General features: G+C 37.9%; 2 protein-coding genes, 1 long non-coding RNA gene and 1 pseudogene across 5 annotated transcripts; 2 read left to right on the plus strand and 2 right to left on the minus strand.

Moving 5' to 3' along the window:
* The first annotated feature begins 15,308 nt into the window (after positions 1-15,308).
* On the plus strand, positions 15,309-16,195 carry LOC100070152 (large ribosomal subunit protein uL18 pseudogene; annotated as a pseudogene).
* Positions 16,196-60,046: 43,851 nt separating this feature from the next.
* Positions 60,047-77,668, plus strand: POU1F1 (POU class 1 homeobox 1). Of its 2 annotated transcripts, none has more exons than XM_001501258.4 (6): positions 60,047-60,314; positions 63,171-63,242; positions 71,189-71,413; positions 73,513-73,677; positions 74,431-74,491; positions 75,352-77,668. In XM_001501258.4, the coding sequence occupies exons 1-6, from the start codon at positions 60,173-60,175 to the stop codon at positions 75,560-75,562; spliced, it is 876 nt and encodes a 291-aa protein (XP_001501308.1). In that variant the 5' UTR covers positions 60,047-60,172; the 3' UTR covers positions 75,563-77,668. The 2 variants fall into 2 exon arrangements, with proteins under 2 accessions (XP_001501308.1, XP_070108559.1); XM_070252458.1 differs by having other exon boundaries at positions 60,082-60,314; positions 63,093-63,242.
* Positions 77,669-79,769: 2,101 nt separating this feature from the next.
* CHMP2B (charged multivesicular body protein 2B) lies at positions 79,770-106,730 on the minus strand. 2 transcript variants are annotated; one of them, XM_070252459.1, is made up of 7 exons: positions 105,789-106,730; positions 97,557-97,783; positions 92,795-92,886; positions 87,880-88,074; positions 84,310-84,412; positions 81,664-81,770; positions 79,770-81,472 (listed from the first exon to the last, which is right to left on the minus strand). In XM_070252459.1, exons 4-7 carry the CDS (start codon positions 88,054-88,056, stop codon positions 81,362-81,364), a joined length of 498 nt encoding a protein of 165 aa, XP_070108560.1. In that variant the 5' UTR covers positions 88,057-88,074; positions 92,795-92,886; positions 97,557-97,783; positions 105,789-106,730; the 3' UTR covers positions 79,770-81,361. The 2 variants fall into 2 exon arrangements, with proteins under 2 accessions (XP_070108560.1, XP_023486150.1); XM_023630382.2 differs by lacking the exon at positions 97,557-97,783 and having other exon boundaries at positions 105,789-106,375.
* On the minus strand, positions 97,627-99,859 carry LOC138920935 (uncharacterized). Its single transcript, XR_011432995.1, has 3 exons — positions 99,731-99,859; positions 98,682-98,749; positions 97,627-97,729 (listed from the first exon to the last, which is right to left on the minus strand). It is a non-coding gene; the product is annotated as an uncharacterized lncRNA (long non-coding RNA).
* Positions 106,731-144,179: the final 37,449 nt, after the last annotated feature.

The raw sequence follows: 144,179 nt of genomic DNA on the forward strand, positions 1-144,179 counted from the left end.
AAGGAAACTGCTCACTCCACCATGTTGCTGATGTCTCAACCTTCCTTTTTAATTTTCATCCACCAAAGAGGAAATGTAATGTTATTCCTCTCCTCTAGAACTGAGATAGAATTTATTTTTTGAGGAAGTTAGCCCTGAGCTAACTGCTGCCAATCCTCCTCTTTTCGCTGAGGAAGAGTGGCCCTGAGCTAACATCCATGCCCATCTTCCTCTACTTCATATGTGGGACGCCTGCCACAGCATGGCTTGCCAAGCAGTGCCATGTCCACACCGGACATCTGAACTGGCGAACCCTGTGCCGCCGAACCAGAATGTGTGAACTTAACTGCTGTACCACCAGGCCAGCCCTGAGATAAAATTTTATAATCATTTTAATTGGAAAAACTAAAGATAAGTTGACTAAAAGCATAATGAAGAAGTCAGTAAAATATTTTATAAAGAATCTCTTTTGGCATTGAAGAAATAAAGCATAGTTATCCAAAGCCATGAGTTAACTGAAAGAAGGAAGCAAAGGAAATTAATGGCAGATAGGCTGGAGTGGCAGTGACATAATTTTAGATGAATGGGTCTTCTCACTTCCTTGGGTATACAGTTTTTATAAAGTGAGATACAGCCTTCATGGATGATCCTTCTCAAATGTTCTATAACAACTTAAAGAAGGTTTAAAATATTTTCCCTTTAGATACCAAGATTTTCTTCTTTTTCCTTCACAAATGAGCTTCTTCTATGAAAATGCCGATTAATAAAACAGAGATGTAATTTTATTGGTCTTTTGAGTTGTCCTGGTTGCTTTTCATCTTGGTGAAAAGTGGGATATGATTCATTCCCTGATTAGCTTTGTTCACATCCGTTGAAGTTCAGCATCATGTAGTTGCCTTGGCTCTTGGGTCACGGCATGCTGATGCTGTTTACCTCTTCTGCTTTTGCCTCAGGCAGTTTCTGTGTGGCTATAGCTTGCAACTTGTCTTTTTATATTCTTTGCCAAGTAGAAATCACACAGCTTGCATCTACCCATCTCATTTTCTTTGGATTGGTACTCTTTCATCCTATATTATGTTGATTTTACAGCGTCTTTTATCTCTGTTTTCTTTATACCTCTTATTCTTGTCTTTATACATGCAAACATATATCTGGGCTCACTTTTCCTCAATTTTGTGACAGTCAATTTAATAATTGAACAAATCATCTGAAGACTTCTTGAATATGGCTTTTATAATTCAACAAATCTTCTCGTATCTTGTGATTGTGGCTTTATTGCCATTTCCTTTTAGGTCCTATGAATTTGGCTTCCATTCCTTTTGTCATTTTTTAATATTTTTAAGAAACAGCTATCTTTTTACCAGTATTAGAGCTGTATGCATTCAATAATCTTGCCTGATTTCTTGACTTTTTCTGCCACATTCTTATTAAATTGTAAAACACAGAAATTATGTATTCATGTAAAAATCATTGTCTTCTTTCTCCAGTGGAGGATATCTTAGATACATTTGTCTCAAAATATCATTAAAAAATCTCTAAAACCATACAATCTATCATTGGAAACCAGAAGGCTAATATACAGATGGATGCATAACCCAAAATCAATTTTTTAGATTAGAAAAACATAGAAATTCACAAAAAATAAATATTTACCCATACTATTAACTCTTAAAAATTATCTAAGGAAATGAAAACCCTTCTGTTTGCCCCTGCCAGTGCCACTTTCCAAGACTATAACTAAGACATCCTTCCCCACTTTCTCCTCTATTTATACAGATATAGCAATATGCACACTTATTTCCACAAATCTCTCTCTATATATATACATATGTATATATATATGTGCATGTTCTTATTACATATCTGTGTGCAATCTGTTTATTGCTTAAAATTAGTTTATTGCTTATGATACACTTCCTTTTAAAACATGCATAACATTGATGATACTTTAGCCTGTTTCAAGTTTTTGTTAATACAAACAATCCTGCAATGAAATCCAAATATATATGTACATGTCTCTGTGTGTGTGTATAAATACCTACCCATATACATACATGTATACATATATATGTACATATACATGTATTCATATTCTATTATTTATTAGGATTACAGAGGAATTGTTGGACCATGGAATATGTATTTTTATTTCCAATATTTTCTGATTTTTACACACAAATATAAGTGTAATTTTGCTTTTCTTATATTTTTGTTTCCCAAATCATATTCTTATTTTCTAAACTCTCAAAGTACATAAAGACTTCTCACCAATTCCGTGCCCATATTGATTTGTTCTAATGCCTCTCTCTGTATAAGAATTTTAATATCATGCCGTGCTTTATTGATTCTTGCAGCAATTGCCTTGGCATGGTCCCTGCATATTAAAATCCTGCCCTTGTTTCTTCTCACCCTCTGTTACTGTTAGTGTGATATTGTCAACAAAAGCCACATCTAGCCTCAGTTTATCTATCAGTCTCTGTTCTCTTTTTTCACATTTATCTTTCATTTTCACTCTGTGTTTGCCCAAGAATTATTCATATTCGGCTAAGGATTACGTGAACAGGCTCATTTCTTTAATTTTCTTCATCTGTCTGCACAGAGGCCACCATCACCCCTGGCAGCCTATGTCCCTGTTTGATCAACCGTTTAGTCAAGAAGGCATTTAGAAAATGAGAGTTATAATTAAACATTTCACTTTACCTGCAGTGGCTTTGATTGCACTGGGCCTCTGGCCAAATCACCTCCATGACCTTGATTTTTGGCAGTAATAAGAGGGTAATATCTGTGGAGCAGAAATAAAACTGTTGTTTTTCCTTAGCACCCTTGAAAATTCAGACTTACAAACCACTCAAGTGGAGCTTAATATCCTGCTGAAGAAAAAATAACTAAGTGTGAAGCTGGATAAGATTCAGGTCAATATATATCTTTCATTTTTTTTACTGCACATATTATGTCACAGGAATTTTCCACCAACTTAGAATTTTATATCTCATAAACAAGCAAACCAAAAACATCTCTGATGGGTTCCTCCTGACGAATTTTAGTTCTAAAGCTTGGGTAGCATGAGTTCACCTTCTAAGTCCACATTTTCACTGTCTAGGTTATTATCTTTTTCTCTTAACACGTGCACGATCTTGCTCAAAGTTGAGAGGTGGAAGTACCCTCTGCTTGAGCAAGAATACAAACAAGGTTCCCTAATTTTTTGTTTATCATGTGAATGTTACTTGCCACCTGCACACCTGCCCCGTAAAGTACCTGACTCTCACTTTAATCAAGGACACAAAATGTTTGAGCTCCAGACACTCTCTGAGAGATTAAATGCTTTATTTGATAATGGTGGGAGCCATGAATTCAAGATCCAGTAGGAGCCAAGTTTATTTTTGAGAAAGGTAACACAAAATGCTTGCCAAGCAGCTATCCCTTACATTTTCTAAGCTTCACATTTGTATAACTGCAAAGCTACACACCAAGACCATTCCCCTGTATTATCCTAGAAAGGACTTCCATAAATGGTAATTTAAATAAGGCAATATAAAAAGGCAGCTATGCAAGAAAATATTTCTGCATCATCTACCAGAATACTTTTATTTCTATCAGATCCAGGGTACACTGCTGTACTTTGTAAAGACACAAATTTCTAGAGGGCAAAATTAAAGTCTTAGATGACATTATCTTTTTGACTTTTCTAATGTTCACCCTCTGTAATTCTATAATGGTATATGTTAAAAAGTCTCCATTCAGACTGAAAAACCAGGGGAAATTTTCTCTTTTCTAAAGAACTGGCTTGTTTCCTTTAATCAGACAATGGCTAGAAGATCACGCATTGTGACCTCTTGACTGCTAGAAGCTCTCCGTCAAATCTTACGTTCCGTTGCTGTGGTTTTTTTATCCTGGTTTCTTGGTATAATATCTACCAACACTTTAATTGGCTTAATTTTTATTTTTTGAAATGGATTTTCATACAGTACATGTACTTTACTCCTTTGAGACTTATGTGCCTTATAAATATGAATAAACATATTTGCACTTTGACCATGCAGCTGCATTGTTTGACTTTTAAAATTTTTTCTTGCATATTTTTGTACAAATTTTCAAATGAATATTTCTTATGCTTGATTATAAGATTCTATATCTTTAATACAAAAATTTTGGATAATTCAAAAAAGAACACAAAAGAAAATTAAAATTATCCATCATCCTTTTTGTGAATTGTTAAGTTGTAGGAAACATACACTTACTCAAACAAGCTAAAGTCTGAAGGATGCTGCACAGATAAAAGGACTGCCATGAGAGCCGGAGCCAGAAAAGACACCGGCAGCTTGCAAAGGAAGAGTCAGGAGCTATGGGGTCTCGTTTCCCCTTTCTGCTGTCAGATTTATTTCCTTCTCTGTAAATCTATTCTTGCTGCTTTGCTTACATGTAAATATATGCAGTAGAAAATGACTGACCCAGTCTTAGTTTTACCCTGAATTCCAGTTTCAAATTCCCAGGGACAGAGGCTCTGGTTGGCTGACCTTTGGTTGGTCTACTGGCAGGTACATCGAAAGCCTGTCTTTTCAACAGCAGCTGCAGGTAACGGAGAGTTTTCAAAGAAGAGGATACGGAAGGTTCAACTTACCGTCCAAAAGGTAACTACAACCCCCACGCGCCTTACTATATACATCACTGTTTATGTACATTTTTTGTAAATTTATTTTTATTTTTTTCTAGGGTCATTTTATGAATGTAAGTGATATGTAAGTTCTGGATCCTATAATTTCCACTTAACTATAGCATAAACGTTTTCTTTTCTTATCATTAAAAACTTTCCAAAACCACATTTTAGGCCACAAAGTTTTCTATTACTGCATAACAAATTACCACAAATACGGCAACTTAAAGCAACATAAATTTGTTAGCTGATAGTTCAGTAGGTCAGAAGCGCAGGTGGACTCAGCTGGGTTCTCCGGTTAGGGTCTCAGGAGGTTGCAAGCAAGGTGTTCCTGGGCTGGGCTCTTAGTTGGAGGCTCAGGGGAGCGTCCTCTTCTGGGCTTAGTCAGGTTGTAGGCGGAATTGAGTTCCATGCAGTCATAGTGCTGTCGTCTCCATTTCCCCATTGGCTGGGGGACCACTGTCAGTGCCTTAAGGACAACCCCACTTCTTACTTGGACTGCTCTGTCATCAAAGCCAGGAAGTTGCATCTCCTTGTTCTTAGGATCTCTCCGACTTCCTCTTGTGTTATTATAGAAAAGAGAAAACTCTGCTTTTAAAAGGACTGATGTGATTAGATTAGGTTCACCTGGATAAGCCCCCTATTTTAAAGTCGACTGGGCCCCACATAATGTAATCAGGGGAGAGCTGTCTCACCATATTAGTTTCCAGGGATCAGGTATGAAATCTTGAGGGCCTACCACACAGAGCATATCAATAGCTTTGTTCCAAAAAACCAAGTCAATTGCCACAAAACCATTTATTGACAGCTCCTTTGGCTCCTAATGAGTTGTAATTACATATTTACAAACTCTTATATATTAACAGAATACTTTCTATTTCCAAGCTACACATTCCATTGTAGTCTTCTCAGGCTTGTTGACATATTTTATTTCTTTAATAAATGTATTATCATAATATAATACCATTTAAAAAAGCAAATTCTCCTCAAATTTTATTTGCCAAATTCATTTTTGCAATTTCATTTTCCAAATTATCTTAGTTATATATGCTTATACACTATGCTGGATAATTTCACAAAAAAAATTTTAACATTTGGTTGGAATTACATTAAACTATCATAATTGGGAAAACTTGAAATCCAATCTAGGAACACAGTCAAGGTCCATACTTCTCTTTCAATGTGCTTATAGAACGCTGACTAATTTTTGCATATTATATTCTCAAAAATATACACAAAGGCTTATATCTATAAGCGGGCACTATATCCATAAGTTAAGAATACTGTTCCCAAAAGCTAAAATCATATTATATGAGTTCTGCTTTGGGTTCAAAAACATCATTTCCTCAATATTAAAAATAGCAAGATTATTTTAGAGAAGGGAACTTTTAAAACTGATACTACATTTTATTAAGGAAAACAATGCAGGAATTTTCAAATCAATGATGATAGTTTTAATTATAAACTCACAGTGTTTACTACAAGAGTTCATTCTATAATAAAGCAATAAAAGTTAAAACAGATAGCTATAAGGCAGAAGTAGTCAAATGCAGCAATACGGCATAAAACAGAATCCAGAAATAGATACAGAGATATATCAGGATTTAATAAAAGAAACCACTTCTAGTATTTGGTAAAAATCTCTATTTTTCAATAAACAGTTTTTTGAAGACTGACTAGCCATTTGAAATATCTAATGAATGAAGCTGTGTCCCTACTCAGCGCTTGCATCCAAGTAAATCATAAATCCATTCATTTATTTATTTATTTAGCAAGGATTTTTGAGGACTTACTTTTTGTCCAGGTTCTATTCTAGGCACTTGAGATACAGCAACAAAGATTTAGAGCAAAAACCATTAAGAGTAATAGAATAGAACATTGTTATATCTTCTTATACTTTAGGAGAAAAAAAGCTTTCTATGGCTGACACAAATCCAAAAGCCAAAAAGAAAACGAGAAAAACATACATTTCACTATGCAAATAGCTAAAATTCCTGCTGGGAAAAAAAAGCACAGGCATATTAGGGATGTAATTAAAGACATATTATACAACAGAATGGTAAAGCTGTTTCCAGTATTTGTGACAAAGGAGTAATTTCCTAAATACAAAAAGAGTACTTTCAAGTGAATATGAAAAGACTAACCAAAAAAAAGCTCAATGACACATTAAACGTCAGTTTCACTCATATTTAAATTAATGCAAATTTTAAAAATGAAATGCTGCCTAGGCTTTGTCTGTTATATTGGCAAAGATTAAACAATCTTATCTTATTAGTTTTCTGTTGCTGCTGTAGCAAATTGCCACAAACTGAGTGGCTTAAAACAATACGTCTATTATGTTGCTGTTCTGAAGTCACAAGTCTGAAATGGGTTTCCCAGGACTAAAGCTAGGGTCTTGGCAGAGTAGGGCTCCTTGTAGAGCCTCTAGGAAAGAATTTGGTTCGTTGTCTTTTTCAGCTTCCAGAGGCTGCCCACATTCCTTGACAGGTGGTCCCCAGCCAGCAGTCACATCAGTCCAACCTCAGTTCCCATCACATCTCCCTCTCTGCCTCTTTTGCTTATGAGGATCCCTGTGGTTACATTGGGCCCACCTAAATAATCCAACACAGTCTCCCATCTCAAAATCCTTAACCTGGTCACACCTGCAGAGTCGCTTTTGCAGTATAAGGTTCTGGGGACTAGGACGTGGGCATCTTTGGGGAGCCATTATTCTGCCTGGCACACTGATAATGCCCAGAATTGGCAAGGCTGTGAGGAAACAGAAGAAAATGATGCAGTTTCTAAGAGATCAGTTTCATAGCCCTCGAATTAAAATCCCACATACTCTTTGACCCAGTAGTGAATCACACAGCCTTCTAGCTGGGAATCACACATCTATACTCTAGAAAGTATTCAAAACATAGGTACAAAGAGGTGTAGTACAGCACTATTTGTACAGAAAAATCTTGTAAGAATTAAATATTTACTAATCAGGGATTTATTCCATAAATTATGATAGAACCATATAATGGTTTTCTACATTTATATTAAAAATATTGAGGTATATTTTTATGTCCTAATACAGAAAAATGCTTAAAATACAGAATTAATTGCAAAAGGCAAGTTAAAGAATTCTATGATCTCAAAATCAACAAATGGTACTACTACAATCTCAAAGCTTCTGCATGGCAAAAGAAACAATTAACAAAATGAAAACACAGCCTACAGAATGGGAGAGAAGTTTTGCAAATCATATATCAGATTAGGGGTTAATATCCAAACTACATAAAGAACTTACACAACTTAATAACAAAAAACCAAACAATGCAATTAAAAAATGGGCAGAAGAACAAAATATATGTTTTTCCAAAGAGGACATCAAAATGGCCAATAAGCACCTGAGAAGATGCTTAACATCATTAATCATCAAGGAAGTGCAAACCGAAACCACAATGAGATGTCCCCTCCTACCTGTCAGAATGGCTATCAACAGGAAGACAAGCGACAACAGGTGCTGGCGAGGATGAGGTGAAAAAGGAATCCTTCTACACTCTTGACGGGAACGTAAATTAGTCCAACCACTAAGGAAAACACTATGCAGGTTCCTCAAAACATTAAAAATAGACCTGCCATATGACCTAGCAGGTCCATTTCTGGGTGTATACACAAAGGAAATGAAAACAGTAGTTTGACAAGCTATGTGCACCCCCGTGTTCATCACAGCATTATTAGCAATAGCCGAGAAACTGAAACAACCCCAATGCCCACAAACGGATGAATAGATAAGAAAGATGTGGTGCACATGCACAATGGCATGTTACCCAGCCACGAGAAAGGTGGACATCCTGCCGTTTGCAACAACATGGACGGACATTAGCACATTATGCTCAGCGAGGTAAGTCGGAAAGCGAAATACAAGGACTGTATGATCTCGCTTATACGTGGAATCTAAAAACGTCAAACCTGTGGGGGAAAAAAACAGAGTAAAATGGTGGTTACCAGGGGATGGAGGTGAGGGGATAAGATTGATGGTGTTTAAGGGTACAAATTTCTAACAAGTACTAAATAAGCCATAGAGATCTAATGTGCAGTGTATTGAATATAGACGATAATACTGTAAGTATGTAATGTGATAAATATTCTTACAACAGCTATATTACAATATATAAATGCATCAAAGTGACACACCGTACACCTTAAATTTCCGCAAAGTTACATGTCAAATTTATCCAAGAAAAACCATTTCCCTCCAGATGATGAGGAGGGGCAGCCTGAGCAGAGCCCGGAGCGGAGAGGCCGCCAGCTCTGCAGGACCAGCGGCTGGGCTGTCCGCGCTCAGCGAGCGCGCCCTGCGCCTACGCCAGGGTGGGTTTTCAGCAGGAGAATGACAGATTCGCCTTGTGAGGAGACGCCGCCCTCTGGTGGCCACATGGAGGATGGCGGGGGGAAGAAGCCCTGGGAGGAGGCGACAAGCTGAGCTCATAAGGCTTCTTCAGTTCATGTAGGAGACACGGTACCAGGAAGCTCCTTAATGGCTGGGTGCTGTGGGCCCGGTCCTCCTGAAGTGGAGCAGACCTGCCAGGACAGTCTGGTGATCCACCCTCTCTCTGTGCGCCTGGCACGTGCGCTTCCTCAAAGGGAAGATCCCACAGTGAGTGCTTGCCACCATCCAACATGGAGCATCCTTTTTCTAATTTGCACAAAGACCACCTCTGGGTGGATGCAGACCCCACACAGAAGCAGATAGTACTTTGTGTGAATTAGGAAAAGGCACCTGTTGTGGGTTGAATTGTGTCCCCAAAAAAGATATGTTGAAGTCCTAACTGCTAGTACCTGTGAATGTGACCTTACTTGAGAAGGCAGTCTTTCGAATGTAATCAAGTTAAGGTGAGGCCATCCTGGTTAGGGTGGGCCCTAATCCAATAGGACAGGTGTGCTGTAAGAAGAGGCCTCAGACACAGAGGAAGAATGCCAGGCGACCACAGAGGCAGAGATTGGGGTGCTGCAGCTGCCGGCCAAGGATCTGGATCTGCGCAGCCACCAGAGCTGGAAGAGGGAAGGAGGGTCTCCCCTGCTGGCTTCAGAGAGCGCGGCCATGACCCTTTGGGCTCTGGCCTCCGGAACTGTGACACAATAAATTTTTATTTCTTTAAGTCACACACACACACATACACACACACACACACACAGAATTACATAATCTCATTTATGTGAAAAGATCCTGTTGATTCTATATACTTTTCTAAGGTGCTCATTCTTTTGCCAGGAGCAAGAATTACTTCTATTACAAAAACCAATTATAACACAATGTTATATCCCTCACATTTCTCCACAGCTTGTAGGCAGAGGCTTAGGCAGGTTTTTGTGCCAGGCCCTCCTCTCAAGGATGTTAGTATAGTGAAGAGCCTTGGGAGTCAGAAGCACGTCTCTCTCCAGAGCATGGGGTGGTGCTCACCCGCAGTGTTAAAGACAATGGCTCCCTCTGGGGCAAAGATCCAGCCAACATGCTTGTAGTCTCCTTATAAAAGACTGAGGTTTCCCAAACTCTGGGCTCTCGGGTTGTTACACAGACTCACTGCGCTTCAACACCGGTGTGCGCTCACCTGCACCTCACCCCTTGGGATTTTGGGGGCGGGGGGAGAGGCGCAGGGGACAAGCATTGATGGGAACACAGAGCTCCTACCGCTTGCTGTACTTTGACTAAGAAGTCTTTTGTCTCCAACCCAAGCTTCCTGTGCCTTCTGCCAACGTCCACGAAGCTGTGGCAGGTAAATCGTTAGCTTCCAAATTTGGTAGAATCCCTTCATGACTCTTGACCCATGAATCACACAAAAATTTAATTAAAATAAGATACATAAAATTGTAACAAATTACACGAAAATTTGCCTTATAAATTAAACAAAATATAACATTTTGACATACAAAGTTAAATGAAACATCCTGGATGTTTAAATTGTCTATTAGGAGGAAAAAAGAAGCATTTAGCATCCAAGTTGTTGCAGGTATTCCAAAAGAGATTCACTTAGAATAGTGTCTGGCAGAGTGTAGCCCATTTCCGTTTGAGTGATGTCAGAAACCAGCGTGCCCACCTTTTAGCACTATATTGGGAAAAAGTCTATGTTGTGGTAGAATGTGCTGTATCAATATAGTATTTGAAGGTTAATATAATAAACATCAAGATTTCATTTATTTCTACAAAAATGACAATTTAGATCATTTTGGGGTTTCAGCAACAGATTCTTAAATACTAAGCTTCGAATAACAGTCATTTTTTAAAACTATTCATAGACACATCAAATAAAAAGCAAGTCTTTTAGTATTAACATAATTTTGTTGAATGAATTCCATTCTCCATGTATTTAAAATACTTTCTGTTTTTATGAATAGTAACAACATCCAGGGGTGAAGAGAATCAAAATTAAGTGGTCTCATTTACGATCAGCTTCATTCCTCATCCACTTCCACAAACCCTTAAGAGCCTACTTAGGACTTTTTCCACTTGGCTCAAAATATAAGGCTGGTACCAACCTGAGGGAAACTGCACGGTTTCTTATTCTCCACAAGATAGAAGAAACGTCAGGCATGGCTGCTGTGAATCTGGGTTCAAAGTTTCCTGAGATTATTGGGATTAGATTGTGAGTTTGTGCTTTTGCGTGTGGGGGCAAACAGCTGTTTACAGTCACTGACTGATAGAGTCCTCTCATTCTCTTTTTCCTCATTTTCTACTTTTTGAGTCAGATCATCTCATTCCCTGGTCCAAAACCCCACACTCAGAGAAGGCCGAAATCTTATGGTCTTTGTTCACCGACATGGTCCTGTATGACCTGGCCACTCAGCTCTGTCTTCAACTCCAATTTCCCAAAAAGCAGAGCCTGAGACAAGTGCTGATAAGCAAGATGTTTACTCTGGGAAGTGAATCCAGAGAACCAGAGCGAGGGAACTAGAGACAGTAGGCTGAGAAGAAAAACCTGTCCAAGGGCGGTAGGCAGCTGGTTCTCTCTCTGGGCGGCTGTACCTCCATGCTGCTGACCCCTCTGCGGCCACAGGACCTCTGTGCCTACACCTGACTGGGGAAGCCTGATTTACCACCAGTCGTCTCCCACCATCGTGGGCTGCTCCAGGGGATGGTATCTAGGCACAGCCAGGTTTGCTCAGGAACAAGCGGAGCAGAGCAGGTCCAGGCATCATCCTATGGGGTGCAGGCGGCCCCAGGTGCCCAGCGACAGAGGGCTCTACCTGCCCGGCTGGAGCCGCAATGGCAGGAGCAAAGGAGGAGTGAGACAGAAACGATGGCAGACAGCACCCACGCACCCACCCCCCACACTGACTCTCGGAGCCCATCTCCTGCTGCATCCGTCCTGGTGATGGTCCTTGTCCTACCAGGGACCCTTGCCTGGAAGCGTTTGCCTCAGCTGCTCTTTTCTGTGAAATGCTGTTTCCTAGACTTCTAGTCCTTGCTCAGATCTCATCTTCTTAAGGATGTAGACAATGACCATTCTCGTTAATATCACAACATGCCGGTGCCCCTCTACCCAACACCCCAGACTCTCAACCCCCACACCTTCAAGCCCCCGTAAACCCAATCCCCAAGCCCTTCTCTATTTCTTTTCTTCTTTCTTTGGCAACTGTTATCTTCAGCTATACCTTAGCACTTATTACTTACGTTCATCACCCATAGCCTGTCCTCCCACCCCAGTCTGCAAGACGGAAGCTCCTTTAGGATCTTCGATTTCTTCACTGATGGACGTATTTCAGGCAGTCTTTGGGGGTGATTTCAGTCCTTTTATTTCATAACCTCTTTTGATTCAGATAAAATGGCACTAAAGATAATTAATCAGGATCAAATAATGGAAATCAAGGCACCAAAGGGCTTACCTTTGTCACAGTAACTATTAGATGTAATGCTCTTAGAGGAAGGTAATCAAAGTGTTCAAGATTAGCAACTGCTAATGCTTGAATTTAAAGCTATTTGTACTTTTATGAACCTTCTAAAGGCACCAAGTGCAAATCTCTTATAGTTTCAGTAGTTTCTCCTTATTATAAACCATCAATCAATATGTCCATGTGATGAATATTTGAGGTTAAAAAGGTGACTACATAGTCTAATAATAGCTAGCTGACAGAGGGAAGGACATGGTATTATAAATTTTATGTTTGAAACTTTGTTTTAGCTAATTTAGAAATTTCTCATTATTATTCAACTCCTGAACAGAAAATCCAATATAAAGTTTGTCGTGCTCTTTGAGAAAACTTGTTCCCGTGACTTAGTTTTCTTGGATAAGCTTCATGCCCTGGCGACATTGGTGGCTACATTTTAAAAACAGAGGTGGCAGCATTTCTGAGGGGACAACCAACATTAAAAAATTGTCATGTCAAATAATGATGCGTAAGGAGAAAAAAATGTCCAGAAATTTCAAAGCTGCTTCATGCTTTTCCCCAAGGTAGAGTGGTGTTAGTCCAGGTATGGTCCACAGGCCAGTGCCAGGGGTGCTAACTGCTCCTTGTGGGTCCTGATAAGTACAGAACCCGAGAAGAAGCACTTGGAAAGTCTGAACAGCATTTCGTCATTGCAGTGCTCTCAGAGGACATAATCGTCGCGCTCAGAGTTGAACAGGGTGCAGAGGAGTCTGCGTGCTGGCAAACCCACCTGGGGAGCTGCACTTGGCACCAGCACTGTAACTAGTCGTGCACAGCCAGGCATGCATTGACAAGTAGGACACACACTCTAGAAAAAAATAGGTAAGTAAAACTCTCACCACAGATAACTTGAAAATTCTGGTAATCGTAAGACTCGAGAGTCCTTAGCATTCTTCGGTTCCTATATTTGAATTTGTCATGGAAAAAAAAAAGTTTTCAGTAAATTTTGAAGTGAAGACTATCTTTGATTTCCTCATTGTCCTCTGGCTAGGACACTGCTCCATCCTTCTGAGGTACCATGCTGTGAACAGTAACGTCCTGCATCACAGCGACTGTGAAGAAATGGTTATCCCAGGAAAGTCCCTAAACAAAGTTTTTATAACCTTCTACTGATAACATCTAGAAAAAAATTTTTAAAAGAAAAGAAAAAATAATGTTTTCTTTTTCCTAACATCATTTACAACCATCTCTCTTCAATTTTTAGGAAGCATTCACAGCCTCTGGGCCAGTGATGACAAACTCAAGTTCTTCACAGAGCCAAAGAGGTGTCAGAAAAACTATTCAAAACCTAGAAACAGGCAGAAGAGATCACCAGAAGTTCATTCAGTGCAATTTTGATCTTGACACTAAAGGCTGTAAAGTTATGATTTTACCACTTTAAATGTTATACTTTAATATAATGCAGTTAATATGAATTCTCTTTTTTCCTTCAGCTCTTGTGAATTAGATTTCTTTAACTTTCGATTAAAAATCACAACACATGGAAGGTTACTCATGTCTCCTAATTTTGGATTTGTCCGTATGAACTGGGGTTTGATTTGCAAGTTGTTGAATGAACTAAAATATGTACTAGATGACAATTTTTTACAGAATGAGGAGACTCAAAATTGAATTTTTTCGTGTGTGAAGAAAAATTAATATTCATAGATATAATTGCACTTTTCATTTTTATAAGTGCATATAATGGTACATATATAAGAAGGCATTGTCAAAATGAGCATTTGAAGGACTATTTCTATGTCATATTATTAATACTGGCCAGTGATGTAGGTTGTTATTAAAGAATTTTTAATTGATAAGACAGTTCTTGTCCTCCCTTAAGATCACAAAAAAAAACTTTCAGGGATGTTAAAGGGAGGCAAATCCACATCTTAGTATTGATGAAATAAGGCACATCACTTGTCTGAGGGAAGTGAGCATCACCGGAAAGGCACAACCGAAGCTTTCATGTTCTCAAGGTGGGAGAGAGAATTTTTGTCGGGATGATCCGGAAGGCATTTCTTGAGGAAGTGACAGCTAAGGTGGGCTTTGATAAGTTAGGATTTGACAGTCTGAGCTTGTCTATTAGTGGACACAGAGCTGGAGAGAACAGCAAGAACAAAGCAGAGAGAGCACAGGCGCACTGGGGAGATGGCGAGAAGGCAGGGGAGCCTGGAGAATGTGCAGGGATTGTTAAGGACCGAACTGTGTTCCCTCAAACCGAGTCTGTTGGAGCCCTGGCCCGCAGTGTGACGTACTTGGAGACAGAGCACTTCAGGAGGTGATAAAACTTAAGTGAGGCCATGGGGTGGGGCCCTCATCTGAGTGGACGGGGGCCTTATGAGAAGAGGAGTCACGAAAGCTCGCTCTGTGCACACAGAGGCGAGGCCGTGTGAGGATGCAGGGGGAGGACAGCCATCTGCAAACCAGAGAGAGAGCTCGCGCCAGAAACCTGCCCTCGGGGCGCCTGGTGTGGACTTCCAACTCCAGAACTGTGAGAAAATAGCTATTTGTTGTTTAGGTCCAGTCTGTGGTATTTCATTATGGCAGCCTGAGCAGATTAAGGGTCACAGGGATGTGATAACTATAATAATACATAATATTCAGTGAATCTCTATTATTTGCTAATATGCACATTGCTTTGCACATAGCATCTCTGTTTCTCAAAAACCCCTACATGGTAAGGGTTATTTTATAGCTAGAAAATAAAGCTTTTTTTTTTTCTTTTTTTATTCCCTCCCCAGAGCAGTGCTGGGCCTGCAGCTCTGTGGCCAGCCACAGACACGGGTCTCTGTTCTGCAGGATGGGGTTTGTCAAAGTTGCCAAGAATAAGGCCTACTGCAAGAGATACAAGTGAAATTTAGAAGACGACGAGAGGGTAAAACTGATTACTATGCTCAGAAACACTTAGTAATCCAGGATAAAAATAAGCACAACACACCCAAATACAGGATGATAGTTCATGTAACCAACAGAGATGCCATTTGTCAGATGGCTTATGCCCGTATAGAAGGAGAGATGATAGTTTGTGCAGCTTGTGCTCATGAACTCCTGGAGTTTGGCGCGAAGACTGGCCTCACACATTATGCATGCTGCCCTGGCCCGCTGCTGGCCCACACGCTTCTCAATAGGTTTGGCATGGACAAGATCTGTGAAGGCCAAGTGGAGGTGACAGGAGAGGAACACAACGTGGAAAGCATCGATGGTCAACCTGGTGCCTTCACCTGCTATTTGGATGCAGGGTTTGCCAGAACTACTACTGGAAATAAGGTTTTTGGGGCCCTGAAAGGAGCTGTGGGTGGAGGCTTGTCTATACCTCACAGTACCAAACGATCCCCTAGTTATGATTCAGAGAGCAAGGAATTCACTGCAGAAGTACAATGGAAGCACATCATGGGTCAGAACATTGCAGATTATATGTGTTACCTGGTGGAAGAGGATGAGGATGCCTACAAGAAACAATTTTCTCAGTCCATAAAGAACAATGTAACTCCAGACTTGATGAAAGAGATGTGTAAGAAAGCTCATTCTGCTGTATGAGAGAATCCGGTCTATGCCAAGAAGCCTAAGAAAGAAGTTAAAAAGAAGAGGTGGAACCGTCCCAAGATGTCTCTTGCCCAGAAGAAAGATTGGGTAGCTCAAAAGAAGGCAAGCTTCCTCAGAGCGCAAGAGCAGGCCACTGAGAGCTAAAAAACTCAACCACAATTTTCTATGAAGATTCTTCAGATAAAGATAATAATAAACTTATTGATGTGGCAGATATTTCTGTTAAGCTCTTCTTAATGAAACTGTAGGAAATACCCTGAAATTGAGAGTATTTTCCTTCAAGAAACAAGTATAGCTTTTTCCAGAAGTTGTCTTGCATGTCAGTTTGAGCAAAGTTCACATCTGCTTCTTGGCTTCTGCTCTCCCTGACAGGACTTATCCCTCAAATTGCGTGGTGCACAGCTCTCCCTACAAATTCTGGCAAGCGACAGACCAACTTCCACTAAAAAATATTTCTTCCACTCATTTATTGTATTATGATTAGGTATTGTATTATGATCTATATGTATAGATGATTGGGGGAAGAAAAAGTGCCTTCAAAGTACACAATTTTAAAGTAAGCAAAACAGGTGCCAATCCATGGCTTTAATTTTTGAGAGAATGTTGTCTAATGAAGTGACTGTCACATAACTTGAAGATATTCACTCTAACCAGGTGAAACCTTTGAGCAGAAAATACTGAGTCTTTTCTCCGCAAGAGGTGTTTAATGTTATGGAGATGTTGAAAGGTACAAGCCAAATCTGAATAAACATGAAAATAACATGAAAAAGGAGAAAATGTTGACCTTGTATATCAAGTTTACATGAGAGAAAAATGTTAGATAAATTTACATTCCTCTTAAGAAATAGCTGTTTGGCCAAAACAAAATAATACTGTTTGAAAATGGAAAATTATTATTAAAGTGTTCTATGATTTCAGAGTCCTGCTCTTGAAGTCCCACTTCCCCATAGTTCAGATTGAAGAGATATTGATATGGATTGGGTCTATAGCCTTAAGATGTCAGTTTTGAAAGATTCAGTTGGCTGGTTGACACTAACATGGACCCTTTGAATCTACAATGATGAAACTTCATCCATTTTCAGCCTCGAAAATTGGCAATTACACATTGCCGAGCAGAACACGTCTTGATGGGTTTTGAATTTTAACAATCTCAGTAAGAGCCACTCAGAACATTCTGAAGCCGCATAACATTTGATGTCTGAATGAGTCTAAATGTGTTTGTCTCTAATACAACAAACCATGCTATTAACCCAACATCTGTTTATAAAGGAGTAATTTTAATTTAAAAAAGAAAAAAGAAAAGAAACAGGAAGATTTAGTAGCTTGAGCTCAGTCACATAATTTATAAATAGAACAAAACTTCAGACTGACTCCAGTTCTCGCAGGGATGTCCTGCAGCAGCATGTCCCAGACCTTGAGAACTGGTTATGGACATCTCCCCTCAAAGCAGCATTCTTGAAACCAGCCATGGTTGGACTATTTACACTGCAGAAATTGGCAAATACTAAAAATAAGGACTTTTTTTTCCCCAGAAAGCTAGTTGTTAAACATTTGCTATCATACCACTGACGGCAATACATTACCTCCTACAAACAGAAAGGGAGAAAACGGCACAGACAGGTTGCAGTCACATTGTAGAGGGTTTAAATGTTGGTCATACCTGTTTATTGTTGCTGAAGAACAGCACGAATTCATTAAAGTTTAGTTGATCTCTAAAATATTATGGATTGCATTGAAGATTACAGTCAATAAATATTTTTCTCATTGCCTGTTAACAAAGAAGACTGAGTAATGGCCTATGTTCTCACCAAGGCTCTTGGTGAGATTTTCTTGGTGAGATTCACAAGAAGGCTCTTGTGAATTTTTCCCAGTTTAGTGGCTTTTTATAAACACTTTCTTACTCTAATTTAGTCTCTATCTTTATGTTGCATTCTGAAGAAATGTATGAACTGAAATGGCCTACAAAGCAGGTGCAACAAATAATGCTAGCGGGATATCAAAAATTGCTAGAAAAATTGTCAGACACAGTGTTAAAATGTGAATTTTATGGATGTCGAGGGCAGGTGGATGTTCCAGGAATTGTTGGAGAAAACAGATGGCAACAATAGCTTATAACGGATTGCTACACATTATCTCTTATTATAAAAGGCATCATAAAAAATACTACCATCTGGGCAGAAGTAGATACAATTCATGAATGGTGGCTGAAAGAAACTGTAGCTAAGGACCAAATCTAACCCTGAGGAGTTGATGAGAAGGACACACCAACTGTCTTGAGCGCATCTCCCTAAGGTCTACACTCTAAAGATACTGTGTAGCCCATTATGAAGATCACACCCACCTTTGATGAGCACCATCTGCCCATAGTTTCAACATTGTTACATGGACAAGAAACTCTGACTGGGTTTGTATAAGAAAAATCACAAGTTGCTTTGAGTGCTGTTTTCCCCTCAGAGAGGTAAACAAATTCAGGTAAGTTAAATGTACTTAATGTTATGATTAGCTATCCTGGTTTGCCCAAATTGTAACTCTGCATTGCACTTCATTGAAACAGTCATCTGTACATATTCATAAGCATAACCACAGGATTGCATTTCAGTTGTTAAAGTTTGTCTTCAAATATAGATGAAGCAACGTGAGTATGATTCACGAGGAACTCAAAAGGGTCCAAAAAGAATAAACAGTAATAGTATCAGGCAATTAAATAGCAGCTTATTAGAGGAAGCTTAAGATACTCTATGACATACTGTATTAGAATTTATTTAACATATTTTACTTCAATGAAAATATTTTATTTTGGTGAAGAAAGAGCCATAGTGCAAATAATGGAAATAATGTCATTAATGTAAATATAAAAATATTCCAATCACATAAGTAGTTTATGGTAATAGTTAAAAATATCTTGCAGTAACATCATCTTGTTCTGTCCGCATTTCTAAGTAAAATTAAATTATAAGAACTCTACTGTAGAGAAGAGACTTATGCAGAAACAACTGTCCTGTAATTTTTCATCAACTACAATGTTTTTAATTGTGATGTTTATGTGGTTATCTTTTAAATAAATATATGTGTGATTTTTAAATGTTAAATAGCTAAGTCTTAGCATGTGATGAAAACACGTGAAATATATGGAATGACATGCCACCAACTCCAGTAATTTGACTCGACGACTTAACAAAAACAACATAAACAGGTTATGTCCAATGAAACAAAAATCAGGTCGACTTCAAAGCTGTGCAACATTCAACAGCAGGAGAAAATGAAACAGTATCCATAGAACCTTGAAGTAAAAACTGAGTGTTCAGTCACACATCACGTAGGTGTGATAAAGATATGAAGATAGAGATCATCCTAATGTCTAATTGCAAGAAGACCTGCTAAAAATGGTGAGAAATGAATATAAATTAGGAACCTATCATCCAGGTTGTTATGATTGAAAAGGATTTGACTTTGAACATTAAATTAATAAACATATAGTGTTAAACTAATTCATTTTAAGCTCTCACATGAAGTAAAATAAAAACTGATAAAAAGAAAGTGAAAAAATGGATAATGATTATCCTGAGTTAAATTAACAAAATTCTGTAAAGGGATGGGGAGAGAGGAGGTACTGGAATCCCAAAATATGAAATGAAAATTCTGTATTCTTAATCTTTCTTATAAGAGTTTCAAAATGATTGTTACACTTTCACATTTATAAGAGAAATGGGAACATAAATGTCTAAGCTTTTCAAAAAGAAATATTGAAACATTTTGACAGCAGAAAAGAGCTCGTAGATCCTTTATCATTAAGAAATAATGCCCCATGCAGAAAATAAAGTGCATATAGATATTCAGCACTATGTTACTTTAACAACAGAAACCTAGGAACAACCGCTTTAACACTAAAGAAATGTTTACATAAATCCATAATATAGTTTAATAAGTAGCCATTAAAAGTGATGGTGAGAAATAATTCATAACAATATGGGGAAATGCTTAAAACTTTGGATGAAAAATTCACATGTATGTCATATATAGGTGCATGCACACACACATACAATACACATTGCATACAAATTACGTTAAAAAAAATCAGCTACCTAAACTCTGTAAAATGTATGTTGAAATAAATACACAAAAATTGGTTTCTGTTTGTATAATGTGTACAGTTTGTATAATGTATACAGTTTATACAAATGTATAAATTTGTAGAACGCTAGGTAATGTTCCTTCCTTTAACACACACATACACACACTCACACAGACACACATGATAACAGTTATGTTCTATAAAGTTGCCATGAATGCTGAATTAGTGAATACTGAGCTATTACTCCTGGGGAAAGTAAAAGTTTAGGCCCTATAATTCTCTGGTCATAACATTTCATTAACCAATCAATACATGACCTTGTTTTATGTGTTTCTATTTAAAGATACATTATGTGATATATATTTCTTACAAATAATTATATGCAACATTTTTTTATAATAAAACACTGGCCATGAAAGGTTTAACATTTTCCTGATTCTGAATATGGGATTGTAAATTTGTTTGGCTTTCAGCTCCACACTAGTGATGTCCAGGACACTTTTTTCTAACTGAAATGAATCTAACATACAATATCGTGCAAATTTATGGTGTACCACATGTTAATTTGATTCATTTATGTATTGTAATACAATTGCCATAAGTAGCACCTTTATCACATTACATAATGATTCTTTTTACTGGTTAGAGTCATGAGGTTCTAGTCTCTTAGCTGGTGTGGTGATTATAACACGAGATTGTTGTCTGTATTTGCTGAACTGTGCACTAGATCTCTCGGGCTTATGTGCTTCTCTTGCGAGTTCATACCCTTGAACATCATCTGTCCTGTCCCAACCCTCCACCCCCTGGGAACCACCATTTTACTTTCTGCTTTTACAATTTTGGCTCTTTTAGATTCCAAATATAAGTGGCATCGTACAGTACTTGCAAGACACTTTTTTTTTTCAAGTGTTATAACATGAATTCACAAATTTAGCCATTTTTTAGTTTTTCCATAGTTTTATCAAACATAATAAGTGTTATTTTAGCACTTTCTGGAGCAGTGTCACATACAAATTAATGCGTTTTTTCTTCTTTCTCCTGGATATACCATATTGTTGATTCATTAACATGAGACTCAAGGCCAACGGCTCTGTAATTCATGCCTGAAGGAAGCTTATTCAACATGTATTCCCTCCTCCTTATAACACATCAGAGCCTTCTTGTTCTTAGAAACACTAGACAGCACTTCAGCCCTATACTTGGGGCCCATTTAAGAAACGAATCATCAACAAAAAACACAGAAATACAAAACACATGGCAGTAAATGGACTGTGAAAAGGGTTCTTGTTTGAGTGTAAGGGCTGAAACGAGAAGGCGGAGTGTCACCTCACTTGGTTTCACCTGAAAATGCATGCCGCAGGGTAATTAGTTTGCTGATCTGCGCATGTCCACAATGACCTTAAACGCCCATGAAAGCGCCAGGCATATTGATTTTGGAGGTTACAAATAAATTTTAGCAAGTAAGTGAATTTGCAAACATGGAGCCTGGGAATAACAAGGACCAATTGTGTGTAGATATACAGCATAGTTTATTGTGGTCACATGTTTTTATACCTAGAAAATATAAGATAATTGTCTAAGCAATAGAATTAATAAAATAATTTGTCTATAGAAATCATCAGTTATCCTAGGTTTGGCCCGATAGGGCAGCGGTTAAGTTCCTGCACTCTGTTTTAGTGGGCTGGGGTTCATTGGTTCAGATCCCAGGTATGGACATATGCATCAATTATGGAGCCACGCTGTGGCCACATCCCATGTATAAAATAGAGGAAGATGGGCACAGATGATAGCTCAGGGCCAATCTTCCTCAGAAAAAAGAAGATTGGCTGCAGATGTTAGCTCAGGGCTAATCTGCCTAAAAAAAAACAGCATCAGTTATCCTATATATGAAGAAAGAAATTCCACTCATAATGTAAACAAAAATTATAAATGCAGTAAGATTCTACCAATGGAGAGTCTTAATTTTTAAATTAATATTAATTTTTCTTTAATTATAAATTTAATTGGTTAATATCAATCAAAATTACCAAAATTTCTTTAGAGAAATTTAAGAAATGTTTTAAAGAAATCTGGAAATATATATATATATGTATATATCTTAGCCAAGCCATATTTTCAAAAGAGGAGCATAGAATTTCTTAGTAAATAGTAAAACAAATTTTAGCCAAAAGTAGAGAAGACAGAAAAAATGCAGTATAATAGGTAAACCAGGGGTCTCTTATTATATATAAGCACTTAATAAGTAATGAAGGGATATCACAACTTAGTAGAAAAAAGAAAATCAGTCAGTAAATAATGTTAGGTTAATTGGAACCCTTATTTATTAACACATGTGTGTTTACACCTATACTTTACAGTTTTAGCTCACCTGCTGCTTCAATATAAATTACAAATATTGTTTTATTAAGCAGCTGTTTGATTTAGAACAAGTCAGTGAAGCCCTCTGTGCCTTGGACCCTTGGCTCCTTCATTTGTAAGCTGCTGTGGCAGATCTATGGTTCTGTGAAGAGCGGCTGACAGCCTACACGGAGCACTGTTCTGGAGCTGGAGCCCTGGCTTCAACGCTGACTGCATACATCTCTTCCCAATTCTGTTTTTAGTGACAGCAAGTTCATAGCTTGAAATTGGTCATGGTGGCAATATCTATACCAGGAAAATTGGTAAATTCTACAAATTAGGCTTTGCCCCCCCAGAAAGCCAATGTTTAAACATTTATTATCACACCACTATGTATACATTTATAGATGATATCTGTGTTATAGTATAAAACATTTGTTAATTCAAAACAATTTCTAATGAGTAGGAATTTCAAATTAGCATGAAGGGATTCTTTGTGTAAAATGAGAGTGCTGTGAAATTATATTTGGTATAAACACAAAATTGGATATTTGGAATAGCATGGAGATATTCAGGTTATAAAATACTAGATGTTGCCATTTCAGGCATGTGAATGGTTTAGGGCAGTGACGCTCAGCTCTAGCACACATTGGAATCACATGAGGCGTTTGCTGGGAACTCCATCCTCCAAAGCTTATGATTTAACTTGTTTGGAATGGGACCTAGGCATCAGTGTTTGTTTAAAAGTTCCTGAAAGGATTCTACCGTGCAGTAACATTGTCCTGAGGTAATCACCAGTGCTCTCTAACTATATAATTAGGAAGCTTTGACTCCAAAGTTCTCATTTATGCCAAGATGTGCTTTCCCATAAAGTTTTGTTTTTTTTAAAAGTTGAAGTTAAAAATTCCAGATTTTGTACCTCTGACCTTTATAGATTGAAAAGAGGGAATGTGGTAAATGAAGGAGCCCGAAGCTACTATACACTTCAGCTATAAAAAAATCCAAGCTGCTGCTTAGACTAGCAAATTGAGCTATGAATAGAGTGGCTATGATTCTAAGGCTGGTATACATAATTTCCACATCAGTAGAGGAGAAAACTGGAAATGAGGAAAATTCAGCAATCCAATAGAAAACAAAAAAGGAGAAAAGTAAATGATGCATAGAAATAGCATCATTGTCACAACACTAAGATCATAGAAATAATTCCAAATATAACATCAATTATCATAAATATAAATGAACTAAACATGGCAATTAAAAGATGAAGAAAGACTTTATTAAAGAATATCTCAATTATATGATAATTATGAGAGATACACCAGAAACATAAGGAAAGAGAACGTTTCAGTCATTTGTTCATTTTTTCACTTATTCAAACATTTTTTACTGTGTGCTGGGTAGAATTCTATGTTCAAGCAGTATAGCCATAAACCAAATCCCTGTCCTCTTGGAGAGAGGGGATGGGGTCAAAAGATGAGGGACTATAAACAAAATAACAATGGTTAGTAGTGTGTTAGTAAAGGTAAGTGCTGCAGGGGGAAATAAAGCAGAAAAGGTCTATAGAAAGTGTGCAGAGAGTGCACAGATTTAACTAGAATGTCAGGAAAGCAAGACTGAGAAGTTGAAATCTGAGTAAAGACTGAAGGGGCAAAAGTTCAGCAGCATGGCTTTGGGGAACAAGAGCCCTGCAAAGAATTGCTCCCCTCGGTGCCTGCCTGGATGTTCAAGGATGAACAAGGAGCCTGAGTGAGCAAAGGAGGAGTGGAGATGAAGGTGGCCATGGTGAAGATTTTTTTATAAGGATTTTGGCTTTTATTCTGAGTGAAATTAAAAGTCACTGAAGTGTTATGAGCAGTGGATGAACCTGGTTTATAGTTTAAGAGAAATGCTCTTAGGGCCATGTTGAGACTAGAATGGGGAAAGACCAACCTTTTAGGAGGCTGTTGCATTGATCTATGTGAGAAGTGATGATGACTTAGGCCAGGATGGTAGCAGTGGAGGGTCTAGAAGGATTTTCTGAGATTTGTATGAGAACAAAGAGGAATCAGAGATGACACTAGTATTTTGGGCCTGCATAACTGTAGTATAAAATTGCCATTAACTGAGGTAAGAAAGTTGTTGTGAGTTTCAGCTAAGAGAGGGAGAAGGTAGGATTTTGAGTTCAATTCACTGTGGACTTGATAAGAACAGCTGCAGTGGAGAATAAGGCTGCATGTAGTGGACTTGAAAAGGATGAGAGGTGAGGAATTAGAGAGAGTGAAGTTTATGCAACACTTTCAAATAGTTTTACTGTAAAGAAAATAAAAAGAATGGGGTAGGAATTGGAGGGCAAAGTAGTGTCAAGACTTCATATTCATGGAATAAATAAGAGCCTGTTTGATGATGGGGAAAACCTCAGGTAGGGAAATATTTTTGATGAAGAGAGAGAGGACAAAATTGGTGGTCAGTCCAGGTAGATGTGCTGTACAGATAATGAGTTTAAGCTTCAGGGACCCTTGCTTTCACTGTTTCCAAGGCCTTGGAGGAGTCCTAGCAATACATTGACATTGTCATATGTTTTCTGTAAAATTTTCAAGTGCAAAGTATTTCAAACACAAAAGATTGAGACCAGTATGCTATCCAGTTCCAATTCCCATCCAATCACATTCCCCTCAGATTAGGTGGTGTTGGAGTGGCCACAGGCTTTTTGGGGACTAGGCTAAGGGGAAATAGAATTGGAGGATACATTTATTTTGTTTGTGATTAGCATGATATATTTTTGTAGTTCACAGTCACTTCTACATGATCTGATATAGAAATGGCTTCCAGACATTCCATCTCCTACTGTACTACAGTACTGACTCACCCAGCATCCTGAGAAACCAGAGGCTGCATTTCAATTATGAAAGTGACTTACAATACCCAGCACCAGAATTATGTTAGAAGAGGGTGAGTGAAAAGTTTACAATCAGTGGCAACAGAAGCCAGTCTTAGGAAAATTCTTCAAATCGTGAGATATCTGAAGTTGGAGGAGAAGAAAGAGTTTGGAAGATGGCAGCATAGGAGGATACTGAGCTTGCCTCATCCTACGAACACAATAAAGCTACAACTGCTTTTGGAATAATTCCCTCTGACGGATTTCTGGAACTGGTTGAAGAGAACCTCCACAACAAGGGACAACACAGAGAGGGTTAGAAGAGGCAGAGATACAGTCCTCCTCGGGAAAAAACCACCCCCTACCCACCACACTTCATGGTTTGGAGCAATCTGAAAGGTACAGAGTTTTTCCCAAAGGAGTAGGAGATTCAAGCTCCATGTTAGGGAGCTCAGCCCTTAAATCCAGCACAAGAGAGATGAGATCCCCAAACTTACCCTTAAAGGGCCCATGCACAGACTCACTCAATCTGAAAACCAACACAAAAACATCAGATAGAAAGTGCCTAGTCCAACGGCAAAAGATATAGAGTAGCTGAATGGATAATAAAACAAGATCCATATATATGTCACATACAAGAGACTTCAGATCTAAAGACACCTACAAACTGAAAGTGTGGGGATAGATAGGAAAAAGATTCTCCATGCAAATGGAAATGAAAAGAAAGCTGAGGGAGCAATACTTATATCAGACAAAATAGACTTTAAAACAAAAAAAGCAAGAAGAGACAAAGAAGGGCCCTACATAATGATAAAGGGAATAATCCAACAAGAGGATGTAACACTTGTAAATATCAATGTGCCCAACATAGGAGCACCTGAATACATAAAGCAAATATTAATAGACATAAAGGGAGAAATTGATAGTAACACAATAATGGTAGGGGAATTTAAAATACAATTTACGTCAATGGATAGATGATCCAGACAAAAGATAAATAAGGAAACATTGACCTTAAGTGACACATTAGACCCAGATGGACTTAATAGACTCATACAGAATATTCCATCCAAAATCTGCAGAATACATTCTTTTTGAATGCATATAGAACATTCTTGAGGATAGATCACATATTAGGCAACAAAACAAGTTTGAATAAATTTAAGAAGACTGAAATCATATCAAATATCTTTTCCAACCACAATAGTATAAAACTACAAATAAACTATAAGAAGAAAACTGAAAAAAATAAAAAATACATGGAGATTAAACAAAATACCACTGAAAAACTATTGGGTCAATGGAGAAATAAAAAAATACCTGGAGACAAATGAAAATGAAAATATGACATACCAAAATATATGGGATACAGCAAAAGCAGTCCTGAGAGGGTAGGTTATAGCAATACAGGCCTGCCTCAAAAGATAAGAAAAATCTCAAATAAACACTCTAAAATTACATCCAAATGAACTAGAGAAAAAAGAACAAAGCCTGAAATCAGTAGAAGGAAGGAAATAAAAATCAAAGTGGAAATAAGTGAAATAGAGACTAAAAAGACAATTGAAAAGATTAATGAAACTAAGAGCTGGTTCTTTGAAAAGATAAGCAAAATTGACAAACCTTTAGCTGGACTCACTAAGGAAAAAGAAAGAAGGGGCAAATAAAATCAGAAATGAAACAGGAGAAATTAAAATGGAAGTCATAGAAATAGAAAGGATTATAAGACAATACTATGAAAAGCTATACACCAACAAATTGGATAACCTAGAAGAAATGGATAAATTCTTAGATTTATACAACTTTCCAAAACTGAATCAGAATGAAATAGAGAATCTTAATAGACTGATCACTATAAAGAGATCAAAACAGTAATCAAAAACCTCCCAAAAAGCAAAAGTCCAGGACCAGATGGCTTCCCAGGTGAATTCTACCAAACATTCAAAGAAGATATAATACTTATCCTTCTCAAACTATTCCAAAAAATTGAAGAGGCAAGGATGCTTCCTAACTCCTTTTACAAGGTCAACATTACCCTGATACCAGAACCAGACAAAGACAACGCCAAAAAGAAAATTATAGGCCAATATCACTGATGAACATAGATGCAAAAGTCCTCAACAAAATATTTGCAAATCAGATACAACAATATATTAAAAGGATCGTACACCACAATCAAGTGAGATTTATTTCAGGGATGCAAGGATGGTTCAATTTTCTCAAGTCTACCAACATGATACACTACATTAATAAATGAAGAATAAAAATCACATAATCGTCTCAATAAATGCACAGAAAGCATTCAACAAGATTCAGCATCCATTTATGATAAAAACTCTGCATAAAACGGGTATGGAATGTAAGTACCTCAAAATAATAAAGGCCATCTATGACAAGCCCACAGCTGACATCATACTCAATGGTGAAAAACTGAAAGCTATCCCTCTAAGAACAGGAACAAGGCAAGAATGCCCTCTTTCACCACTCTTATTCAACATAATATTGGAAATCCTAACCAGAGAAATTAGGCAAGTAAAAGAAATAAAAAGTATACAAATTAGAAAAGAAGAAGTAAAACTGTCACTATTTACAGATGACATACTTTTTTATATAGAGAACCCTAGAGAATCCACCAAAAAACTATTGGAAATAATAAAAAAAAATACAATAGAGTTGCGTGGTAACAAAATCAACATACAAAGATCAGTTGTGTTTTTATGTACTAACAACAAAATAGCAGAATAAGAAATCAAGAATACAACTCCATATAAAATGACAATAAAAAGAATAAAATATCTAGGAATAAATTTAACCAAAAAAGTGAAAGACCTGTACACTGAAAACTATAAAATATTGTTGAAAGAATTCAAAGAAGACATAAAAAAATGGAAAGCTATTCCATGCTCATGGATTGAAAGAATTAGCATAGTTAAAATGTCCGTACTACCTAAAGCAACCTACAGATTCAATGTAATTCCAATCAGAATCCCAATGACATTTTTCACGGAAATAGAAGAAAGAATCCTAAAATTCATATGGGGCAACAAAAGACCCCAAATTGCCAAAGCAATCCTGAGAAAAAAAGAACAAAGTTGGAGGCATCACAATCCTGACTTCAAAACATAATACAAAGCCTTAGTTATCAAAACAGCGTGGTACTGGAACAAACAGAAACACAGATCAATGGCATAGAGTCTATAGCCCAGAAGTATACCCATACATTTATGGATAGCTAATTTTTGAGATGGAAACCAAGAACATTCAGTGTAGAAGGGACAGTCTCTTCAATAAATGGTGTTGGGAAAACTGGACAGTCACATGCAAAAGAATGAAAGTAGACCACTATCTTATGCCATACATAAAAATTAACTCAAAATGGATTAAAGACTTGAATGTGAGACCTGAAACCATAAAATTCCTGGAAGAGAACATAGGCAGTACACTCTTTGACATCAATCTTAGCAGTATCTTTTTGAATATGTCTCTTCAAGCAAGGGAAACAAAAGAAAAAATAAACAAATAGGACTACATCAAACTAAAAAGCTTCTGCATGGCAAAAGAAACCATCCACAAAACAAAAAGACAACCTATCAATTGGGAGAAGGTATTTGCAAATCATATATCCAATAAGGGATTAAATATCCAAAATATATAAAGAACTCATACAATTCAACAACAAAAAAATGAACAACCTGATTAAAAAATTGGCAAATGATCTGAACAGACATTTTTCCGAAGAAGACATGCAGATGGCCAACAGGCATATGAAAAGATATTCAACATCACTAATTATTAGGGAAATGCAAATCAAAGTCCCATTGAAATATCACCTCACACCTGTCAGAATGGCTATTATTAAAAAGACAATAAATATCAAGTGTTGGAGAGGATGTGGAGGAAAGAGAACACTCATACACTGCTGGTGGGAATGTAAATTGGTGCAGCCATTATGGAAAACAATATGGAGATTCCTCAAAAACTCAAAAATAGATCTGCTATATGATCCAGCTATTCCACTTCTGGATGTTTATCCAAAGAACATGAAAACAATAATTCTAAAAGATACATGCACCCCTATGTTCATTGCAGCATTATTCACAATGCCAAGATTTGGAAACAACTTAAGTCCCCACCAGTGGATGAATGGATAAAGAAGATGTGGTGTATATACATATATACACAAGGGAATACTACTCAGCCATTAAAAAGATGAAATTTCTTGCTCTTTGCAACAACATGGATAGACCTTGAGGGTATTGTGCTAAGCGAAATAAGTCAGACAAAGAAAGCCAAAACTGAATGATTTCACTCATGTGTGGAAGATAAAAAATAAAACAAGAACAAACACATAGATATAGAGAATAGATTAGTGATTACCAGAGGGGAAGAGGGTTGGAGGAAGGTGAAAGTGGTAAAGCAGCACATATAAATGGTGACAGATGGCAGTTAGTGGTGAACACGAGGTAAGGTAATCACAGAAGTTGAAATATTATGATGTACGTCTGAAATTTATATAATGTTATGAACCAATGTGATCTCAATAAAAAAACTTTTTAAAATTAAATTGGAGGTGGAGGATTTGCTTCTCACTGATAACTAGTCATAACACAAGCACTCTCCTGTCTGAGATACACTTGATAGTTCAGTACGTAAATCATAATTGCACTATGTAACAAAATCATCTTTCATATCTTTCTGTATTAAAGCAATAGAAGTTATTTCTGAAGAGCTAAACTGATTCAAAATTTTCTAATCATATCAAAAACAGTGCTCACTAAGAAAAGATACATTTTCCAATAGAAGTAATGAATAGGTTATTGGATTATTTGGTAGTCCAATTGATAAAAACGAATTAATCATATGAACACATTGAAAAGTATTCACATTGCTTGAAGATTTACCACAAAATAATGATATCGATAAAAATAACATGCAACTATAATATGACATCAACAACAAACTGGTTACTATTACCATTCAAAGAGTATTTAAGCTTTGTCACTCACGAGAGTGAAATCTTATAGCTCATATGTGAAAAAAAAACTAATAGAGATTTCTCAACTTGACATTTCTAAAAATTTACATGACATTACCAATATTGAAGCTGAAATAAACTTTTTCAAATTCTCCATAATAAATTTAAGTTTTGATCAACAATGCTAAAAGAATGATTGAATTACCATTCTATTTACTCTATAGAATAAAATTACAAAAATCTTGTCATATAAAGAGGCACTCAATGAGCATGCAACAAAAATTTGGGAAGGGGCAGTAGAAGCATTATAGAAACACACCAGGCTGTTAACTAATAGAAATATATCATTTTTCTGAATGTAAAGATTTTTTTAGTATTTCTGCATTTTTAATATTTGAAATCAGTGGTGACTTATTTTATTTTAAATAAATATTCACATTTATACCTAATTTTATATTTGCTATTTTGTACTGTTTTTTCCTAAAGAGAACCTCCAAAATTTATTAACTCAGGCCCCACAAATCCTGGATCTGCTATGTTGACAAGATGTCCTTCAGCAGTTAAAAGCAATATAATTTAGAATATGAGAAAAGGGATTCATCCGTGGAAATTGCAGAGAAGGTAGGGGACACGGACGAATACGCACGGAAAACTTAGAAGAGGTGGTGGGAGCTTCAGGAAATTTTCTGTTTATGTTTCTCAATGAAATAGGAGGCAAGGTGGTTATCAGGCAAAACAGATGGAAAAGGTCATGTTAGAAGTTTCAGGAATGAGGAAATGGCAAGAAATCAAGGTCAAGCAGAGTGTGACAGTGAAAGGACTGGGGAAATGTATGGTCCTTGAGCAGCGCTGAGAGCCTGCTTGAGGCTGGCGATCACCAGTGTGGGGTGTGATCCCTCAGCCTGGTCCTGCAGATTCCGTTCTGTGGGAGGATGCACAGAACAAAGTGGCTTTATCTTTGTCATCACATCAGACAGAAGGGCAAGACAGCTGAAGAAGAAGTATGCTAGAGAGTATCAGAATGCTTGGCAAGAAAGTTCATTTGGGTAAGGAGGGGAATGAAGACACGAGAGAGTGAGGAACTATAAGAAATACGGGGATTGATGGATTAAAGATCCTTATGGGGCTTAAGCAATGCTGACGTTAACAGAAATGAAGTAGGTGATGTATGGAAAGTTGGATATTTTGATAGAGATAAATTAAGATGTCATCATTATTAGTAATAACATAGTCTAATATATGCCCACTAGTGGTAGAGGTAAAGTAGAGGAAAACTCAAGGAACTGAGTGGCCAGTATCCTGGAATCAGTCATCAAGTGAGTATTGAAATCAACAAGAATTATGTCAGGAATAACGTTGCAAAGAGTGGCCATGAATCCAGGATTCTATTGATGACAGCAATAAGGAGGGAAAGTAGATGTATAGTTAGATGATATGGTATTTACAGCTGAGGAGGTTTGGGAAGAAGGGAGTGGTGAATACAGCTGGAATGGGGAAGGAGGAGATCTTTCCTACCCCCTGACCCGATGGCACCTGAGGTATGGAAGAGAGAACTTCTAACGTGCTGAAGAAGCTGTGTTCCCACCGGGTGTCAATGGAGAGTGGAAGCCACAATCAGGGAAGTAAAATTACGTAACAGAGAAAAATTAAACCAAACAAATTGGTGGCACTATATAAATTTGGCCCAAACTGACTAAGGCAAATAAACAATGTTAGTGATGATTTTAAAAACTTTTTGACTCCATCTGTTCCTCTAGACATTGCCATGATGATTAGTTCACACAGGATTTGAAATTCCGGCCCAAGTCACATAATTCTAACTTCGCATCCTCCAAAGAATCTACTTGACACTGATCAACCCACATCCTAGAAGGGTGAAAGTGTTAAAACTGGTTTGGCCATTCTTGACCAACCAGGATGGAAGTGCTTTTTTTTTTTTTCCTGGGCAAATAGTTCTGACGTACGTTCATAAGGTCATTCAGAACATCCTCTGGATCCCAGCATGAGGTGCCGAGAGTGATGACTAACTCCGTAAGGCATCCTTGCTTGGCTTTCCTCCGTCTTTACTCCATTCAACTTGCCCCTTGCTCTTGCTCCGTGGCATCATCCCCAAATAAACCACCTGCCTTCGAGCCTTTGTATTGGGTTCTGCTTTTGGAGGAAGCCAAGCTAAGCATGTGATTATAATATTTTGTGGCCAGTTTATAATATATACCTGTGTGTGTGAATGTCTGTAGATAGAAATAGGTCTTCCAAAAGGTATTGCTGTGATCATTCATGTGCAATTTGTGTACCTTTATAGATTTGAAACACTTAAGACATCCTAATATATTAGTCATATGCGTTCAATTGAATATTTAGGAAATTTGATTAAATATGTTTAATAGATTTATAAGATCAAAACATTAAACACTAAGCCAAGTAACGACAGTTCCTCTTTGTACAAAGACCCCTCAGTTATTGAAGATAGTGCAACAGTTTTAATCATTTTTTAAAAGGTAGAGGGAAATTCCAGCCTTCCTTGGAAATTTGTAAGAACTCTGGAGAGAAGCAGTCCAGGAAGCTGTGGATGATGGGCCCCAGGCCTTGGAGCATCAGAGAAGCATAGCCCAAGACCTTAGGTATCCTGAGGAGTGGGATGTGCTCCCAGTGGCTTGCAATCATTATATGTTAAACTTGATCTGGGGTCCCCCATAACCTATGCACACTCCACTGATCCCAACCCCTTTCTTGGTCTTTTGAAAGCCTAATGTCTCCGCTTCCCTGGAGCTCCTTGGTGAATCTCCAAGTTCAATAGCATCATGTTGCCTCTTCTCTCCCAAAACCTAGATATTTCTCTTTATTCAGCTTGCTCTCTCTTATGCAAGGAAAATCAAAACAAAGATTCTGAAACTTGGTTATATTTCTTCCGAGAGAGAAGAGACAGTTAAAAAAATTTTTTTGCTTATTAATTCATAATGGCAAAATAGCCAAAAAAGGGGTAGGACTCATTAATCAATAGCCAACATGTTACTCATTCATGTATAGGAGAGCTATTTTGAATTGCTTCTTCAGGAGAGAGTCCTAGAAGTGGAAGGCTGAAGCAAAGTTATAAAGGAAAGTGCACAGCGTTTGATACACACTAGCAAACTGAACCCCTTAAGGCGCTCACAGAACCCAACAGACACGCCAATTTGCCCTCATTATAGCTGGTACTGTTCTTTTAAAGAATTTGCCTATTTAATAAGTGCAAGTAAAAACTGATCACACCACCACTAGCATCCTCTCTTACATCTACCACTTTTGATGATATTCTGTAATTTTTCTAAATTATTTTCTCAACTAGCAAACGGAAGCAGCCCGTTGTTTGTGTACTGTTCTCATTTGAAACAAAAATTATTGTTTAATTATATCATCACCCATTGAGAATAGTCATCTGAGCAATTTACAACCAGGGAGTCCTCATCCTCTGTGAAAGCCAAGTGTAATCAATTAAGTTAAATGCTCCAGTGAAGCTGAAAGAATTGCCCCCCAAATATTTATTCTGATCACCTGCCAAGAGTAGAATGTACACAAACCTAAGGGATGAGCTCCAGATCGACAACGCTAGGCAGATTGGTCTCTCAATCTTGGTATTAAGCAGTTAACGATGACCACAAAATTTAACGAGTTTTAGCTAATAGGATGAGCAGTAGATTAAAATGATTAAATATGGTGGGTAATAAGTAGCAGGAAGTTTCCTCTCTTTCCACATCACGAAGTGCATCCGACTTAGGCAAAGTCCAGTCCGTGAGAATTACAGCTGAAACCACTTTCCCTGTTAGTTCAACATTTAAAGAGTAATCTTTTGTGAGTGCTCCAGTTTGTCTTCATCTGGCCAAGATATTATTGGGAGACATGACGTTTACGTTTCTCTGAACTGTTTCAGTCTGTGTCTGTAGGAAATCTACATGTCTAATCTTGATCTCCCTTTCGAACCTTAGGTTTCTGTATTCAATTACCTACTGGCTGTTCATAAGAGACTCAAATTCCACACATGCAGCATTGAGTTTTCATCCCTTTCCCCAGACCTTCGCCTCCACCTGGGGTTGCCCATCTCATTGAGTGGTTCCACCACCCTCTCAACTGCCTCGTCCAGAAACCCAGAACTTCAGTTACCATCCTCAGCTTCTCCCTCTACCTCAGTCTGCATGTCCAGCAATTGCCATCTTCTGTCTATTCTAACCTCATGCTGTCATCCAATATTTACTGAGGATCTAAAGTGTTCTAGGCCAGTGCTTCACACACTTTAATTGTATACAAATCACCTGAGATCTTGTTTGGCTACTAATTCAGTAGAACTGGAATTCTGCATTTTTAATAACCTCCAAGGAGATGCCAAAGCTGGTGCTCCACAGACCATGCTTGGACTAGCAAGGTGCTAGGAAATTTTCTAGGAGCTGGGAATGCTACAGTGACCCAAAGTTCCTGTCCTCAAGCAGCTTACATTCTAGTAAAGGGAGACAGAAAATAAACAAATATATCAGAGGAAAATAAGCACTAGGGAAAAATAAAGCAGAGTAAAGGGTACAGTATGAAGCCGGGAAGGGAACGATGGTTAAGCTGTTTATAGGGTGGTCAAGGCGAGCCTTTACGAAAGGTGACGTTTGAACCAAGACACCTAAGAAGCCAGGGCCTGAGTTATTTGGAAGTTCTGGGAAAAGGATCCCAGACGGAAGTCATCTGTCTACTTCTCTCCACCCCTACCACCTGAGCTGAAGTCCCCTCCATTTCTAGTTTGAACAACCATGGAGGCCTCCTTCCGCTTGCACTTATCTCCGACCCGTTCTCTGCACTGTATCAGAATGGTCTTTCTAAAACTTCAGTATAATCATGTCATCATCTTCTGACAGTCACTATCGGCTTCCATTGCTCATAGTGTAAAATTCGATTAAGTCCCTGTGTCAGCAGCCCTGCAGTGACTCCCTCTTTTCCATATATATATGGTGAAGGAAGCAGTGGCTGAGCATTCTTAACATGTAACAGAATCCTTTTGACTTTTAAATAACTGCTTGCCGTATCATTGCTGTTTTTTAGATCCCTACCAAATCTTTTCAGGCATTGTAAAGTGCTCAACTAGGTAAAAAACATTTTTCCCTTCATTAATTTCTGTTTTTACAGGGAAAATGTATATTATTTCAACTCAATGTTTGCAACAAAAAAGAACGCAAAAAAGTCTTTATTTCAAAATTCAATTTCTCTGAGAATTGGGTGGACAACAAATTTAGAGCTTGTTTAAACACGTGCAAGTTCCCAAGAGCCCTATTTGCTATATTATTTGACTTGGTTGTTAGTAAGCTAGAAGCACACTTGAATCATCTAGAAAACATTACATAATGTTCAAGAATCTTAGTTCTTTTTTTTTTTTTTGAGGAAGATTAGTCCTGAGCTAACTACTGCCAATCCTCCTCTTTTTGCTGAGGAAGACTGGCCCTGAGCTAACATCCATGCCCATCTTCCTCTACTTTATACCACAGCATGGCTTTTGCCAAGCGGTGCCATGTCCACACCTGGGATCCGAACCCGCCAACCCCGGGCATCCGAGAAGCGGAGCATGTGCACTTAACCGCTGCACCACTGGGCCGGACCCAAGAATCTTAGCTCCTTAACAAATCAAAATGTTTTAAAAATGTTTTAACACCAAAAAGGATTGTCTCTAACTTCACAAAAAAATGTATTTTTGTTGAACACATCCTATTATAGTGGCACATAATTGACATGTTCCTGTACTTAATTAGGATTTCCTTCTTCTAATATCCTATTTAAGCCTGTAATTCCTCTGCTCCAAAATCATATTGTTCAGCTTTCTCTCTGTATTCACATTCTAAAAGTGTAGTAGAGATGAATTCTAAAAGGAGTCATTTTCACTTCTTAATCTCAATTTTATCTACAGAAATCCTCGACAATGGAGTCTAAAATAAGCAAAGCATAAGCGACCGAAACTGCCCCGTGCTTCCAGCCCAGACAAAGCAGGCCCTACCACGCAGGGACAGCAGCAGCATGATTTCACATATGTTCTTTTCCTTTGAATTTGTGACATAACTGACTGTTTAAAAAAAATTGAAATGCCTGAAGTTCCACTCCAATAATAATTCATTATACATTTCACCAGCCTCTTGAATGTTGAAATTAAAGTGCATGGATTGAGGGGAAAATAAAATACACTCTACCGTTCTCTCTGATTTACTAGCAAACTCTGTCTCCTGAACCGATTCTCTTGATTTGCTCAGATAAAACATGGTCAAGCCTGTCTTTAAAAACAAGCTCTGCGAGTATTGTTCACACTATATTCTACGGAATTGAAAAGTTGTTCTTTTTTTAGGGAGGAGAGAGGATAATTTAGAAAACAAACTATAGTATTTTATAATCATCCTGTAGTCATTACTTCTCTTTAATATATAATATTTCTTTACCCTTTATAGATAGTATTCTTTATAAATTGGACACAAATTTCCATTGTAAGTTAAAGTAGCAACCAAATGCCCCAAAGCTAAAGAAGATCTTAACACGTTCACAGTAAAATATACCATAAACAGCTCTGAATACACGTGCCCACGTCGGAATCATTCAAGCGATTCCCTTTGTCTAGAATGTTCTTTCCTCATCTTGCCAAATTGTGAATGCTACAAATTATGAACAAGCTAATTCTCCATATTTAAAATTGTTATTGATAATGTAGCTTCCAAATTTAGTTACCTTCAACAGTGGTCTCTGCCTTCTCTTTGGGATTTAGCTTAGGTTGGTTTATAACATTAGTTATCTTTTTTAAGTGTATCATCCCTCCCTAAAGACTACATATAAGCTCTTGGGTCTTAGGAACTGAGTCTGACCCTCTGGGCCTCACAGGGCATCCATTCGTGATTATTGGCAGTCAGAAGAATTCACACAGATTAATGAATTTTGAGGCTTCATTAAATTATCTGTATCATGATTGGTAGAGAAAAATCACAAATTTAAGTATAAATATATATTGTCATCATTGTACTTTTGTTCATGCTCTTTCTTCATGCAATTTGAGGGGGAAAAGATAAATCAAACTTGTACTTTAGAGCTGGTTGGCAAACTGTTTTTGTAAAGGGCTGGATAAATATTTTAGATTTTGTAGGTCACATAATCTCTGTCGCAAGTGCTCAACTCAGCTGCTATAGTGTGAGAACATCCACGGACAATAACAAACAAATGAGCAGAGCTGTGTTCCAATAAAATGTATTCGCCAAAACGGGGGACAGGTCAGACTTGGCTGCCCAATCCTAGAGGCTTTTCTAGCGTGTCGTTAAGAGTGTTGACCAGGATATATTAAACTAAAAGCCATACCTCTTATTTCTTTGTGCTCAGGGATTCAGGGTCAATAAACCAACATTCACTCCGTGGAGTTTATTTTTCTCACATACTTCCTAATATGCAGCAAATTTTATGCCAGCCAACAAGTTTAATGCAGGCTTTGGTATTGCAAATTTTGAAAATACCTTGTATTACAGCATAACTTTGCTTTAAAAGCATTATTTTATTCTCTCACATGTCTCTGGTTTCAGTGGTAACATTATTTAGATAAAATAATAAAATAAATATTATGTTTTTCTTGAGAATTGAAACAAATAATTATCATTTGCCCGTAATTCAGAGTTCATTCTAGACAGTTACGTCATGTAGTATAATTTTTTATTAGTCAACAAATACATTTGGTAATCTCCTAAATAAATGCCACTTTTAGGGTTATTCTAGGCACCAGGCAAAATTTTGCACAACTATCTACCTTCACTCTATTTGTCCTTAGAAACACATTCAATGTGCATTCTGGGAGCTTCTTTTTTGTGTGGCTCCAGATTTTCTGGAGAAACAAGAATACCTATATATATAACAATTATATAATTTTTTCTGAAGAAACAATTATATTTTATATACTTTTCAGATTTTCTGAAGAAACAATTACACACTATATATATACACCTTTAACCATCTCTGTAGAATTCATAGAAGTACTCAGAAATCAAGCTTAGGCCTTTTTTACAAGTATGATTTTAAAAAAGTAATATTAGACTTGCTTTTAAGGAAAGTTTATCTTCCTGACAATAATCAACAGTCCCAGATGAATTTTACCAATTCCCTCTGTTTTCCTTGCTCTAGGTGTGTGGCGCCGCCACCTGCTGGTGTACTTGAAGCAAATCTCAGCGTCATGAGCAGAAGCAGGACAGTATAAAAGTGCATTGCGAGGAGCTGGAAAATTCAAGAACGTTGAACACTATTGGAGGTAAAGTTACTTCATCTAATTTGATTTTTATTTTTTTAAAGATTCATTTTTAAATGTAGTACAAGTTTCCATCTTAGACTTTTATTAGCAAACTTTTTTGTAGTAGTAAAACTTTCTGATAAGAAGTTTACAACTTTAGGTACTAAAATTGTTTTTATTTAACTTTTTTGTTGAACATTTTTATAAAATTTTTCACACTCTGCTTTCGCACGCGGAGCGTCCGCAGCACAGTCCGCCCGAACCGGGCCCTCGACAGCAAGCCCGCCCCCCGCGCCGCCGGGCCAGCCCCAGCCCCGCTGCGGTCGGAGCACGTCCCCGGGCCAGCCTCTGTCTTCCCCTCCATGTTCTTCTCCTAGCCTCTTATATTCGCGGAAACCACCCAACCAACCAAATTTAGAACTGCTTTTAAAATAAAATTCTAAAATAATCAGAATGGAAGTATTAGTGCCAGCTTGAAAAGAGCTGGTAATTTAGTGCTCAAGTATCTCCGGGGGAGGAGAAGGGGAGACAGCTCTCTGTCTTACAAAGGTTTTTCTGATGAAGGAATAAACCAAGAGCTTTAGCACCGTGTTTTAACTCTCAGGAGCCGACTCTAACCTTCATTCCTTCAACATCTTTTGGATAACGGTTAATCGCTCTTTTCCTGGGACAGAAAAGTAAGTAGAGGAGAAATGGCAAAGCAGGTGCACTCTGAAGGAGAAATGGGGTAGTTGGCCGGGTTTATGCAAATATAGTTCCGGCAAGTCAATTTTCAGAGCATTTCGAGGCTCCCTCTGGCAACCGTCCACCGCTGAGCGTCCGTGTGCGCACGCGGCACTCCACTGACAAGCGGCTGCTGTTAGAACATTGGACGCTTGGGATACTGACATGCTCTCCCTAAAAGCGGTCGTCAGTGTACCTTCCCTGGGCCAAAGACCACGGTACCTCTCTCCCTGCCTCCTACTACATGGCTATATTTCTTTTTTTACTCTATTTTTGTTTAATTTTAAGTGCTTTTGCATTAAGCAACCTCAAATTCCTTTAAAAAAAACAGCCTTGGTATAAATTTTTTCAACAAATAAATACCTGATGTAGGCTTTTTTCCCTTGAAGACCTTTTACTGAAAAATCATTGATTAGGCCTAGTGAGGCAATGAATTCCTGGTTAGGCTTTGCGTGGTTGACCCTTTTCAAAACTTTGCTTAAACCAAAGGCGTAATATGGATGTGCGCATTTCATCTACCTGATGTATTGGTGTCAATTTATGGGGAAGATGCAAGGTCTGTGGGCCCCTAGAATTCCACATTTGTTTATTGCTTTTTCTACCCCAAATCAGAGCTGACCCTACGGGAATTTAACAGCGAAGGTGGCAGGACAACGCTCATCTTAGTTTCTATTAGCATCACAGCCCACTGTGACAAAACTTTTTGACTCCAGCCTTCTTTAAACAACTTATTTCTTCACATAGCTTTGCCAAAAATACCTTTTCTGTCTCTGAAGAACTGATTTAAGAGAGAGTTTCAGTCTTAATAAAAACACCTTCAACTTATCCCATTACGCTTTAAATTCTAAATCTGTACTTGGAGACTGCATAGCCTATTCTGGAAGATTCACGATGTAGACTCAGTGAAAAAACCACTCTGTTAGAGTAAATTAGACAACTTTGAAAATGCAAAGATTACCAAAAGCTGGCAAAATGAGGGTTAGTAAAAATGAATACTAATTTAGTGAAAAGTGCCTCCTTTATTGATAGAAGATTATTCACTATAAGAAGATGGTGACAAATTTCCTGCTTGTGTGTTATCAGCGCTTATTGTGACTAACTAGTGGCCATGGACTAATTCAAAGACGAGACGAAAGCCCAGACTGTGATTTCCTTAAGTGCAAGAGCACCCAGAGTAGTGGTGAACACGGATGTCCAGGAAATGTCCCGAAGGCCAAATGCCAGAACTTGGGACCTGGGAAAGCACAGTAAATATTTCCCCAATTGTGAAGATCCTGTGCTGGGAAATAGAAGGACTCAAGTGTTGGTCCGTTTGCCTACCCAAGCAAATCAGTGCTGGTTTAATTTGCTATTCTGGATACCAGGTTGATACATAAAGTTTTAACACTGAGTTATATTATTTGCTATTGAGATTATAGGTAAACATAGGCTCCATAAAAGCAGCTTATGACGTTGCGGCAAACAACTCTTGATTTGGAAATGATTGAAGTGTTTTCTCCAGTGTTTAAATCAAGGTGTTTGCTGCTTAAAACTGCCAGTTCTTCCAGATAGATATGCACATTAAGAATAGTAAAAATTAATAATTTTACCATGAGAGGGAGTATTTAAGCAATTTTCTTATTAATAGTTATTTTTAAAATATCTTGACATAATAATTTACAAGATGTAGAAATGTGACAGTTAATCAATTCTTCCTTCGAACAATAACTATGCATTCTATAAATACATTTAGTCTCCTTTCGACATCTACTGTATCCACAAATTTGACATTTCCTGGGTTACATTTGACATACAGCAATGCTTTGGCAATATTTGCAATTTGAGAGGAAATTACAAAATGTTTCCAGTGAACATGTGGATGACTTGCGTCATGGATTTCGAGAAAGGATTGAGTCCCATCGCGGGGAGAGCCTCCTTGCAGGCCCGTATCTGTGGGTCAGGTCGGGGTATCGTGGTGACGTTGGTGCCCTGGGACTTTTACTTCGCATCTTTATCACGGTAATATTTTGCCTTCAGCGTGTGTCATCATGAACTTACTATTGCCTGTTCCACTATAAAATTTGCAGTTCTCCAGACTGCGATATTACATAGAAAATTGACAGCACAGAAATCATCACTTATCTGATCATCTGGAATACGTCCCCATCCATGTTAGCATATGAACTTTGAAACTGTTTATGAACAGGTCATGGAGAATCTTTATTATCTTCAATACAATACAATTTGTGATTTATCTAATATATGCAGCTAGTACCTTCAGTTTTATATTTATATCTGATTAATTTTAGTTATAATTTTACTTTAAAAACTACTTTAAACTCATTTAAATCCTGAAATCTAGAACATTCTGGAATAATCTCACGGATTGTGTATTTTCTATGCATTTTACATCTTCCACTTCTGGTTAGGGAGATTACATGAAGCGAGGTATTGTTTTTAAAAATGGTAAGAATAATTCAGCTAGCCAATAATTTTGAACTCTAATTTTAATTAATCTCTATATCAGTCAGGGTTCTCCAGAGAAATAGAACATGCAGAATCATATAATGTGTGTGTGTGTCTGCATATATTTAAAGGAAGTGGCTTACATGATGTGAGGGCTAGAAGTCTGAAATCTGCAGGGCATCTGGCCAGTGGAAACTCAGGCAGGAGTTGATGTTCTAGTCTTGAGGCAGAATTTCTTCTCTATGAAATCTCTGTTTTTGCTCTTGAATCCTTCAACTGATTGGGTCAGGCCAATCACATTATTGAGGGTGATCTCCTTTTCTCAAGGTCAACTGATTGTGGATGTTAACCACATCTACGAAACATCTTCATAGCAACACCAAGATCAGTGTTTGATTAAATCGCTGGGTACTACAACCTAGTGAACTTAACACAGGAAAGTAACCATCACAGTAGCTAATGGGAGTCAATTCTTTGTATTACCATTTTTTCTCTATTACTTTTCCAAAACCTTTGAATGCAAGAACAAAATGTTATAGTCATAAAGGAGGGGGGGGTGCTATTTTCAAAAAGCTGCTGCACTTAAACTTTTGTTAAAATCAAATTACTTCCCTTAAAGAATGACTTTTTAGGGCCGGCCCGGTGGTGCAGTGGTTAAGTTGGCATGCTCTGCTTCTCGGCATCCCAGGGTTTGCCGGTTTGAATCCCTGGTGCGGACATGGCACCGTTTGGCACACCATGCTGTGGTAGGTGTCCCACGTATAAAGTAGAGAAGGATGGGCACGGATGTTACTCAGGGCCAGGTTTCCTTAGCAAAAAAAAAGGACTGGCAGTAGTTAGCTCAGGGCTAATCTTCCTCAAAAAAAAAGGAATGACTTTTTATTTGCTTGTTGTTTAACAGACTGGTTTGGACAGAAGTGAAGAATAAAGAGGAGTAAATGCTCTGAAATGGAAGGACTCGTGTAAAAAACACCATTGTGGAAAGAAAGAAGAGTATGTTTTTAACGAGGTCACAAACTAGAAACTTTGAAAGAGCAATTATTCAAATAAAGGAACTGAACTTGTTAGTGATTATGAATTATAATACATGTACCCTGTTCTTTTGCTAATTTATATTTTTTCTTTTTGGGACATTAGAGATTTGGGAATATTTAGTTAGACCAAACACCTGAGAAATATATGAGTTTGATTCACTTTCTAAATAAGAACTTCTAGTTCCTACACTGCATGGATGGGAGTCCTTAATCTTTGCTCTGCGTTTTCATGATGGCTTAATTCAACTAGCACTCAGGATGAGTGCACCCCTCCTCAGGATTCACCAGCGCTAAATCTCTAACCGAGACGCAAATACTGTGAGCTTTTATCAGCATGCCAGGTGGTCAGATGGATTTACTGTTAGAAAACGTTTAAGAATATTTCTGATACTGCCCACAACCAGGACAGCCAGAAACCGACAGCAAACTCCCTGCTCTCCCTCCACCTCCACTGCACCCCTACCCTGCCCAATATTTCCTTTCTCTTACACTTCCTTCTTTCATAACTCCTCTGCTGCCACCAAATAGTTGGGCATCAACGGACATGCCAATTAACATCTTTGGATCTTTTTTATAAACAGAACTGTAGGACTAACTTAGAAGATGCTTCTGAAAAACTCTCCAGAACTAAGAGCTTATCGTCTAAGTAATTTGCTGAATCCACAGAGGTCTAGATAATTTCAAAAGTCCTTTCTGGCTTTAATGTTCTTGAGCAATGTTAGCATGATTGTACCTGTTAATAATTGTTTATATTCCCCTCCTGAATGTCAGCCTTCAAAAGTAGTCAATTATATTTGCATTTTCAATGGAAATTGCATGTATAATAATATTGACAATGGTTTGGTATTCTTCCTCCTCAGATCAAAAATTAAGACAGCTCAAAGAAAAGAATTAAGTAGTTGAAAGGCCAGTTGAAAGGCCAAAAAAATTTATCACCAATAAACAAATAAATAATCAATAAGCATCCTCATGAAAGAGAATCAAATTAAAAAGCAAAAATCAGATTCCATATTCTTTCTGTCTATATATTGTTCCATACTTCAAGGGTATGTTGAGATCTTCACACTCCTAAATAGCTAGTAAAAGTATAAGTTTAAAAATCCTTCACAGAATGTAATTTGACAATGTGTATCTCAACTCTTAGAGTGTTCCTATCTTTTGAACAATTGATTTTTATTTTTCTAACAATTCATTTTTAGTAGTCTAGTCTAAAGAAGGGCAATAATAGATGTTAGCAAATACTTACATACAAAAACTTTCGTTAGGGAATTATTTATAATTAGCCAAATACTGAAATTGTCCTAAATATTCAATAATAAGTTAACATTAACAAATACAATATTATACATGAGGAAATATTATGTAAACATTTAAAATATCTTTATTAGACTTTTTAAAGACATTGGAGAAATGCCCATGCTATTAAAGAAAGATAATATAATATGTATTGACAAATTATTAGCCAAATTATATTTATTATGCTAATGAAACACATATTTCCTGTTGTTTTCTTAATTGAGGTATAATTGACACATAACATTATATTAGCTTCATGTGTACAATATAATGATTTGATATTTGTATACATTGTGCAATGATTGCCAAGATAAGTCTAGTTAATACCTGTCCCCTTACATAGTTACAAAAATTTTTTTCTTGTGATGAGGACTTTTAATATTTATTCTTTTAGAAACTTTCAAATATGCAATATGGTATTGTTAATTACAGTCACTGTGCTGTCCATTACATCCCCATGACTTATTTATTTTATAAGCGGAAGTTTGTACCTTTTGACCCCCTTCATCCATTTTGCCCTCTGCCCCCTGCCTCTGGCAGCACCAATCTATTCTCTGTATCTATGAGCTTGGGTTTTTTATTTTGGTTTCTGCATATAAATGAGATCATATGATATTTGTCTCTCTCTGTCTTACTAATTTCACTTAGCATAATGCCCTCAGGTCCGTCCGTGTTCTCGCAAATGACAAAATTTCATTCTTTTTTATTCTTTTATTCAAAATTTCATTCTTTTTTTAACCTTACTTTTTAATAAACCATGTATATGCATCCTGTTACATAAAATGAATAATATTCCATTATGTATATATTATTATATACACCACATCTTCTTTATTCATTCCTCTGTTGATGAACACTTATGCTGTCTCCATGCCTTGGCTGTTGTAAATAATGCTGCAATGAATATAGGGTGCAGATGTCTTTTCGAATTAGCGTTTCATTTTTTTCAGATAAATACCCAGAAGTGAAATTGCAGGATCATGTGGCAGTTCTATCTTTTATTTTTTTGAGAAACTTCCATACTGTTTTCCATAGTGGCTGCTTTCCTAAAGTTTTAACATCTTTGGTCTTGGTCTTTCCTTTCTTACATAGGCAAATGCCATTCGGGAAAAGAAGAGGCTCTGAAATAGGGCACTAGAATGGAAGAAGTTAAAAGTACCTTTCCCAATTGCCAGGGAAAGAGCCTCTGGTGAAAATGTTGCTATTGCTTCCACCACTGTTCGGAATTATGCTTTGACCAAGCACCTGGCTTTCTAATCCTGCACAGAGAAGACAGCAACCAGCATGCAAAGTATTATGTTAAGTGGTTTTGCACCAATTATATATATGTATACAAAATGTATGCATATATATATATACATACATATATTTTACAGCCATATAGATATATATAAATATATATATAAATCTAGGGTTGTCATAAAATAACTATTGTTTCTTTGCCCATTATCTTCCTTTGCTAATAATATTTAACCTTACTTTTTAATAAACCATGTATATGCATCCCATTACATAAAAATACATATAATGTATATGCTGCCTTTGTCTCCAGCGGTAGAATGTATACCTGGCTAGGAGATGGGCGGCTTGTGTCGTAGAGGTGGGCTTCATTAAGGATGTGTGAACCCTAAAACTATTGGGCAAATAAAGCAGGCTATAATTAAAAATTGTAGGTTTTAAATTAGAGCTCAAAAACTAAATTCAATAAAATTTTACACAGCTATTACAATCTAGTTCATAAAAGGAAGAAACATATATACTCTTTTTGATCAATATTTTTAAAAAATGTATTAAAAAATCCTCAATGCCTAAGGCACTGCAGGCAAACAGGGATAATGGGTGAGCGGTTTTTACGTTCTTCCCACTAATCTTCAGCAGGTGAATATTATTGCCCTCCTCTGCGCTCTGCATGTGTTCATAGTCTCTGTCACAAGCTGTCCCACCAGGATGCCCAAATTATGTATTCCCACCATCCAATCCTGAATTCCAAGTCAGTATATGCCTAATATGTCCGCTTGCAGTTGTGTTCTATACCACAGCCATCTCACAGGTTGTGGTTGTGATAGGTCGTAATCGTGCTTCCTCAGCCAGGCCAGAGATGCGTCACATGCAGCTCCGCAGCCCAGTTTGCCCAGTTCACACCTGTTACCCAGCATAATTTTTAATAGTACCCACTTTCCTTCTAAAGACTGTCCATATTTGGATGATAAATTATGTGGTCACCCTGATTGTAAGAGAAGGGACTATTTTAATAAAAGGATAACCAGTGGTTATCATCAAAGACTTAGTGGAAATAATTAAGGGTGCATTCAATTATATCATGTAAGCAGCTATTAATTAGCCTCCATACAGACTAGTCCTGTTACTGACTTAATGTCAGAAACAAAATTACGCAGTGCATTATGATCATTTACTCACTCTATTTTTCCCACTGATTAAAATAACTTTTTGAACCTTGATTTCTTCACCTGTAAACTACGACAGATATCTCCCTTCCTAATTACCAAAAGTGCATTGTGTAATTTAATAAACCGTGGATCAAGTTCTTGGAAGAGAAAATACGCAACATTATTTTACAAAGATTTGCCTCTTTTTGTTACATCTACTTTGGTTACTGTTATTTTTTAATTACTGCGTCTCCTTTATTTGTACTCTCATAAAGCATCGTAATTTATTCTGTATCTTCTTAAGAAGCCTGATTTATTTCTAGCCAAAGGGGTTAAGTTTGATTTTTTAAAAAACTTCTTATGAAATTATTCATTTCATGTTCAAACATAATCTTTTCGATTCTAATACTAAATATTAATTGAAGAAGGTGCAAATGTTCTGTCTCCAAGTGACACCTTCCGTAAATGGAGTAATACAGCCTCGGGAACGGTCGTTTAACACCAGCACGTGTTCCTCCACCAGGATCTAGCGCCCCTAAACGTGGTGGACGAGGCCAGGGGGTAGCTGGAAACAGACAGGATTCTTACTTATCTCAAAGGTGTAAGTAAGAAAATGTAGTAAAACCATTACTCTAGAAGAGATTTTAAAAGGATTATATGATAGTGATACACTTGTTACTTGTTTTTCTTTTTTTTTTCTAAGATTTTTTTTCCTTTTTCTCCCCAAAGCCCCCCTGTACATAGTTGTATATTCTTCGTTGTGGGTCCTTCTAGTTGTGGCGTGTGGGACGCTGCCTCAGCGTGGTTTGATGAGCAGTGCCATGTCCCCGCCCAGGATTCGAACCAGCGAAACTCTGGGCCGCCTGCAGCGGAGCGTGCAACCTTAACCACTGGCCACAGGGCCAGCCCCCTGGTTTTCTATTTTTTTCAATTTATTGAACAAGCTCGAACTACCCTTTCCCCTCCCCAATTATTTATTTGGATAAACCTACATTTGGAATTTTTGGGAGTCACTATTTGAAAATGGTAGGGTAATGAGGATGTTGCCCTCGGGGGATGAGGACAAGTGAGAAGGCTGTCCCAGTTGCTCACTGCACCGCCTCCCACACCCTGGGCAGCTTCTCTGACTGGCTCCTCTAGCTCTGCCAGCCTGAAGTGCCTTTCCTCCAGCTCAGGTACACTCGTGCTTCAAGGGTGAATTCCAGCCTCAAGCTCTCCACAAATAATTTTCATAATGACTTAAACTTGAACAAAACTTTCTTTCTACAATATTCTTTTTAAAAAGTCTTAGAATTTAGGGCAAAATACTTTTTTGGAGATGTTAATTTACATTTTCTCCTTGCATTTTGTATCTTTTCTTTCTCCATCTTTTCTTTCCATCTCTTCAAGTGCTTCCACTATTTTTGTAACAAGGCTTTCTGGATTGTTTCCAAAAGTCTAAAGACTTGAGCAAAGGGGGATGCAAGCCTTCAAACTCTTGAGGCTGAGAGAACAGAGAGGTATCATTACTTGGAGAAGAAAGAACTTGCAGACGACTCCCTGACAGGACCTCAGGACTTCAGAAAGGATGGGCACGAGTGCTGGAGAAGGATCAGTCCACACCCAGAGCCCTGCACCAAGATTTCGGGGTCTCAAGCATGGCAGAGATGTAACAGTGGAGGCCAGTGTGGTGGCGGTGGCATAGCGTTTAAGTTCACACGCTCTGCTTTGGTGGTCCCAAGTTCACCAGTTTGGATCCCAGGCGCAGACCTACATACTGCTCATCAAGCCGTGCTGTGGTGGCATCCCACACAGAACTAGAAGGACTTACAGCTAGGATACACAAGTATGTGCTGTTTGGGGAGGGAAACAAAAGAGGAAGATTAGCAACAGATGTTAGCTCAGGGCCAATCTTCCTCACCAGAAAGCATACCTTAAAAAAAGAAGAAGAAATGTAACAATGATGGCTTGAATTGACCCTGTAGATCAGAGCAAAAGGTTTCTGAGCAACAACCACTGCAACCAGAAGATCAGACCTTCAGGAACTAAAGACCCTGGCAAAGAGTGGGGTTGGGGATCTCCAAAATGTCTCAAATTCAGTTTCCCACAAGCCTTATGGGATTGGATCCTTGAGTTAAAAAGGACAGGACTTAAAGAAATTAACAAATATACTATCTCTTGTACAGCTGACTTTATGAATGGAAATTCCCATGTGTTTTGAAACTGTTTGATAGAGCCTCATGGGAAGAAATTATGCCCTATCCTGATTCTTCATTTTAACGTACAGCTGGTGGGAAGAAGTGTCTTACAAGCTCCTTGGTGTTTAATCGTGGAGAGCACTGAGATCACAGACTCTTTCACCCCAATTGTTTTTCCCAACCTCACTTGTGGTAGGGGCCGGGGTGGGGGTGGGAGGAGTCTTTTAGAATAAATACTCATTGAAGTTATGCTCTGACAGTTGATTTTTTTTTTTTTTTTTGAGGAAGATTAGGCCTGAGCTAACATCTGCCGCCAATCCTCCTCTTTTTGCTGAGGAAGACTGGCCCTGAGCTAACATCCATGCCCATCTTCCTCTACTTTATATGTGGAACGCCTGCCACAACATGGCTTGACAAGCGGTGCCATGTCTGCACCCGGGATCTGAACCAGCGAAACCAGGGTGCCAAAGTGGAACGGGCAAACATAACTGCTGCTCCACTGAGCTGGCCCCTGATTGTTGTTGTTTTTGAGAGAACTTGCTTTGCCTTTTAGATGCTCGATGCCCAATGTCAAATGTACTGTTGCCCTTCCTGGATGTAGGGGGAAGTGTCACACAGACCATGATGCCTTCGAAAGGCACGGGATGGAGCTGGGTCCCTGTGGTGAGAGTGGAGAGGTAAGAAAGATAAACAGGGACCAAAAGATTCATAGGCTCCCATCCAGAGCCAACTCTGTAAGGTCTGTTTCCTTTGAGTGTCCCTACCTACCCCAGCCACCACTCAATTTCTTTGCTTTCTGCTACTCCAAACTTTAAACAACTTTAAGCCTCCAATTTCTGGTGGCCCTTTCACTCAATTACTGGGTAATCTGGTTTTGTATTGGATAACTCTTAATTTTTCCTGCCCAATGTCTTTATTTTCTTCTTTAATTTAATCTCAGTATTTCTTTGGGTAGCTACATCTTCTGTTGAATATTTTATGTGTATAAAGTGTGGCCACTAAACCCAAGGTCTTGACTATTACTAAGCCAGACTTCACCCAGGTCTGGTATAGGTTCACTGATGTATCTACCCCTGTTTGTTTCTAATATCTGGAGATCTTCCTTCCTTCCTTTCTTTCTTTTCCTTCTTGTGAGCTCAGTTATATATATTTATATATAAACTTTATTTTATGCAACATTTCTATTTGTTGCACAGCTTCTTGGTTTTATGAGTGCTGTTTTTCCAGAACTGAAAGTATTAAAATTAGTGTATTTATGGTGATTTTGATATACAGACCTTTTTTGCATGTATATATAGCCAAATCTGCACGTCTTTTCCTAAAGGAATCCTTTTCTTTTTCTGTAAAAGTCAATTTCCACCATGAGATTAGATAATCACCTATAAATTCCACTTGCAAGACTGCATTTTTAAAATAACAGACATGTTGACCCATGTGTACTTATTTGATATATGTTCAGAAGCAAAGCTCTTATTCTAATGTGTTTTTCAAAAATAAGCCATGTGTCACAGGACCATTTATTAATATAACTCTTTCTCTTCCTACCAATTCTTAAAGCTGCCTTTATCAAAAATGAAACTCATATTGATACTCGTATAAATGATTTTGAAATTATTAGAAGTTGAAAAATTATTGTAAATATGAAATACTAAAAACTATTTTGATAGAAAACAACCCCATTATAATGTTTTTAGGTTAAAATCTTAACTTCTCTGTTTTATGTTTCAAAGTGTTACAAGTGACCTTTTACAGGTGCTGGGCATTGATTTGAATATGCTGATGAAATCACTAGGCTTGCAAGATATTTGATAGAAAAATGAAACCTTAAACTACCAACTGTGTTTGAACAGATGATGTTTTTCTGCCTAATGCACCAATATTCATTAAACACAAGTATGTGTCCAAAGTTCAGGTATGAATAAAAATGAAATGGATTTTCTGGGTGCTTACATGTTAATCTCCATTAGGTCATCATTTCTCAGTACCATTATGATTTGTACTTTGTTCTCCAATATAAAAGAAGCAATTAAAATATTACAAAGCCCCCATGAACTCTGGAGAACTTTTGTTCTCATTACTAATCATTTTTAAACTGGAATTCTGGAGTTAGCTTTACAAACTTGCGTAATTGGCTAATTCTAGGAACTTGTTCTGTTCCTATTTTCATCCTTCTTATCTCCTTGAATTTTCTCTCCAGATTATGGATATCAAGTACAAGTAGAGGAGATACGAAGAAGAATAATTTAATAAGTCAAATTCTTTGTAGTTATACATTGCACTTACTATCTCTGTCACAATGAACTGAATCACATGACATGGTATTGTTTTTCTTTTATATATATCACCTGTGAAACATGACTAGCTTTCCCTGCTATATGTGTCCCGGGTGCCTGTCCTATCCTTACCCAAGATTCTCAATGGGTCTTTTAAACACATGGTATATGACTAATCCTCTCCAGTCCGCATCTCCCTTCCCCCAACTCTCTCTTCCTTTCCATCTCCTTCTCTTTCCCCTTACCCACTCCAATCTATTAGACTTCTTGGAAAATAAGTATAGTTGATGTAAGACAAGTAAGAAACATATTTATTTCACTGTGTATCAGTCAATACGTGTGTTTATTAAAGGGAAACGTATTTTGCAAAATAATTTCATGTTTTTTATATTTTAAAAATATTATCAATGTTTTAATCATTCATCTTTCATGACTTCTGAATCACTGATTCAATTTTTTATTAGAAATATAGCGATGATATTCAGTTTAATATATAATGTATTTTTATTTCATAAAGTAAAGTAATTAGGTGGTTCGATTCTGATTGGATTCAATTTTATATTTCATTAGATGACTCCATTAAAACTCACTTTAAGGGGCTGGCCTGGTGGTGCAGCCATTAAGTGCGCACTTTCCGCTTCATCCGCTGGGGTTCGCCAGTTCGGATCCCAGGTGTGGACATGGCACCGCTTGTCAAGCCATGCTGTGGCAGGCATTCCACATATAAAGTAGAGGAAGATGGGCACAGATGTTAGTTCAGGGCCTGTCTTCCTCAGCAAAAAGAGGAGGATTGGTAGCAGTTAGCTCAGGACCATCTTCCTCAAAAAAAAAACTCACCTTAATTTTCGTTTATCCATAATGCCCTAGAAATATCAATGTCATTGGTTTTATTTATTTTATGCATTCAACCTTCTTGTCATAAGCATTTCCAGATCACGTCATTGTTTTACTCAGATTGATTATTTATCATCCTTTAAAATTCAGAATTTTAGCTAATCTAGTTTTCAAAAATTCTGTCAAAACACTTTGTTTACACCCTACGTGTTCTCTGAGAACCGTGGGAAGAACAGCGTTCCCCTCAGAGAGAGCTCCTTTCTCCAGCGTGCAGCAGAGTGGTTTTCATTTGCAGAATCAATCTCGTGCAAGGCAGGTGTCTCAGTGAGAGAAATTCTAATTTTATTTACCCTTTATTGAATCCTTCAGTTTTTCTTAATTAAACTTCTAGGCTCTTGTCAAGAGCAATGTAATCACACTTGTTCTTATTCAGAGACCTAAGATCTAGACAGCTAATTATTCATAAATATATCCATGTATACACACACAACACACATATGGTTCATTGCTATTGTTCAGGACACGAGGGAGGACTCTCCTATAAATTGTCTTAATCTCTTCTCTCCGATTTCCCCTGCGGAGACAAACACATTCTATTTGCTGAATAAATACACTTAATAAAGAATTAAACTTGAGTTTACCTCCACAGACTTGGTCAATCGCTACTCTGAAAGAATTCTAGTACTTGATAAATGAAATACTAAATATTTACTAAATACATGTGGAGACATTAAGATTTTCAAAGTACAAGTGAGAACATTTGAATATTTCTGTGATGGTAAAAGAATAAGAAATGCAAAAGAAGTATTTTCAACCAAAGAAAATATAAATAAATCTACATTTAATAATCCATCCGACAATGTTGGGAAAATATAGCATGGAGATTAGCATAAAATCACTTGGAGATCACTAAAATTGCATTCATTTAAATAATATATGATGGAAGAACAAGCACTTAGCACAATGGGTCACAGAGTCGATGTTCAAAAAACAATAATTTTGAATCTGAATTCAAATTAGAAAGAAATGTCTTACTTACAAAAAGAATTTTTTTCATTAATGACTGGCATTGAACAGCACTGTGTGCCTGCACGCCAAGAACAAGGCCTCAGCACTGTGCTTAAATCACAGCCCCCGGTCGCTGGGATTTTTCAGTACATTTAGTTATGCTGCTACTTAACTCTTCCACATCCATCGAGTCATTCATTTTTTCCCCATTTGAATCATTAATTGAGAAAGAGCCACATCTGATGCAGAATAGTACAGATTTATGAAAGTTTAGGTTATTAGATCTTGTCTTCCTCCAGTGATCACACAGAAATTTAAAACCACTTCATCTGCTCATGACATGTCTGCATAAGTAGGAAATATGAAAACAGCATAAATTATGCTTTTAAACATGGTAGTAAAAAAAAGAAATGGATAAGCAGAAGAGGCTGCAAATGGTATAGATGACATTTTAAGTCAGGTCGCCTGCAAGCGGCATGGAGTGTGGACCTCTGACTCTTCACTGTGATCTGTGCCAAGTCTCGCTCACCTTCACTTTTACGAAATTTGTTTTAGCAAACATTGTGACTTACACAGAAATGGCTGACTCTTTTAGTTGACGTGTTCCAGCCCCCTTTGAAATCCACACAAAACTCTTCGGCAATCCCAAATCATCCACCGCAGCCTTTGATCTCTGTCAGAGGAAATGAAACACCTTCCTTTCTCGCATTCTGCACCCCTGTTCACCTTGCCCGCCTCCTGCAGCCCCTACATTAGATTATCTTGTGTGGTGAACTAAGCCGTAGCCAGATGATTATAATTAAATAATCTCGCTGCAGTAACTAAGGACAGCATTCTGCTTCTTTCATCTTCAGAGATGCCTAAATGAAAAAAGGAGGCAGACTCCCTCGGCACAATATCAATTAATTTGCTGTGTTCTGTATTTATTTCTTGTTACACCATATGATATCCTTGTGTCACCCAATAAGACTACTAAGGAGCTAATCTTTCTTTTTTACAACATGAGTATAAGGAATAAAAATGTAACTTCTAATTCAGGTTCAAATAGCACACATCTCTTGTGAAAGATTTATACACTCCACAATGAACCTTTCTGCATCACGTATTAATGCTGTCTAATGAAACTGAGCAAAGAGGATTTCCAATGAAATTAGTTCAGGCGCAGCAGTCCATTGTTTGGACAAGACTCACTCTCTGTAAGCAGGTGAGGCAAATGATAAATCTGCCCACACACTGCAGTACAACAGGAATATGGCCCTTCTGGGCGAGCATCACTGCAGAGTCAATGTCTCACCTTGACGTTTATTTTCCATAAGTAACAAGTTTACCCTTTAGACAGCATTAGGGGAGCATTTGTCTTCAGCAAGGTTGCAAGCCATTGACATTATCTCTTCCTTGGGCAATAAAGAACCTTGATTTGTGGATTTGAAAGAAGTTAAGCAAGCGAACTGCATAATGCACACATTCATTGCTGCTTTCACAATAAAGAGCCAAAACGACATGCGTGACTGATGTGTGTCTAGTGTAAGAGAGTTCCTTTTCAAGCCATATGGCTGTGTAACATTTTTCTTAAAGAACTGCTTTTAATAAAATTTAGAATCTTTTCAAAAGTTTTGAGTTGTGGGAATACTATATTTTATTGCCACTTAGACTAACTGAATAAATTAATTTATATTCATTTTCATATCCTGATGAGAATCCCCTCTCTTAATTCCTTTTGTCTCTCTGTGTATATTATATATTACATATATATTATTATAATGCATTAATATATGTATTATAAATTACATATATAATTATATTACATATTATATTACACATATTACATTACCTATATATTATATTCATATATAATATAAAATATATATTATAATATATACATATAATATAAAATATCCACAAATTCTAATCAAAGTGATTTTAACTGCAAGTTGGTAAAGAAAGAATTATTAACATCAATTGAACATGCTGTTGAATAGGATTAAATTATTCAGCAGTGCCAGTCTATTGCCCCACAAGAAATAATATCTCTATTATTCATGTAATATGTCTGGGTACTAATACAGGTTTACATAGAGATCCAAATGCTGAAAAGATGAGAACACTGTCTTTTAGAGAATTAGATTTTTTCCATGTTTTCTCCCTGAAGCCATGTGACAAACAAAAGTCTACACGTAGAGATACATAGATAGAACTATGGGGCTAGAGTTAGATAAATCTCAATATCAACATGCCTTTTCCTTATACAATAAAAGAGTGTCATGTGGCTTGTTCAGGCTTTAAATGAATGACTTGGATTCCTCGTCCAGCTCCACTACTGACCATTTGGCTCATAGTAAATCTTTAAGCCTCAATTTCCCAATCTGTGAAATGGTGCCTACATCACTGGATTAATGTAAGGATTGAATGAAATAAAACCCATAAAGCATGTGGACTCACTAAGCATCAACATTTATTATTACACAAATTCACTTGAATTGTCATTGTTAACATTTATTGAGAACTTATTACATGTCAGGCACTGTCCTGAATGAAATGAGGATTAACATTATCTCCATTTCAAAGGAAAGATAAACTGAGGCACAGTAAGGGAAGTTATTTGCCAACCATCATGTAGCTAGTAAGGTGTGAAGCTTGAGGTAACGCCCACACAATTTGGTTCCATAATCTATCCACATGCTAAACTATTCCTATACTTCTCCACTTAAGCAAAAATGTAGAAAAATTTTAAAACATAAATGTGAAAAAAGAAAAAAAATTTTAATTCTCTTATCTGGAGATAAATAGATTTGAGTATTATTTCTTAATAGCACTTTTTTCTGGGTTTAAATATTTTTGTCAAAATGTGATCATTCTGTCAAAACTCAGCGTGTCAAAAGAAGGTAACCCTTTGATTACTTAAAGAGGAGTCCCAGTGAGTGGGCCAGACTAACAAGTACGCCTGACCGAGACTTCTGCCACATTTCCCTTATTACTTTGACTTGAAGTGGATTTTTCTTCTTATTTATCAGATAGTTTTCAAATTGCGCTACAATTGTCATTAGTTTCTAAGCAATTATAAATGAATTTAGGAAACACAATGCACGTGGCAGCTTAAAATGTGAAGAGGAATTTTTTAAGTCTGCAAAATAACAGAAACAAAAACAAAACCTCTGGATAAGAGAGAATTTTAAAACTGAAAACAATTAAGAAATGCCAGAGGAAAAGATCAACATATTTAGCTCATGCATAAAATGGATTATGTATGTCAGTGTCCAATATAAATTTAAAAGACAAACAAGAAACTAGAAAAATTTTAATCATAAAACAAAGAAAACTATGAAAGTTAATATTCTTAACATCATTTAAAAACACACACAAATTGATAAAACTGAAAGACATTAAATAAAAGGGAAAAATATAGTATCTTAACAAAACAATAAATACAAATAGTTAATATAAATATGAAAAGATAGTCAGCATATTAACAATCAAACATGCAAATAAAATTAATACAATACCATTGTTGTATCAGACTATTAAAGGCTAAGTACTTAAGCCTTATTACCGTCAGGCGCCACATGACGACGTTTCTGTCGACAGCGAATCACATATACTACGGTGGTCCCACATGGCTATGCCATCTAGGTTTGTGTAATACGCTCCACTATGTTTGCACAATGACAAAATCACCTAACGACACGGTTCTCAGAATGTATCCCCTTTGTTAAGTGATGCACACCTGTACTAACACTGAGAATGCTACAAAAATGTCAGTTTTACTCTCCTGGTGTTATTGTGAAATGGTGGAATGGCATCAGTCACATCTTCAGCATGTCTTCCCAGATAACAATCTTTCCCTCCTTGTCTACAAATGCCTGAACGCTTCCAGCGCAAAGCACCCCATTCATAAGTGTGGAGACGGGGAACCGTGCTGTGCTTCTGGAACACAGCGAAAGCCATGGCCAATCAGAATGTTTCTCTCATAAATGTAGACTGAGAAACAGCAAGGTAACCTCTTTGTCTGGCTAAAAGCTTAGGGCTTGCTCTGGAGATCTGTGAGGCGGCCATAGATGGAGGATCAACCTAGGCTGTTGTAGAGAGTGAAAGTGAGAAAGTGAGAGAGACAGAGACAAGGAGATAGGGGAGTCAGAGAGAGGGGGCATGTGGTTTTCCATCTCGTATTTAGTCGCTTCTTATGGCCTGACTTCCTTCAATCCTATGAGTTCCAAGAAACCCCTCCGTCTCCTAATATAAACAACTATTTTTTCTCAACTTGTTCCTTATAGTTGAAACCAAATCATAATGAAACAAATTATTTGAAAAAGCAATTGGGAAGGTAAGCCATAGACTGGGAGAAAATATTTGCAAAAGATATCTGATAATGGATTGTTATCCAAAATATACAAAGTACTGTTAAAACTCAACCATAAGAAAACTAACAACCCAATTTAAAAATGGGCAAATGATATGAACAGACACCTCTCTAAAGAAGGCATACACATAGCAAACAAGCATATGACAAGATGCTCAACATAACAAATTAAAACAACAATGAGATACCACTGCACACATACTAGAATGGCTAAAATCCAAAATGCTGACAGCATCAAATGCCGGTCGGAATGTGGAACAAGTCTCGTGCAATGCTGACGTGAATGCAAAATGGCACAGCCATTTGGAAGACAGTTTGGCAGTTTCTTACAAAACTAAACATACTCTCACCATATGATCCAGCAATCATGCACCTTGGCGTTTACCCCAAGGAGTTGAAAACTTATGTCTACACAAAACCCTGCACATGGGTGTTTATAGCAATCTTATTGATAATTGCCAAAACTTGGAAACAAGAAGATGTCCTTCAGTAGGTGAATGAATTAATACACAGTGGTACATCCAGACAATGGAATATTATTCAGAGCTAAAAAGAAAGGAACTCTCAAGCCATAAAGAGATAGAGAGGAAGCTTAAATACATATTACTAAGTGAAAGGAGCCAACCTGAAAAGGCTACATACAGTAAGATTCCAACTATACGACATTCTGGAAAAGGCAAAACTATGGAGACAGTAAAAAGAGCAGTGGTCGCAGGAGTTAGGAGGGAGGGAAGAATGAATAGGCAAAGCACAGAGGATTTTTAGGACAGTGAAACTCTTCTGTAGGACACAATGATGTATACAAGTTGTTATACATTTGTCAAAACCTGTAGAATGTACAAGGGTGAACTCATAAACTGTGGACTTTGGGTGATAATGATGTATCATTGTAGGCTCATCAACTGTAACAAATGAGCCACTGTCGTGGACAGTGACAGCGGGGAGGACCGTGGCTGTGGCAGGGTGGCGGAAGTGTGTACATGGGAACTCTCAGTACTCTCTGCTCTATTTTTCTGTTCACCTATAACTGCTATTAAAAAAGGCCTTTTGCTTTTTAAAACTATTTGGGAATGTTTTCAAGAATTTTAAAGATCTCATAAGACAAACTCAATAATCTCACTTCTAAGAATCTATCCTAAGGGGAGATATTCAAAACAATCCTGTGGATAAATTGTAAAAATGCATGGTGTAAAAAAAACCATTTTGGACAAAAAGGTTAACTGCATTGTTATTTATAAAAAATGAAAAGCAAAAAGCAATACAAACACCCAAAAATAAAGAAATAGTTAAATTGTAATAGAGCTATATAATTCAATATTGTGAAAAATTAAAACTGTTTACAAAAAGCTGATTTTAAAAACTGATAAATGAATAGTTTACAGTACTAAGTGAGAAGACTATATATAGCAGGGACATATATATCCTGGCCTTACACAATTTTAACTGTAAAATTTTTGTTTACATTTCACAACACACATATTTAAAAATTTTAAAACCATTATTAAGGAAATTATATCTAAGATTGCAGTTTTAGATAGCATGGCAAACTCCTGGGAAAGTTTTCTGTTGTTCAAGGCAAGTTTTACAGCATTGCTCACGATCTATGACTTGGCTGATACACTTTACCAGCACATTCCAGTGACTCCAAGTAACAATAGCAAAATTCTTAGGGGCAATTTTTAAGTGCTATTGTCTCTAAATATCATTTAGCTTCATGTTTAAGAAATTCAATGCCAGTAAACTTTTTATTTAATTTTCCTAGTAAATTCTCTTTATAAACACATTGAAAGGCCGCTTTTTTGTATATGTCTGAAAATTACAAGAATTCTCCAAGAGTGAAATAAATACTTTCGATTACCTGTAACCTTCTTCTCTCATTAGAGATGACTAATAGATCTTCAAAGATGTAGAATTCAGAATGGAAAATATGTCATTTTTAGAATAAATACTTTTCAGGCAATATCTAATGATTTCAGCAACCTTATGAAATCTTTTTCTACAAAATATCAACTGGTTACAAACAAAGTGTTCAAGTTTTTGAAAATTTATTCTCATCAATATTTTTAGCATTAAATTTATCACAAAGCAGCCGATTCCAAGTTATCTTGAAACATTCTATCACATAAAATTTCAAAATATCTACTGAAGCAGGCCCTTGCTTATGTCAGTACTATCTGTGGCTGTCAGGCTATTTCTGTTTGCTATGTTACCCCTAGGACACATTCTGAAGACAGTATCGCATTCGTTCACTTATGTCTAGAAATCCTGATCACTGTAAAATCATGATACTGATATTTACCTTTGAATCAATTGCTGGTAGTATATTATCTTTTTCATCCTCACATATTGTCAATGTATTTCGGTGGAAGATTTACACTCAGTGCAGGCTCTGGAGTGGAACGGCTAAGATCAGAGGCTCTGGCACAGTCGAGTTTAGTGAGGATGGCACGGAACTCACAGGGCTGGTCCGAGATTGCTGACACAACCGGAGGAAGCGCCTAGAACAGTGTCGACGTCTAGAGAGAGCTGACTAAATAATGTTCATTCTCGATGAGTAAACTGAAATCAACGTAGAAGTTCACAGTTTCTTAAGATTATGTAGTGAGTACTTGTTTGACATTATTTTGCAGATTTAATGAGAAGTTCCCGGAAGAAATCTCATATATATAAATTTGTCATTGTGTTAGTAGCAGAAAGACACCTAGTACTTTTCAATCCATCGTAGCATGATTTCTTTGGGGGACACTCTAGTGAAGTTCTTCATTCCTTCCTAAAACACCTGAATTACTGAAGTTGTCACATAAAGTTTCAGATTTCTCCTTTCCCCTCAGTCTGTACAAGAACCAGCTTCCCTCTTGGGCATGAATTACGTTTGGTTGAGAGGAAGAAGGTTCAGATTGATACGGCAATACCCCTGGGAACAGATGATTAACATGTATAAAGGGATTTCCCTGCAGTATAAGCGCCAGCACGCGCCCGCCCGCGCCCCAGAGCCTCCCTGATGTATGTATGCAGGAGTGAGATTTGAAACGGCCCTTGGAGACGATAATAGAATAACGCCCTGATTTGGGGAGCAGCAGTTCTCCTCATTTTTCTACTCTCTTGTGGGAATGAGTTGCCAACCTTTTACTTCGGCTGATACCTTTATGCCTCTGAATTCCGAGTCTTCAGCAGCTCTGCCCCTGATCATGCATCACAGCGCTGCCGAGTGCCTACCGGTCTCCAACCACGCCACCAACGTGATGTCCACAGGTACCGACTCCGCTCGCGGTCCGCGCGAGGCCGGGCCTCAAGACTGCAGAATGGAGGCTTGGAAGCTTGTTAGTTTAGAATCTCTTTGCTCCTTTTATTTTCTCCTTCATTTTAAATATGTTTTGAGTTAAATATTAAGGATGTTTGAAAAGCCAAAATGCCTAAGAAATTTTTCAGGAAGTGTTAGTAAGTGTAGTAATTTAAATTACTGTTGGTTTTATTATAATGATCTGTTTTCTACATAAGCAAACAGTGACTTTGGCTCTTTTTAATCTTAAAACTATTTTAATGGAAATTTTTATAGATAAGGAACAAAACTAAAGAGTCTAAAATAATTTAAGGTTTAAAAGGCTTTACTTCTTTATCTTAAAGATTTATTTGGTTTTTAGATTACATTTGCTACCGTGTCTAAAAAAGCCATATAAACACAACTAAATGATTCCCAATACCAACAACAATGGATTTCAAAGAATAAATTAATTAAATAATTTTAACAATCGTAACTTTTTAGCATAATTCAAAGCTCGAAAATCAACTTTGGAAGCAGTACATAACATTTAGAGCCCACTGAGTTAAATTTTCTCAAGACTGAGTTCTGAAGAGACTTCAATCTCTAACCAAGTTTTATTTTTTTCTTATGTAACTTTCTTAAATAAAAATTAAACTTGGGAATTTAAATATATTGTCTTAAACACAATCAATCAAATAAGTATGTTTGCTAATGCATCCCTTCTCTATACAGGAACAAATAAAGCGTTTTAAAGCAGATTTATAAATGGACAAAGTCTTGAATTGAGTAAATTTCTTTCGCTAAATAACAATATACCATTCACTTTCTACTTGTTTTAAAAACAATTTAAATATGAACTAAATCTTATACGTTTAAAAATGAAAATTTGAGTTGATACATTTATATTCTGAGTTAGAGGATGTGAGCTTTATCTTTTATTATGCAGTTTCCAAACATATATATAAATTTGACATTAATCTTCAACTGACTTTTAAAGAATCTAGAGATTTTGTACCTGGACTTTGGTAAAATCACTAATGGGAAGATTTTTTTTCATCTACCAAAGATTCTTATAATTTAATTAAAAAGATAATAATGAAAATATCCTCAAACATATTTTTTGGAAGATATAAAGTTTTTTTTACCAAAAAAAGTGCTATAAATACGTTTAAACAATTATCACTTAGCTAACTGTATATTTTAAATAAAAGATCTCTCTACAGATTGGGGATGAGGAGAACAATACATTACTTGTTTAATCTACTGTGCATGAATAGTATTTGGCCAGAATGAAAATAACATTTAGAATTGAGGTTATGATTTAACAAGTTTAGGCTCAAAATCCTACTTATTTATTTAAAAATAAATTAATAATGCATTTAGTAAATCAACCTACCCTTTATACAACTTCCCCCAAATCAGAGAAACAAAAAGTATTTAAACCTTGGAAGTAAAACAATTAATAATCAGTTAAAATGACCTAAATATGTTTTAAATGATAATAGCATTGATTTTATAATTTTTCCATCAAACTATAATCATATACATCTAATTGCCTAAGGAATTAGAAATACTGGTTATAATGGGAAAAGCACTTGGGTATTAAATGTGCTTCAAGTTTTTTTAATTTTGGAATGCACAGTAAGATTTTTATGTGTCACATTCTAATGTAAAATAGCTCCAGTTCATCCTACATGTCAGTTGTTCCATAAAAATTCATGCAGATATTTTTAAATATTAAAGATTGATCTATAGTTAGAGAAAATTCTGGAGAGACTTCATCTTTATTCACTAGATTATATCTCAGTATTTTCAGAGGATCCTAATTCTACACTTTATATCTTTTCTTTTTATTCAAGAAGATATAAGTATGTTATATTCCTAAAAATTCACCATTATATTCAGGACATGAAGGAAAAATGAGAAAATAAAACACATAAGGAAACATTGGCTGGTGATTTTATTACCAATAGTCTATGCTTTTAGTCAACTTGGTGAGTCATGTTTAAAGCTTGATGAAAGCTTAGTAATTCAAATTTACTTTCAAAATACACATTGATTCCACAAGGCATAGAACTATTCAAGAATGAGCTTATATTAATATAATAGATTCAATCTTTATAGACCATAAGCCTCTCAATAATGAGTGAATTTATTTTTTGACCAGCTTTATCATTAGAATTGTTGAATTGATTGCATGCATTCAGAAAACCTACAACCTCATAGTTTCGACCTCAACATAAATACATTGTCACAAGTTTTTCATAAACCTCTGAATTTAGTGGAACTTTTGTGATTGTATCGAATAGGAGGCTAGTTGCTCTGCCATTTCTCCTTTGATGGAAGAAATTTGTTAGGAAAATAAAAGTAAAGCATGTTCAATAGTAGATTTCTCTGTTCATTCTTCCAGAAAGACCACTCTATAATACTATGTTATACAAGAATTTTAAGAGGCTATTCTTTAGTAGGTTTGTTGCAATGTTTATATTAGATGGAATCTACAATAGTTCAGAAACTTTCGATTAGCCAAGGTCCAAACTGGTCAGTCAGCTGTTCATAGAGCACAGGATAATTAATGAAGGCTATAGTTCACTTTGATGATTTACGATCTCATTACTTGAGACAAATTGACCCCTAGTTTCAACTTACTCATCAGAGAATTTCCCCAAATAAGAAAAGTTATTGGCATATAACTTGAAGAATTGCATAAATGTGTATTCTTGAAATGAAACGAATGTGTCTTGAATCCTCATACATTTTCTTACCAGTCCCGTCTATTTTGTCTTTGATCCAAACTCCTAAATGTTTGTGCACGTATTTCTCGGTGACAACGTTGGGAAACACAGCAACAGGACTTCATTACTCTGTTCCTTCCTGTCACTATGGAAACCAGTCATCAACCTATGGCGTGATGGCAGGTAAGAAAAGTTGTCTTTACATATGAAATTGAATTTGGGAACACTTCGATGGATTTCCTGGTTCTGATGGAATCTTGACCAGAGTGTATTGTGAAATTCTAATCTCCTAACCTAGGAAATTGCTGGTAAAACCACCACTTATTGAAACGTTCTCTGCTCTGTGATGCCTTCAGAGACCATGGCGGTTACGCCCGCTTGTTCCTATTCCACACACTCCTCAGCCGTTGCGCTTCTCAACTCCTGTGCTTTGTCTTGTACGATTTTCATTCTAATTCACTACTGTCAAACTGCTGATGGTTACTTGTTGAGGCTATTGGTGGGCTTGCCTCCAGTAATAATAAGGTAGCCACTAGCCTCATGTAGCTGTTTAAATTTAAATGTAAATTAGCTAAAATAAGGTCAAATTTAAAATTTAGTTCCTCAGTGGCACTGGCCACATTTTAAGCGCTCATGTAGCTACCAAAGCAGACAGCACGGCTTTATAGAACATGTCCCTCAACCAACGTTTCTTCTGGACATTTGGTCCATAAAGATTCGCAAGTCATTGAAGGGTAAGGGTGGTTTGTAGTGGCTTTAGTAATGGTTGTTTGAGGCTGTGGCAGCCCTCTGTGAGCTGCCTCTGAGTCTCAAATGAGATTGAAATAGGTGAACTTACATCTGTTTCTCCTTTGGATAAGTAGAGCGTCATGAAATCAGGATGAACTTCTTATTCATTTATGTGTGTCTGAAGGCATCAATAGCACGTTTCTTAAGAAGAAAATTCGGCTGAAGAGATCCACTCATCACAAAATTTCTGACTTAATTTTAGGATCTGGCCAGAGAAAGGGTTTTAATGGTTTAATAAAGCGCACAATTTTGTTCTGAACAGATTGTCTTTTTTAGATATTCTTTGATCTTTTATATTTATTACAGTAGCAGGGAGAAAAATATTATGGCTCAGTGAGAACATGAGTGCATCTGTGTACGTGTGCGCACGTGTGTGTGTGCATGCTTGTGTGATGCAGGAGCGAAACTTTGCATAAAGGAATCACATATTAGGGCAATCTTTTCTTGTGTTTTGTCATCATCTAGAGTAAGTAATAAAACAATCAAATATGGACATACGCCTATAAATTTGAATAAAATTGAACAAAGAATTTAGCTCACCAAACTTTAATTTCTGAAATTTTTTTCAGTTTAAGACTAAATAAAACTTTAAAATAAAATATTCCAGAGTAAATTAGCTTCTCTTACATTCTATCAAGCGGTAGTCTGAATAAGCTCATATCCTCACCTTTATGGTAAAAGGAAAACTGATGTTCTTAATGATCACCTGTAAGTCCTGACATCTCTTTTTAATAATTAAGAAATAAGGAAAGCTGTATTTTTTCCCTCCCCTTTGAAAACTGATCATTCATGATTCATAGAGTTCGTAATCGGCGTTCACAGTTATGAGAACAGCCCCTGCTGATGATGGACTACTTTCATTGTAAAGTAGTAAAATGATGTGCATTTGGCCACTGGAGGTGCAGGCAGAATCCTTTGTGTGGCGCTGCCCCATTTTGACTGTGGAAGAGGAATGACAAGCACTTGGCCGCGTGCTGCTCTCTCTTGAAGGAGCAGCCTTGCTATTCGCTCACAGTGACTCCCATGAGCCCGGGTGCAGCTTTAGACAGCTGCTCAATGCAGCAAGAGGCAGCCATGGAGAGAAGTTAGCACCAAGACGGAATCAGCGACAGACCAGTCTTTAAGATGGGTTTGGCACCACCTCCCTCCCCCCAGATCAAGGCCCACAGCTGCTGGCCTAGTGAGTTCGCAACTGGCTTGAGAATTCTGACATCCTTCCAGCTTCCAGGATGGCCGTGAACAGGCCCAGGTTCCCCCGGGGAGTCCACAGGCAGCTCAGATTGTGCTTCCTCCAATAAGCACTCCGCAAACCCTCTTCCTCATCGCAGTTAAAAAGGAGAGGTCCCCGGAAAAGCCCCTTAAAATTACTCAAAGCCTGGGTTAGCGACATCAGGAGCAAAGTGGTTATCCTAAGATTTGGAGGGATAACTGTCGTCTTAGAAAGTAAATTGAATATACTTTGTCACTGAAAGAAAAACCCACCATGGAAAGCATAGAGATTATATTTGAATATTTTTGAGAGGGATATCATTAAAATGTGATATGCTTTACACTCTGTTAGAATGTCACCATTTTGACATATATTAAGTATTAGCATTTGCATCATGGAAGATTAAATCTCAGAGAATGTGAATTCTCCTGCTTTCATCCCCAGAGAAGGTAGACAAATTGAGTTATAAAACACATGAATTAAGAAATAAGAGAGCAAAGGCACAAAATACACAAGAGAAACCTGGTTATGTCATTTGAATTTTCTGAGACATCTCAAGGCATTCATCAAATCAGCCACTTCCACACAACCCAGGGAAGTGTCTTATCAGCATCAACAAAGACAAGCTCATTGTCACGTCTGCCATAGAAAAGAGAAGCAACACAAAGAACTATGTTCCGAAGGATGTGACATTGCTTTATTTTATGTGGTTATTCTATTACCCATACTCTGATGCTTACATCTGTTTGAGCATTTCATTAACTGAATAACGCACTGGAAAGGAAGGGCTCCAGCTAATATCTTGTTAAGGTTGGTGGGGGGACTTTAATCCTCAGATGAGCCCACTGTGCCTCATAGTCCAGGTGGGGGCATACCAAAGAGAAGGACTAATTGGGAGCAATGAATTAGCCACACCATGAACTAACTATGAACTTGGTTCAAGCCACTTAATGTCTCTGAGTTTCAATCTCTTTATATCCAAGTGGAGGTGGGTACCACAGCTCTATAAAGTTGTGGCAAATTTGTCCCAGCTCAACCTGGCTTCCTCCCTGATCTTCTCTTTACTATACAGCTGCAGCTAAATTCCTTCTGCCCCTTCACTCATGAGAATTTAGATAATTCAACAGTCTGCAGTATGGGTAACAGGAAACAGGGAATTAGAAATGCCATTCATAATCTCTTCTAGATAAACACAAACAAAACAAAACAATAACAAAAACCTCTCGACACTCTGAGTCCTGGATATCTGAGACTATTTCTGTCCTCCAGTGTCTAAAGCGGGGTGAGGCTTAGGAGCAAGCTCGACGGGCTGTCCACCCTTCCACCATCCTGTGGAACCTGAGCAAATGAGCCCACGGCCATGACTGTTGAACCCAGCAAGTTAGATGGTATGGTGGCCACCCAAGATGTGGTAGAAGACTCCTTATTCAAAACTTAATTTTAAGAAGAAAGCAAAATAGCTGATGTTTGCAAGTTAACCAAGAAGATGAAGGTATGTTCTCTTTTATGAGAAGTGGACAGTAAGAGAAAAGACTATTCTGGCTGAGAGGACCCTCTCCAGCTGGGCTAACGCAAACGGCTACAGAAACCAGGCTGACAGTTGACGCACAGGCCTGCTTTGGAGTCCATCTCTTTATCCTTAAGTTGTCTTCCTTTTTCTTTCTTTTCTTTTCATCTCTTTTATTTATTCTTTTTCCCTAACTTGTTCTGCTTGTGCCGACTCTGAAGGAAGGAGTAATTCTGACGATCCTTTGCCTCTGGATCATGAAAGCCCTTTCAGCAGCAGTAACGTGATATATTTTCCCTGAGTTTTATAATCTCTGTCTCACCTACTCCACTCAGTCAAGGTCGCAGGAAAGCAGCCACAGGCAATACGTACACAAATGGGCATGGCTGTGTTCCAAATAAAGTTACTTTACCACACCAGGCAGAAGACCCCTGTTGTACATGGATAGGGTTTACCAGTGCACAGAGGAGAAAAGATCAGGATTCAAATCTATGATGAGCTTCACATGGTCGTGCACGAGGGAGAAGAAAAGGGAGATGTTCCGACGCTTGTTCCTCTGCATATCTACAGCAGGGCGGTGGACTTTACTGTGTTCCTCTGCTTCCCTGTTCCGTTCAGGCTTCAAGCCAGTAACCTCAGAGATGTTGTCGGTTAGTATCTGGCAGAGCCACGTGCTGCGGAAGAGCAATTTGCCCCACGCCGTGGTTGACTGAGCCAGGGCCCAGCAAGGCAAGCTGGACGTCTGCCTCCCGACTGCCTGCTGTAAAAGATGTCCCTCTGTTCCTCTCCCGCTCTGCCACGCAGAGATACATACTGAGCAATTCAGAAAGGCTGTGGTGGATTACTCTGCCATGCAAAAATACACTGTGGGTTGTAAAAAAAAGTGTGCCAAACTTCAAGCTCCTTAGGCATACGCTTGTCTAAGCTATAGACAATTTTGGTTTATCAATGTTTTGGAAATTGTTCAGGAGGCTTCTGCTGCACATGACTCACCACATCTTTTATCTTCCTCCCTTCATTCCCCCTTTTTTTTTTTAAAGATTTAATTTTTTTCCTTTTTCTCCCCAAAGCCCCCCAGTACATAACTGTATATTTTTCGTTGTGGGTCCTTCTAGTTGTGGCATGTGGGACGCTGCCTCAGCGTGGTTTGATGAGCAGTGCCATGTCCGCGCCCAGGATTCCAACCGACGAAACACTGGGCCGCCTGCAGCGGAGCGCGCGGACTTAACCACTCGGCCACGGGGCCAGCCCCTTCTTTCCCCCTTTTTTAATAATCCGGGCTTTAGAAAGATTTAAAAAATATCTTCCCATATTAACCATACCAGTCACTCTCCACTCACCTCCGAATCCAGGACCATGTGATGGAAACTGCAGCTTGTCTGTCTGGGCCGTGACTGTCCTTGTCCATTTCTGTCTAAAGTTAGTTCCAGGGAAACGGTCCCCGCCAATAACTGTGGATACTTGCACTTAATGAAAAATGAAAACGCATCACATGTCATGTATTTTCCTTTTTGTCTCTGGATGCCAAACCTTTGAACATGGCATATTCTGTGTGCTGTTCATGGGCTTATGTTCAAATTCATTTTCTAAATATTTATTTATCCAGAGTATTTATAATGTGTAAACTACCTTTAAAATTTTCCAAAACTAGGGATGGCGCACTTCTAATACTTCAATAAATAATGATATTTTTGTCTGAAAGCATGTGTTTAATGTAGCTACACGTGTTTAATCTGCAGGAAAAGCCTTTAAAGGAAAGTCAGTTTCCTTGAGTACACCCCGCCTGGGAATGAACGAGGCGGTGGTTTCGATGTGGTTTGTCGCCGCGCTCGTTGAACTTCACTTCTAGTTTCCACCACATGGTTAATTCATTGTGGCACCCGAGGAAAGTTATGTAACTTCTTTTCACTTAAATGTCCTAAATTTTAAACTATGGGTAAAAAATACATATCCTTGCTACCGAACTTGTTTATATAAAGGTCAGAAGATGACAAATGTACAATGAACACGGTGCAAAGTATCACATGGAGGATTCATAGCAGTGCCTGGTTATGATCGGCAAGAAAAGTGGAAAATCATGGTCAAGATCGCGAACGGATTCGGCCCTCACGGGATGCTCACGTGAAAGATATGCAACGAATTACTTACGTGAAATAAAAATAATTAGACAGAGGTTAAATGAGTTGTCTAAAGTCTCTTAAAATATAGTAAATGTGCAAAATCAAATAGCAGTCTGATTTTCTTCTCTGTTTTTATTGTTTCTCAGACTATTTCATCATTAAGTGCATTAAGTGATGTTTGATATTCTTGAATGATGAAAGAAGTGATTTTACCATATCTATAAGAACCAACTCTGAAAGCATAAGTGAAAGAAAAGTCTTGAGCTAAACATTAAGCAGATACTGAAATCAACGTAATCAGTTTTCTTTTTACATATATTAGTCTTTTCTTTTATTTCAACTAGCAGAAGTCTAAAATTAATAGCAAGCTAAAAAATGAACACCAAAAGCAATAAACATCTTCAAAAATGAGCTTGCAGTAAGTTGAAAATTTATAAAATTGCTCTTTTAGTATTTTGTGTGGTCTGACCAATATACCACACACTAAAGTAAAAAGTGGATGATTGACTGACTTTTACAAAGGAAAACTGAGTAATTTTGGTTTGCAGAAGTAGCATGAATTTTCTAACAGGAATAGTTTCTCTTTAAATATATTTTTGGCTGTGAGCCTACCAAATTTATTTTATGTCATTTTGTTTAATCTTTCACTTGCATGTTTATTTTGCTTCACAAAAATAATATATATAGTTTGTCGGATAAGGGTACACTTTATAATTACATATTTTCATATAAATAATAGAAGCCAACAATTTGCTGACTTATGCTATTGTTTGCTCATTACATATTGATATATAATGTAAGATTTATACATTTTGGCAAAATACATTATTACTAATGTCTTTAATTTGTGAATGTATTTATGGAGAAATTATAGGTAGCATAAACTCTTGATGTTTTTTCAGCAAGTTTCCAAGAATGATTACTGTGCATATGTAGTAATTTATTTTTAGTTTAAATATTTATTTATACTCATAAGAAAAATGATTAATTAATCAATATTTCATTTATATCAAAATGTCTTGGTTATACATGTGTCATTTAATATCAGTTGAAGTGAAATCTCTATCAATAAACATTTTAATGTATTGATGAAGAAAACAGAAACAAAATGTGGGGGAATCTGGATTATGTACCATCCTCTCACCTCACTCCCCAACTGAGATATACTCTTCTTTCCTAATGAAGAATGAAATCTGGAAGCAATTTAAAAAGATTAGCTCTTTTAGCTTTTTTGTGATTTATCATTTAACCCACTTCATCAACTCAATGCTTCATCAACTGTGAGTGCTCACGTATCATATCGAGAATTGAACACTTCTTTGCCATTTATTTTTAAATTATTTTTGCTGAGACAGATTGGCCCTGAGCTGACATCTGTGCCAGTTTTCCTGTATTTTGTGTATGGGTCCCCATCAGAGCATGGCTGATGAGAGGTGTAGGTGCACACCCAGGATCTGAACCTGTGAACCTGGGCTGCCGAAGTGGATCATGCCAAACTTAACCACTACACCACGGGGCTGGCCCTCTATGCCATTTATTTTTGCTTCTAAAAAAACTTATCAGAAAAGATTCCATTATATCATATAGTTTTTAAGAAATCTTCTTGATGACTTTTTTATTTTATTTATTTATTTTTTTTAAGATTTTACTTTTTCCCTTTTTCTCCCCAAAGCCCCCCAGTACATAGTTGTATATTCTTTGTTGTGGGTCCTTCTAGTTGTGGCATGTGGGACGCTGCCTCAGCGTGGTCTGATGAGCAGTGCCATGTCCGCGCCCAGGATTCGAACCAACGAAACACTGGGCCGCCTGCAGCGGAGCACGCGAGCTTAACCACTCGGCCACAGGGCCAGCCCCTCTTGATGACTTTTTAATAGAACTTTTAAAGTTACCTTTTGTTAATGTCTATTCTTTGAATCTATTTAACCATATTAACCTGTTTTATGTTCTCATAATTTTCTTTTACTTGCCTTTGTTAAATTAAAAAAAGATGTGATTATTTCCCAGTGAAATTAAGTATGTACTGATAAAACAGTGAGGCCTTTTAATATTGTAAAATCAATTTCCCAATCATAAGAAAACTTTCCAGCATAATACTTAGCCCTGCGCCTTGATGGTAACAAACATCACAGATTATTTGTTCAATGATCAAAACATACATTCTGGTTAGAGTTGAACCTCAGATTCCCGAGAATAGGTGTCTTTTAAGAGGAAAAACTTACACTTCTAAGAGATTTTTTTAATTTCTATTTTAATTATTTGCAATTCCCAGCTTGTTTCCTTTGGCATTATCTTTGTTTTTGCTGCTCTGGGGAAGGTGAAAAATAAGTAATCGCATTTATACTAAGCTACTCTGACTTCTGCTTCAGAAGACTGAATGTCTGGTAACCTTTAAGAATCGAGACTGGCTGTAGCTGAAAAATGGGCTCTATCGGGCAAAACCCCCTCTTGTAATAGAAATGGGAGACAATTAAATGGCCTTTTCCTTGTCTTTGCTTCTTCACAGGTAGCTTAACCCCTTGTCTTTATAAGTTTCCTGACCACACCTTGGGGCATGGCTTTCCTCCCATGCACCAGCCTCTCCTGGCAGAGGACCCTGCAGCTGCTGACTTCAAGCAGGAACTCAGGCGGAAAAGTAAATTGGTTGAAGAGCCCATAGACATGGACTCTCCCGAAATCCGAGAACTTGAAAAGTTTGCCAATGAATTTAAAGTGAGAAGAATTAAGTTAGGTATGTGCTTTTTAAGATTGCTCTTATGGGGCACACAACTTGGTCTGTGAATCTTTACTCTGTGACTGTTCACTCTCTTATTCTCTGCTCAGAATCCAAGCCAGTTCTCATTCTACGTTTCTACTGTGGACTTAAGTTAGTCCAATTATGAATATCTGCAAAACTTTCATTTCCTTGTAAGTTCTTAACAGCCTGAATACATAGATTTTTAAATTAATGGCACTCTTTTTCAACTTACCCACCTCAAGATAAGTTTTGAAATGCCCATTTTAATCTACATTTTATTTGAACTTTCGAATAGATGATAGAGTCGTATGGTTCAAAACCATAAAAGAGCACCAGGGCAATGTATCCCTTTTGCTTGTCTTTCCTGTTGATCAGTGTTGCTAGTTTCCTGTGTATCCTTCCAAAGATATCTTATGCATACCCGAAGAAATATCTCTCTTTCTTCACACAGATTTTTTTTTATTTAACTATTTATTTTGGAGAGCTTTTAGAGTATTAGGTTTTAGAGAGCTTTTTTGTTTTTTTAAAAGAGATCTGTCAAATTCCATTGTATAAATGTACTACAATTTATTTAACCAGTCCTCTACTGATGGTAAATTTAGGGGGTCTCCAATCTTATGCCACAAAGCCACAATGATTAACTGCTTAGATGTCATTTTGCAGCTATATAAATATATGAATAGGAAAAGTGTTAAAAGCAAAATTGCTTGATTAAAGAGTCTGTGTATTTGTAATTTAGATAGATGTTGTCAAATGGGTCTGCATAGAAGTTGTACCAAATTTTACTGCCACCATGAGTCTCTTTTGCTGCCCCTCAGAACATAATCTCCATGAAGGCAGGAGTGTTTTGTTTTTCATTTATTTATTCATTTTTGTTTTCTCCTTAATGCTATATCTTCAGCACTTAGAATAGTGACTGGTACATAGACTAAATAAATAGCTGTTGAAGGAAAAATGTGCTTTTAATCTTTCGGATCTTTGAAAATCAGATAGGTCAAAGTGGTACCTCCTGGTAGTTTCATTTTCAATTTCTCTTAAGAGTCACGTTTGAAATGTGTCCTTTCCGTGTTTGGCTGTCATTTGCAGTTCCTTTTCTGTGAACTGTCTGTTCGCGTAGCCTTTGCTCATTTTCTATTGAAAGGTGTTTTTAACACAAAATAACTATGACAATTAACTTTGATTTAAATTCATGAAATAGCGTATTCTTTTTAATGGATTGATAACGTTAGTTCAAACCTCTGCACTTGTGGAATGAACCCCAGGTAATTTTGTAATGATACTTATTGATAGGCACCATGTGGAATCACGTTGTACATACAGGCATCTAGCCTTAGGCCCTGAATTAATATGGAGTCACAATAAACACAGAAGTAGGCATTTCTATAACATTCATTTTCAGTTTGCTATTTCTCTTGCTGTGAATATTTCAAATTCTATATTGATGGTTTACATCAGCTTGTACTCTAAAAACGTTTGCGACAATCAATGAATATCTTTTGCCTGGAGATAGAAGCATCAACAAATAATATAATGAATGTGTTCAGAGGTATACATAAAATGTGTGAGCATACTCTCATAATAAACATGTTTTTAGGGAAAGTAAGAACAATTCTCAGTTTTATTTGGTACCTTTCAAAAATATAGTTGAATTTTTCATTCTTACAGTTAAGATAAAAATATTTATGATCTATCATCATATATTTTATGCGTTATATTTAATACATGATAGATTTTTGAGCATATATCATCAGATATTTTTAATAAGAATGATAAATAGGGCAAGAATTTTTAAGTGTTTATAAGGTGTTTATGACTTATCTGTCCAATATGACTAAATGTTATGAATGGCAGATGTTCCTATCTGAATTTTTTGACTTCTAGAAAAAAATAATTTAACTGGAAGGAATACGTTTTGAAGTACAGGACAGTTTACACTGAATCTTACTAAACAACTTTAAATTGCCAACAAATATATTTCTTAAAAGCAGTATTCAATAGCTGACAAAGAAAGATGCACAGATTTGTGCAATGATGGACCACAATGAACGCTTCATGAAAAGCGGAAGCTGACGGTCTTTGTTGTCCTTTCCCAGGATACACCCAAACGAACGTCGGGGAAGCGCTGGCGGCCGTGCACGGCTCTGAGTTCAGCCAAACAACGATCTGCCGATTTGAAAACCTGCAGCTCAGCTTTAAAAATGCGTGCAAACTGAAAGCAATCCTATCCAAATGGCTGGAGGAGGCTGAGCAAGTAGGAGGTAGCCAAGCGCTATTTCTGAGGGCTGTGTGATGTTTTAACCTAAAAGATGATGGCTTCAACTGGGAGGAGGACACTACAGTGAGAGCTTTGGGGTTTGGTTTTGGTTTGGTTTTCTCTTTGAGATGAAAGATAAATATCTCATTTTAGCACACTATAAAAAAGGAAGGCCAATGCAAGCATAGAAATCAATTTACGGAGAAGGTGAACAGAGAGAATAAGATATCGAAGGAGAGCCTTCTCGGTAATGTGGCATGGGTGTGAAGTGGGGAGATGATTTTTTTTAAATACATCCTGATTTTTTTTGCCTCTGTGCTACACTGTAGTAATTGCACATGAATTACTCTTGTAACCTAAGTTTAGTGTAACCAGAGCATTTCATACACCACTCTTCCTAGTGAAATAACATAAGCTAGATGAGTAATTTAATGTGATAAAGTTATCTAGTCCTACTAATGTCAAGGCTGGATAAAGAGTAGGTCTGAGAGCATTTAGAGCAAGTGTTCCAATAAAAGTAATGTAAGGATACAATTTATAGACAACTGTCTTTGCAAAGTTAATATTTATTTCTGCGTTAACATTTTTCTCTGGGGCTTGTAATATAAAGTGACGTAGACTGCAAAATTCTGAAACAAAAATGTGTAGTAATTTTATTTTAGATTGTTTTATAAAGAAAACTTGAAATCCAAATCTAATAGTTTAAAAAAAACTGCCTACTTTGTTTTTGTAATTATCGCTCTTTTCTCCATTGCAGCTTTGTACAATGAAAAAGTGGGAGTAAACGAAAGGAAAAGGAAACGGAGAACAACGATAAGGTACTAGAGGAAGGAACATAATTTACAGATGGAATGAGCATGGGTGCACCGTGACATGTAAATGTAAGGTGAACAGTCCATTGACAAAACAGGTGAAAAAGCATCATTTAATAACTGAATCGTGAGAAATGGAGGGCTAGTAATTTTAAACATTTAATGTAAAGTAGGTACCGTTTGATTCAAGAATACTTCTGCTCCGCACAGTTTGGGATGAAGCAGAGCCTGAGCAGCCACTTCTGAGAAGAGCGACTGTTTCCGCTCTTCTGTTAGATACAAGTCTCGTTAGATACAAGTCTTGCTCTGGCAACATGGTGTCCATGTTATGAAGAATAACATAACTAGTGATCAGTACTTCAGTCCCTGCACCTCCAAGGGTACCCCTTGCATTTCAAACCGGAGAGACTGTTCGTTGGTCTTTGTGTAATCTCTGTGAGGCTCACAGAGGAAACGCGAAAATACTGTAGGTTTTGTTTTGGTCGGTTAGTTGGTCACTAACTATATCGTCTATTGTAAACACCCTACTTGATTTCTGGGGACATTTAGAAATGCCTGCAGAAGCGTTCCATTCCTTCTCAGAATGTCAGTGCCCTCTTGTGGCACAAAGTGGATAAACACAAGGCCTGGTTTCCCCTACTTGTTCCTGTGAATCTGGAAACAGTACCCTGCGCAAGACAAGCATCGAAATGTTCCATAGATTCTACGTTTATCTTTGTTGAAGAGCTTTGAAAGTGTTTTGAGTCTTTAAGTTTCTTTTTCATGTTAATGTTTAGGAAATTCAACCTAACTTAATTTTGATCTGCCAAAAACATCACTCAAAACATAATCTTACCCTTTATTCCCCCTCTCGCCCCACCTCCCAGTATTGCTGCTAAAGACGCTCTGGAGAGACACTTTGGAGAACAGAATAAACCTTCCTCTCAGGAGATCATGCGGATGGCTGAAGAACTGAATCTGGAGAAAGAAGTAGTAAGAGTTTGGTTTTGCAACCGAAGGCAAAGAGAAAAACGGGTGAAAACAAGTCTGAATCAGAGTTTATTCACTATTTCTAAGGAGCATCTTGAATGCAGATAAGATCTCCTATTGTGTAATAGCCAACTGATTCATTTTCATTCCTTTCTCTTCTCCAACAAAAATAGAAATTAGTTATTTGGTTGCCTTCAAAACTCATTTTATATCAATAACTTTCGCAGAAGACTTGCTTTTCTACTTTAATACAATTTAAATTATGTTGATGAATTATTTTCTTTAAAATAATTATTCTCAGAAGCCACAGTGTACGTTTTAAGCCAAAGTTACTAATAGGAATAAAACAATGATTGTCTCTCTTTCTCCACACACACACATGAGTGTGCACATGGGTCTTTTAGTTTAAAGGTTCATTTCTCAAAGGCTGTATATTAGCTTTTTAATATTTCAGTCACTAACGTCACCTAGTTAACAAATATCACCAGAGAAGATCCAATTAGAAAATTCCTTCACCAGGGTCCTACTTATCATCAGCTCTAATGGTTTGTTTGAACTAAAACTTTTGCACTTAAGAGCCAGAGGTACCTTAGAATTGTATTATTGCATTTAGGAATAGATCTTAATCAGAAGTGACACCTTTGAAGCTAATATTTAGGGCATAGCGCCTAGAGTGTTTCAAAAGAGGCTTTTCTGATGTTTAGCTATAGAAAATATCCGTTATGAATTCTTGAGCCCCACACTGCTCCGCTGTCCGCTCTGACAGAGCCAGGAATTGTCTGGCTAGTTTGCTGATGCTTCTCCAGTGTCTGGAAAGCAGTTGCTCATACAGGGCATGCAGCATTTGTTAAAGGAATGAAGGCGTGTGCTGTTAACAGTGGCCTCAAACTTGAAGGGTGCCTAATTTAATTACGCAATTTATTTTTGAAACCTCACAACTCAGAAAGTCATCTAGGATCCTATGAAAAAAGACTATCACTTTTGGTTGAATTGGTTAGAATATGAGTTATTATTAACAGGAAAGTCTCATATATTGAGCTTTTCAATTCAGGGAATCGTATCTCAAGGGAGAGATCTAATTTATAAGAATGCACTTCTTGGAAACTCGCAGGTAGAAGCAAACCGTAATGTGATATCAATATCAAAAACCGGCCTTATCTTGCACTTTGAATGTAAATCTGCTGGCAATGTTTATCTAACTTATTTTATACACCAAAAATGGGAACAATTAGACCAAATTTTATTGTTGATTTAGAATGTTCACTAAATAAATTATACTGTCTAGTCGCCTGCTTTTTGTGATATTAATAAAGACCAAGCATTATACAGGCCACAGTCTCCGTAGATCATACATGTTTGTGCACACATAATCACCATTAACTGGATGGCTAGAAACTGACATATTAACAAAAAAACCAGTTTTCAGTGGCCTGATCATCCATGCTTAAGCACACGTGTAACACCCAGGAGGTGTTAAATACAATGTACTTATAATGGCTTTTCTTATTCAAGAGTAAATTCCAAATTATTCAGCAATGTGGGTGTATAAGTGCCTTCTCTGGATAATTCCCCTGCTTAACACACACATTAACTGGGGAAGCGATTCTCTAGTTTGCAAGAGGCAGGGTAGGATGTACACACACATCTACACACAAAAATACACACATGCACATCTTCGAAACTTGCAAATAGAAGGAAAATGTAATGCAATATAAATCTAGAATAGTGACTTTTTTGCACTTTAAATATGAATCTGCTGGGGATGTTTAATCTGCCTTACTTTCTGTAACAAAAACAGCCATGTATATATCACATCATCACCACAAATTTATGTTTAGACCAAAATATTATCATTCATTCATCCATTAAGGTCATTCTTTTCAAGTTTAGATACAACTAGCATTGGGAACCAATGTTTCTCCCTAAAAGGAATTATTTTGAATCAATACTTACACTTGACATAGCAGTTCTTTAGTTATTGCTATTTTTTATTCACAAATTAGTTGCAAATGCACTGGTATTTACTATTAACTCATTTGTATTAATGAGTCTTGAGACTGTATTTTCTAACTACATTGAGATTAATATTTCAATAGATACTGACCTTTCTAAAAACAGAAAATGGTTAATGTTTAGAATTTTAAACAAATGACAAATGTAACTTACTGTGCCGTGTCTATGTTCATACTTTTGGGAATAAACATCAAAAGGTGACTTTAGCCGTCCATCGTGATGGTCTTGTGAGCTCCTCTGTGATCAATCTTCAGGAATTCAGTAGAGTTGTCCATTAAAATGGAAAGACCTGTTGTCGCTTACACCAACTGGCACATTTAATTTTACCTGGTAGAGGTGGTTGAGAAACTACTTCATAGTTTACCTTTCCATCTCTAATGGTGGTAAGAGTCATCTAAAGAAATATTTTCAGTGTTTGGGGATGGGAGGTGTACATATGTGTGTGGTGTTTTTTTTGTGAGGAAGATTGGTCCTGAGCTAACATCCATTGCCAATCTTCCACTTTTTTTGTTTGAGGAAGATTGTCGTTGAACTAACATCTGTGCCAATCTTCCTCTATTTTATGTAGGATGCTGCCACAGTGTGGCTTGATGAATGGTGCTAGGTCCACGCCCAGGATCTGAACCTGCAAACCCTGGGCCACCAAAGTGGAACGCACCAACCCAACCACCACACCACCGGGCCGCTCCCATGTTTCCAGTTCCTGGGAGGATGGCGGGGAGTGGGGGTGAAATGTGTGATGTCCAACAGTAGGGTACCTGAAGTCAGCCTTCACAATCCTCAGGCTTCCCCTAAGACAGATTTAATCCAGTTGTCTCTGGAAGGAATTAAGATTCAAAGAATGGTCTTAAATCCCTTCATGAGACTCGCTTATAGGAGGGGAAATTGGAAAGCTGATCTGTTTGTCTGTAGCTGCAAACACCTATTCGTGCAGAGTAATGGCATCAAGGGAGACGGTCACCATGGGTCTCTTTTCAGACCTGGACACAGTTTTAACATAGAAGTGTATGAAGAGAAGTACATATTTCAATTACACACACAGAGATCAGATTCAAGCGTGGCTACTGGGCTAGTAAGGAATGTACATGTGGCTGAGGGGGGAGTGCAGGCTTCTCCTAAAGGCATTTAAATGCAAATGATAAAATACACATCACTGTGCGGTCAAATAGCGCAAGGCTCACAGGCTGCCAGATTCCCCACTCCGGTCTACAGGGTCAGGCTTGAGGCCGCCCACTAGCCCCGGCCCTAACCAGGCCCTCTCTTCAGAGCAGAGCAGTCTGCACAGCATCAGCACCTGACAGATGGCCACTTTGTGTTTTCTAAGACCAGGTGTTACCACTGCTAGCATCGACATCTTTGTACCACATTCTGCTTCTCTGAAGCCTCTTCCATCCACAACTTTTACATCCAGTACAGAATACGATGTTGGGCTGCATCCTTTTCGGTAACAGAGAAATTGCTTTATTCTTCTGCTTTCTATTGGCAACCTCTTGTTTGAATATAGTTGCTACAGAAATCCTTTTGCCAAAAATGGGAAGTTAGGGAAAGCAAGTTTAAAAAAACCCAATATTTTCATTAAACTCAGTGTGTAAGAATCCTTGTTTCCTAATCTTAACGGTCCAAAAGGAAGTCTTATTTTTAGCAAAGGACAGCATAACATTACAAATTTATAGTGATTGTGAAAACTGCTACCACAGCATTTTATAAATGTAGCCAAATCAGAATGACTCCTCTCTCCTCTGGGTCCCAAAGTCCTCTGTGGCATCCACGTTCGACTGAAATGAAAGAAATCACTAAGACTTATCTGTTCAAAAATATTTAAAAATGTTTATCCCATGGAAGTTCTAGGAGAAGAATTATCGGACCAGTTTCACGTGAAACCACCAAGTCACAGGCTTACTCCATTCACAAACATCAGTCCTGTACCAATTACTAGTTTATTTATTTATCTTTGCTGAGCAAGATTCGTCCTGAGCGAACACCTGTGCCAGTCATCCTCTATTTTGTGTGGGTTGCAGCCGCAGCATGGCCACTGACACGTGGTGCAGGTGCGTGCCAGGAACCGAGCCTGGGCTGCTGAAGTGGAGCATGCTGAACTTAACCACCAGGCCACGGGCCGGCCCAAGAAATTACTAATTTTTAAAGGACAATTTTTGTTAAAATGTAAGTAGCAGAGTTACCTAATTTCCCTTCCAAGAAAATAATAAAAATACTTCTTTTGAAAAATTTCTAGATATGCATAAAAATTTTAACTTTAGCAGAAGTCAAAAATAGAGTCAAAGAGATAAGGAAAAGAAAAGCATAACAGCAATAACTCTTTATTGAAATTTTTTTAACAAAATAATTTTTAAAACCAAAAGCCCCCACATGTAAACAAGAAAGTAAATAAAGTTAGCTGGCATTATTATGTACATCCAAGAATCAAAACAAGTTCTGGGTTAACATTCCATAATCCAGTAAAATGTTTTGACCCATCAATGTCCAGGGTAACTGTGTTTAAGAGTATCAGTAATGGAACCTCATCTTTGAACATTATAAAATGGTTTATGGATTACAAACTATATAGTTTAACTTCTCCTTCCCACCAATCCATTTGTCACATGAACATGTGGATTTACACTGAAATGGATTTGCATTGTCAATATTAGTCCAAAATGCCCATCATCCTAAATTAACCCGGTTACACCTATCTGATCTCCTCTGGAGTGTTTATGCTGGGATGTCCTAGAACCCATATATTACAGCATCATTTTTCAAAATTAACCTAACTCTAAATCCTATCTCTAACTAATCTGCCACTTCGTTTCTTCTCACTTTCTATACATACATTAAATACCATAGCAACTTTACCTTAAAAAATACTAACACATTAATACACATTTAAGCAGTAATTTCTGACACAGTTGATTTTCATTTACCAAAAAAAATGCTAACTTTTATTTTAAAACTTAGGTCTCAAGTATTGTTATGGTAGTGTTACTCAGTTGAGAATGATGGCTTCAATTTAGAGTGTTCAATGTGCACATTAACACAGCTCAAAATTAAATGGAGATTAAAATTATAGCACATATAGAGAAATTCCCTCAGTTCTTAGAAGAAAGACCAAAATATATTGTTTTATTACTATCAAATGTTATCAATTCAGTGTTTTTACTAATTATATCCAACTTACTCTTATAAGCTTTACAAAAGAGAGCCTGGATAATTTTTGTCAGAGCACTCAATTTTAGTTTAAAATTTAATACTTTTCTGTCAGTTAAAATAATTCAAAGATGTGGACAATATGCTTGTGCTGTTTAAGGCAGGTGCCAAGTACATTTTGGAAGGAAATAAACTTACCAGCTAGAATGTTCCCCCAAAGGAAAAAAAAAGAAGAAAAGCTGGTGACAGTTTTCATGTTAAGACAGATGTTTAAGTAGCACTCTTCCTCAAGATCATTTAAAATTAATTTGGCAGCTGAACCACCTATGGTCATAACACATATCGCTTACAAAGGACAAGCAACAGATACAGAATTAATGATACACTTTTAATATTTTTACAAGTCTCTTTAAGTTGGTGCCTAGCGGCTTTAACAAGATTTTGTGTTCACTGTAAAAAGATTTAGAACATAAACTACACGAAGTAATGAATATAATTTCTCTATGCCATGCAGAAAAGAAGTCAACCTTTACACATCATCACTCCTAAATAGTTCTAATTAACATCCAAACTGTTCTCATTTTTGGATCATTGTCATTCTTTGGCAAAAGATTCAAAATAGCCATGGGTTAGGAAACAACTGTCTATTCATGGTCTTCATTTTTACAAAATAAATGTGTTTTGTCAAAGGAATTTGCACTGTGCCTGGTTTATACTAAATTATACGTAAGCAAAATACTGTGGCTCTTTTGACTAATCTACTCCTAAAGCTTTGAGCTGCCGTTCAATCTCTTCATCGGAGATTGTGGCCTTCGACGTCGAGGCGGACGGTAGGCTTCGGGCAGCTGACGGAGCTTTGGCCATCTACAGTACAGAGAGGGGAAGAGAAAAATGCGCACTATTAAACATTTGGCCTAGGACATAAAGGATGAGCTGCAAAGAGGTTTCCTTTACCTTTCAAAAAATATAAAAACACGCACCTCACAGTAAAGGACAACTTAAAGTGACAAAAGTGGTAGAAACTACTTTCAACTGAGCAAAGAAGACGTTTATACCTTTCCAGAGATTTCAATTCCAATTTCATCGAGAACTTGATTCACAATATCTTGGCTTTCTTCCTCCTCATCAGAACCATCGAAGATGTCATCAAGTGTGTCATTGACTTGGGGCACAGGGAGAAACACAGCAGTTACTCTCAAACAGACTTCAGGTCACATCTGCATTTTTAGCAGGCAGCCCGACTACGTGTACACATTTTGCACATGACACAAGGGCAAACTCAGGTGAACCAACAAACTACAAAAGTCACTCAAATGTCAGTGAAGTTCAATGTCAAACACATTTTTGAGGCACTAAATCTGGAATAATTTTCATTTCAACACAAATTATCCTATAATAAAACAAGTCAGCTCTAGATTTTTAGAAAATTCTCTCTTTAATAAACAAGAACTCTATGATATTCACAGCTCCAGGCTTCAAGTTTTTAAATACGCTTCCACAAACTGCATCCATGGAGCTGGTGGCTGTAAAGCAGAGCCTGGAAGAACGTACAGAATCAACACCCTGGACGCGGCTGGGAGACAACTTATCCTTTGTGCACTGTATTGCAGCTTCCTTACTTTACACTCAAGATGCAGGGAGAACATTCTAACAAAGTCTAGGGTTCAATATTTTACTAAACTTGTCCCAAGAATGATGTCCAATTTAACCCTGCAATGATTATTACTGCTACAGCCCTCCCTCCGTCCTTCCTTCTTCCCAAAATGTGTAGAGAAAGCCTTCTGGATAGAAAGCAGCATTTCTGGAGCTGTGGGAGGAATTTCTGAAGGCCTGGAATTGTGTCTTATTTGTCTTTGAAACTAAGTGCTTGGCCCACAGTAGCAAGAGAACTGATGGATACATGGAGACGATGAAGACCTTAGGTAGTTTACAATTAAGTAGAGAAGAAAAAAATTAACAGATTGTGGTAAATGAAAAGATAAATGATTATAAAGCTTCACAGGGAAGAGATTACATCCAACATGTGAGGTAGCCCTTGAAGGACGCACAGGATTTGACCAAACAGAGGCAGAAGGAAGAGAATGAGCAAAGACATGGTGAAAGGCAACAGGGACACATACAAGGAAGACTAAGTTCTGTGTGGTCATTATTTAAGGTGCGTGGATGGAAAATGGCTGGGAGGGAAAGCATTAAGCAGGTGGCCTGTGATCATTCTCCTGATTGCTGGGGAATGCTCCCAAAGCAAGAAAGACAGGTAACTCACTCTGATCTCCTCATAAGCACGCTACTCATCGTGCTCCTGATAAACAGATCAATATTTGCCAGCGAAAGAGTCCTAGCCTATGGGATGCTCTCAGCAGGATGTCCTTGGTTTAGGACTGCCATAGCAAACGAACCTACAATCTATGCATTTATGAGCCATGACTCCCTAGAAAATGTTACCTTAGGTAGATGTAGAAATCTACATCTGAGGTAGAAATTTAAGGTGTTTCATAACCTAAAGGCCCCCTTCCACATGAGAGGATGAGCAAATCTCATTGGACACATCGTCTATTAATCTGGATCAAAGAGCTGTTTCTGATAAGGGAAGAAAAGTTTGGGGGAGTCATTTGGGATGTCCCAACCCTCTCTCTGTTTTGCATGTACATCTTAACTGCTTGTAGCTTTGACATTATTAATAAAGCTTGATCTCTGGTTTGTATGAGCATGATTTGACAATTTGGTTTTTTGTATGAGCTTGATAGTATAAAATAAATATAGAAAAGACGAGAGCTTAAGAACAAAAAAATGGAATAGCATCTCTGAAGAAATAAAGTGAATGTTGAGCCTTCGATTAGAGTTTCATTCTGCCATTTGGCACCTACACAACTTCTGGGGAAAGAAAACAGATGTCAGTTCAGGGACGATCTTCCTCAAGCAGAAAGAGGAAGATTGGCAAGAGATGTCAGCTCAGGGACAATTTTCCTCACCAAAAAAAAACAAACTTCAGAGAACATTTTAGGTCATGAGTACATGCTTAAGTTATACTATTATGCTTTTTAAAAGCAGCATGAGGCTCAAAATTGTACATGTAATATGATCTAACTATTTTAAGATAAGGGAAAATAGAGGAAAGAAACATACAACATTAACAGCAATTATACCTGAGTGGTGTGATGATAGATTTTTTTAATATGCTTTGTTCCTTTCTATTCTCCATATTCCACCACAGCATGCAATCAGTTTATACTCAAAAAGAAGAAAACTAAATATTAAATAACTTTGGGAGGGAAAAACAAACAAGAATGAAAGAGCTCCACTATGTCTCTACCTTCAATACAAAGAGATCTTCCACAGAACAAAAGAATCAACACAACTCTGAAACTGCCTAATCCATCCCAGCAAGACTCATTGTACTCACAAGCTGGTTTGGGTCCACTACTCAATAAAGTACAACTGCTGGGGCCAACAGGGCAGAGAAATACAGCATAATATATTTTACATTTTTCCTCCAATTAAACATAAATGGAATTTTAAATACATTGCCAGTTTAAAAACACACTGGAGTTACAATATAGACTCTCTGTCTAGAAGGCTGACATACCATTTCTTTTTTCAACATTTGTGCTTTCACGGATGAGGATATGAGGTTGCTGGTAAATAAACTTGGCTAATTCAAAGATGAGAAAGTTGTAAATATCATTACAAGCTACTAAACTTACTCATTTCCTCAGTCATCTCCATTTTCATGTTCTCCTTCTGGAAATTCTGCATTGTCTGTAACGTCTTTTGCGGGTCCACCTTCTTGTTAACTGCCTGCATTGTCTTGAAACATATGAAAGATTCATGTTAGCTAGAGACTACGCGAGTTTTACTATGGCATCAGTCCAAAGGGAGCATATCAAATAGAGACGGGCTTTTAAAGACATACATCCTGCCATAAGCAAACTAAGAGTGCTAAGTATTCTGGGAGGAAAAGACATACTCGTTTGGAAACCATCTGCTTAACATCTATACAATAAAGGCCTGTGTGAAAAACCTCATCTGAATAGTAGGCAAAAAATTATGCAATAAAAAACAGTGCCAACATAAAACCCACTGCTATTCACATGGAAAAACTACATTTGCCTATTATGTGGCAAGACTGTCTAAATTAAAAGGAATTTTAATTTAATTTTTACAAAATTTTTCATTAAACATTTAATGTCTAAACTAAAAAGGATACCCTAGCATACATACTTGCAAAAACACGAAAAGAATTGTCTTACATTTTATATTCACAACTTATTTCATTATAAGAGATTAATGCTATCTAGTATGGCCAAAACATTTTATATATATAAAATAAATATATGTATTATGAAAGTTCAGTAGTAAAAGACACTATACAATATAAAACATATGGGTTTCAAAGCTATGAAGCAAACACAGTCTTTTCTCAGATAACCCGTATGCAATGCTGTAACCAGTCTTTTCAGTATGACACTACACTCCCCCCAATCCCCACGAGCTCACACATACCTCTCTCTCCAGTGGATTTCCATTGCCCTTAGCATTAAAAGCCAAATTCCATAATTGGCCCATGATTCCAAACATCAACCAAACTCTGCTTAACAAGCTGGTCTCATTTTGCACCACTGCACTCTAGCCACACTGCCCTTTCATTTCCTTCAATGTGCCATGCTTTCTCCAGTACCAGGACCTTTGTATATGCTGGCCCTCACCTGGAATGCTCTTCTCCATTTGCTTTCACTATCAGCACTTCAGATTTCAGTTTATATAACACTTTCTTAGGGAAGCGGAGTCCCTGACACTCCAGATTAGATCAGGTACCCCTATTATTATTGTCCTACTCACTATAGATGAAATTTTGTATTTATTGGTGTAAATTATATCACTTTACTTGCAACTTATATTATTATTGTAAATAAGGCTAACAACAATGATGATGACAATGATAATAAAAGAACAGTTAGTGCCTCCATAACCTCACTGCATGTCAGACACTGTTCTAAGCACTTTATATATAATAAAGTTAAATGACATTTAAATCTTACCAATCTTCATGTGGTAGATACTACCATTTTCCCTATATTACAAATGGAGAATGAAGGCACAGAAACATGAAATAACTTGTCAAAGGTCACACAGCTACTAAGTGGAGTGAGATGTGAACCCAAGTGGTGTGGCTCCAGAACTTACTTTCCTAATCAGAGCAGACCACTCCCTCTCAAACGGGCTGCTTTTTAAATAGACTATAATCTACTACAGGTTAAGCCCTTGCCTGGTTTTGCTTTCCACTTCATCCCCATCACTTATAGTTCCTACCTTTAGGATCTAAACAAATATTTGCTGAATTAACACAGTTCTAAGAAATTTAAGTGAAAATTCCAATTCAGCTATCTCTATATGGAGGACCACATTAGGTCTTTTCCTAGCCAACAACTTGCAGAAAACTGCAAAATGAGTAGTCTCCTCTCTCAGCAGAACTGAAAGGTTATCTAACCCAGGTGTGTGATCAAAACACAAGATCTTTTCCCCAAATTAGATAAAGGTTTATTTCTGTCCATATGTAAAACAAAAAAGGAAAACAAAAGGTTTTTCCCTTAACTATGTATTTTCCACTCAGATCCATTAAGGCTAAGCTAACTGACAGAATAAAACTTACATTGAAACTGTCTCTATTTTTTAAAGAACATAACATGTCTCTCTTCTTACTGTACCTAAGATGGACAAATTCTATTTTCCCGTGACCTATGGTCTAAGAAACAAGTAGAACTGCTCTCACTGTTTTGGACTCCCTCTCCGTGAATCTGCCCACTCCCTGGCTTATCTGCATCCTCCATCAGCTCCGGCAGTGCTCCCGCAGTGCTCCTGCAGTGCTCCTGCTCATTCGGGCTCAGGCGCAGAGCAGCCAAGAGTTCATGTCACCCCACGTACACATGTCCAGCTGAGATCAAGCGAGGCCACACTCTGCCTTCTTGCCTCGGCTCCCATACTGTAAACAAGCGTCCTTCCCATGGTCTATTTAGTGCCATGTTTTTGTGCCTTTGTTGGTGATTTTGCTGGTGAAAACGGCCCCCGAGCATGGCACTAAAGTGTTGTCTAGTGTCCTGAGTGCAAGAAGGCTGTGATGCACTCATGAAGAAAACACACCTGTTAGATGAGCTCTGCTCAGGCAGAAGTCACAGTCTGCTGACCATGAGTTCAATGTTAACACATCACCGGCATATATTAAATACGGAGTCTTTCAACAGAAATGCACATAAAACAAAGTTAAGGACAGATCAGTCGACAAATGTTGTGAGCAGAGGCTCAGAGGAACCTAAGCCCGACCCTGCATCTCCCCTGGGAGCAATGGTTCGATATTCACTAACAGCATTCTCAACTTGACAGAACATTAACTACTGCAAACAACAAGAACTGACTGTATACACCATCTTCCTAAAATAAACCTTGTACTTTCTCTGCTCTGTGGCTTTGTTTCCTTTTGCTCTTCACGTTCATACTCCTCTTTCCCTATGTTTAACACTTAGTGATATTTTTAACACCTAGGTCTTCTGCCAAGTCTCTCAGATCATTCTACTCGAAGATCCGTGCAGTTCACCAAGGCTCGCACAGCCTCACGTGTGTGGGGAGCTTCCTTTTCAGACATATCTTAAGCTACCCCCCGCCCAAGCAAATTATACGAACTACGAGAGGAGAGCCTTCGTCTCAAACTGCTTACAGCTCATGGTACTTCATATACATCAAGGAGCTCATTTGATATTAAAACATCAAAAGACTTAGAGTTTTTTAAACTCTATAGTAAAAACATTTAATTCTTATATAAAGACTAAGTGAAACATAGTTCCTAATAAAATTAACTGATAAATTCTTCTCACAGTATTCATGTGTCCTTCTGATATATATATGAAAATGAATCAAAAGGAAATAATTACTCAAAAGTAATCAAAACTTAGAGCTTAATGAAATACGAAGCTCAAAAATCTTCTGAAAGTTTAAGGAAAAAAGCAAACACTGTTTTAGCTCAAATTAAGTAATTCAGATGCTACATGTGACCCTGGAACAATCAAAATGTCCTAAAACAATAAATTTTATATTAAAAGAAATCAATAAAGAATCTAGAAGTAGTTATCTGAATTATCTAGTAGTATAACTCATTTTACTAAATATTACACAGATTCTGTATCACCTATATTTAGGAGGTGCTTTTAAATCCACCTTGAACACTGACATTTGAACATCTTAGATAAACTTATAAATCCAGGGAAATCAAGGCTCCCACTTACTTTTGCTGTAGTAGACATTGCTCCAGCCATCTTCATCTGGGAATTCATCACTTTTGTTTGTGTGGACATAGAAGTGACTTTTGAACTTACAGCAAAAGTTCTTGTTTTCTGTTTCCGTAGATGTACAAGCTGTTTGGCTAAAACTCTGCAAGCTTCTTTATTACCAATCTTGGCCATTTTCTTAATTTCTAATTCCTAAGAAAGGAAATAAAAACAGGGAAATAAAATCATTGAGAGGTAGTCCTCAATAACTTATTTCAGAGGAACGGATCGAACATACCTAGTAAATCCTTTCTCCCGATCACGATAGAGGAAGAGTGTGGCATAAAGTCAGAGAGAAAAACGGTAACTGGAGAGGGCAATGTCTCCCACGTGTACACAGGAAAGAGAGAACCAGGAACTTTATCCACAAATACAAAGCAAATCTACAAAACAGCACTCACATAAAGCCCGGAAGAAAATAAAAAAACTCGACCCAAAAGTAGGTAGAAAGAAGGGAAAAACAAAGAGTTGGTGGGACATAAAAATGGAACACAGAGGTGGATTTAAAGCTAATAATCTGGGCAATCATATTAGGTGAAAAGGTCCACTTTATACCTCAATGAAAGGCAGGTAGTCAGACTGGAGAAGAACATAAACTCAAGAAACTATTCTATCTCCAGAAACGAAGCTAAGCAAAAGGACAGAAAATATATTCTGCATAAATACTTATTAAACTCTGGAAAGCTGGAGTGGCTACATTAACATCAGATTAAAAAACTTGAGAACAGAAATATTATCAGAAATAAACAGGGGCATTTCATAATAATAAAGGCATCAATACACAAAGATGCTGAAACAATCCTGAATGTGTATGCACCTGGTAACAGTGCATCAAAACATACGAATCACAACAGAGAGAACTCAAAGGAAAAACAGATAAATTCACAATTAGCATGAGTGCTATCAACTCCTCTCTCAAGTATACTGCTATAATTGTTAGAACAAGTAGACACGAAATCTATGACACAGATTGACAAAAAACATAATCACCAACTTGACCTAACCAACACTTATAAAAAAACTCCATCACTAACAGCAGAATACTCATTCTTTACAAGTGCATACCAAAAAATAACCAAAAAACACACCAAAATATACCATATTCTGTATCAGAAAACAAGGCTCAATAAATTTAAGACGACTGAAATTATACAAAGCATGTTCTCTAATCACAATGAAATTAAACTAGAAATCAGTAAAGGAAGGAAAATCACGACTAAACAGAAATTAAACAACATAGTTCTAAATAAGTCATGGGTTAAAGAAAAAAAATTCCCAGGAGAAATCAGATAATATTTGGAACTTAATAAAATGAAAAGGTAACATATCAAAATGTGTGGGCTGCAGTTAAAACAGTTCTTAGAGGGAAATTTATAGCATTAAAGCTTGTATTTAAAAAATGAGCATCTCATAAGCTTCAAATAAAGTAGAAAAAAGAAAAGCAAATAAAACCCAAAGTAAACAAAAGGAAGAAAATAATACAAACAAGAAATCTATAAAGTAGGAAAGAAAAAACAATACAAAAAGTTAATGAAATCAAAAGCTGGTTTTTTACAAGAGATTGATCAAACTGATAAACCATCAGCCAGACAGATGAGGGAAAAAACCCAGACAGACAGACAGATAGAACACACAAACTAAAAATACTGAGAATGCCAAGTGTGGCATCATTTCATATCCTAAAGGTTTTTAAAGAAGAATAAGGGAATACTATGAACAATAACAGGTCATTATATTTTAAAACTTAGTAGAAATGGAAAAATTACTTGGCAGATGCTAACCACCAAAGCTCACTCAACAAGGTAGATAACCTGATCCATTTTACATGCATTTTTTTTAGTGAACTTGTAGTTTAAAAACCTATCCACAAAGAAAACTTCACTCCCAATGGCTTTACAGATGAATCCTATGAAAAGAAATACATAAACCCATCCAGTAAAGGAAAGAGTAAGGGACACTTGCCAAATCATGCTTTAAGGTCAGCATTACTTGACATTAAAACCAAATAAAGACCCCACACAAAAAGATAACTACAAATCAATATCTTTCACGAACAGAGATGCAAATATTCTTAACAAAATTTCAGCATATTAAAACAAAAATATTAAAAAAAATACATCATTACCAACAGAGTGTATCCCAGGAGCAAAAGCTTGATTCAACTTTGGAAAATCAATGTAATTTACTACATTAACAGACTAAAGAAGAAAAGCTACATGATCATCTTAATAGATGCAAAAATAAGTATTTGACAAAATTTATTCCTGATAAAAACTCTCAGAAAACTAGATAAAAAGGAACTTCCTCAACCTGAGAAAGGGCATCTACAAAAAGCTACAGTTAATATCATACTTAACAGTAAAAGACTGAATCTTTTCCCCAAAGATCAGTAAAAAGATGAAGATGTCTGCTATCACCACTTCTATTTAACATTAGATGTTCTAGTCAGTGAAATAAGGTAAGAAAAAGAAAAAAAAGGCATCAAGATTGGAAAGAAAGATGAAAAGTTTTATTTATTCACAGATGACATGAATGTCGATGTAGAAATCTAACAGAATCTACAAAAAGGCTACTAGAATAAGTGAGTTTAAGAAGATTACAGGATTCAAGATCAATATACAAAAATGCAATATATTTCTATATACCAGCAAGAAAACTATCAGAAGTCAAATTTGTTTTTAAAATATCATCTAGCATCAAAACATAAAATAGTCAGGGATAAATGTGACCAAAAAAAAAGTGCAGGACCTGTATACGATTACAAGAATAAACACTGCTGAGAAAAAATTAAAGATCTAAATAAATGGAGACATACAGTGTGTTCATGGATTGTCAGACTTAATATTAAGATGTCAATTCTTCCCAAATTGGTTTAGATAGTCAATGTCATCACAATCAAAATCTGATCCTTTTTGTAAAAATTGACAAGTTTATTATAAAGTTCATAAAGAAATGCAGAGTACCTAAAATAGCCAAAACAACTTTGAAAAAAGGAAGTACAAGGTTGAAGGGTTAGCACCATATAACTTTAAGACTTACGATAAAGTTATGGTAATAAAAACAGTGTGGTAATGGCTTAAGAACAGTCATATAGTCCAAAGGAAGAGCTGGGGGAAAATGTCACCAACAAATGATGTTGGAACAACTGAATTTCCATATGTAGAAAGTGAACCTCTATCTCCAATTGGCAATACAGTGAAATAATTCAATATGATTCACAGTCCTAAATGTGAGAACTAAAACTATAATATTTCTAGAAGAAAAGATAAGAGAAGATATTAGTGACTTTGGGTTAGGTAAGGATTTCTTAGATATGACACTAAGAGTACTAATCATAGAAGAAAATCATAAATTACACTTGATCAAAGTAAAACTCTATTCCAAAGACACTACCAGGAAAATAAAAGACAAAACCAAGAACTGGAGAGAATATTTGCAAAACATACATTTAGTAAAGTACTTGTGTCTAAAATATATAAAGAACTCTTAGAAATAAATAAAAAGAAAATAACGATGAAAAATGAGTAAAATATTTCAATAGACACTGGCAAAGCAGATATCTAAGTGGCAAAGAGGCACATGAAAAGATGCTGAATGATTTAGCAATTAGGAAAACACAATTTTAAAATGACAATCTACTACACACCCACTAGAACGGCTAAAAGGAAAAAGACTGCCAACTCCGAATATTGGTCAGGATGCGGAACAACTTTACTTTCATATATAGCTGGTGAGAAAAGAAAACTAACAGCCACTGGGCAAAATTGTTTAGCAGTTTCATATACAGTTAAAAACACATTCACCCTATGACCTAGAAATCCCACTTCTGGGAATATAACCAAGAGAAATGAAAACAGATGTTTACACAAAGACTTCAACTGAATGTTTATAGCAACTTTATTCAAAATAGCCAAAACCTAGAAATAGCCCAAATGTCCAATGGCTGGTAAATAAACAAATTGTGGAACATCCATACGATGGAGTAACATTCATTAATAAAAAGGAATTAATACTGATACACGTAACAACACTGACTAATCTCTAATTGCGATGAATGAAAGTACCCCTATAGAAAGAGTTCATATTACGAGATTCCATTTATATAAAATTCTAGAAAATGTAAACTAATCTACAGTGACAGACCAGTGTTTGCGTAACTGGGGAGGGGGGATTACGAAGGGAATAAGGAAACCTTTCCAGATGATGGGTGTGCTCATTACCACGACTGCAGAAACGGTTTCTCGACTGTAAAGTAGTAATGCGGCAGGCTATCCCACCTAGGTTTGTGAGCTTATACGTACGTCAAAGTCTATCAAACTGTATACTTTAAATATGTACAGGTTATTGCATATCAATTATACCTCAATCACGCTTTTTTTAAAAAGACTGTAGGAAACATACATTTAAAAACAGAGCATAAAAATATTTAAAGATGAGCAAGATAGTCTATTAAAAAAAAGCACATTCATATCACAGACACAACTGTTAAAATATCAAGTAAGCCAACTACGAGTTAACATCACTATGTTCTGGAACTCAGCCTTGTTTTCCAGGACTATTTCATCTTTGTTGTTAACTGAGAAGAAGGTGGCTCTGCTTTGAGCAATATTTCTTTCTAGGCATTCATGACTTCCAGAAACTGAAGGATAATCTGATTTTATAACCAGCAGAATACACAGAATCCTGATAAAGTCGGCAGAATGACATAATAAACAAAGGTAAGCAGGAAATGCAGAAAGCGTTAAATGCCATGTCCTAGTAAAGTAAATCACTTACCACCTGCCATGTGTCTTTTTCCCAGTTAGTTAATTATTCCAACATTAATTTCCAAATCTGTATGAAAAGTTAAACTGAAATGTAATGTTCTACTTACCAGCTGTTTTTCCTGTTTCTCTAAAGCTGCTCGATCTCTGATTATAGCTCTCTGTGTCCCTCGTAACTCTCGATTCTGCTCCTTTATTACATCTAAGAGAACCACAAAAGAAACCTAAATGTATGGATTGTAAAATTTTCTTCAATATCATTTAAAATATTGGACTCAGAAACCTCAACAGAAAACAAACCCCTAGATTTACCAGAAGTTAACATTTTTTCTTTCAATTCAATATACTAAAAAATTAATCAAACATTAAAACTTGGATTATAAATATTGATTATATAAAGAATTACAGAAGATGAGAGCAAATATGCCATAGTCTGAGGTTTAGCCAAAAGTATATAAATCACAATAAAATATTCCCTTAGAGAATTGATAGTATACAATGTTTTATGTGGCACATATATATGTCACTCTCACACACACACACACACACCCCTCTTCATCTCTCCTTACTCCAGTATTATGTGAAATTCCGGGAAGGAAGACAGATGATGTATTCATTCCATCTTTTTTTCCCTCTACTGAGCCATCATAGCAGAATGAAGCAGCAGACCTCCCAGTGAAGCAGATGTGGGTTTGAATCCCACCTCGGCCACTGGATCATTATCTGATGGTATCTTGGAAGAGTTACTTAACACTCTAAACCTCAGGTTTCTTCTTCATAAAATAGGGTTGTTGTGAAGGAGTAAATACCCTCCATAATGCCCTGATATCCTGTTAAATGTCCACTCTATCCTAATATCTAGTTTATCTCAATTCATTTGGATCCATCAGTCCTACCTTTTGAAGAGTTAAAGTATTAGTCTAGGTCTGATGGACTATAACTTGGGTTAGTTGTCACTAAATAATGATTTCTTCAAAACATCACAGACATGGAGGTTAAGTTTGCACATTCCGCTTCGGCACTGCAGGGTTTGCTGGTTCAGATCCTGGGTGTGGACCTACACACCACTTGTCAAGCCATGCTGTGGCAGGCGTCCCACATATAAAGTACAGGAAGATGGGCACAGATGTTAGCTCAGGGCCAGTCTTCCTCAGCAAAAAAGAGGAGGATTGGCGGCAGATGTTAGCTCAGGGCTAATCTTCCTCAAAATAAAAAAATCACAGACATGAATGGTAATTCTTGCCAAAACTGATCTCTCATTGTCAAGTGCTTTATATCTGACACAAATGAGTGCTTTACATATATTATACAATACAATTTTCATAATAATGTTATGGAGTGGATTTTTCAATTATTTTACATATAAGAAAATAGAGTGCCGGGAAGTTTCAGTAACTTGCCCAAGGTCACAAGGTAGTAAGCAGTAATGCCAGATTTAGATCCAAGCATTCTGTCTCCTGAATCTTAAGCATTTCGCTAGGGACATCCACATAAAAAGAAGGAAACTGGACCCCTACCTCACATTGCATTATAAAAATTAACTCAAAACAGATTAAACACCCAAATATAAGAGCTAAAATCATTAAATTTTTAGAAGACTACACAAGTAAATCTGCATGACCTGGGATTTAGCAACAGATTCTTAGATATGACACTAAAAGCAAGAGCAACTAAAGAGAAGAATAGATAAATTGGACCGTGAAAATTAAAAGCTGTGCATCAAAGGACATTATCAAGTGAAAAGAAGACCACCTACAGAATGGGAGAAAATATATGCAAATTATACATATGATAAGAGTCTAGTATCCAGAACATATAAAGAACTCTTAAAACTCAAAAACATGTAACCCAATTAAAAAATGGGTGAAGGACTTGAACAGACATTTCTCCCAAGAAAATACAGTCATGTGCTACATAACGACATTTTGGTCAATGACAGACTGCACATACAATGGTGGTCCCATAAGATTAGCACCATATAGTCTAGGTATGTAGCAGGCTATACCATGTAGATCTGTGCAAATACACTCTATGATGTTTGCACTTTAATGAAATTGCCTAACATCGCGTTTCTCAAAACGTAGCCCCATTGTTAATCCACACATGACTGTATATAAATGGCTGATAAACACATGGAAAAGACACTCAACATAGTCATTAGGGAAAGGAGATATCACTTCACATCCACCAGAATGGCTACAATCAAAAACAAAAAAGGAAAACAAGTGTCAATGAGAATGTGGAGATTGGTACTCTGTATATTGCTGGCAGTAATGTAAATCGTTTCAGTTGCTGTGGATAACAGTGTGGTGGTTCCTCAAAAAGTTAAACATAAAATTACCATGTGACCCAGCAATTCCACTCCTAGGTCTATACCCAAAAGGACTAAAACATACTCAAACAAATACATCTACACAAAACTTCATAGCAGCACTATTTACAATAGCCAAAAGGTAGAAACCACCCAAATGTCTATGAACAAACATAAACAAATTGTGATATATACATATAATGGAAAGAAATGAAATACTGAGACATACTACAACATAGATAAACCTCAAAAGTATTATGCTAAGTGAAAGAAGCCAGACACACGGTCACATTTTATGATTACATTCATATGAAATATCCAGAATAGGTAAATCCGTTAAGACAGAAAGCAGACTGGTAGTTGCCAGGGGTGGAGGGGGGGGAGGGAATGGTGAGTCGCTGCTTAATGGGTACAGGGTTTTACTTTGAGGTGATGAAAATGTTTGGATCTAGACATGTTGGTTATACACCGTTGTGAATGTAGTAACGCCACAGAACTGTTCACTTTAAAATGGTTAATGTTATGTGAAATTTCACCTCCATTAAAACAACAAAGCCAGTATCCATTACCCGTCTAGTGATAGAGCACCACAACTTTATACATTTCTGTGTATAATGTAAATTTACTCAGAATAAAAATAACTAATTATACTGAGAAACAGGCACTATACTAAGTGTTATACAACAACTCCAAAAGGTAAATAATATTATCTCATTTTTTTCAGAGGAAGGAACTGATATTTGGCGAGGTAATCTGCCCAAGAGGAAAATAGTGCTAGGATTCATATCTAGGTGGGCTGATTCCAAGGCCTCTGATTTTAACTATTACATTATGCTCTAAAGCTTTTCAGGCAAACAAGAAAAAAGGGGAAGGAGATGTTCCATAGACAAATATATTTGGGAAATGCAGAAGCTGAAAAAATTAAACATTTCTTTGCTTCAAGGCTTCTAAGAACATTTAATATATGAATATGCACTGTCAACCCTTAAGGGGAGACTATATCATGGATTATTTCCCAAGGATCCCTTTTAAGAAATCTCCATTAACATTTTCTAGATACTAATGTTCCCTGGGGCACTGATTGGGATCCTATTAGTCTGCCAGGGCTGCCATAACAAATACCACAGACTGGGGCTTAAACCACAGAAATGTCTGTTCTCACAGTTGTGGAGCCTAGAACTCCAAGACTTAGGTGTTGGCAGGGTTGACTTCTCCCGGGTCTCCCTCACTGCCTTGCAGACCGCCACCTTCTTGCTGTGTCCTCACATGGCCTTTGCTCTCTGTGTGCACATCCCTGGTGTCTCTTCTTCTTACAAGGACACCAGTCCTACCGGATTAGGGCCACGTTCTCATGACCTCATTTAACCTCAACCACCTCTTTAAAGACCCTATCTCCAATTACAGCCACATTGGGGGGCAGGGCTTTAACACATGAATTTGGGGGGAACTCAATTCAGTCCACAACACATGGTATCTTTCCTGACATCTACAGACGGACTAAACAAACAGCAGAGCTTTCATTACCCTACCTTTCAAAGCAATCATCACCCTCTTCATCATCTATCCTCAAACACTTCCAATTTTTTTCTTTTGGACTAAGTTTCGTGTCTTGCCAAAGCCAATGGATTGGTGTGAAAACATTCACCACTTACCTACTATTTCAATAGAAAATATGTTCTAAATTTAAAACTAAGAAATTACAAATGAACTTTTGGAGTATAAACCCTTTATGTACTAAAAACACCCTAACTCAACCAGCGTAAGATGAAGCCGTATTCAGACAGCAATGAAGGCCCTCTAAAGCTGCAAGAGCACCGAGCTGGAGAAGAAGCCGCCGCGTGGGTAAGACAAACTGCGGCCAGACAACCGACACAGGCGCACAGCAACCGCTGAAGGAGAAGCCGCCACGTGGGTAAGACAAACTGCGGCCAGACAACCGACACAGGCGCACAGCAACCGCTGAAGGAGAAGCTGCCGCGTGGGTAAGACAAACTGCGGCCAGACAACCGACACAGGCGCACAGCAACCGCTGAAGGCCTTGGCTCACAGGATCTGGATTCTATCAACGCACATCTTTCATTACTAAGGTGGCACAATGAAAAATACGTACTGGGTCTTTGTCCTGAGTCCCCGGCACAGAGCTCCTAAAAGCCTTGGAATTTCCTGAGTGGCAGAAGTGTCTTTTGATTCAGGGAGGGGAACCTCTAGATGGCTTCAGGATGGGGCTGGTTCCCAGAAGGACCAAACACTTAGAGGGAGCGAGACCAAATGACTAGAAGGTGGGAACTTTCAGCTTCATCCCTGGACCTCAGAGGAGGGTAGGGGGGCTGGAGACTGGGTGATAACAGCTCTTGACAAAGAGATCAGGAGAGCTGCCAGGCGGGTGGCCACCCAGAGGCTGGGAAGGCGGTGTTCCCAGAGCGGGCCAGGGAGCTCTGTGCCACGCACCCCAATACCTTGCTTTCATTTGGCTCTTCCTGAGCTGTATCCTAAAAATAAACTGGCAATAGTAAGTAAGGCATTTTCCTGAGTTCTAAGAGTTGTTCGACAAATTATCAAACCTGAGGAGGAAGTTGTGGGGACCCCAGAATGTACAGCTTGTCTGTTAGAAGTCCTGGTGACAACCTGGGACTGGTGACTGGCATCTGAAGTGAGGACAGTCCTGTGGCACTGGGCCCTTCACCTGCAAGGTCTGCGCTAACTCCACACAGTTAGCGTTAGGACGACGGAATTGCTGGAGACATCCAGGTGGTACCGGAGAATCAGAGCAGAAAGCAGATACAGTGGTCTTTGTTGAAAAACAAGTAGTAGGACATGAAATTTTAACAAAACAAAATTTAATCAAAATAGTTTTATTTCACTTTTCTTAATTTCATGTAACTATATGTACCATGTCACTGTATATTAGAGAAGGAAAAATAAAGAAAATTAACTACTGCATATTCCACAGCCTCATAATTGTTAATAGACCTATTAATATTTAAACAGTTCTAAGCTATAAACTGAGAGTATCTATTGTTACATACTAAAACACAGTCATAACACTTTAAAACATATTATGCTAAGTAGGAAAAGATAGTAAAATATTTTTTCATATGAGATGATAGGCATATCCCATAAAACAAACAAATTACTCTTCAATTTTTTTTTAAACAATTCCCATACTAAACCCACATTTAATGATTTGGTCTTCCAGGTAATTCAGAACAAATAACATGAGAATGGTTCTGAGAGACTTTTAATGTTTTTAAGACCAAGTTTATTTTCCATTATATTTATTTCTTAGTAGGTCTGATTTCTTCCCAAGATTATAAACTCTTTAAGAGCAAGGAATACATGTATTTTATTTATCTATTTGGTATTTCCAGCTTACTTTATGCCAACAACTATCCCAATATAGTACATTTAGCAGTGATCTATAGGAGTACAAACATATACACTGAAATGTAAAAGGATATACTTATGGGCATAATTAACACACTTCTTTAAAAGTATAATAAAATCTATTGGTTATAAAAAAAGATGGTTGATAATTTAACAGTAAAATCTGAACTGATAAATATCTTTCTACAATGGAAAAACGGAGCCTTAAAATAATCAGATATTTCCCTTGTAATTTTCTGCTTTCCCCTGTTTATTATTCTGAATTAAGACAATGACAGAAATATGTACAGGGTATTGCTCACATTTACGAGAGGTGGAGCACTTGGCTCCTGTCCATCTTCTGTTTCCCTTCCACCCTCTGCTTCATTCTCTAGGCAAAAAAGGCATGCCCTGAACTTTTATACTCCAGCATTTCATCTACCTTCTGGGGTCATTGTGAAGCACTTCCTAATAGGTGGTAACAGAAACTTTCGAACTGTGAAAATGTCAAAGGTACTTTGATGTGCCTACAGCATGCTCTCTCTGTTACCCTCCAGTGAGGTAAAAGGGTCTGGAGGCTGCCCCACCCACCTCTCCTCACCCATACCCAGCACAACATTTGAGAGAAGAGAAGGCCTGCTCCCCCCTGGGCATTAAAAGCCTGTCTCAAGCCTCTTAGGCTCTTCTTACTGAACAAAATCACACCTGCGTGCATAACAGTGATCCGATCACAGATTTATTTATTCATTTTTTATTTTTTTTAAAGATTTTATTTTTTTCCTTTTTCTCCCCAAAGGCCCCAGGCACATAGTTTTGTATTCTTCGTTGTGGGTCCCTCTAGTTATGGCATGTGGGATGCAGCTTCAGTGTGGCTTGACAAGCAGTGCCATGTGCGCGCCCAGGATTCGAACCAACGAAACAGCGGGCCGCCTGCAGCGGAGCGCACGAACTTAGCGACTTGGCCACGGGACCAGCCCCCGATCACAGATTTAAATTTGGGACTTAAGAAGATACAGACAGGGAGTGGCCCAGTGGTGCAGCGGTTAAGTGCACATGTTCCACTTCGGCGGCCTGGGGTTCACCGGTTTGGATCCCAGGTGTGGACATGGCACCGCGTGGCAAGCCATGCTGTGGCAGGCATCCCACACAAAAAGTAGAGGAAGACGGGCACGATCTTAGCTCAGGGCCAGTCTTCCTCAGCGAAAAGAGGAGGATTGGCAGCAGATGTTAGCTCAGGGCTAATCTTCCTCAAAAAAATAAATAAGGCACTGGTCGAGTGGGATAAGAACTGGTATTAGATAAAGCCTAATCATGACTGTGAAGAGAAGAGCTCCGCCTGTGGGTTCGGCTAAAGCAGGGGGGTGGAGCTCACCCAGGAAGAATAAAGCAGAAAGAGGTCACAGCTGTGTGGGGAGGCGTCATCTTCTTGGGTAGATCAGGAGAAAAAACTGTGTAAAATGCTACAAACTCAAAGGTTAAGGGGTAAGAAGGAAACATTAAAGGTGAATACCTAGAAAATGCTGGCTCTGGGAACCAAATTTACTCAGGGTCAGAAGGCAAACGACAACAAGGAGGAATGAGAATTTGCTGAGTAAAGCACATCTGTTTCTCAGGCTTTGGAAATGGTCTATCAGAAATCAGGGAGGGACAGGATCAGCTTGATTAACCAGTTTTGATACATGGTAAGGAAAACATTAAAACAAAAACAAACAAGAAAGAACAGAAAGTGAAAGAGAAAGGGGAGTGAAGGATCACGCTGACATTTTTACTCAACATGTGGCTCAGGCAGCCAAGGACCAAGGCAAGAACTAGGATGAAGCCGAAACCCTCACCAGGATTTGCCTGGAAGGAACAGGCAGCATACTAAAGAGCAAACAGGAGCCCTATGGTAGCACAAAAGGAAGTAAAAAGGAATGCTTTTTTATCCCTACCAGTACAGCCTCAAAAAATCACTCAAGCCCTCAGGAATTCATTGAAATGAATTCATTATTATTAAAGTATCAGTGTTTTCAAGAGCTGAAGGAAAGTTTGGGGATGGGCCACCTGTCAGCAGATTCTTGGTTCTTACTTGTTCCTCAAAGATACACGCTTTGGTGCCACCATCAGTAACACCTTCAGTTCAGAAAACCGTCAAGACTTTCACAGCTTAGATAAGCAAGGGAGTGAGAGGGAAAGCTCCTCTGAAGGACAGACTCACAGACACACAGACAGGAAAGTAGGAAATGGCAGCATGAAAGGAAATACCAATCTCTGGTGTCATGCTAGGGATGGAGAAATGCAGGGGGAAGAAATTTTCCTACAGAGATATCTGTCCTAAAAGTATAGAGAACCTTTGCTCCGAAAAACACTCAGAAGAGAGCAATGAGCTCCTGAACCCCACATTCAATGATTTTTCTTTGGTGTGCCAAGAATGAAGGGGCCAAAAAGAAAATAACATTTGAGTTTGTAACTATTCAGAATCCTAAGCACTAAGAGAACACACGGCATCCTAGGAAAGATCCGGGTACTGTAGGCAGCACCAGGAGAATGTTGTACTTTATTCAGAAAAAAGCAAAAATGTTTCTGGAGGGGATTTGCTTTATATAGATGGTGGATTTTAATCCCTCTTAAGATAATGGAAATGTAGCATCACAACTTACCTCTCAACAGGAGATTTAACCCAATTTAGTCAAAACCTCACAGATTCTGAACTCTGGACAATTAAGCATACATGGATACTACACCAATGAAGCAAAACTCAAGAAGCTTTGTTCCTCTTCGGTCAGCAGCATTCCTCAAGTTATCTCTAAACTTGTACTAAGATTCAAGGTGGGTGGTGATAATATGTAGACTGCAGTAAGCTCTAAATACTGGAAACACTACTTTGGGTTAGTAAATACTATTATTTTGGAATTTAGTCTCTAAATTATAAAGTACTGCAAAGATATTTCCGTGTATGATGAAGACTCTGCAACTTACAAACATGGAATACCGGAAAAACTTAGAATAAGCATAATCCACCTTTGGAAGTTGTTCCAGTGAATGCAATTTAGGAAGCAGATAATGAAAAAAAACAAACAAACACAAGGAGTGAGGTATTTAACATAGTTTGAGGTGGCATCAAAGAAGAATCCTAGAGAGGTAAAAAAACTGAGATCGTTCAGGTTAGCCAGAGGAAGAGAAAAAGAGAATTCTATGCATAAGGGCATCATGAGCAAAAACACATTACAGTGAGAAAGAGTATGGTAAATACGAATGAATATGAGAACAGTGCTGCTGCACAGTAAAATGTCCAGAGACACGGCCAGAAAGAAGGACGAGGCCCAGACCCAGGAGGGCCATATGTGCCTTATTAAAGAGCCCCAACCTGATCCTATTGGTACTAGAGATTCAATAAAGGGGTTTACACTGAAGAGCAGCATAGTAAGACTTGGGTTTCAGGTCTATCAATCACACAGGCGACCATGTAGATGAACGAAAGAAAAGCAGAAAAGCGATGTAGTAAAGCACAAGACAAATGGGATCTGAACTAGAGCAAGGACTTGAAGGCAAGCAGAGGAAGATCACATGTGTCAAATACTTAAGAGACAAAAGGAGCAGGACTTGGTACTGAATTGAAGGTAGAGGGCAAAAGCAAGAACTGCCAACCCTGGACGAGGAGAACTCAGGAAAGGAACTCACTCAGAGGAAATGCTGATGAATTCTGTTTGGGATCTCTTTAATGTGAGGTACCTTGGGACATTTACGTAGAGGCATTCGGCAAACTATTGAGTACACTGGTCTGAAACTCAAACAAATATATCTGGAGATACAAATGTGGGATCCATCAGCACTCAGGTTATAACTAAAATAATGAGAATTTGGATAAGATTATGCAAGGAGAGAATGTACAGTTAGAATAGTGGTGGCCCAAGATGGAACCAAGAAGAACACTAACATTTAAAGGGTAGGTTAAAAAAAAAGACAAAAAACAAAGGAAGAGACAAAGGGAGAAAGGGAGGGAGGGAGAGTGGGAGTAAGGAAAAAAGAAGAGAATAACCTGAAAGGAGAAAGAAAAAGAGTGGTCAGAGGAACTTGAGGAAAATTAAGAGTGTTATATCAGGGAAGCTAAAAGAGAGTTCCAAGGAAGAAATTATTACCAGGATCAAATGCAAACACATAGGTCCCAGAGATGATCACTAAAAAACGGCCATTGGATTTGACAATCTAGAAGTCACTGATGATCTCAGCAAGACCTCATCACATGAGATGTAAAGCCAAGTGCTACAGAATGGGTGCATCCGAGAAGCAAAGAAGTGGAGACACGAGACAGCACCACTCCTTCAAGAGGTTTAGAAGAAGAGCAAAAAGAGACTAGACAATATTTCCTAAGAAGTGCTGAGTCAAGGGAGAGTCAGGAAAAGGAGGATTGTTTCCAGTTCTGCCACCAGGAGAAAGTGAAGTTCTACCACTAAGTCAGAGAAGAGTCTGGTTCACAGACAAAAGGTTAACATTACACGGTACCCACCGAAAGTTGAGAATCTCACGTGCTTAGCGAGAACAGCAAAACTGAACCAATGCATAGGCTCTCTAATACGAAAAAAAGAACAATGATAATACCCAAAGGGAGGAGGTCCTGGCTCTGCCACTTAGTGGCTGTGTGATCTTGGGCAAGTTACTGCCTCTCAATTTCCTCATCTGTAAAGTGCATGTAATAAGAGTACTAACCTCACAGGTTTGGGAGAATGAAACAAGATACTGCATACAAAATGCTAACACAGGGCTGGCTTAGAGTAGGACCTCAAATATACCTATGCTAAGGATAACAGAAAAAAATTATACAGTGCTTAAAGAATTTCACTTTTTAAGAGGCATATTTAGTTGTGCATTTATGACAAGTCCTCATGGCATCCTGATTTACAAAAGTTCATAACTAGCTTCAATAAATAGGTCACCATTAGTGAACTTAGGGGAAAAAACACTGCGGATGAACACATTACCCTATATATATGTATACATCTTCTAAATCAGTAAAAAGAAAACCAAGTACTCAACTGCAATTTCAAATTCAAAAGAATCTTTCTCTTCTATGGCATTGAGGTACAGTTCTCATTAATTTTCTGTAACAAAGTATACACTGCAGAGACTTGTTCATCTTTGTGTCAAAAATGAATTAAACATAACTCTGAATAGTAATCAGTGCTGTAATGTTGTCTCCCTTTTTAATTTACATGTGCCGTAGTCTTTAATGATAGAGTATGCAACTCTTCCAGCCAATCCAAAGAGACAAAAAGATTCAATTATTCTCCAGATCTGTAAGCAGTTACATACTTCCCTTATATATCAGAATTTCATTACTGCTGAAACAGATAAAAAGACAGCATACAGTAAAAGATCTTATGATCAATAATCAACCAGTCCAAGGATCTGTCAGAAATGCATAAAAATACATTACACTGCATAATATATAGCCTCATTACTGCTAAGAAGAATGCTGTCACCTTTTAAACAAAACACCTTCTTTTTAATAAAACAGAGTAAAAACATCAGTAAAGCTCTATGTCAAACTAATGAAAGTATAGATCTGTAACAGATGTCATTAAGTGATTTGAATTGACATGACAATTTCCGAAAACATCAGGTACCCAGTTGGGTGGTTATAATAAATGTACATGGTAGCCAAATTTACATTCAGAAATTTCATACCCAGATCTTTAAATTAGTAGCACAGTTCCTAGCAAAAGTCCTTAAAACTTTTTTTTCACAAATAAGTCTATATAGCAAAAAAAAAAAAAGGTAATTTCTTGGATGAATTAACCCAACTGCAAATGAGCATACGGTTAAACGCCCTGCCTGCACATCCTCATTGTCTTTTTTTCTTATTTTGCTCTATACCTCAAGTCCAACAGTCACTAGATTGCCAAAAGCGCCAGGAAGTACAGCCATGAGAGTGTAAAACCGACAATTATGTCTCTGAAAATATCTGACAGATGATAAGCAATTTAAGCTAGATGCTTGCCTTAAACGCTAAAAATTTTTTAATTTAATTTGTAATAACACAGTAAGAAAGATGCAACCCTTTTCTTCTGTTCAGTAACTTCTATCTAAAACTGAAACCAAAAAATAAACCTTTCTTTTCCCCCAGAGTACCATGCAATAACTGAAAATCACAATATTAGCACTGAAACACTGAAAAAATAAAGTGCCACATTAAAGATTAAACAGCATTCTCAGGAAAAAACACACATAAAACCCATTTCACATAATTGCATCACATCCTAAACCAACTCGGTAGTTATTCTAGGTATTGTAAATGGCTAATAAAATCAATAAATTAAAAGAAAAATTTTTCACCCACTCAGGGTAAGCAAAAATGTGTTAGGCTGTGTGATAAATTAGCAGTAATACGACATTATGTGCTCAGGTGAAGGGGACAGCGGTAAAGATGATGTTTTTGTTATCCTCCCCAAAATAATTCTGCGGGCTCTGAGAGAGTCAACAGGAAGGAAGGAAGGAAGGAGTTGGCCAGGTCTGGACTGAAGAGCTCCCTGTGGTACCAACCACCGGCTCGCCACCACTGCTCCTCCTGCGGCTGTCAGACCCTCACAAAGAAGCGATTCTTTGGTTGAACCAGCAGCAACCTAGACTCAACATGCCATGGGAAACACGATTTTTAAATAACTTGAATGAATCCGATTCCTGGTAGTTGTCAATGAAAATATCAAGACTAATTAACCGACGTTCTATAAACAGACATTACAGGCACAGTTATAAACACCAATTTGTATATTCCTGTACATTCATTTATTTCATCTTAAGATGGCCCTGAGCTAAACAGCTGAAATAATGCAAGTATCCTAAAATGTAAACTTCTAGGCAGATAACACACCACGTCTCTTACTACAGACAGCGGAGATAATCATAAGGGAGGAAAATCCATCATGAAAACTACACGCAGGCATCTCCCTTGGGTTTCTTTTACTTTTCTACTGGACCCAGTCAAGAAGCATCTGTCTCCCTCTATAGACGGGGTGTTCCGAGGGCAGGACGCACGCAGACCCAGGCTCACCGAGACCCTCCCCACCTCCACCCAGGTTAGGGCTCGGACGCCTGGAAGCAGGGCAGCTCCGAACCGAAGGGGCAGCAGACCCGGCCCACGAAACCAACAGGGAGTTCACCCAAGTCCCAAGCCCAGCGACGCGCAGGGGCAGCAGCATCCTGCCTCCTGGAAATGCCCCAGATCTCGCTCAGGAAAGAAGGGGCGCGGGGGCTCGGGCGGGAGGCCTGGGCGCGCAGGTGAGGCGGCGGGGCGGGCGCGTCGGCAGCGGCGGAAGAGGGGAAGCGACGCGCGAGGGCGGTCACCTGTGGGGCCAGCGCTCCAGCCCCGCCCCCGGGCCCGCGGCAGGGTCGCGGCCGAAGCCCCGAGGACACCGGGGAGGCGCGGACTGGCCCTGGCGCGGCCTGGCACTCACCGTCCACGGTTTTCTTCTTGAAGAGGGACGCCATGGTCGGACGGCACCGGCGGCTCGGCCCGGCTCGGCCCGGCCCGCCCGCAAAGGACAGAGGGGAGAACGCGCCCTTGGAGGGCCGGGGGCGAGGCAGCGACGGGCGCGAGAGTAGGGCGAGGCCCCGCGCAAGACCCGCGGAGGCGGCGGCCGCGCAGCCTACGGGAGCCGGGCGCCCGGAGCTCAGGTGACCGCCAACTAAGACACTTTTTGGAGAAGTCACTTCTGGGCGGCGCCTGCGCACCGTGCGCGCGCCTGCGCAGTGCAGCGCCTGAAGCCGGCGTGGCCGCCCGCGCTCGGCCGGGGTCGCGCTGCGGGGACGTCCCCCGGGCGGGGTCTTCTGGGGCGGGCTACGTGCTGACTGTGACAGACCCGAGCCGCGTGTAACGCTTTCCTCCTTGCCCAGGGGAGGCTGGCAGGAGGGGTCCCCGGAGTCCTAGGACGAGCGTGGGTCCCGGAACCAGTTGATTCATGCGACCACCTGGTTGCTGTCAGTGTCGGTACTTCCCTAGGTGCAGGCGGGTCCTGCTGGGGTCCAGCCCCGGGGCTGCCCCGGAGGTCACGCCCCCTCCTCCAGGCCTTTCCTACTGGGGTCCAGCCCCGGGGCTGTCCCGGAGGTCACGCCCCTCCCGCTTGTCTGGTTCCGCCACCTCCCCGGCGCCCCGCCGCGCTGCCGGGCCGGGCTGCGACCACCGCCGCGGGCCTCGGGATGGGCTTCTGGGCTCGGGGATGGCGGAGGAGGAAGGGGAGAAACTTCTTTAATGCAGCACTATTTATTCTTCTTGGCAGGAAACGTGAAAAAAAATCCACGCAGATTTGTATGCCGGTTTAAGTGTCTCCAAATCTATTTCTTTAAAATCTCAGTTTCTTGTAATGGCTCAAGAAAAATGGATGGCTATACTGTGACCCTGTTAGAATGCTACATAGCTGTCTATTGGTGTTTAATGTGAAGAAAAAGGCCCGTATCATGTTAAAGGAAAAGCACAATGAATTATTTAAAGAATCCTGTGTGTAAGCATAAATATGGAAAATACAATCTTTGGATCAAGATCTTAAGTTCATCGTTTTACTTCAGTGTGTGTGTGTGTGTGTGTGTGTACGTACACACATATCTCAGTTTACATTATTTCGATATTTAGAATCTTAATTTTGCTTTGAACTTTTCCCTCCCTTATTAGTGCTTTAAGCAACACTGCCTTCTGCAGGATAAAAAGAATGGGAGGCGTTTTTTTCATAGATGTGATTTCTGATAGGAAAGACACTCCAATACTAGTGTCAATATTATCAGTCATCTCTGCCTTTAGGAATCATGTCTCAAGGATTTTTAAGCATTTGTGGCAGTCAGACTTCCCTTTCCCATTTTTGTCCCCTCATAAGGTATCAAAGCCCTCAGGGCCACTGATAAGCCTGCTGCTGCTCACATCTAGCTGAGTCTGCTCATGGAAACTTTCTCAGAATGACATAGGAATCTGCAAGCCATCATTGTCTTACCCTCCTCAAGTTATTCTAGATGTTATGGAAAGGTGAACAAGTAAAGAAACAGGAAAAAATGTAAACGAGGAGACCTGGTCTCTGCCCCCACGCCCGGCCTTCCCTGGAGTAAAGTCTGCAGCAGAAGGACGGTTTGCCTAGGCTGCCTGTTGTCAGGAATGGTACTGAGCTGTGCTTGAGTGCCTGAGAGTCGATGAGCTGTTATGTGTGTGGTAATCTAGTCCTGCCTGCCGCAGTCACCCTTGTTTTATTACTCCTACACAAGCCCCCCCACTGACCCAATTGGAACAGTTGGGAAAATGCCAAAATACTTAGCAGCAACCATATGGAAGACCCCTCAAAAGTGCACAGCAGGAGCTAAAGACAGGGTCTGTTCACTACAATACAGACAAAATAGAAATATGTAGTATTTCAACTCAGCGCTCTTAATAGCTTGATTCTCCCATAGTTGGAAACAGGCTGATAGTCACCAGACTAGCTAGCACCCTTTCTGATTAGTTGGTGGCCAAACTGTACCACTACATATTTTGGATAGCCCTCCTTATTTGAAGGGTATGAAAACTTAAATGTAGCTGAGATTTAGGACACACAGAAGCCCAAAACTAGAATACAATGGTATTCATTTGTTTAAAACCACCGTCATCATGTACAAACTCGCTGAATCAACAAAACATAAAAGCATAGCGGATAGAGAAAACATTTTAATTTTATTCTTTTTTAAATCTCATTAAGAAATAATGAACTACTATCCTCTGGTCACATCATTATGACCCAATGCTCTTTTGCCAAATTGCTCAGACAGTGAAAAATATTTATTACATACCTAATGACACATACTGCGCTCTGTGCTGGGGAGGTACCAGTGAAGAAACACATACAGTTCCTCCCCCCTTTCCTCTTACCCACCCTCCTCCCAGGTTTGTCATCTTTTCTCATTCACTTGTTACAATCCGGACACCAATTGAAATGTCTGGGTTTTTTCACCCAAACCAAGCAATTCTCAGACACCAGCTGGGTGTTCTAGAATTCAACTCAAGTCCGACAGTATTACGTGGAGATAGTGTCAGATCCACAGGTTTAAGGCTCAGTGTCACAAGGCTGCCCCCAATGCAGATGCCAGTCGCAGGTCCAGGGCATCACCTGTGCTTCTGACTGACCAGCTATAAATCAGAGGTTCCCCCAGCCTCCTCTTTGGGTTTAATTCATTTGTTAGATGGACTCACAGAGCTCAGGAAATCTGTTTACTCACTAGATTGCTTCACTAGATTGGTTTATTACAAAAGATATTAAAAAATAAAAATCAACAGCCAGAAGAAGAGATACACAGGGCAAGGTTCTGAATGCAGGAACTTCTGTCCCCTTGGAGTTTGGGGTCCAGGCATGGCAGCCCGTGGATGCGTTCTAGTTCACCCACCTGGAGCTCCCCGACCCCCATCATTTGGGGGTTTTGTGGAGGCTTCATTTCGTTGGCATGATTGATTACGTCATTGGCCAGTGGTGACTGAACTTGATCCCCAACCCCTGTCCCCTCCACAGAGGTTGGGGGGATGAAACTGAAAGTTCCAGCCTTCTAATCATGTGATTGCTACCCCTGGTGTCCAGCCCCCACCATCAGATGCTTTCCAAAAGTCACCTCATTAACGTAAACTCAGGTGTGCTTGAAAGGGGTTTGTTATGAATTTTAAGACACCTGAATGGCTCTTACCACTTAGGAAATTCCAAGGGTTTTAGGAGTTCTGTGCCAGAAACAGGGACAAAGACCAAATACGTATTTCTTATAAATCACAATATCACACTTATCCATCACAGAGAGGCAGGCTTTGGCTCAGTATGAGAAAAAGAGCTCTTCAAACCAGAGCTCTCCTAAAGTGGGGTGAGTGCTGTGGGAGACAGTGAGGTCCTTGTCAAGGAAGTGCTCAAGCAGGAGCAGCTTGTTGTAGGCAGGACTCCTTTAAAGGATCAAAGGCTTGTTTAGAAGGTTTCAGAGGTTCCTTTAAAATCCGGACTTTTATTATGAATAAAAAGATCAGGCCAAATACCTTGGTTATGCTGTTTCACATCCTGCAGATAGCACTACCAGACCTTGTTGGCTTCACCTTTAAACACACAGTAAAGCCAAAAAGATATAACATTTCCCCACTTTGAATCATTCTGATTCAGGTAACCTTCATTGATCCTCTGGGTCTTTACCACCTCTCTTATTTCCCTGCTTCCTTCTTCCCTCCCTCCACTCTTATCTCAACAGAGCAGAAGCGTGGTCTTGTTGAAACATGAATCAGATCAGGCTATTCTGTTTCTCAAAAAGAGATCAAATACAGTGTATTCTCAATACTTATGTCTGGACCACACACACGTGCACGCGCATGCACACACACACACACATCTGTTCTACAGATTAAACTTCTGTTGTTCATCCATTAAATGTCCAAATTTTTACCATCCAGGTTGCCTTCCTAATTATTTCCCTTCATTATGTGTCACTCAGGTGGAACATGACTGTTTCAATGAGGTCTTAGCAGTCTGCCATCTATCACCTCCCTTGTCCATACACTGTATTTCTGGTAGCACTCTCTTTGATTGTACTGGCATTTTTTACTATCATAGGCTTTGAATCGCCTCAAACTTTTAGTCAAGTGAACTTTTAGCACACTTTTTTAAATATAAATTCCTACTCAGTCCCATCCAGTACTTGATTGATGGATAATTTTAACCTAAATACAGAACTTTTTGTGCATCACTAGAGACATCCATTCATCTTTGCATTGACTCACTTATAAGCACTTGCGAGGCATTGTAGCTATGAATCCATTCACACTAAATGATCAAGACTTTATTTAACTTTCATTTTTAAGACCATTTTGAAGATTTTTGTAATCTTTAATAAGACAGAAAGACTTCTCTGCTGAAATCAAGGTACATTATGCCTACCTTATATTCATATTTTATCATTTATAGGAATCATAAAGAAATGGAATATTCAACTCACCTTTTATAAGAGATGAATTGAATTTGGCATAATTCATTCCTGAGGAAACAACATTCACTCCACATGATCAACAATTTCTTTTCCAAGCATTAATAAAACATAGTTTAATAATCTGTTTAAGATTGTTTTCTAGAGTATTTCATAAAATGGTTTCCTCCTCTTTGAAAACCAGAGTATTTGCCATTCTTCAGTCTTTTGTATCTTAGGCTATAATTTGAAGGGAACCCCTCTTCTACTCCATTGGCTCAGGCAGGTGTTGACTCTGGACAAAGACTGCCTGGGTCATAACCAACTCTGCCACCTTCTAGCTCTTAGATCTTGGGCCAGCCACTGAACCCACCTCTCCATGTCCATTTCATTGCATGTAAAATAGGGACAATGTTAGTACTACCTTCACATGGCTGTTGAAAGAATTAAATGAGCTAATATATGTCAAACTCCCAGAGTAGTGCCTGATGTGATGCGAACTGACAAGATATTATCTATCTGTATTATTGCTCCCAGCAAACTTACCTTTTTATGTTTTGTCAAGCGTAATCTCTTCACTTTGAAATTCACTCCATCCTAGCTACACCTCCATTAGTCCATTTCTTTCTCTTTAATTAAAAAAAAAATCTGATTTTCTGGCCCTTGATTCTACTATTTTTATAGTAATTGACTTGTTAAAGTCTAACATTGGTATTTATTTTTTAGAAGGATTCAGTATGTTTCCTTGTGTTGGTTTCCTCTCCCCAGCATTGGATCCTAAGCCCCTTGGGTTCAGAGAGAATACCTTGTCATAGTCTTCAATCATTTCCCTATATTTATTTAAATATATTTATTTAAAATGTCACAGTGCAATGGCATCTTTATATTACTTATGTTTTAATATTTTTAATCACAAAAAAATATATTTGGTACATTTGCATTGACTTGACATACTCTATTTCGAATCTCCTATATCTGAAGGGCACCTAACATTATGCATCTCTATAAACAATTTAGGTCTAGAAAGCCTGGTTCAGAGTCAATAAATAATTCTTTCTTAGCTCTAGGTAAGGATTTAGTGTGGCTATCCCCTTTTGTGTTTCCTGTTATACTTTGGTTTAAATTTGGGCATACTCAAGATATTTTGCTATTTCACCAACTACCTTACACTATAATCTGCTTGATATTTAATAATGCTACAGTACAAAATATGTCTATTTATAAAAAATTATGACTAATTTGTTGACATATAGCATTTAAAACATTTTAGAGACATAAGCTTAGGACAGAAAGAATCATTAGCAAAGTCTAAAAATCTCTTATTTCTTATAAGAATTAAACAATCAAAAGAGAAATGAAACAGGTTCTCGAAGTCCTATAGCTAGTAAGGTGTTGAGCTGGAATATGTGAGGACAGACCCCTTTCACGTGTTTACACTTCATAGCCAGCCAGTTAGACTCTGTTTGTCAATCACCTTGGGACCCTGACTGGGTAGGTTGTATGTGCTCAGAAGGCAGGGTAGCGAAGAGTGTGGACTGTGTAAGGTGATCCTTCCAACATTCACTCCCAGAGGCATACGTGGTTTGATTTCAGGGAAGGTAAGCTAGAAAGGATCTCCTGTCGTTCCTTCCCTCCCGGACTTCCAGCTCTTCTCAGTGCTCATCATCTACACACGGATCCACCTCTCTCAACTCCTCCAAATCAGAGCAGACAGGCAGCACTTATTCTATGTGACCAAAGGGCAACTCTCAAATGAGATTATCTCAAACACATGGATAATTTTTGTACATTTCCAGTCAAATATTTTATGCAACATTTTCCCACGTTTCAGCACATTCACCATGTTTTAGCATTAAAATTTGGGATCTTTTTCCATAATTTCTGCATTTCATGCTTTCATAGTTCCAGAAATTCACCTCATTTCTCTCTTTGTCAATTCTTGCTTTTAAAAATATATGCCATAAAGAATGAGTCAGACTAGTCAGACATTTAGTCAATGAGAAAGCTAAATGAGTACTAAATGTGTGTGGTTGCACATCATTGGTTTTATAGTCTAAAAGAGTTCATGTGTTATTTGGAATACATAACAACATGATCCTTTTTGAAAAATAAACTAAACTTTGCCCTGAATTCCTACAGTGTTAATAGTAGTTGCACATGAGTAAATCAAGACAGAATTTGTGCCCCCTGGCACAACAGAGCATATGTACATATTTGCTCTTCAACCCAATAAGGACTCTGAGTGCAGAACTACTACCACACAAAATAGAAATGAACTTCAATGTAGGCGTAATGGATTCGGTTCTTCAATAAAATAAACCTTAATAGCTATCTCACTTTCTATTTCAAATGAATAGAAATTAAGAGAAGCTCTGGATGTTAGATCTTGGTAAATTAGTAAGTATGAATAATTTACTAAAACAATGGCAGTGCATTTTCTATACAAATAGGTGGCCTTTTCATAATGATACCATTTCAAGCTACGTTTAAGTGGTCTTCTCTTCATTGATTTGTTCAGTCGTGTAACAAATACTTACAGCACACCTACTGTATGAAATATGTGATGCTAGTAAGTAACTCTAAGGGATTAAAAATGAACTAGACATGGATTTTGTTCTAAAGAAGGTAAAAGTCCAGTAAAGATATTGGAGGTACATTAAGAATTAAGTGAAAAGGCTGTGAAACTTGGGGCCACTAACAACACTACATAATTAATTGAATTTATGACTGTAAATTTGATGTTTGGAAATCTTTCAGAGACTTAGACTATACTTAAAGTATGATATTAAAAATATATACTTGTTTTTTTAAATGTCTTCTCTTAAATTTGTTTCTCTTAAATGCAAGGAAGTGATTCAGAAGCTCAAAAATGCCTAAGAGCAGATGAAAACTTAAAACAGCTATGAAAATAATTTTAGATATTTTTGATGCAAAGAAAGATAAGAACATCTAAAATGCATAGGCCTGAACTTACTGATAGATACAATAGTAATGATAAGTAATATCTAAATGTATGTATGGTTCAGATTCTGGGAAAATACTACATCATATTTTCACAGTTTAATATGAGAATTGCTTATCTTCATTCTCTCTATTTCTACTTTATTTGTGAGAATTACAATTTAGGATACAAACCACCAATTCAAGATAGAAAATAGAAAAATTAAAATTTTAACCTTACTGTCTACCTGAGACTAGCTTTTATAAGGTTCTTACCATAACACAATCAATAATCGTATTTAATAATGGGGTATTCTACGTATGGCATAAAGAGATACACTGAAGTATTAAGATAGGGTCTCTGCCTAATTAAGAATAATCTATTTTGGGTGATGACAGCTAACTCCACAAGCAAATTAACTTTTATTAAGAGGGTTAAATTTGTAGTTCAGAATAGCAAGTATATTTGTCATGTCAGAATAGACTTTACAGGTTAAAACTGTTTTTAATGACAACAGCTGCTGCCTTTGGAGACATGGAGAGTCTCAAGAACAATTCTGAGATTACTTGGCACAGGATATTGATTATAAGGGAGCCTACTCAGAAGAGTTTTCTCCCGATCTCATTCTTGGATGTTTGCCCCTGGTTTTACAACCAGAGGATGCTCTATGAGTTTCCTATTGCTGCTGTAACAAACTAGCACAAACTTAGTGCCTTAAAACAATGCAAATGCATCATTTTACAGTTATGGAGGCCAGAACTCTAAAAGAGTCTCATTGGACTAGGTTCCATCAGGGCTGTGTTCCTCTGCAAGCTGAAGGGAGAATGTGCTTCCCGCCTTTCCAGTTTCTAGAGGCTGCCTGAATTCTTTGGCCCCTTGCCCCTTCCTCCATCTTGAAAGCCAGTAGTGTAGCATCTTCACATCTGTCTTTGTCTCTGGTTCTTCTGCCCTTCTTCCACATTTAAGGTCACTTGTGATTACATTGGGCCCATCCAGATATTCCAAGATTACCTCCTTATTTTGAAATCAACTGATTAGCAACCTTAATTCCATCTGTAATCTTAATTCCTCTTTGTCCTGTGATATAACATAATCACAGGCTCCAGGCATTGGGATGCGGATATCTTTGAGGGATAGCATTCTGCTTATCACAGGTGAAACTAAGTTTTTAAATAAAGTATTGCATTGGCTCTGCCTAACATTCTTTGGGCTACTCCTGTCTTAGATTGTTTTCCCCATGGTACCTAACATATATGTTATGGTTATAAAAAATACCATTGCCCTTACTGTCATGACTATGCTGTTCTTCGCTTCCGTTGTCCATCGTGGTTAGATGTGTTCAGAATGTTCGCCTATCTAGCCTTCATATGGCAGGAGGATTCTTGAAGCTTTCTCACATCAGCCCTAACAGATTTCTAGGAAAGAGAGTAAACGATACATGGACAAATCCTGACATGGAATTTTTTATTGAAACAGACTTGGTTTAATATTTTGTTCCAAATTCTGCCCTATGAATATAGTGCATTAGTATTTAATCAAAATTATATTTAATTGATACTTAATTTGGACTCAAGCTGCATTCCTAGTATTGGCCATCAATATAGCTAAATGTTTAAATAACTGACAGCCTTTTTCTTTTATCTTCCACGTATATCTGGCACATAAGGGCTCCATAAGTATTTGTTATATTAAGTCAACAATATTCAATCAACATTTAGCTTATAATTTAAATGCATTTCAAAAATGCATATTTGAATAATACCACTCAATTGTATTGTCAAAAAAGACAAACTAGGGGCTGGCCCGGTGGCATAGCGGTTAAATTCACACATTCCGCTTCGATGGCCTGGGGTTTGCCTGTTCGGATCCCGAGTGCAGACCTATGCACTGCTTGGCAAGCCATGCTGTGGCAGGCGTCCCACATATAAAGTAGAGAAGGATGGGTATGGATGTCAGCTCAGGGCTAATCTTCCTCAAAAAAAAAATTTTTTTTTTAAAAAAATAAAGACAAACTAGGTAGAACTAGACAAAAATGCTCAATAATTTTATTCAGTCATTCATTTCTTCATTTGTCCATTCAGTTAAGCTAGAATTTTAGGGGTGAAAAAGATCTTATAGTTCATCTATTACAAGCTTTTCGTTTTACAAATAGGTATATCGGGACCCATAACGAAGAAGTGCTGAACCTCACTGTCGGTCAGTGAAAGGTCTTAAACTGGGAACCCAGATGACCCAACTCTCAAGCCAAAGCTTGACCAGTCCTCTAGATCTGTCTTAATAAAGAAACAGAGGTTAAAGAAGAAGAGAGAATATCTAGAAGGCAGTAGAGAACTCTGCAGTGGTTGTTGACACATGTAAACGTTTTGGCTCATGAAGGAAGGCCGGGTGTTCCCTCCACCTTCAGTGCCCATGATGTAGCTCACATCATTCATTGAGGTTGGTTGTGTAAATGTGAGAGGCCAGCCCTTTGGGCTAACTTCTCCTTCTTTTAGGTACATTTGAGCAAGGAAATTTTTCTTTCAACAAGTGATTTCTGCCATTCAATATGGAGATTCAGTAGAACACTCAATATTTTTATAAATAAATTTTGATTTTAATGAGGACTAAAATAATCTCAGAAGCATAAATGGGCAGTGCTGAGATCAGTCTCTGAAAGGGATGCCGCCAAAATGGGATTGGGATTGGGATTATGGCGACAGGATTTCTTGAAGCCCTGTCCACAATTAGCTCAGGAAATTAGAAAGCGATGAAAGCAATTGCCATGAACAAGTCAGGATGTACACATGCACCCAGAGCATCACTGACTTTCTAAGCCATCAGAAACAGCTTTTAATTCTCAGAGTTCCCTCAAACCCAGCCTGAGCTGATCCTGGTTGGGGTGGTGGGGTAGGGATTGAGAGAAAGCACTGTATTCTATGGGACACATTCTGCAGTGCAGAAGCAAAAAGCGTAAAAATAAAAAGGGAAGACATTTTAATTAAATTAAAATTGCAAAGATTCAGTATCTTCTAAGGTATGTTTTTCAACTGAAAAATAAATTACAACAGGTTTTATGTCAAAACAGTGCCTCATGGTAAGGAAGATTTTTCCAAAATGGAATGAGAAATATTGGTCAGATAAGTTATATGAATACAGATATAAATTATGGTCACTCTTATTCATTTTAGTAATGCCTGACGTGACAAGGGAGGGCAGCTTCTTTTTCTACATTTTGCCCAGAACCCTTTACATAGTAAAGCAGGTCTAAGCACAGGGTTGAGCTACCAAGGGAGGTGGGGGACTCTCTCCTTGGGGGTCGTAAATATAGTTTTCCATCTGCTGGAAACTGTTTAGGTGAAACACGCCTGAAGTCAAGGGCTGGATCAGATGATCTCTGGGGGTCTCTTCCATCCTTTTGAGTCTTTGAGAGAAATTTCTAATCAGCATGTTAATGAGTACTTTAAATTTGTATTCTGGTTTCCTTGAAGATAATTACCAGAAACGCTAAGAGGAGAACAGCATTTCTAAATGCCTGTTTAAAAGAAGAAGAAAGAAAGAGAGAGAGGAAAAACCAGGATTCTGTTTAAAAAGGAAAAAAGAGGTAATAAAATGTGACCCACTTGATATCAGAGGAGGCAATTACCTGAGAAGGCAGTATGGTTCAGCGGTCTTGCTAACGGCTGAGAGAGCCAAGGCTACTGGACCTTTTCCCTGTTCTCACGATGTCTTGCTGTGTGACCCAGGGCAAGTCACTTGACCTTAGTTTCCTCATCTGAAACACAAGGCCTCGGGAGTCGTGCTTGATTACCTGCCTAATATCAAGCTGCAGGAATTAAATGAAGAATGCAGTTTCATTTTGGGCTTCATCACTGCTGCATCGATGACAGATGGGAAGCACATGAACCAGGCCAGCCTGTGCGCTTCATTAACTGACAGAAACAAGTCTGAGTGAAACGGATGCTGAGCTAAACTTTGAAGACCCTTTAAGAAATCTTCATTTGGATATTATCTAGATGACAAATATAGCAAAGGTTTACTTTGATTTCTGCTTATGGAAAATCAATTGTGATATTATCCCATATGTTCAGCTAATACAGTTATTTCAAAATTGGCCTAGAAGAAAAGGAATGGGAAAAATATGTACTAGGTTAGGCTAATATCTTTTGTTCCTGTACTTAGTTTTAGAGGGAAAAAAAACCTTTTTATTGGTGTATAGCTGCTTTATAAGTAAGAACAAAAGTGCATCAGTCCAAATTACTTTTCTCTCTCTGTCCTTCCTTTCTTTACGTTCCAGTAATAAAATAAGTTTAATCTGAATTTTTATATTTCTTGGCACAAAATGTGATTTTCCCTCAGGGACTAAGCTGGCAGTTTTCCAAACCTGGCACATAGGGTTAAATGCTTAGCTCCATGATATTTTCAACAACACATTTTTCCCACCAGAGATTACTACTTGTTTTAATAAGCATACCCTGAACGAGGAAGGAATTAAACTTGCGCATATCACAGAAGATAATGTTTTCCAAAATCAGCTAAAATTTACGTTTCTGACAAACTTTTTACAGAAGGCAAATAACAAATTAAAAAAAAAAACTAAGATGGTATGAAAATGAATTGACACTATGTTTATGACCAAGCTTAGAAAAATGAAACATCTATACCAGGTAAGATGCCTGGGTACTCCTGATAACCGTCATCTATGTTTTAATACACTATAGATTTCCATTAAGTGAAAGAACCAAATCCATTCAGAAGAAGTCATTGGCATTTTGATGAAAGATTGCGATTATACGCAGCCTTTTGTTCACCAACATTAAGGAAGGGCAGGGATAGCGCAGGAAACACTGCTCCACATGCGGTTCGGGGAACCATAAATTCTGTTTCAGACCCTGCTCTCCAGCTTTTAGACGGCATTCTACCTTCATCCCACCATCTGTACAGCACGAGCAATCATATTTTGCTAACTCACAGGTGTGTTGTAAAGAACAGACAATAAAAAATAACCGAACGTACAACCATCCTTGGGGCTCAGACAGTAAGGAAAACAAATGGTTAAGAGACACAAAGCAAATGGACAGAACTTTCTAATAAAACTGAGAAACACATTTAATCTGATAAAAACAATTTTCATGTGACTTAATTTTATCTGCAAAACAGGCATGATTTGGACTTCAGAATTGTATTCCAAAGTCTGTGAGGGACAGCAAAGGAGAAAAGCCATCCTTACCCTACAGTGTTTTGGTTTTGTTTGCAGGGGAAGAATTACCCTGAGTTGACATCTGTTGCCAATCTTCCTCTTTTTTTCTTTTCCCTCCCCAAAGCCCCAGTGCGTAGCTGTACACTCTAGCTGTAAGGCCTTCTAGTTCTTCTATGTGAGCCGCCACAGCACAGCGACTGACAGACGGGTGGTGTGGTGCCCCACCCGGGAAGCGAGCCCGGGCCGCTGAAGCGGTGAGAGCACTCACCTTTTAAGGCTAGACCATCAGGGCTGGCTCCCTGAATTTTTTCTGTGTCTCTTGCCTGAGGGGTCAGCTAATGGCAGATTCTTGCTCTAAGTCCACGCAGTATTTAATATTAAATTAAACCTTTAATTGGAGGATCGAACACTATACTTTTTCTGAGGAGCAGGGAGTAGGGCAACTGTTAGTTGCTGAAGGAATGCGTTTTTGCTCCAGGCATTGACATTTACTAACACGACACAGGTAAAATACCCGGCAAACTTTTGTGTCTTCTTCCTTTTGTGAAATTTGAGCTTCTTACAAGAAAAATGAAATAAACAATACATATAAATAAGTTGAAGAGCCCTGGTTTAGCATTTGGAAAGTCAGAGGAAAGAGAATTTCAAGGATGGGTAATCAAAATTGTTAAAATCATGCACGGTGGATGAGAATTATGGGGCAGAGAGAAAGGCCATTTTATTTTGTGATTGTCACTGGTGACCTTCAGAAATGCATTTTCATTAGTGTAGGGGCAGAAGGTCAAAATAGTTTGAGGTAAACAGCAAGTGATGGTGAGAAAAGTAGAGTCAGCAAGTATAGAATATACTGAAAATATTGAGAGTTAAATGGAAGTAGTTTATTTTCGAGATACTTGAAACATAACCTCACGAGATCTGGTGGTGCGTGTGTAGGCCCAGGGAAAGTTTTAACTAGTGAACTCAAACATGCTTAAAAAAAAGGTGAGAATGGTCTTCATGTTCTGTACGGGGCTCCCTGCGGTCCATGCTCTATCAGCCTTGAATGGATGCCCCCAAGTACATCATCACTTTTCTCTTTTTCACCCTTCTCATTCTCCTCACCCTCAAAGGACCAAGGTCAATAGCATAACTTGCAGTCAAGGCAACTAATATTTTTGTTTTGGGTTTCATCTCATCCTCAGTTTGGAAGAGTTTAGAGCACCTGGATTCTTTTGCATGTAATATCTAAAAGGTAAACATTTCTCTATTAGTATAGACTACCTTAAAGGAAGGGCGTGGCGTGCCAAAAGGAACGGGAAACTTACATTCCCCCGTGAGTACATTTATAACAACCTGAGAGCTCCTAGTGGAGAATTGGAGATGAAAGATGGTGGCACCATTATTTATCAAACTGGTCTGAAGACTACCTACATCACAATCACCTGGGGTACTTAAGAGCCGAGTGGAAGACATAGGTCAAAGGGCAAAAGAGAGTTTATGCTTAGAAAGGAAAAGGAGTGTCTTTGCCTCTGAGATTTAAGCAAAGGAAAAGGGGTTGGATGAGCTTTGTGGAAAAGTGGACAAGCAAGCACACAAATAACTTATTTATTACTTACCTTGATTCTCTGAATAATTTAGGAAGTGAAGTCACTATTGGGAACGAAGCAAATGGGTGGGATTGTGAATGGACAAAAAATAGAGAAGTTTTGTAGCGGTCACTGTGCTGAATTCCCTAGGAATCAACAATATTTTGTTGTTGATAAGGCACAATTTTTTTCCAACATTTAATAGTTGATGGCAACTTAAGATCACTGCTTGTTCAGTCTTGATGTAACTGCTATTTCCAGCACTTATGGGAACTCGGTCATGGCTATTCATATTGTCACTTAAATTGAGTTACATGCATTGCTGAAAATGTCATCAAAAAGATTACTCTGTTATTCAGCATTGAAACAGGAAGTTATTTTGTACTCAGAAAGGCATGGAAACAGAGCAGTGGGGCATGAATTTGATATTAATGAAGCACATATTCATCAGTGGGGGAATAAACACAATTCTATAATTTCGGTAAAACAAGATGTTTGTAAAAAGATTGGCTATCACACACCAAGTAATACAACTGAAGAAAAGGAAAGTTGCCATATACCTCAGAATAGATGAATGAACTTTCAAACCAATGAGAAATTGGTGTGACCAATTCAATTGTAGCACAGGGTAATCTTTAAGGAGTTTGACATCAATTGGTCAGAAACTTCCTGCTCCTTGAATAGTAGCACTTTCACTTCCAGCAACACGTGATTCAGTTGAAGAAAAATGAATAAATATAGGTTTAGTCAAATAGGATCAGCTGATGAATACTGGAGCTCTTTGACATGCCACAAAATTATACCGTCAATACCAAAGCGCTGCAAGGAGGAAGATCATGAGAAGGGATGCAGAAAGGCGATGTCTCACCATGAGCTATGCATAACTGCCAGTGGCCAAATGTTCCCTCTATATTGAATTTTAACTTCAAAATATTTCTGAACAATATAGCCTCAAAAATGTTACTCTGTATTTGTACGTACGTGCATGGGTACACGTGCCTGTGTGTACATAGATGGTGGAGGAATGGCTGAACTGATAAACTGGATACATGTTTTCTGAAAGCGACACCTAGGAGCCTTCCTTCACAAGCATCAATATTTTCCTTCTTGATTTTAGTTAGTTAGTGGTCATGCTCTGGACTAGTTTAAAAATAAGCTTACCAAAAACCCTAACGACTTAGTTGTTGTTGCTGCCAGTGTGAGTGGACAACTGCATCCTCATGATTTTTAAATCAACCAACCATTTATGCACCGTTTGAACAAGGGCATGAGTCCCTGTTGAAAGGAAACTATCTGTTGACACCTGCTAGTAAGACTGATAAAGTGTCAGATATCAGAAACTGCTGAATGGGAGTCAAGAGTCTAGATGAAAAACATAAACAGTGATGATGTAAGAAATAACTGTGCATCAACAACATACTTAGCAGCATAGAGGATGGTAATTGGTATGAAAACATGATCACCGATGAATGTGTCAAAAAGAGATTCAAAAGAGTGGGCTCTGAAAGTGAATATATTTTAGAAATTCCATAAACAATTGAAATTAAGACATAGAACAGTTACGTAACCTGCCCAAAGTGGTATAGTCTGCTAATATTTTCCTTTGTATATATGCTAAAAGTACATTTAAAAACTTCTACACAACTAAATACATCTAAAAGAGCTCTTTGAATAAATATAAAATTTTAAAAAATTTAAGTTTTAAGAGGGCCAGCCCCATGGTGTAGTGGTTAAGTTCCCGTGCTCAGCTTTGATGGCCCAGGTTCGCGTGTTTGGACCCCAGGCACAGACTTAGCACTGCTCGTCAAGCCGTGCTGCGGAGGCATCCCACATAAAATAGAGGAAGATCACTACAGATGTTAACTCACGGACAACCTTCCTCACAAAAAAAAAAATATGTAAGTTTTAGGAAAGCATTATGTCATAGTTTAATTGGCAGCATTTTTGTCTTCTCAATTGCACACACACAAAAATGGTACTTTTGTGAGTTGATGGCATCTTAGATTAAATAAAGTGCTGTCACAGGAGCTTTCATGATGTTATTTGCCCCTTCTCTGTCTATGCGCTCTCGTTCATCCATTCGTGCAAGCCGTAATAAGTAGCAACTTTGTTCTAGAAATTCCATTAAAAGTCAGGGATAAAGAGGATAAGGATAACGAGGCATAGTCTTGTGATTAATGTGTTCACGGTTCAGTAAGGGAGGAAAATAGAAATAAATAATTAGAATATAAGGTGATCAGCTCTATAGTGAAGGTATATATACACAACCGCTATTCCTGGAGTGCCTATGAGGAAGTGACTAGCTCTGCCTGGGAGATTTTGAGAAAACTTAACAGAAGAGAGATTAGAGAGTAAATCATGAATAAGAGTTCATTAGACAAAGAAAAGAGCATATTTTGAGCAGAGGGAACAGCAAATGCAAAGGGGCAGTAGTGGTGAAGGTCCTAGAATATTCAACAACTAGCGTGAAGATCAGGGTGACAGAAACACATCGTAGCAGAGGAAATGACGGAGGTAAATTGGAACCGGATTTTAACATATCTTGTTTGTGATGGTGAGGAGATTGTAGTAATGAGAATCACTAAAGAGTTTTTCCCAGAATTTGATGCATTAAACTTTTAAATTTCTTTTTATTGTAGTACAACATTCATGACATAAAATTTACCATTTTAACTATTTTCTAAGTGTACAACTCAGTAATCTTATGTATATTCATGTTGTGGAGCCAAAAGTTGATTTTTGGGAAGATAATTTTGTGGTGGATAAACTGGCCTGCCAAGCCACTAGATAAACAGTGAGTATTTTGATTGAGATATGATCTGACCAAAATTAGAATTGGAGACTAGTGAATGGAGACAATTAAGACAAAGTTTGCAGGAGGAGGATTATTTGAGGGGAACACCAGTGAGTTCCACTGTAGACATATTCTGTGTGACATGTATATGCGACATCTGTGGGAAGCCCTCCAGTACACAATCGGAAATATAGTTCAGATGTCAGGGAAGACGTGGAGTTAGAGTCATCAGCCTTGCTGAAGTGAACTCTAAGAAGCAAGAAAGTGAAGAAAATTGAATTCAGGATGGATCTTTGATGACACTCAGCATTTAAGAACTCACTAAGAACAAGGCGTCGATAAAGGACACCATAAAGAAATAGCAGAGAGAACTGAGAGGCAGACATTGTAAATATCAGATAAGAAAAGTATTTCAAATGGCAAGAGCATCTAACAGCATCAAATGTGAATACTCAAACAGGATAAAGCTTTTAAAATAGTTCATTGGATTTGACAACTGCCAGGTCACTTGTGACTCTAGAAAACGTATTTCCATAGGATTGTTGGGGATGAGGTTATGGGCAGAAGTGGATTAGAGTGGTAAGGAGGTGGGGGGAGAGTGTGAAAGGGGTAAGGGGGCACATATGTATGGTGACAGATAAAAATTAGACTATTGGGGGTGAGCAAGATGCAATCTATACAGAAAGTGATATATAATAATGTACACCTGAAATTACACAGTGTTATAAACGAATATGACCTGAGTAAAATAAACAAACAAACAAGTATCCATACTTCCTATTACTATTTTAGATAAAGTTCTGGGTTATAAGGCAAGGGATTTCTCAGTTGCACCTGGTTCACTTTTCTTGTCTTAATCAAGAATATAGCTGGGGCCGGCCCTGTGGCCAAGTGGTTAAGTCCGCACACTCCACTTCGGCAGCCCAGGATTCAGATCCTGGGCACAGACATGGCACCGCTCATTAAGCCATGTTGAGGTGTCATCCCCCATGCCACAACTAGAAGGACCCACAACTAAAATATACAACTATGTACTGGGGGGATTTGGGGAGGAAAAAACAGGGAAAAAAGAAAAAGAATATAGAAACTGCCTGAAAACTAAAATCTATATATAATCAGCTAACTTGTAATTACATATTTTATTCAAAGCTAACTCACCTATCAAAAAGACAAGAAATAACAGTGTTATAGAGGATGAGGAGAAAAGAGGACCCTTGTACACTGTTGGTGGGATTGTAAATTGGTGCAGCCACTATGGAAAACAGTATGGAGATTCCTCAAAAAATTAAGAATAGAACTACCATATGATCCAGCTATTTTACTACTAGATATTTATCTGAAGAACATGAAAACAACAATTCAAACAGATATATGCACCCTTTTGTATACTGCAGCATTGTTTACAATAGCCAAGATGTGGAAACAATCTAAGTGTCCATTGATGGATGAATGGACACAGTGGAATACTACTCAGCCATAAAAAAGATGAAATCTAGTCCTTTGCAACAACATGGATGGACCTGGAGGGTATTATGCTAAATGAAATGTCAGAAGGAGAAAGACAAATACTGTATGATTTCATTCGTACTTGGAATCTAAAAACAAAACTAACGAATAAACAACAAAACAAAAACAAACTCATAGATGCAGAGAGCAGATCAGTGGTTACCAGAGGGGAAGGGGGTTGAGGGGTGGGCTAAAGGGGTGAAAGGGATCAGTTGTAGGGTGATGGATGGTAATTAGACTTTTGGAGGTGATCACTTTGTAATGTACACAGATGTTGAATTATAATGTTGTACTTCTGAAACTTATCTAATAACAATTTTAAAAAGCTAATTTACTTCATGGTGACTAATACACAGCAATGTGGGCTCCTACCATACTTCCAGACCTAGTTCAAATGCTAATTATCACAAAATTTTTCCTGCTTCCCCGAGGCACAGTTAATTACTTCCTTGTATATGTTCTCAAAGATCTCTACTCATGTATGTCATTTATCACATTGTGTTGCCCAATCTGTTTACAAGTCTGAATCTTTAGACTTTGACCCATTTGAGGGCTGGTGCTGTCTTAATTTATGTTTGAATCCACAAAGCAATAAATGTGTGACTCATAGTAGATTCTATGTGATTCAAAATAAGATTTGAAACATTTTTGTTACAATATAAACTATATAAAGAAAATTGTACAAATTGTAAGTGGGCAATGTGGTGAATCATAAAGTGTGTCCAACTTTGGTCATAAAATGGCCCCCCAGAGTCACTTCCAGTCACTTCTCACTTAGAGGGAACCCTCAGACCTACCTCCATGACCTCTCAGAGACACTATCCCTTCCCCTTGTCCAAAAGTAACCATATCCAGACTTTTGACATCGTAATTATTTTTGTAATAAATAGTAAGAAACTATTTTACATAGTTTTTGTGATCCTATGTAATTTTTGGGTAAATGAATGTGCACTTTCTTTATTTTTTCTCTTTATTTTATGTACATATAAATAAAACACAAACAGGTGACAAATTCAAGACCCAGAATAATTCAAATTTAACTATACCAATAAAAGTGTCAAGTAGTGTTAATAATGCTTATCTAATTTGAACACACAATAAATATATGTACAATATACTAAAAGTAAGTGACAATTATTTCTTTTTGTTCATCTTTTCCCCAGTTTTGTTGAGAAATAATTCACATACATCATTGTATAATTTTAACATCTACAGCATGATGGTTTGATTTGCACGTATTGTGAAATGATTACAATAGGTTCAGCGGACATGCATCTTCTCAAACAGATATAATAAAAAGAAAAGAAAGAAGAAAAGAAAATAGGAAAAATATCTCAGAATGCTTAGGATTTACTCTCTTAACAATAATTTCTCTTGCCTTCCAGGAACCGAGAAACAGATATTTTTACCTCTAATCTCAACCAATTCGCAACTTCTAAGCTAGAAATGTAATGGTTGTTATGGTCTGAATGCTTGTGTTCCCCTACATTCCTGTGTTGAAACTCCAACCCCCCAGTGCGATGGTGTTTGGAGTTGGCGCCTTTGCAAGGTGGTTAGGTTCAGACGAGGTAGTGAAGACTGGGTCCTTTTGATGGGATTAGTGCCCTCATAGGAGGAGACACCAGACAGCTTGCTCTCTCTCTCGCTGTCTCTCTCTCTCACTTTGCACACACAAAGAAGAGGTCGCTTGAGCACACGGTGAGAAGGCGGCCAACGGCACGCCAGGAAGAGAGCTCTTCCCAGAACCCCTTCGTGCTGGCACCCTGCTCTCAGACGTCCAGCTTCCACGACTACGAGAAACACGTTTCTGTTGTTTAAGCCACCTCACCTACAGTATTTTGTTGTGGCGGTCTAAGACAATGGTATTTAGAAATTTTCATGGTATTTGGACCAAAAGCTTCTCATAGATTTGTAATAATATTTCAATTTCCTTGAGTGTGCACATGAAGCCCAGCTGTCTTGTCACAGATAGCATGTGTGTTATTTTTTTAAAAAATCAAATTTTGCAACTCAGAATTTGCTGATTGCTCCTTTTTGCAATGTTACTAATATAATTAAACATTGTCAAATTCAGATTAGGTCTTCCACTTAAAGCAATAGTTCTCAATGAGGGTGATTTTGCCCCCAAGGATTTCTGGTTGTCACAACTCAGGGTGTGCGGGTGGGGGCCGCACTAATGAAATCTAGTGAGTAGAAGCCAGGGATGCTTCTCAACATCCTACGATGGGCAGAACAGCCCCTACAGCAGAGAATCACACTGCTCCAAATGTCAATAGTGCCGAGGTCACAACACCTGACTTAAAAGGAATTTCCATAGAAAAATAAATTGCATCTTATGTTAACTTGCTATATTCTGTTGTTATTTGTTGGATTTTGTGACGCCTACGCTTTAGCAAATGTTGAATGACATGTGTCCTTATTTTTTGCTTTGCATTTTTAATTTAATATCAATTTGTGGGAAATGAAACTGGAAACAGCTGGAGAAATTCAGGAATACTCAAAAATCACTTCTGGTACATTCTGTCCTGTGTTTCAAGGAAAGGGTTGCCTTGATTTCAATGTGCTTTGGACCATTCTCTGTTCCAGGCAGATATTATTATTTACAATAACAATTTTGGATTTTCTAAATCAACCAGATACGTTCTTCAATTCTTATTAACACTACTGCATTTTATTTCATGAACTATGATGTCATGTTTTAAACAATTATTTTCTTAAACTTCAGTTTGACTATATTTGCACTCCCTTGCTGTGCAAATTAAAGAAATGTGAAAACAACTTTTCTATCAGAAAGGATACCAGACATAGTTTACCTTCTAGAGTATGAGTCATGGAATACTCCCATACTTGAATGCTGTGTTTGACCTTTAGAAAATGGTTAAATATGAGCAATGATTCTTTATATGACTTTGCCAAAGGTAAAACTCCAACCAGTGGTGTCACTTTGTAGAAAAATGCTGCTGTTTACTTCTTATCATGCTTTACAATAAGGCATGTCTGTTAGTAAAGAAGGAGAGGAGGAGGGAGGCAAAGAAAGAGCAGTGGAAGAGACAGATTACACGGGGCTGTATGTATTATCGCCCTGGAGTCAGGAGGGAAGGCTGCTAAATGCTCTTACAGCTGTGATAGCCTGCCTCATGTTAATTCTAGCCTGAAGCTTCCTGATACTCCTTGTTCAGAGATAATGGGAACAAAACTACTCTTTTTTTTTCTCTCGTTGAACAGCAGATTTTTTTCTCAAGGACGTCAAATAAATTAAGCAGTCTTGCAAACAGCAATACAAAAGGCTTTTGCTTTGTAGGAATTCCCAGTAATAACATGCAAGAGTTATTACCCTTGATACTTAGTAGATTTTTTAATGGCTAGCAATAATCGTTTTGATTGAATATTGGTTTATAATAGGCTTGTAAAGGAATTCAAGCACCCTTAACTGCTTTCAACCTTAGCTTCATGTGCCTCGGGAAAATCCTTGACACAATAGATCTTGGAGTCATTAACACAGGCATATTTTATCAAAATGAAAGTTAATGCCTATTAACCTCAACAGTGAAGCCAATTAAACTTGACACTATATATTAATTTTTAATACTTCAATATATTGTTGATCTTCTTCTTTGGGAGAGGAAATTATTTTATGGCAAGTTGCAGTTTAATTTCCTTGGACATTCAACTCTCTTTTAAGCAAAGAAATTTCATAATTTTCATAATTCCTGGTAAATCAACTGGGATTTTATGTACTGAATGCCTAATCTAAATATTCCAGATTTCTTCAACCAGTTGGGAAAAAATTGGGATGTTTATTAAAAGAAAATATGTTGTTTGAAATATTGGAAAGGAAGGTTATTTTAATATTTTGTTTGATATTTATGTCTCCTTGGTGAGAATGCTTATAGGCTATACTCTGCTTTACTAGACTTTGAGAATATGAAAGATATACTCCAGAGGCTAATCAACTGAAAAATATGGCGTGGTTTCACTCTGAGGCTGTAGAATCCACTAAAACTCAGCGTCAGCGGCATGAAGGAATGCAGGGGAAGCGGGTGTGAGGGTAGATTGGACTCTGAAGAATTATGAAAAATGATTTCTTACTTGTTGTTTTATCACTTCCAATCTATCAGGGCAGGATAGTAGCAGTAATTGAAAAACACACTAGTTGAGACCCTGGAGTGTTTCTGCCCAAAGGACATCACAGCATAAAGCTGTGGGGAAGACAGTTATAAACTGGAAGTTCTGCGTCAGCCACTCTGCCTTCTTTGAAGTCGTTCTTGGTAAAAATGACAGAATCTCTTAGATTGCCAAAGAATTTTCATTATTATCATTTTTTTAAGCCACAAAATAATGCACTTCTGGACTACTCTTGCTGCTTTCCCATGTAGATTTTAGTATTTTTAGTTTCCATTGGTTGGTGATTTTTATTTGATTCTATTCTATATATGGAGGGTTGAAATGCTTGCTATGTCTTTGCAACATGGAAAAAGTCTATTGTCTTCTTGAATATACACAACCTTACCACTACATAAGCTTTATTAGGTCAGGAAACCATACAATAGGCCTTTATATCATAACTACTGAATTAGTAGATATGTTCACATCTTGCATATTTAAACAAAACACTTGATTGAAACAGTGCTGAAAAACAAGTTGATTAAAAATCAATTGGTTATAATTTTAAAGTATACTTCTTGAGTTGTACATACTAAATTAATGGTGATGATCCATGATCAATAGAATGAGTATGTTGAATAACTCCCAGTACTAGTGTTGGGTTATGCCAGTTCCTTTACTGATCACAAGGGCACATTTGTGATGTTGACTTCTGGGGCTGATGGTAGGTCTGTCACTTTAACATATAACCAATGGCGTAGGGGACACTAACTGTTCGTGGTGTAAATCAAACATAGGACTTTAGACTAATTAGTATCATATTCCAAGCAGGCATTTAAGCATAACAGTAAATTCTGTATTATCCGTAGCATTCCTATTAATGAGTGATCATCTGTTCTTAACATTTTCTCCCTCACCAGGCTTGGTTCCCCTCGCCCCCTTTCCTGTCTTTTCCCTGCCACTCTCTAGCTATCTTGGGACTACAAGCCTCCCTTCTCCCAAACACTCACCCCCAACAATGATGTCTCAGGCCAGAATCTTTGCTGACACCTGCACTAATAGCAGGGTAGATTATCTACCCTTCTTAATTATCTCTCCCACAGCTCGTCTCCATTAGCTTGGATAATTGACTGTATGTATAACATTCATAAGCAGAACAATGTGCTATAGAAAAAAATAACGGAGAAAAAATGAATCTTTAGTTTATATAAGATTAGTTATGAGTGGTGTCAGATATTATACAGCATCTGGAGTTTTGGGGGGAGCATCTGCTTTTCTTTTGTTGGGAAATTCATTAAGAATTTGGAATGAAATTTTTCAAAGGAAAGAAGGTAGTGTTGCATAAATTTTTCATTCAAAAGGTATTAAAGAAAGAAAATTTCAATGAGAAAAAGTTGCACTCTCATGGACCAGAAGCAGCAAATGATGAGAACTGATGAACAAAAAGGTTGGTCCTGAGTTACAGAGCTGACTAGGAGGCTTGGAGGAGGTGAGGACGTGACTTCAATGGGAACTGGTCATCAACAGAACGGTTATGGAAGAAGAAGAAAAATATCTTCTCTGTAGTCTTTGAGACAATCCTATAGATTGCCCCTGCAATTCTATTCCTCTGACATAGGCAGTCATCCCTGTGGTATGATGAGCAAGTGCAAGTATTGAATAGATTTGGTAATTTCTCCAAGTTGACAAAGGATGAGACTAGAATTTACATCTGGAGAGTGTGATGCTTGAGGATGCACTGGGATTCAGCATGTTATGTATACCATTTGGACTATTTCAAAAATCGTAGCTCAAAGTTGTATTGCTTTAAAAGCAACCAAATAACAACAGATAATGTGAAATTACTACTACCTCTATATTACCTTAAATATGTAAATAGTGAATATAATAATTGAGAGAGTGAGAGTGAAAATAAATTTGTGATTCAGTTGTCAGAGTACTTCTTTAAAAGCAAAGAAATCTCAGGAACACTTAGATAAAAACAGGATAAGAGAATTGCTTAGCTGTAGAGTAATAATCCAACATTTCGTCTTTTTCTTGCTGTTAGATTAAATAATAGTGAAAACTTCTTTAATTTTGCATACTTTCAAATTAATTTTCATAATAAATATAAAGGTTATCCTGAGCACTTTAGATGACCTACTAGGATTTCCTGGCATGTTATTATTTGAGATTCTAGAAAAAAAAAAAAGGTGGAATTTTGCTCTCATACCTCTTATGGGTTGACCTCACAAAAAATGAGTGTACAGAAAAAGAAAGTGTACTTGGAAATCATTTATTACTTGATCTGGTGTGAGACATAGTTACTTAAAGCTTTTTTTAAAATTTGGGTTTCACTTGCTTTGTTTTTCACTCTGGTAGAAGTGTTCGAAGCTGGAAGGTTTTCATTTGTGTTTCTGCTGACTTGCACATTTCACACAATAGGCCTTGTTATTAGGGGCCTGATCCTGGTCAGTGCAATTTGCAGAGTTAGCTAATTTTTGAAACTACTAGTGAATTCAGAATTAATTACAGACTGTTTTAGGTTCATTAGTGTCCATGAAGGGTTTTATGCCTGTTTGTTTGTTTTCAATTGGGTAGAAGGGACAAAAATACCAAACGCTGCTGCTTCTCATATGCGGAAATAAAGTGGTGCACTCCTCAGCTGCAGCAGTGGAATGGTGGCGGCAAAGACAATAGAATCAAAGGATTTGGCAATGAGAGAACATAGGCATCTATTCTACTTGGTATTTATACATCCCAAGGTACGGAATAAGAGGGGCAATCTTTAAAATGATTAAGCGATGAAAATAAAGAAAACAACACAGGTTTTGCAATTTCATGCATATTTACCAAAAGGGGTCAAAGTTTTAAGCATTCCATATAATCAAATAATCTATTAGGTTTGTGAGGTTAACTGCTTACAGCTAAACAACTTGTAGCTTAATTGCTTCTCACACTACAGTAGAGTTAGAAATGTCTTTCTGCCCCCTATCCCCAAAGCAGGAAACCCAGCCTCAGGCACTGCAAGTGCTACACAGGAAACAGTAGGTAGCATAATTCAGCCATGTCAAATTAGTGTTGCTATCCTGGGAACACAGATAGCATAATGAAGGAAGAATAAGGACATTTAGGAGAGAGAGTCCTTCAGCAGGACATCCCTTCTCATTTCTATTTATGTGCAGAAAATAATGATTTATTTCCCATTGAAGATAATATTCTGGAAATTAATTTTGAGAGGTTAGATATACATCTCAGATTACTTCATTCATTTTTGTTCTTCTTTTTAATATTTGGTTAGTTCTTTATAGTAGCTATCTAAGTTTCGAAAAGGGGTAGGCAGTGGAGCAATGTGTAAAACTTCAGCAAGGAAATATTGAATTGAATATGTTTTTTTGTATGGAGCTCAGTGTATAAATCTCCTTGTAAACAAGTCCATGACTGCTCTTTGCTCCTGTGGCTTAAAGTCATCCTCGCTCTCGTTAGGTGATAGATTATCAGCAGAGAGGAACAGCAGGTTTGAATTCACAATGATAGATAATGGGCTGCATAAACGTGTGTTCTTGAACTTGGTTGAACAGCCAGCCCCATCACTTGAGACATTTAAAAATACACTGGATACTGAAAAAGAAAATGCCCTTCAGGGAGAATCATTTCCTACATGCATAGATAATCTGTCTTTTCAACATTTTGTTTTGCGTGAAAAGTGGAACTAATGATATACCAACAGGAGTCTGAGAAATCTTTAAACTCACAAAAAGAGAGCTGACAACTGTGATGTGAGTGAGAGTGCAGAAGGGGCGGGCTGTCCTCTCACACTGGGCATGGAGTGGCACGGAGTGACAAGTCAAGGATCGGCTCAGCTAGACCCACTGTCTGTCACTTAGCTGAGCATCCAGTGGCACGCTCCATTGTGTTGAGTACCATTTTTGTAACTCACAGAGAAAGAGTAGGAACTAGAGGAAATTCACGCTGATGATTCCACAGTGATCTAAGGTGGTGACTAGACAGGATTTCACTTTCCCATAACTCAAAAGTCATACTTTGGCATACTGTGATGACCTGTGTGGAAATGACCTCCTTGAAATAGTCAACAAAATACTGAAAAATGAGAGTTCCTAAATCACCATTAAAAAAATACTCAGAGGAACAGCTCTCAAACTAAGTTTCATATGACTAATACAATTTAGAAAATTTTATCTAGTCCAGTATTAAAGGACTAGCTTTATTTCCAAAACAATCATGAACACAAGTGCAGTGGTGATTAAAAAAAGAGAGAGACAGAAAGCCATCTTCCTCCATTATTTGTTTTAATCAGCAATAGCAAATGAGATATGACCTGTTCCAGATATTTGGATTTCTTAATGTGTTCTAGTAAATAGATTGTTGCACATATTACAATAGATTGGACTCATTGCCTGGAGAGGGGACTGCATTATAATTAAAATGTTGCCAGAGGGGTTACCAGAGAATATTTCCCCAGGTTCTTAAATTTCTTTAACCAGAGAATTCATTGTATTTTATTAACAAACACTCATTTGTTACCACTGAGAAAACTTCTGAGGTTTTGATGTTTTATTTCCGTTTCTGAGAGAAACACTAGGGCATTTTATAATATCTGTTCAAATGTATAGTGTATCTGTGGATAAGAGGAGATTAAAGAAAGAACCAAATACTACAAAGGTATGTCATCAGATTTTTATCTCTCTCTGAATATCGTACATAAGTATATTCTCTAGAAAACTTTCTGGTCAGTTTCTGGGAAAGAAAGTTTGCATAAAGAAAAGTTGTGTTGTCTCTACCTGATTCCGAAGCCCACATTTACTTCCCAATCTCGCTTTTCACAGTCCTCATTCCAGTTTTTTTGCCTGGGATGAGGAGTGTTGACCCAGAGCAAGGGTCACCTTGTTCTTCTCACCGCAGCCCCAGGTCACCCGGGCTGCTTTGGCCCCCTCCAGGATTAACGCCTAGAACCAGGGACATGTAAGAAAAACGGAGCTTACTGACAGGCACTGGTGCATCCAGTGACAGTGCCCTGTGAATGCGGTCATTTGCCAAGACTTACACTCCCCGGTGGGTGCTTTCCTGGATTCCTCAGGTACATGCCTTGCTGGGAACCTCTAACTGCAGTGCCTTTGAGGTGGGCAATACTGGCGTCAAACAGTCCATTCGATTTATGACTTCTCCTTCAGGCCCCTGGGCATCCAGAAGTCCATCCTTCTGTTGGGATGACGTCAACCTACCAGGCAGTCATCCATGTCATTTTAAGAGGGCTTCAGCCTCCACACAGTGCACATCCTGCCTGCAAGTCAGAGAGCAATTCATACCTTTCTTCTGCCTCTGGTGAAATTTGCTCCCCTTGTAGCCTCTTTACTTTTCGGTTCAGTCTACCCTCTGTGGACTTTTCAAGATATAGTTCTGGTACCAGTTTCTGTACCTAACAGATTTCAAGGGCCAAGTGTTTCTCTTAAAGCCCCTGTCACTTGGCTTGGATCAAGAGGGAAGACCCTTCCCCTTCCCAATGCTTGGGAGCGTGCACGTGTATGTGCGGGTGTCCGGTGGGGGGCGGCGGGCAGTGGATGCTAAAGCCCTCCAAAATGTCTCTACAGCTCAGCCAGAAGTGGTGGTAGGTCGAGGATTGCCAACCAGGCTTGCTGCTCCCTTAGTAACTCTACGTAGAAGGTGCACCACCTCGTCTTTGGAATGTGGCAACATATAACACCTATTGTTTTGTTCTAGATCTTGCGGTAATAAATAGAGAAGAAGTTGTGCTTTAAAATTCTTTTCCTTATATGTGTGGGTTTGAATTTTATCCTGAAGGCCATGAGGAGTCACTGCTTAATTTTAAGTAAGTGAATAAAATAAATAGAACTGTGTTTTGGTGAGTTCATTCCAGCAGCAGCGTAGACAAGGCATTGGAGGCAATGATTTTAAGGAGATGTGTCAGGACACAGTTTCAGTAACCTAAGTAAGACTTAATCAAGCTTGGAGTTAGGCAATAGCTGTGAAGAATGGTGAGGTGGAGTCAGAGGGCAGAGGTATCAAGGAATTAGAATCTGTATGACTCGGCTGTTCACTGTAGGCAGGAAATAAATGAGAGGAGGTGTCAAGAAAGATTTCCAGATTTCTGGCTTATGCAACAAAACAGAAAGTGGTGCCATTAATTGGCATGGGAGTGTAGGGGGAGAAACAAGCTTGGGTGAAAGATGGTGGTTAAAGATCCTGTCAGTTATATAGCAAAGACAGATATGTGCTTACACACATATATCATGTAAATTCTCCTAAGCCAATCCTTTCTGCCACCTTTATAAGGATCCAAGTTGAAGGAGTTTTTCACAAAGAAGCACGGGAATCAGGCAGCCTCCATTGCAAACTGCAGGCAAGATTCTGGTGCTTGGAACAGGAATTCCAATAAGTATCGTTTGTACATTTCCACAGAAGTGACTAGAGCCCTCTAGATTTTTACATCTACACTTTCAGTATCATAGGCACGTGGCTGAAATACTAAGTTTATACTTTACTATTATGCTGGAGTTTAGGAAACCAATTCAACTGGGGCTCGCTAGAGCGAGTATTTTTTTTTTTTTTTAAAGATTTTATTTTTTCCTTTTTCTCCCCAAAGCCCCCCGGTACATAGTTGTGTATTCTTCGTTGTGGGTTCTTCTAGTTGTGGCATGTGGGACGCTGCCTCAGCGTGGTCTGATGAGCAGTGCCATGTCCGCGCCCAGGATTCGAACTAACGAAACACTGGGCCGCCTGCTGCGGAGTGCCGAACTTGACCACTCGGCCACGGGGTCAACCCCAAGAGCGAGTATTTTTAAACTAATAAATCTTCGTTCACCACTGCAATGGCTTACCCCCATTCAGCTAATTTAAAGTGAAAAAGAGGTAGGAATTTGACTTGTTGACATAGAATCAAGAGGCTCTAGGCTGGAAATATTTTCTTGTGAATCAAAAATCAAATAGTTTAGTTGAACCATGGCTGAAACGTCTCAGGGCTGTGTGAAGCCAAACGGACTGGCTGCTTTCTATGTGCTTCCATCTCCTTGTTAATATTACAGAGACAAGGCCTCAGAGGTTAAAACGAAAAAAAAGTATGGCTTATGATGTATCTTTGTACTTAGATTAGGCCTCAGCTCAGTGAAGAAATACGATTTCTTCTTGAATTATCCAGAACAGCTGTGGTGGGCTGCAAGAATGGCCGTAATGCTTTGCAGCTGCCCCCTACAAGAGGCGGAGGCTGTCCTTCCATTTCTTGAATCTGGGCTGTCCTTCTAACTTTCTTCGGCCAATGGAATTTGGCAGAAGTGATGTGCTGGTTCTGCGCCTGAGCATCAAGAGGCCTCGTGTGTTTCTTGCTCTTCTCACTCCCGGCTGTCGTGTGAACAAGCCTAAACTAAGCCTCTGCGTGATGAGAGAATGGTCCGGTCATCCTTGTTGCCCCCAGATGTCAGCTGACCAGGATGCAGACGTTTATGCCAGGCTGTCCCAGATGGCCAGCACTCAGCCATCCCACCAGCTGACCACAGACATATGCACGAACCCAGCTGAGATCAACCAAGGCTGTCCCTGATTAGCAGAACCACCCTGCCAATCTGTAGATCCATTACCTACGATAAATGGCAATTGTATTAAGCCACTAAATTTTGGGGTGGTTTGTAACAGCAAAAGCTAACTGGTAGAGGAGCTATTTTTTTTTTTAAAGATTGGCACCTGAGCTAACAACTGTTGCCAATCTTTTTTTTTCCTGCTTTTTCTTCTCCAAATCCCCCCAGTACATAGTTGTATATATATATTTTTTCTTTTTAGTTGTGGGTCGCTCTCTAGTTGTGGCATGTGGGATGCCACCTCAAAGTGGCCTGATGAGTGGTGCCATGTCCACGCCCAGGATCCGAATCAGCGAAACCCTGGGCCGCTGAAGCAGAGCATGCGAACATAACCACTTGGCCACAGGGCCGGCCCCTGGAGCTATTCTTAATAAATTATTGACAGGCTTAAATTGCCCAAATCTCGTACTCTCTTAGACATTTACTAAGGTCTGACTGCAGATATATAAATGACAGCCATATGAGCTAATTATCAAAAGGGGTACAAAGTGTCAGTTTTCAAGTAAACGAAACATCCAGATTTCGATCACAACTATAGCTTTTTATTTTTGCTTTATTTATATTTATTATAAATTATGCAGACACAACATTGATTGGGGTGTTATTTTGTAACTTTAGAATCTTGGAAAGATTATTTGAATATTAAGGAATATTACAGTATTAATATTTTAAAACAGGAAGTGAAAGTTTCTTTTGTTGTTTGCCTTATATTTTAGAACTTATATCAAAAATAGAAGGAAGTTAAGCAACTTCTTGTCCATGTTGCATTACTATTTTTCTGCTAATCACATCTATGGGGTAAAATCTTCCATCCTAAAATTAAAGCTATTCACACCAAAATATAGGAAAATACATACATATTTTTAAAACACATTTTAACGGGTAATATATCAGCAACTAGAGAGTAATAAGGCTACTATATACTCTCACATTATACTGGCCATCATTAGTGGTTTGGATTTAGCTAATTTCTTTTGGGATCAGCAAAGAGCACACCGTGACTAATTATCTAATCTATACCCCCAGGGTTTTAGTTATGGTCTCTTGCTCAATCAAAAATATTCACATGCAATACAAGACTTTCTGTAGCTTTTTAAAAAAATTTTGGTTCATTGACTAATAAGCACAGTTATTTTATTAGTGGACATAAGTCTCCTTTGGAAGACTTCCAAAAAGCAATGGTCAGTATGAAAACATATATCCTATCTTTCAAATGAAAACATTATGTTTTATCCATTGTAAAATATAGATAAAAGTCAACTGAATTCATCCTATCATATTATTAATATTTAATAAATTTATTTTTGCAAGAATGTGAACAAAAATGATTTTATGATTAATTAGCACAAGCACATCTTTGGGCATCTTTCACTGTTTCAAGGCTAAAATAAGTGAAGATAAGAAAGTGTGTTTTGTCCTTTTTATTCATTTAACAAACACATATAACTCACTCTGTGGCTGACACTGAGTGTTTATGAATATTAGCTTCTTGAATCCTCATGTCATCCCTAGAGACACTATTGTTACATTCACTTTACAAATGCAAAAACTGAGGCAAAAAGAAAAATTAATACAATGAGAGGTAAAGAAATTGACTAAAATTACATGGCTAATAAATAGTAAAATATGAATTTTAAGCCAGGAAGTCTGATTCTTGTCATCCATATTTTAATGACTATTCTATAAAGTGAATTTGCTTCCTGAGTTCACCACATTATGGAGATCATTAAATAATTCGTTTCATATTCCAGAAAAGAGACAATATTTCTTTCTCAAACCGTGAGACAATTTCCCTAGTATGGGCTATTTTCAGCTCCTCTACATAAACTTTTATGTGATATTGCACTCACAATGCTCAGAGTCGATTTTACCATCTTTAAAGATCTAAAAGGCTGCTAGATACCCATATGAAGGCTGCAAATGTCTTTCAAATATCTGACACGTAGCCTAACCAATGCTCGATGCAGGTAAGTTCTTGACTACTTGTCAATAATGTTATTTATTTACTGTATGATACAATATATAGGCTTACATATCTGTATATATTTAAAACTAACTTTCACAGCATTGAAAAACATTCAGATATTCAGTATTCTAGTTGCCTAAAACTCAAAGCGAAGCAACAGATGGAGGGGAGGATACAGAGAGTCGCCAGGGGTGCTTGCTAATTATCATGCACTACTGTGGGCACCAGCACTGTATGTAAATTGTCAGTGGTATATTATATTTATCACCAATGTCATCCTTTATCTGCAGGCTATTTTCAGAAGCTAAGGACGCTGCCCAAACTATTAACCACTTCATTTAATCCAAAGCGGAAAGGGGGCTTTTCTGAGCAGAAATCTATGGAGGTGGCAGCAGGATTCATAATTTAGTAATGCATCATGAGTCCTTAACTTTCCCATTTAAATCTTCTACTTTGTGGGCAAATATAGATTCTCTTTCAAAAGTATGACCATAAAATATTATCTCCAGGAAGTAAAAAAATTATTCTAATATGGCATAGCACCAGGATACTATTTCTCATTCAACTTTTAGCTGTATTTTTCCTTAGGGCAATATTTAATGCTGCTATTATAAAATATTTTGACAGAACATAATTTCTGTAAACTTAAATGCTGCAAGGGATTTTTCTTTTTGAAATAAACTCAGCCTTATTGTTGAAAAATAAATTAGCTTTTTTAAACGTGGAAAGTTAGGTTCAATAAAAGGAAATATGACTAATAGCTACACAAGACAATACAATTTTAGTAGAAACACTGTGATTCCTGCAATCTTCTATTAAGAATGTATCTTAAGTTTTATATGTTAAAGTGAAAAATGCAGACAGATGATGGCTACATGTAGGCATCATTTAGAAACTAATTATTATTATTTTTTTTTTAGTTTTTTTTATTGAGTTATTGATAGGTTACAATCTTGTGCAATTTCAGTTGTACATTAATGTTTGTCAGTCATGTTGTAGGCGCACCCCTTCACCCTTTGTGCCCACCCCCCACCCCACCTTTCCCCTGGTATCCACTAAACTGTTGTTGGTCCATAGTTTTAAATTCCTCATATGAGTGGAGTCATACACAGATTATCTTTCTCTCGCTGGCTTATTTCACTTAACATAATTCTCTCAAGGTCCATCCATGTTATTGCAAATGGAATGATTTTGTTCTGTTTTGCAGCTGAGTAGTATTCCATTGTATATATGTACCACATCTTCTTTATCCATTCGTCTGTTGATGGGCACTTAGGTTGCTTCCACGTCTTGGCTATTGTAAACAGTGCTGCAATAATCATTGGGGTGCACAGGACTTTTGGGATTGCTGACTTCAGGCTCTTTGGATAAATACCCAGTAGTGGGACGGCTGGATCGTATGGTAGTTCTATTTTTAGTTTTGTGAGGAATCTCCATACTGTTTTCCATAGTGGCTGCACCAGTTTGCATTCCCACCAGCAGTGTATGAGGTTTCCTTTTTCTCCGCAACCTCTCCAACATTTGTTGCTATTAGTTTTAGATATTTTGTCATTCTAACGGGTGTAAGGTGATATCTTAGTGTAGTTTTGATTTGCATTTCCCTCATGATCAGCGATGATGAGCATCTTTTCATGTGCCTATTGGCCATCAGTATATCTTCTTTGCAGAAATGTCTGTTCATGTCTCCAGCCCACTTTTTGATTGGGTTGTTTGATGTTTTGTGGTTGAGTTGCGAGAGTTCTTTATATATTAAGGATATTAAGCCTTTGTCAGATATATGACTTGCAAATATTTTTTCCAAGTTAGTGGGTTGTTTTTTTGTTTCAATCCTGTTTTCATTTGCCTTGAAGAAGCTCTTTAATCTGATGTAGAAACTAATTATTTTTTTTATTTTTTTTTTTTTATTAATGTTATGATAGATTACAACCTTGTGAGATTTCAGTTGTACATTTTTGTTAGTCATGTTGTGGGTACACCACTTCCCCCTCCGTACCCTCCCCCCACCCCCCCTTTTCCCTGGTAACCACCAATCAGATCTCCTTCTCAATATACTAATTTCCACCTATGAGTGGAGTCATGTAGAGTTCGTCTTTCTCTGACTGACTTATTTCGCTTAACATAATACCCTCGAGGTCCATCCACATTGTTGTGAATGGGCCAATTTCGTCTTTTTTTATGGCTGAGTAGTATTCCATTGTGTATATATACCACATCTTCTTTATCCAATCATTAGTTTCTGGGCATGTAGGCTGGTTCCACGTCTTGGCTATTGTAAATAATGCTGCAATGAACATAGGGGTGCAACGGACTCTTGAGATATCTGATATCAGGTTCTTAGGATAGATACCCAGTAATGGGATGGCTGGGTCATAGGGTATTTCTATTTTTAACTTTTTGAGAAATCTCCATACTGTTTTCCATAGTGGCTGTACCAGTTTGCATTCCCACCAACAGTGTATGAGGGTTCCTCTTTCTCCACAACCTCTCCAACATTTGTCGTTCTTGGTTTTGGATGTTTTTGCCAATCTAACGGGGGTAAGGTGATATCTTAGTGTAGTTTTGATTTGCATTTCCCTGATGATTAGCGATGATGAACATCTTTTCATGTGTCTATTGGCCATATTCATATCTTCTTTTGAGAAATGTCTGTTCATGTCCTCTGCCCATTTTTTGATCGGGTTGTTTGTTTTTTTGTTGTTAAGCAGTGTGAGTTCTTTGTATATTATGGAGATTAACCCTTTGTCGGATAAGTGGCTTGTAAATATTTTTTCCCAATTAGTGAGCTGTTTTTTTGTTTCAATCCTGTTTTCCCTTGCCTTGAAGAAGCTCTTTAGTCTGATGAAGTCCCATTTGTTTATTCTTTCTATTGTTTCCCTCAACTGAGGAGTTGCAGTGTCCGAAAAGATTCTTTTGAAACTGATGTCAAAGAGTGTACTACCTATATTCTCTTCCAAAAGACTTATTGTCTCAGGCCTAATCTTTAGGTCTTTGATCCATTTTGAGTTTATTTTGGTGTGTGGTGAAAAAGAATGCTCAATTTTCAATCTTTTGCATGTGGCTGTCCAGTTTTCCCAGCACCATTTGTTGAAGAGACTTTCTTTTCTCCATTGTAGGCCCTCTGCTCCTTTGTCGAAGATTAGCTGTCCATAGATGTGTGGTTTTATCTCTGGGCTTTCAATTCTGTTCCATTGATCTGTGGACCTGTTTTTGTACCAGTACCATGCTGTTTTGATCACTGTAGCTTTGTAGTATGTTTTGAAATCGGGAATTGTGATTCCGCCGGCTTTGTTTTTCTTGCTCAGGATTGCTTTAGCAATTCGCGGTCTTTTGTTGCCCCATATGAATTTTAGGATTGTTTGTTCAATTTCTGTGAAAAATGTTCTTGGGATTCTGATTGGGATAGCATTGAATCTGTATATTGCTTTAGGTAGTATGGACATTTTAACTATGTTTATTCTTCCAATCCATGTGCAAGGGATGTCTTTCCATCTCTTTATGTCATCGCCTATTTCTTTCAAGAAAGTCTTGTAGTTTTCATTGTATAGATCCTTCACTTCCTTGGTTAAGTTTATCCCAAGGTATTTTATTCTTTTCGTTGCGATTGTGAATGGGATAGAGTTCTTGAGTTCTTTTTCTGTTAGTTTATTGTTAGTGTATAGAAATGCTACTGATTTATGCACGTTAATTTTATACCCTGCTACTTTGCTGTAGTTGTTGATTATTTCTAATAGTTTTTCTGTGGATTCTTTGGGGTTTTCTATGTATAAGATCATGTCGTCTGCAAACAACGAGAGTTTTACTTCTTCGTTACCTATTTGGATTCCTTTTATTTCTTTTTCCTGCCGAATTGCTCTGGCCAGCACCTCCAGAACTATGTTGAATAGGAGTGGTGAAAGTGGGCACCCTTGTCTTGTTCCTGTCCTCAGAGGGATGGCTTTCAGCTTTTGTCCATTGAGTATGATGTTGGCTGTGGGTCTATCATATATGGCCTTTATTATGTTGAGGTACTTTCCTTCTATACCCATTTTACTGAGGGTTTTTATCATAAATGGGTGTTGGATCTTGTCGAATGCTTTCTCTGCATCTATTGAGATGATCATGTGGTTTTTGGTTTTCATTTTGTTAATGTAGTGTATCACGTTGATTGACTTGCGGATGTTGAACCATCCCTGTGTCCCTGGTATAAATCCCACTTGATCATGGTGTATAATCTTTTTGATGTATTGCTGTAATCGGTTTGCCAAAATTTTGTTGAGGATTTTTGCATCTATGTTCATCAGTGATATCGGACTGTAGTTCTCCTTCTTTGTGTTGTCCTTGTCAGGTTTGGGGATCAGAGTGATGTTGGCTTCATAGAATGTGTTAGGGAGTTCTCCATCTTTCTCAATTTTCTGGAACAGTTTGAGGAGAATAGGTATTAAGTCTTCTTTGAATGTTTGGTAGAATTCTCCAGAGAAGCCGTCTGGTCCTGGACTCTTGTTTTTGGGGAGGTTTTTGATTACCGTTTCTATTTCCTTACTTGTGATTGGTCTATTCAGATTCTCCATTTCTTCCTGATTCAGTTTGGGGAGATTGTAGGAGTCTAGGAATTTGTCCATTTCTTCCAGGTTGTTCAATTTGTTGGCATATAGTTTTTCATAGTATTCTCTTATGATCTCTTGTATTTCATTGGTATCTGTTGTGATTTCTCCTCTGTCATTCCTGATTTTATTAATTTGCGATTTCTCTCTTCTTTTCTTGGTGAGTCTGGCTAGGGGTTTGTCAATTTTGTTAATTCTTTCGAAGAACCAACTCTTTGTTTCATTGATCCTTTCTATTGTCTTTTTTGTTTCAATATCGTTTATTTCTGCTCTTATTTTTATTATTTCCCTCCTTCTACTGACTCTGGGCCTTGTTTGTTCTTCTTTTTCTAGTTCTGTTAGGTGTCGTTTGAGGTTGCTTACGTGAGCTTTTTCTTGTTTAGTGAGGTGAGCCTGTATTGCGATGAATTTCCCTCTTAGGACTGCTTTTGCTGCATCCCAAATGATTTGGTATGTCGTGTTCTCATTTTCATTTGTCTCCAGATAATATTTGATTTCTTCTTTAATTTCTTCAATGATCCATTGTTTGTTGAGAAGCGTGTTGTTTAGTCTCCACATTTTTGCACCTTTCTCTGCTTTTTTCTTGTAGTTGATTTCTAGTTTAATAGCGTTATGATCAGAAAAGATGCTTGATATTATTTCAACTCTCTTGTATTTATTGATGTTTGCTTTGGTTCCCAAAATATGGTCAATCCTTGAGAATGTTCCATGTGCACTTGAGAAGAATGTGTAACCTGCTGTTTTTGGATGAAGTGTTCTATATATATCTATTAAGTCCATCTGGTCTAATTTTTCATTTAATTCTATTATTTCCTTGTTGATTTTCTGTCTGGATGTTCTGTCCATTGGTGTTAATGGTGTGTTGAGGTCCCCTACTATTATTGTATTGTTGTTGATGTCTTCTTTTAGTTCTATTAAGAGTCGCTTTACAAATTTTGGTGCTCCTGTGTTGGGTGCGTATATATTTATAAGTGTTATGTCTTCTTGGTGGAGAGTCCCTTTTATCATTATATACTGTCCCTCTTTGTCTTTCTTTATCTGTTTTGCTTTGAAATCTACCTTGTCTGATATTAGTATAGCGACACCTGCTTTCTTTTGTTCATTATTAGCTTGGAGTATTGTTCTCCATCCCTTCACTCTGAGTCTGTGTTTGTCTTTGGGGCTGAGGTGTGTTTCCTGGAGGCAGCATATTGTTGGATCTTGTTCTTTGATCCATCCTGCCACTCTGTGTCTTTTGATTGGGGAGTTCAATCCATTTACATTTAGAGTGATTATTGAGACGTGGGGGCCTACCACTACCATTTTGTGTCTTGTTTTCCGGTTTTCTTCAGTTTCCTTTGTTTCTCGTCCCATGGTTTAATCTGTTCTGATGTAGAGCTGCTACTCTCTGTTGTTGTCCTTCTACTTATCTCCTCTGCTCTTGGTTTTGTAGCCCCTTTCCTTTTTTGGATTTTTCAGGAATGAGGGTTTTCCTGAGGATTTCCTGAAGAGGAGGTTTTGTGGCAATGAACTCCCTTAATTTTTGTTTATCTGGGAAAGTTTTTATTTCTCCATCGTATTTGAAGGATATTTTCGCTGGGTAGAGAATTCTCGGCTGTAGGTTTTTGTCCTTCAGATTTTTGAATATATCATTCCACTCTCTTCTAGCCTGTAAAGTTTCTGCTGAGAAATCTGCTGATAGCCTGATGGGGGTTCC

The sequence above is a fragment of the Equus caballus genome, chromosome 26 (assembly GCF_041296265.1).
Source record: "Equus caballus isolate H_3958 breed thoroughbred chromosome 26, TB-T2T, whole genome shotgun sequence".
NCBI classification, from domain to species: domain Eukaryota; kingdom Metazoa; phylum Chordata; class Mammalia; order Perissodactyla; family Equidae; genus Equus; species Equus caballus.

Excerpts from the sequence above, each read along its gene's own strand:
- POU1F1 (XM_070252458.1), top strand. The coding sequence starts at position 60,173 with ATGAGTTGCCAACCTTTTACTTCGGCTGATACCTTTATGCCTCTGAAT. Across the intron at positions 60,315-63,092 it reads CACCAACGTGATGTCCACAG|TCCCGTCTATTTTGTCTTTG; the intron begins GTACCGACTCCG and ends TTTTCTTACCAG. Across the intron at positions 71,414-73,512 it reads AGTGAGAAGAATTAAGTTAG|GATACACCCAAACGAACGTC; the intron begins GTATGTGCTTTT and ends GTCCTTTCCCAG.
- CHMP2B (XM_023630382.2), bottom strand. The coding sequence starts at position 105,822 with ATGGCGTCCCTCTTCAAGAAGAAAACCGTGGACG. Across the intron at positions 88,075-92,794 it reads AGAAACAGGAAAAACAGCTG|GAATTAGAAATTAAGAAAAT; the intron begins GTAAGTAGAACA and ends TTCCTTTCTTAG. Across the intron at positions 81,771-84,309 it reads GGAGATGACTGAGGAAATGA|TCAATGACACACTTGATGAC; the intron begins GTAAGTTTAGTA and ends CTGTGCCCCAAG.